We start from the raw sequence: 117,792 nt of genomic DNA, 5'->3' as shown, positions 1-117,792 counted from the left end.
GGACAGGCCCGGCCCCAGCGGGGCTGCGGCGCGTCCCGCTCCTCGGCGATTTGAGAAAAAAATGTCATTTTTTTCCAGTAGATGGCAGTAAAATAAAGCTGCGGGCTCCTCCCGGCGGCTGGAAACTGCGGGGCGTGGGACAGAGCGAGAGGCTGCGGTGAGGGACCCGGAGCTGCTGTTGCAGGGATCCAGCGTGAGGAGGATCAGAATATTGACAAGTAATTAATAAATGACCACTGTAAATGATTTAGAAACGCTGCTTGTGGCATTTTTACTGTGAATAAATTTTACCTTCAGAGCAGTTTTAAATAACTCTAGAATCTTTGAGTAGCTGCAGTGCAGAGGTTGAGGTTACTAAAACATTTGTAATATTCTGTGTGTGGCTTCAAACAAAGTTTATTTCGAGAGTTCTGTGTGTGAGCAATAAAACCCGTCCCAGCTGGCAGGAGGTTTGCTCACAGGAGGCCCAGCAGAGGCAGAGCTGCCTCCCTGAGTTGGTTTATTTGCTGCTCTCTCATCCCCAGAGCTCACCTGGGCTTGATTCTTGTAAGACACCACTGGAACTGAGGCTGGAAATGATAAAGGAATAAAGCAGGGATTTATTAAAAAGCCTTTACAGTGCACACCTTGGGCAGTGCAAGAGCCTGACCAAGGCTACACCCAAGATGGAGCCCAGGTCAGGAGTTCTCACACTTTTACAAGTTTTGGTCCATTTCCACATTGGGGTTCACTGTCCAGTTCCAGCTCCAGGTTGTGCAGTCCCACCCTCCCAGGTTCTCCCCTCCATCCCCTGCTGTTTGCACTTTTGGGGCTGAAGCTGCAGCGGTGTCCTTGGTTCTGGGGCTGGCCAAGGATTGTTCTGTGTGCCTGAGCTGTGAGGAGAGCTGCTGGCACTGTGTGTGAGTTCAGAGTTACCCACTGTGAGAATGCAGCGCAGAATCTGGAAATATGAAGCTGAAGGCATCAGGATGACCCTTTCTTTCCCTGGCAGCATTCCCTGCCACCAGGCACTCCCCAGAAACATTCCAGCCTGGAGTGAATCCCAGACCCTGGGATCTGAGGGAATTCCAGCAGGATCACCTGGTTGCTGTGATCTGCAGCCTCGTTCATTCCCCTCTGATGTCTCTGCTCCCCTTTGGGCCAGATCCCCGCATGGATGGATCCTGATGGAACGAGGATCTGCTCTCCTGACTGCCATGGAAACATCCAGGCTCTTCTAATCCCACCTGGCCATCCCAGGCATGTTTCCTGTAGGGAATCTGAGGAGGGGCAGGGCACAGGGAATGAATTCCCACTGCCAGGGGCAGGGACGGGCGGGATTTTGGGCAGGAATTGTTCCCTGGTGGGTGGGGAGAGCTGGGATGGGATTCCCAGAGCAGCTGGGGCTGCCCTGCATCCCTGGCAGTGCCCAAGGCCAGGCTGGACACTGGGGCTGGAGCACCTGGGGCAGTGGGAGGTGTCCCTGCCCAACCCAACCCAACCCATTCCACGATTCCCTGAACTCAGCCCTGTAAAAAGAAATTATTTCTACCCCTGGGACAGGGATGTGGAACTTTCCCACAGCTGTTCCCAGCCCTCCACATCTGCCCTGGTCCATCTTGTGCCCACTCTGACTCCCAGGGATGGAATCTCCCAGCCAGAGCAGCTCCAGTGCTGGATCCTGTGCAGGAATCCAGGGATGAGGCTGCAGAGGTTGCTAATTCCCCATTTTCCCTGGAACCTGTGCAGGATTTGGGGGCTGGCTGCAGAGGTTGTTAATTCCCATTTTCCCTGGATCCTGTGCAGGATTTGGGGGCTGAGGCTGCAGAGGTTGTTAATTCCCATTTTCCAGGATCCTGTGCAGGATTTGGGGGCTGAGGCTGCAGAGGTTGTTAATTCCCATTTTCCAGGATCCTGTGCAGGATTTGGGGGCTGAGGCTGCAGAGGTTGCTGCCCTTTGCAGTGCAGGAAGGAGCTCGTTATGGGGTGCTGGGTGCCAGGGATGCAGGGCTGTGTTTGCACAGGGATCTCTTTAATTGCTCAGCCCTTCTCCAGGTCTGGGGCTGCTGCAGCTGCAGCTCCTTTGTGCAGATGAAAAGAGTTCTGTGAGGAGCTCCTCGTGCTGCAGCTCTGCCAGGCTGGAGGGCATCTCCAATGAGATTAATGATGTCTGCCTTAATAGAAGAAAACTTTGCATAAATGAGATTATGGTTTCTGCTGAAACCTGCCAACTCTTATTCATTTGCAGTAAATATTATCTTTAATTAAAAGTTTTAAGGTATCTTGTTCCTGAGCTAATGAGATCTACAGTGATTTCCCTTAGGAATTAATTTACCTTCTTAATTCTTATTCATTTTGGTGATAGGACTATTTAAATCTGCTCCAGACTTCAGAGCTTTCCTGAGCACTTTCAGCCAGAACAAAAGGTCATTTTGCCATATTGATGTGTGTTGGTATTTGTAATTCCCTTGTTCTCTCTCCATTCCAAAGATCCCTGTTTAGGTTCCTGCCCCAAACATTTCCTTCCAACCCCTGAGTTCCTCTTCACCCCTCATGCTGAGAGGTTTTCCTCCCACCAGTTTGGGTTTGTGTTTTCTGTTCCCTCCAGAGTAAAAATCAATTCTGGCGATGCCCAAAAAGACTCTGATGGTGATCAACCTTTTATATAAAATGCACTAAAATCTGTGGGAAACACTTGGTGAACTGCTGAAAAACACAGGAATATTTCTGCCTTTCTGGGAAATCATCCACTCTAACTCCTCTAATAATCCAAAGGATTATTCTGAAGCAGCTTTAACACTTGGAGGTGAAAATTGCATTCCTGCAGATGTGTTTGAATGGGAAAAGTGCCAAACTGGGCTGGGAGAACTGGAGCCAGAGCCCTCCCTGAGGCTGGACACACCACTGCTGGCCAGACTGAAATTCATTCACTATTAGAACTAAATGACAAGGTTCCCTTCTTTAAAACAGAAACACAGATGGAAACAAAACAGCAGATTTCAAAGGAAATACCTGGTTTGTACACACAAAGACGAAACCAAGAGGAAAGAAAGAATTAATGCTCCTCAGCTCATTATCAGCAGATTTTTCTGTTGAAATCCAATCTGAATCCTGTGATGGATGTCCTCCGAAGATGCTGGGTCTGACAAGGTTTAAAAGTTGGGTAATTAATTACCCTAACGAGGGAAATGGAGCAATGAGAGCCAAGTGTTGACCAGAGGTGGTTTTGTTGTGATGAAATGTAAAATACCTGTTCAGGACTATGCTGTCAGCCTTACCTGGATAAGTTGAACCCTATTTTATAGAAGATGCAAGCCAGGGAAAGACAATTCCTCCTTTCTATAGAAAAATAATTCAATTTCTATCACTATTATTCCAATTTTTTCCATTTCCCACCCAACAACTTGTGACAGAAAACCTCCCCGTGTCCCCTCTTTGTGTATAAGTAGGAAATATCCCTAAAAAACTGCCCTTGTGTGTCTGCAGCTGATAAAAGGAGTTACTCCTGCATGCAGGAACTCCTAACCCTGAACTTGCAGCACCAAAAAAGGGGAAGAAACACATTTTGGGGCCCGGGCTGGGTTATAAATAGAGCTGTCAGCAGCTCGTGCAGGCTGCTGATGCCCTCCCTTTTATAGCCCAGCTCCCTCCACCCACAGAGATGAGAGACTGGCAATTAGGGGCGAGCTAATGAACACTGCTGGAGGGCAGCAGATCCCTCCGGGAGCAGGAGGGACCTCGGGGTGTGCCAGGGGCATTCCGAGACTGCCGTGCATAAAGTGGGAAATGGGATGTGGGGTGTGTTCCTTGGAGGCAGCTGAGAATTGGTACAAAAACCAATGTAAGACACCAATCTGGGTACAGAATACCTGCAGGGATTGCCAGGCTGGAGCAGCTGGGATGGCTCCTTGGTGTCCCCTTTAGGATTCCCCAGGCTGGGTGCTGGGTAAGGAACACCCAGAGTGTCCCAGGAGCTGGATGTGACACAGCACAGCACCTCACTGCCATCCCAGCTCATTCCCAAGAGAGCCAGGAAAAGCTTTTGGGGTTTTTCAGAAGTTCTGGGATGTTGCTTTTCAAATCATCTCTACAGTGGAGAGTCCCTGAGGTTTGGGTTTAATGAATCCCTGACCTTCATTTCCCATTCTGTGAGCCAGCATTTCTCTGATCAGCCCTAATTTTGTGACTTTATCTTCTCCTCTTAGTTTTGCCTAGCAGACTAAAAACTGAGGCACAGAAATATTCTCTCCAAACACCAGGAGCAGTGGGAGCTCTTTGATCCCAACGAGGATTTGTTCAGATGGGCTCTGTTACCATCCATCAGTCACTGGGGATGGATAAAGCCTTTGCAAGCACAGGGAATTCTCTTTCATTTTGCATTCCCAAGTCACCAAAAATACCCACTGAAGGTGCTTGAACACCTTCTGTGGGATGTCAGAGCGATTCCTTAAATCCTGGCAACTTCCCTGTGCCACTGCAAGGGAGGGACAAATTCCTGCTCCAGCCTCAGCCCCAGCAGTGGGGGAGGAGAGGGAAAAGCACCTGGATTTTGGGAATTCCTTCAGCAGCACATCAGGGACAGCAGCACCTGTGGGGAGCCCTGATTCCTGAGCAAAGCTGGAGAGGCAGCAGGAGCAGAGCTCTGGGATTTGGGCTGGCATTCTGGAGGTTTTCCACAAGAAAATCTGTCTCAGGTTAATGGTGAACGTCATCAAAACAGAGCCCAGGTTTGGCCACGGCCTCAAGCTGGAAAATCAGAGAAAAATACAGAACAGATAAAAAAATCTCACCTGGGCAGCAGGAGCTGCTTGATTTATTTGGGGCTTGCAGGAGCCCTTTCCCAGAGGGATCCCAATCCAAGTTTTCCTGGGACTGGCACCAGGTGAAGGCGCCTTCAGACCCTGTTTAAAGCCCGTGCCCAGTTCAGGCCATGCTGTGTTTGCTCCAAAGGGCTCTCCTGCCTCAGGCTGCTTGTGGCTGCAGCTATAAATGCCTCCTGCTGCTTCAGCAGATCCCATTAATCCCATGTTCCAATTAGTCCTGGACAAGCTGAGGGTACAAGTTATCACAACATCGAGTTCCCAGCTCAGGTTCTGGCTGATTGCACAGGCAGGGCAGGGATAAATTGTCAGCTCTCATCTGCCAGGAGAGGTTTCACTGCTCACTTGACAAACACCCAGCTTTTATTACACAATTATTTCTTAATTGCATTTCTTACAGCCCCAAACTTCCAAACATTTAGCTCTGCTTACCCAGCTAGTGAGAAACAGCAGAATTAGTAAAAATAGGGGTTTTTCCAACTATTTAGGGAGAAATGGGAGCACCTGGGGGCCCTGCTCCATTCTCTGCCCAGCAATGTCAGGAGCAAGGTTGAAGGAAACCTGAGAGGGCTCAGACCAGCAGGGCTCCATCCCCAGCAGCTCTGGGGGATCAGCAGCTCCTGATTCCATTTCCCACGGATTGGCAGAAATGAGGGGTCCCACCCCTGCAGCTGCTCCCTTCCAGGTGGGCTCAGAGCTGCTCTGCACTTTCCAGAGGTTTCAATGGATTTTTAGTGGGAGAGGCCTTTGGACTGTGCTGTTCCAGAGCTGATTTCAGTCCACAGGTGACATCAGCTTCTGCCAAGGCAGCTGGTGATAAACTGTTGGTAAATGTCAGATAAAAGCAAGGACTGGAGGGAGATGTGTAACATGGAAATTAATATTTGATTTAAATATCTCTTCAGCTCCCAGTTGCCTAGTTCAGGAATTTGTACAAGGCCTGAAATAAGACAACAAGAATTTATAACAAAATAGTGTTAAATTCACTGGTACAGAATCAGAGAACCATGGAATGCTTTGGGTGGGAAAGATCTTAAAGATCATTTAATTCTCATCCCATCCATGGCAGGGACACCTCCCGCTGTCCCAGGGTGTTCCACGCTCATCCAGCCTGGCCTTGGGCACTGCCAGGGATCCAGGGGCAGCCCCAGCTGCTCTGGGAATCCCATCCCAGGCAGGAATTCCCAATTCCCAATCTCCCACCCATCCCTGCCCTCTGGCAGTGGGAGCCATTCCCTGGCTCCTGTCCCTCCATTCCTTGTCCCCAGTCCCTCTGCAGCTCTCCTGGAGCCCCTTCAGGCCCTGCAAGGGTCTGAGCTCTCCCTGGAGCTTCTCCTCTCCAGGTGAGCCCCCCAGCTCTGCCAGCCTGGCTCCAGAGGGGCTCCAGCCCTGCAGCAGCTCCGTGCTCCCCTCTGGCCTCTCTCCAGCAGCTCCAGATCTTCTGTGGGAGCAGAGCCCCTGGAATGTGGGAGCTGGGCTGGGAGCTGAGCTCACCCTGCTGGGAGCACCTTCCTCCTGCTCTGCTTCCTTCCAGGAAGAGGAGCCACCTGAGGCCCCTGTGTGGCAATTCCAGAGGGACTCAGGGCCACTGAGCCACTCCCAGCCCAGCCACTGCTGCTCTGTGTCCAACCTGGGAAAAACAAACCAGGCAACGCTGCCCTGAGTCCAAACTACAAGAGGGGAGTATTTTCAACCCTGGTTCATTGTGGTTTTAGGGTTTGTATCACTTTCAAGCTGAGGAGTGCCCCCAGCCCTGGGTTCAGCCCTGGGTTCCAGCTGATCCCTCCTCACAGAGGTTTCTGCAGTTCAAGGATCCCCACTAAAAATAACTCCCTCCTTGTAACCTGACAAATGGAAAACTGTCATCATGCAGAGGGCTGGTTTAGGGTTACAGCTGGGACAGAGGCCCTGGCATCACCCAGTGCTGCCCTGCTGGAGTGACTGCAGCAGGAGGAGCAACATTTGATCTCCTGGCCAGGAGGGTTTTCTTTGACAGCATCATCTGAGCAGCAAAATCCTCCTAAAATAATGTACCAATAACAAAGACAGCCAGTTAAAAACCACCCCCAGCTCCTTTGCAGGCAGTGATCCCACACGTACAGAGAGGAGCTGCTGAGGGATGAGGAGCAGGGACCGTTCCTGATGGGAATGGCAGTGGAGCTCTGCAGGGAAGCCCAGCACACAGCACCCACCTGCAGGGCTGGGGGCTCTGCCCAGGGCACGGGGGCTCTCCTGAGTGTCCCTGCAGGGCTGGCACGGGCTGGCACTGCTGGCATCCAGCCTGAGCGCTCCCTGCTCTGCCAGCACCAGCAGCGCCCAGCAGGGACGTGCCAGGGAGGGGGGCAGGGTAAGAAACCACAAAAATCCCCCTTCAATGACCCCCTGAGACAATACCCGAGTTATTATTCCATGAAAAGTGCACAGTCCTGAGGAATTCGTGGATAGTCTGATCACTGAGCTGCTTCTGGAACGATAAAAATCAACTTTACCCTGATTTGCTCCAGGTTTCCAGTGGTGTCTGGAATATTTCCATACATTTTCCATTCAGCTAAAATTTGTAAATGTTATTTAAATTACCTAAATGTTATCTAAACATTTAAAATTTATTAATTTAATTAATTTAAATTATTTTAATTTATTGATTTTAACTTATTTAAATTATCTAAATGTTATTTCCATTTTCTTTCCAGCTCTTGCTCCCAACTCTCCTCCAGCAAATTTAGATCTCGATAAATAAACAATAAATAAATAAACAAACTCTACTTTAAATCTATTTACAGCCTATTGTAACGTTTTCTAATATTCTACAGGGCTGCAAATAAAAGGAATCATTTTGCATCCAATAAAAGCACCAAAATTATGCAACACAATGCGTGAAAAGAGAAATTTACACCTAGACCTTCCATGGACATCAAACAGTTTTTATTTTCTATGAAAGAAACACAAAAGGTGATGAGAAAACACAGCAATGACAAATCTTACCATTTAAAAATGCTGAAATGAAACAAGGGAAACAAATTTTTCCCACTTTTCCCTGCAGACAAGGTCTTGGAATATTTTGACGCAGGATAAAGTCAAACTAACACTTCATAAAGGAAGTAAAAATGTCAGAATGCAAATTCAATACATTTTCCTTTTACATCCAGGATCTAAAATAAAAACTAAAACAACCAAAGTCCATTTGCAGAGTCAGCCTCCATTTTTCTCACTACAGATCTGAGAACCAGGAGGAATAACCCCAAAAGCAGCTTCCCAGGGGAATGCTGGTGCAGGGCAGTTCCAGGGAGCACATCCAGAGGTGGGGCTCAGTTTTCTCCTCTCCTGATGTGACCATTTCCTCCCAGCTTTGCTGAAGAAACACTTTTGCATTTTATTGATTTGATTTGGTTGATTTCCTGCACTTAGATGGATGATGGGCAGATTTTTGTGGAAGTTTATCCAGGCTAAATTCAGATGTTCAGACAAAGCTTTGATTATTTGAAAGTCCCACCTGGCCCAAGGGAACTCCATGGGCTGGGAACAGCCCCTGCCCAGAAGCAGTTGTGTGATAATTCCATCATTTGGTAATTACAGAAATGATGAGGTTGATAAAATTCCCCATCTGGAGTTGCAGGAGTGGCAGATGCTCAAGGAAACGTGGAGCATTTCCCCCAGAGTGAGGAAGTGGGATGGGAGCAGAGGGATGAACACACCCAGGGAGAGGATTCCTCAGGAGGAGCCTGCCCAGGACTGCACAGGAGGAAGGGATGACAGGGATGGAGCCTGGATCCTCTCCAGCTGCAGGACCTGGAGTGCCCTGGGATGGCTCCACCCATCCCTCACTGTCCCTGCCCTCAGTGCCCACTTGGCTCCCAACTCCCACCTGGCTCTGTGAAACCCTCTGGGTTGGGAGGGATAAAATGATATTTCATTGGGAAGGATAAAATGATATTTCATTGGGAGGGATAAAATGATATTTCATGGGCTGCCAGGTGCTCTTCACACCTGAGGAATTCCCTCCAAAAAAAAAAAGGAAATTCCCCTGGGCTGTGCTGCCCTGCCCATCTCCAGCACTGAGCTTGCAGAGAACCAGGGCAGGACATCCCTGGTTAGCCAGGGGAACCAGGAGAGAACATTCCTGGTTATTCAGGGGAACCAAGACAGAAGATTCCTGGTTAGTCAGGGGAACCAGGAGAGAACATATCCAGTTATCCAGGGGAACCAGGAGAGAACATTCCCAGTTACCCAGGTGGAGCAGGCAAGGATATTCTTGATTCTCCAAGTGGAGCAGGACAAAACATTCCTGGTCATTCAGGGGAACCAGGAGAGAACATTCCCAGTTACCCAGGTGGAGCAGGGCAGGACATTCTTGATTCTCCAGGTGGAGCAGGGCAGAAGATTCCTGGTTTTCCAGGTGAAACTCTCCCTGCCTGCCCAGCTCACTGAAATCTCCTCTACAAGACAAGAAGAAGAGCTGAGTGTGGAGTTCCCAAAGTGTGGGAAGGGGCCTGGGATGCTCCTGGGGGCTCTCAGGCCACGGGGCTCCCCATCAGCCTCTCCTGGCGCAGAGCCACCAGCCTCTGGAACCACTTCTCCTCAGCCTCTGCCTTCTCCATGAACAGCTGCCACGGGGAGAAAAGGCGGCACAGTCAGAAGCTCTGGGTTTGTGATCACCTCCTGCAGCACCCACCAGTGCCTCGGTGCCCACAGGAAAAGCTCAGGGGGGTCAGAGACAAAGGTGAGCCCAAAACACCAATAACAGCAGAGACTGCTCAGGGAATCCTAAAATGGTTGGGCTTGGGAGGGGTCTTAAAGATCATAATCACTGGAAAGGCAAAGCTCCAGTGCAATTCATCACTGACGTGTCCTGATCTGTTCTCTGTGTCCATTCCACAGAACCCACACTCATTTCTTCACTGCAAGTCATTTTTGACTTGCTAATTCTTAAAAAACCTTTTATTTCCCTCTAAAGCTCTTCCAAAGAGATTTTCTCAAGTTCAGCCACAATGATTTAAAATTAGCTGAAGTCTGTCCCAACTTTGCAAGTTGGCAAAATGGGCAAGTTCTGAATTTTCCACCAGGTTTCCAACTACAGAAACCAATTTGTCTTGAATTTTTATTTATCTTAAATTCCCCAACGTTACATTAATTATTATAAAATTCATTTATAGCTCCAAACCTCCTGCTGAAGCTCCTGTGGGATTGCTCTGCTGGGTGGTGGGAGGACTGGGATCTCTTCATCCCAGAGCAGGGATTTTGTGAGGAGCTGTGGAGTCACACAAGCCTGCTCTCATCCCAGGGGCTGCTCTAAAGCTAAAGGTGGGATAAATCCTGGCTAAAAAGAAGGGATAAACACTCACATTTGGATGTGCTAAGGAATTGTCATCCTGGTACTTGATGGCAGTGGGCATGTTGGCAGCTGGAGGCTCTTTCTCAGCAGCAGCTGCCTCAGTGGCTCCTGCTCCCACATTCACAGGCTCCTGGTGCAGTTCAGGAGGTTCTGCTGACTGGAAAAGAAACAAACACACAAAATTGGAGTGTTTTATCCCAAAATTCCCAGCTGTGGCAGTATTTTAACCCAGCACTTGGCTGTGTTCCCTGAAAGGATCCTCAGCATCCTCAGTGGGACTCACTGGGCAAGGACAAAGGACATGAAGTGACCAAAACAAGGCGTAGGGAGAGAGTTGGAAAAACTGCACCACTGGCATTTTGGATCACTTCCTGAAGAAGCTGCACCAGATTCTTGGAGATTTCTAGAAAACCAAATTGCACATTCCTGGGGAAGCAACCAGGGATAATTCCAAACACTCACTGCCAGTGGGAAAATGAACACATCCCACACCAGTTCCCTGCAACACCTGCTGGCCAAAATTCAGGTAAATTCTGGGATCTGGATGTCTCCTGCTGGGTTTCTGGACAGCTGATTGAAAACCAAGCTGCTTCTTTTCAGGGAATAAATACAGACCTAAAGTCTGGCTTTAGTTAAGCAGCATTAAATCATCTCCACTTCAATTACAAAGTAAATGTGATTACTTTGGGAGTTTAATTATTCTGTTTCTTGTAACAAAAGTCTTCAAACCAGGTGATTTCCTTAAATTCTACCACATTCAAATTCCCTGAACCCACCCTGAGACCATCAGGGAGTCCCTGGTGGGATTTCAGGTGGATTTAAGGTTCTCAACCTTGATGCTCTTTCATCGATGGGAAATCTTAATAGTGCAGCTCTGATCCTGGCTCTGAGAGGACAACGCAGCAAGTAAGGGACAGAAAATGCCCCTTTTGGAAGGAAAATGCCCCTTTTGGAAGGAAAACGTCCCTTTTGGAAGGAAAATGTACCTTTTTGACTTCTTTGCTGGACCTGAAGGTCTGTGGGACGAAGGCGTCGCTCTCGATGGCTTCGATCTCCTTCACTCGCTTCACCTGGTCCAGGAGGGTGGCTTGGTCTGCACAAGAAGGTGAGATTTGTGGGATTTATGGCATTTATGGGATTGGTGAAATCCTGGGAGCCAGGCCCTGTCCCAGCCATGTCTGGAGGAGATTTTGGGACACACCAGGAAAAACTGCTGCTGCAATGCAGCCCAAAATCTTCTGTCACAAGGGAAAGGTCTGAGTAAAAATAACAGCAGTGAGGTTGGGAACATCCCAAATGCTGACCTGAGGGTTTGTGGGATAACTGAGGAGGAGAAGGATCCAGGGAGAGCTCAGAGCCCCTGGCAGGGCCAAAGGGGCTCCAGGAGAGCTGCAGAGGGACTGGGGACAAGGGATGGAGGGACAGGACACAGGGAATGGCTCCCAGTGCCAGAGGGCAGGGCTGGATGGGAGATTGGGAATTGGGAATTCCTGCCTGGGATGGGATTCCCAGAGCAGCTGGGGCTGCCCCTGCATCCCTGGCAGTGCCCAAGGCCAGGCTGGACATTGGGGTTCGACCAGCCTGGGGCAATGGGAGGTGTCCCTGCCCGGTCCCTGAATGGGATTTAAGGTCCTTCCAACCCAAACCATCCCATAATTCTATGTTGACAGGAGCTGCACTACAGCAAAGACCATAAACACAACTTTAAACTTAATTTTTTGAGGGATTTGGAAGGAAAAAAAGAATTTGCTACATTTAAACTTGTGTTTGCAAGTCCTGCTGCCTTGGTGCTGAAACCTTCTCCTTTAGAACAGATTCCCAAGGATTTTTGGGATAAATCAAAGGAGAGGGAATCAGAATTCACCGAGGTTTTGGATACACCTGGTCTGAGGGTAAATAAAGGATCCTGATTAAAGGCAGGAAAAGGAGATTTCAAATCCACAGCTCATCTCCAGCTTCACCAAATCCCAGGCAGCTCCAGGATCCCACCCAGATCCTGCACAAAGTGATGGGAATGACAAATTAGGGAAGGGGCAAAAATCACTAAAAGCTGGCAATGACATCAGTGACATTAACAGGGGAAAATGGACTGGAGGAAGCAGAGCCCATTAGTGCAGGGGAGTTTTGACAAACACATTATGGGGAGATAAAACGACTTCCAGCTGTTGTTTGTCAGCTGTCAGGGGCAAGGATATGTATTTCATAGGAAAATCAAAAATAATGGAGTCAGAAAGCTCCCAGGCTTCAGACAAAAAAAAAATCAATACTAACTCAGTGCACCGTGAGTGTTTTCACCCTGTTAGGGTGGAAATAAAAGAACTAAATCTTGGATTAGGGCTGGTTTTTAATAAAAAAGGTGATTCCAGCAGCAGGCACAATTTCCAGCCCTGTCACCTTGGCAGGGGGAGCCTTCCCATTTTACCTGGGAACACCATCATCCTTCAGGGATAATTCAGTATTTTACAATTCTCTGTTTCCACCTATTGCTCTCCTCCCATGTATAAATACGCACACCCAGCTTTACAGCTGTAAATTCCTATGGAATTGGGCTGGAATGTCACTTGAGAACTAAAATGGGCTGGAATTCTCTCAATGCCACCCCAAAACATTACACTCACAATAATCAGAAACAGCAGAGAATCAGATAAAATTAAAAGAAACAGGGAATTCTATGATTCTACAAATCAGGTGAAAGGAAAACTTCCCTGCAAACTCTGCCTAAAATATTCCCATTTTTTCCTTAAAGACAGAATTTACCCCACTAAGAGTTTTAAAATCACTGAAATAGAAGCATTAAATGACCAATAATATCTTGTGAAAGATCCATTAAACAAAAACATGTTTTAAGTATTTTTTGGATAATCTCTGAGTGTAAATTTTTATGGATTCATTGCTTATCCATAATCCTGACCATGAACATGAACTTAAAGAGATTTTTTTCAAGCAGGTCTAACTCCAGAATCAAAGCAATGACAAAAAACCTCAAATATTCCTCAGAATCTGTTTTTTTCCTATTTTACTAATTAGATTTAAGGGGTTAATTTAATTTTAAAATATAACACATTTTACATAAAAAGCTTTGAAATACAGAAAAAAGCTGGTATTTTTTCTTGCTCTTTTGAGTTGAGGATTAAAAGAAGGAAACACCCCCAGATCCCAGACTAAACAAACAACTACAGCAGAAAATATTTCCCCTTTGATCCCATTTTATTTGGGGTTATTGGAAGTGATATTTTTATCCAGCTGCCTTACAGAGCTCTGTGTCTTCCACCAGAACTTGGTTTTCACACATCCCATGGTTTTTAATTGATCCCAGTTTTACTCAAGCTGCACAAGCTGACAAATTAAAGAAAAATGAAGTTTTGCCTGGGTAATTTGCAGTGGATGACACAAAAACCTCCCTGGCTGTGGGAGAGCCTGGATTCTGCTCTAAGCAGAAGGGAAACACTGGGAAAAGGAGGAAAATCCAGCAGCACAGGTGGGACTCGCTGTGGCTGTGTCACCTCTGGACTTCACCAGCCCTGGGGCTCTGTTCTCAGGGAATTCTCCTGCCTCAAATCCTTTCTGTTTGGATCAGGAGAGGAGCAGCTGTCCTGACCCTGATCCCGTGCTATTCCAGAGCCCTGACAGCCTTCCCTGCCCGAGTGCTGAACTCCAGCCAGGGGGAGCTGCCCGGAGACCCTCCCTGGAGAGATTCCCTGGAGAGATTCCCTGGAGACCCTCCCTGGAGCCCCTCTCCGAGGTGAGCCCTCCCAGAGCCGGACACAATCCCGAGCGGACGAGCCCAGCCCTGTCCCACGGCCGCAAGCCCTGCCCGCAGCATTCCCGGCACGCCAAGCCCCTCCCGCTCCTGCCCAGGCCCGAGCGGGGCTATCCCGGGATATTTCCTGGGATATTTCCCGGGATATTCCCCGGCATCTCCTGCCGCCGATCCCGTTTCCCGGCCGGGCTCCGCTGCCGTTAGAGGGAGGCACCGCCTCACTCAACAGCGCCGGAGCCGCGGACGGCGAGCCCGAGGATGCTCCGAGCGGAGCAACCCTGCGGGATCCGATCCATCCCTGACCCATCCAACCCTGCGGGATCCGATCCATCCCTGACCCATCCAACCCTGCGGGATCTGATCCATCCCTGACCCATCCAACCCTGCGGATCCGAACCATCCCTGACCCATCCATCCCTGCGGGATCCGATCCATCCATCCCTGCGGGATCTGATCCATCCCTCGGGATCTACCATGACCCATCCCTGCGGGATCCGATCCATCCATCCCTGCGGTATCTGATCCATCCCTGACCCATCCATCCCCGCGGGATCTGATCCATCCACCCATCCATCCTGCGGGATCTGATCCATCCCTGACCCATCCAACCCTGCGGGATCCGATCCATCCATCCCTGCGGGATCTGATCCATCCATCCCTGCGGTATCTGATCCATCCCTGACCCATCCATCCCCGCGGGATCTGATCCATCCATCCCTGACCCATCCAACCCATCCCTGACCCATCCATCCCTGCGGGATCTGATCCATCCCTGACCCAACCATCCCTGCGGGATCTGATCCATCCATCCCTGCGGGATCTGATCCATCCATCCCTGCGGGATCTGATCCATCCATCCCTACGAGATCCATCCATCCATCCCTGCGGGATCTGATCCATCCCTGTGGGATCTGATCTATCCATCCCTGCGGGATCTGATCTATCCATCCCTGCGGGATCTGATCCATCCATCCCTGCAGGATCCATCCATCCATCCCTGCAGGATCCATCCATCCATCCCGGATCTGATCCATCCATCCCCGCGGGATCTGATCCATCCATCCCTGCAGGATCCACCCATCCCTGCAGGATCTGATCCATCCATCCCTGCGAGATCCATACATCCATCCCTGTGGGATCCATCCATCCATCTCTGCGGGATCCGATCCATCCATCCCTGTGGGATCCGATCCGTCCCCTGCGGGATCCATCCCTGACCCATCCACCCCTGCAAGGATCCATTCCTGCAGGACCCATCCATCCATCCATCCATCCATCCCTAAGGAATCCATCCATCCATCCCTACAGGATCCATCCATCCCTACAGGATCCATCCATCCCTGCCCTATCCCTCCAGGACCCATCCCAGATTTTGGGATCAGCTTCCATCCCCTCCATCCCTCCCACAACTCATCCCAGATAATTCCCATTCCCACTCCCCGATCCCTGAGACCCCCTCCAACACTCTGTCCCAGCTGTTGGGATTTCGAGGGAAGGATTTCCCAGCCACAGTCACAGGAACAATAAATACACCCCAAAAATAGAAACTGGGCAGAGAAACCTTTGCCTGTTCATTTCTCCGCTCCCAACTTCACTGCAAGCACTTGAAAAATATAATTAAATTTCTTAAAGTAGCAAGCTGGGAGTACTCCAGCATCCATTTACTACAGGGAGCACACAGGATTTACAAATTAAGTTGGAAAAAATGCAAATTAATGAGAAAGACTTTGTCTAGGCTTGTTTTAACATCCTGTGAAAATGAGGTTATCATTAAAATATATTAAAAATAGCATTTTGTGAGCACTGTGGTACTTACTACAGATAATACTACAGAGAATACTACAGAGAGTACCAGACCACTCTAAGTTTGCTATTTTGATACATTATAGTGATAAAAACCTCATTTTTACAGGATTTTAAACCAAGTCTGGACACCAGCAGCATTTCTTTTAAAGACCTGGAAGCATTAGATATAAAATGCAGCAGAAAACAAGAGGGGAAAGTTCAGCAGGTGAGCTCTGAATTTAAGAACCTTAAATGTAAGAAAACATCTATGAATTTAAGAACTTTGAATTTAAGAAGGTGAAATTTCTGCTGGAGCCCTGCACGTCCTGTGTGCCTTCCCCACTGCCCTCCTCCCACCCCTGCACCCCCATTTTGGGGCTTTTTGGGGTATTTTTGAGATGATCCTGGGTGAGAGCTCTGCAGAGGCAGCAGAGGGGTGGGCACAGCCTTGGCATAGGGAATTGTGCAGGATCTGTGGCCCAGGGAATTGTGCAGGAGCTGTGGCCCAGGGAATTGTGCAGGAGCTGTGGCCCAGGGAATTCTGCAGGAGCTGTGGCACAGGGAATTGTGCAGGAGCTGTGCCAGGGAATTCTGCAGGAGCTGTGGCACAGGGAATTCTGCAGGAGCTGTGGCACAGGGAATTGTGCAGGAGCTGTGGCACAGGGAATTGTGCAGGAGCTGTGGCCCAGGCAATTCTGCAGGAGCTGTGGCACAGGGAATTGTGCAGGAATTGTGGCAATTGCAGGAGCTGTGGCACAGGGAATTGTGCAGAGCTGTGGCACAGGGAATTGTGCAGTATCTGTGGCACAGGGAATTCTGCAATATCTGTGGCACAGGGAATTCTGCAATATCTGTGGCACAGGGAATTGTGCAGGAGCTGTGGCCCAGGGAATTCTGCAATATCTGTGGCACAGGGAATTGTGCAGGAGCTGTGGCACAGGGAATTCTGCAATATCTGTGGCACAGGGAATTGTGCAGGAGCTGAGGCCCAGGGAATTCTGCAATATCTGTGGCCACCCCGTGTTTGTCACCGTGCCCGCCGTGCTCCTGCCTGGGCACACAAAGCCAGGCCTGTAATTCAATGCTCAATTTACCCTTGTCTCAGTGGAGATTTCTCCCCGCTAATTGATAGAAATTAAGCCATTAATCAAGGCACCAGCCATCATTCAACCCGGGGAAGATGAATCCAAACTTTCATCATAACCACCTTCCCCATTTTAGTGTTCATTAGCATTAATTTTTAATGCAATTATGCTCTTCTTTTACGCTGAGCTCATAAATTACTGCTCTTTTGTTGCTCGCTGGCCTTGTAAAATCCAAGGTAATGCTTTGTGCTCTGATCTTAAAGGCAATTACTGCCTGCTTCTATCTCTTCCATACCTCCATCCCAAATAACCTCTGTGCTGGAGGTACAGACTCACCAGTGGGGATCCCACACGGACGTTTCCTACAGAGGATCTGTCCACGTTCAAACACACACTGACACAGGCAGGGTGAGAATTCCTGCTTCTGCTGCAGGATCCAACAGCAGAGAAACGACAGGAAAATGGGATCCTGCAATGGATTCAGGGACAAATTGCTGCAGAGTGGTGGGAATAAGCCGTGGGAGAGTGTGCAGGACAGCAGGGCTGCAGCTCGGAGGCTCTCCAGCTTTTCAGGGATCACTTTGTGTTGTCACTTCAGAAAGTGCTGCTGGCACGTGCCCAGGGCTCCTTTCTTTCCCCCTGGCCTGTGCCAGTGTGTGGTGACCCCACAGAGCCCTCCCAAGGGATCCTGTGTCCCGTGGGATCCGTGCTGGCACATGGGACCCCAAGTCAGGAGCTCCCAGCCCTTTATTCCCACTCTGATCCTGGGAACCCCACCAGGGGAAAGGCACAGCAGCTCCAGCCACCTCTGCTGCCCCCAGACACCTGGGCTGGCTGCAGGGAAAAGGAAATGCACAATAGGAAATGTACAATAGGAAATGCTGCTTGGTTCGAATTATTTTTCTGTTTCTTTCCCAGCCTTTAGCTGGGACATGGAATGAAGTCACTCACTCCAGCTCAAGGTCTGCCCAGCAGCAATAAAATATCATCCACCTCCAAATTCCCAATTTATCTAGGCCTTAGCCAGCCTGAACAGGACAATTCCCAGTGAAGTCTCATGCTCACCCCAGCAATTTCCAGAAAAACACCCCTCTGCAAGTACCTGTGTGATGGGCCCAGACCCACAAAACCTTAATTTTTATCAAAATAAAATTCCCCACACCAGGGACTGTGGTCTGGAATTTTGTTCCATACATCCCTGTTTATTTCCCCATACATCCCCTGTTTATTTCCCCATATACCCCTATTTATTTCCCCACACACCCCTATTTATTTCCCCACACACTCCTATTTATTTACCCATACACCCCTGTCTATTTTCCCCTACACTCCTGTTTATTTCCCATACACCCCTGTTTATTTGCCCTTTAGAAACAGTTTTTCAATACGTTGCCATAAATTTGTGTTTGCACTGACTGAAGTCCAATAAGCAATTCCATGATGGTTTTTACAACCCCATTCCCTTAAGTGACTTCTCCTTTAGCACAAATAAATGCCATGGAGATGACAGGGGAACACACAACATTAATGAGGTACAGAAATCAGATTTGTTTCTCATCTTGAAATTTGAAGACGATTTCAAGACTTTTAATTTGTAAAAATAAATCATAAATTTCCCTGTTAGGGAGATCATAAATTTCTGTTTCACTTGTAGAACAGTAAAACTTTAATGACACCAGCTGTGATTGCTAAAATAAAATCACTCAAATATCAGCTTCAAATATACTTTGATATTTTTAAAGATTCATGGAATGCTTTGGGTGGGAAGGAACTTAAACATCATTTAATTCTCATCCCATCCATGGCAGGGACACCTCCCGCTGTCCCAGGGTGTTCCAAGCTCATCCAGCCTGGCCTTGGGCACTGCCAGGGATCCAGGGGCAGCCCCAGCTGCTCTGGGAATCCCATCCCAGCCAGGAATTCCCAATTCCCAATCTCCCATCCATCTCTGGCAGTGGGAGCCATTCCCTGGCTCCTGTCCCTCCATCCCTTGTCCCCAGTCCCTCTGCAGCTCTCCTGGAGCCCTTCAGGCCCTGGCAGAGCTCTGAGCTCTCCCTGGAGCTTCTCCTCTCCAGGTGAGCACCCCCAGCTCTGCCAGCCTGGCTCCAGAGGGGCTCCAGCCCTGCAGCAGCTCCAGGACATTGGCATTGCTTTGGGATCCTCTCCAGGGAAAGCAGGGAAGCCAAAGAGGGAACTCTGCAATACAAAGGGCCAGGAGAGGGTGGGCAGGCACAAAGCAGGGCAAAATTTAAGGAACACATTTAGAAGTGATTATTAATTACAGCAGCTTTAATAAAAAGCCAGGAATTGATTCCTCCAGCAGCCATTATCCTTGGGGGGGCATTGATCCCCTTTCCAATTCCCTTTCCTCAGCTCTGCACACAGAGAGTGGCCAAGACCCCGAACTCCCCTTGCCCTTCCCATCTCTCATTTCCTCCTGTGGCTGCTCTTCCTAACAAGCCACTCTGCCACTGCACCAAAACTTGGCATTTTCTGTTTTCCCCTTGATTTGTTCCTGCCCCCTTTCAATTCCAACCCAGCAATCTGAAGATTAAACAGAGATAAAAGAAGATCACAGCGAGTGCCAGATGCTGGAACAGCCTCCTGGGAGCAGCAGCACAACACCAGGTGTTGGTGTCAGCCTAATGAAGTGACACTGGCACACCAGGGACACCCAAACCTGCCATTATCGAGGCAAAAACGAGGAATATTGGAAATTCCAGCTTTGAGGAGGCAGGGAAAAATAATCCATGTCTTCATCTAAATGTATTATCTCTATGAAATAATTTGGGGGTTAAACAGATTGAGTTTGGTCTTTGCCACCACAATGAACTTCAGGAAAATTTACTGAAGATAAATGAGGAGCTCAGGCAGTAACTGATGAACTTCAGGGCATCCCAATCCAGGGCTGAGTAAAGCACTTTAACTTATTACAGACTGACCTCACCCCAGCAAATCTTCTCCTGGCACGTCCAACCTGTGGTTTAATATCCATTACACCCAGGGAAAGGCTTTTAACTCTCCCTGAAGGAAGTGGGGAGGGAAATCAGTGCGTTGGGGTGTCCTGGGCAGGCTGGCGTTGGACACACCATCCCTGGGGGTCTCTTCCAGCTCAGGATATTCTGTGGCGGCCATGGATGAGATTCTTCATGTGAGAACTCCTGGCCAGCAGGTTAAAGATGAATCTTAAAAAAAATTAAAACTCTTAATTCAGGTTTATAGAGTTTATAATTTAGGGATTTTCTAAAAGTCAAGTCCTCCACGCTTTTTGTACATTCTAACTTAGCTTCCATGACGCCTCCATCACTCAAAATCACGGAATCACAGAACCATGGACTGGTTTGGGTCAGAAGGACCTGAACACTTGAAGAATTTCACTTTTGCTGAAGGAAAGTCATGCCAGCAGCACAGAGAGCTCAGTAAAAGCCAGGAATGCCCCCCAGGGATGGGGTTCACTCCCTGTTGAAGGGCCAGCTGTCTCCCAGCCACATCCCCACTCTCGTTTGCATCCCGCCCTCCCTCCCCCTGCCCACGTGGGCCTCATTTCCAAGCCTATTCAAAATGATATTTTCCAAGCATGTGCCACACGACTTGTTCATATAAATGGAACAAATTAAACTGTCTCCACAGATATCCCCTCACATTTGTAGCCCTGATTCCTCTCCCTCACACGTGGCCAAGACACCGAATTATCTCCCTGCAGAGGTTGACCTCAGGATATTGGATTCTGCCACGGAGCTCTCCGGGACTAAACCGACGGGAAACACTTAATCACCCCTGCCTTTGCAGGGAAAAAAATCAACTTCAAATTTGCCCTGATGAAAAATCAATAAAGCAGTAATTGCTTGGCTTATCACGGCGTGGAGGGACAAATTGGGAAGCGGAGCCGGGCGCGGATCCCAGGGAAAGGCGCGGACTTTCGGGATCACTAAGCCAGAAAAGGGAAAGGTCTCGGAGCCATAATTAAATCTACTCCTGCTGATTTGCTGCCAAATTTATTTCCCTGGAGTTTATCAAAATGTTGCAGAGCTTATCGGGGCTGGGAAGGAACCAGTTCAGCACTGGGACGGCACGTGCCAGGCACGGGAATGCAAAGCCTGGGATAAAGGGGCTGGGAAATGGAAATCCTGGGATAAAGGGACCAGGAAATGCAAATTCTGGGATAAAGGGGCTGGGAAGTGGAAATCCTGGGATAAAGGGACCAGGAAATGCAAATTCTGGGATAAAGGCACTGGGAAATTCAAATCTCGGCATAAAGGCTCTGGGAAATGCAAATTCTGGGATAAAGGGACCAGGAAATGCAAATCACAGGATAAAGGCACCAGGAAATGCAAATCCTGGGATAAAGATACTGGGAAATGCAAATTCTGGGATAAAGGCACCAGGAAATGCAAATCCTGGGATAAAGGGACCAGGAAATGCAAATTCTGGGATAAAGGGACCGGGAAATGCAAATCACAGAATAAAGGCACAGGGATAAAGGCACCAGGAAATGCAAATTCTACAATAAAGGCATCAGGATAAAGGCAATGGGAAATGTGAATTCTGGGATAAAGGCACCAAGAAATGCAAATTCTGCGATAACGACACCGGGAAATGCAAATCCAAATTCCTGGATAAAGGCACAAGGATAACGCCCACCCCATCCAGCACCACCCTCCCAGCCATCCACCTATGGAATGACTGACTGTAAAAATTCATGCTTTCTATTCTGCTGTATTCCAGAACAACTTCTTCTCCTGGTTTTCTGATGCATCCCCAGCTCCTCCTCCCCACATGTGGACCTGCTGTGGTGTATTTTAAACTCATATTTAAAAATACTATTATTTGTGGTAGATTAAGAGAAACAAGCCCAAACTTCTCCCTCACATCATCCAACGTGTTCCAATTTTTCCTTTGATTTTTTTTTTCAGTTTTCCTCTTGCCCACTTCACCTATTTGGAATTTGTCTGGAGTAAAACCCAACTGGGTGGCAAAATCCCCTTTGGATTTTGTCACTTTTCAGGCAGCCCCAAAGCAAGTAAACAAAAACCAAAGGAGGAAAACCCAACCACTGAAAATACTCCTGGAAAAGCAGTGGGTTTTGCTAATAGACCTAATTTCATGCAGCAAATTAGCATAGCTCCAATGGAAGTGCAAATGTAATCAAACTGAAAAATTCAAATGAGGCGGGGGGAGCCTTTTGCTTTTTCTCTTTGCTTTTTAGTCACTTAAAAAAAAAAAAATCAGCATTTTGCTGTGTGTCCTTCACCAGGCTGGAGGGACTGTGGTAATTAAAACATTTAAACCAGCACAAGCCCCCAGTCTCTAATCTGGAGCTGGGGTCAGCTGTCTGTAGATTCTAATTTGTCCTCAATTTTTTATTCATGCTGGGGAAATGCTGCATATTGAACAGGAAAGCAGCGGGAAGGGGCAGAGCTGGGCTTGGAGGTCAAATAATTTGATTTCTGAGCAGATTACATGGAACATCCAACGTCTAATCTCACACCTGATTTGGCAATAAGATGACAATAAAAGGAATGTTAAGACACCCTCGCTATGGGGTGGGCAATAACCAGGTTTTATGAGTTGGGAGAGGACTGGTTTGTTTGTAGAATTATTTTTATTGCAGCTCCTGAGTAAAGGAGTCACAGGCTGGAATTTCCTTTTGGAGGGTTCTAGTTAGAGAAATAAAATACGGAATACTAGAAAAATAAAAATTCTTAAAAAAAAGATTTAATTTAATATAATTTTGCTTTATCTTATTTAATTTCAATGACTACATGCAGCACTCAGTGCTCTGGTAGGGATCACAGTTTGGAATTAATGGTCTGGAAAGTTTTTCCCACCTCAGGGATCCCATGAGGGATCAAAGAGGGTTAAAAACCACCCAGAGATGTTGTGAAGAAGGAAGAACTAAAAAAAAGCAAAATGCTCTTTTTCCAAGCAAAAGATGCCAGTGGAGCCTGGGACAGGGAAGGGAACACACTCAGAGCACTGGATAAATGTCCTGTTTGAAAATCCATATGGGACATAAACCTACCTAAAACTGGAATTTTGAATCCATATGGGACATAAACCTACCTAAAACTGGAATTTTGAGTCCATATGGGACATAAACTTAACAAAAACTGAGTTTCCCAGTATGCAATTCCCCTGGATGTCTTGGAATGCTTCAGTACTTCACACACAGTTTTAATAAAACTTTGTATTTCCCAGGGAGAATGAATCTTCCATTCCTAACTGGGAGCCAATTCCCCAGCAAATGGATGAATTTGAGTTATTCAGAGAAAATCTTCTCTTCATTTTCCAGCACTGTGACATCCTCACAACCCTTCAAAGCCACCCCAGGACAGTTTTCATGGTTTATGAATAAATTGTAGAGAAGTTTTCCTCCCCATTTCCCTGGAAATTCCATTGTTCCCAAGTCATGAATTCCCCTTTTTTGTTCCCTCTGCCTTTCCACACTCACCCTTCCCAATCCCTGCTGGCACAGCCACTGCCAGCACATCTGCCACTCACAGTGGGATGGAAGCACAAACAAAATCCTGCATTTTTCCAAACCTTCCCTGCAAATTGGTGCTGGTGGGACCCAACCAGCTCATCCCAAAATCCCTGTGCCTGTGGGACTCCTCCAGGTGGAAAGGCTCCCCATGGGCCATTGGTTCCAAAACCCAGGAATCACAACGGGGAGGGGGAACAGCTCCTTGGTTTGGTCCCTTTTCCAGCCAGATTTGGGTTTTCCCCCTCCTGCCATGTCTGGGCCATCCCACTTTTCCACTTGAATTTCCTCTTTTGGTACCACAGGAACCTTCTCCAAGCAGGATTAACTGGAGCACCAATGAATTCCTCTCAGCACCCCACAGTCCCCAGGTAAAACAAACTAAAGATCAGAACATTCTGATTTTGAAAAAATTCTCAGCAGCTGCCATTTCAAAAATGGGGAATTTTCCTGAGTTCCCTCTTGGAAGTAAATCATGGAATCCCAGAATGTTTGGGTGGGAAGGGACCTTAAAGCCCACCCAGTTCCACAGAGCTCCAGTGAGGATTTGAGGCTCCTGGATTGTTTGGACTGGCTCCCTCACGATGTTGGAAATGTCTCTTCCCATCACTCCCTGACATTTCAGTCCCTGTGGTTTCATTGTTCCACCTGCAAAGAAGCAGCTCAGGGCACCAAATTCCATCATCAGCCCAGGGAGGAAAATCCCACAGCCCCACTGGAACCTGGACGCTTAAAAATAATAATTTCTGACTTCCTGGGCTTTAGTTTGTTATGAAATAAAAGAACAATCCTCACCTTCTTCCTTTCTTCTCTTGGCTTCTTCTTCACTTCTCTCCTTGGCCTTCAACGCTTCGTCTGCTTTGGCTAAAAAGAAGAAAATGAGCTGGAATTAGTTAAATTTATCCTATCAAATCATGGAATCCCAGACTGGTTTGGGTTGGAAGGACCTTAAATCCCACCCAGTGCCACCCCTGCCATGGCAGGGACACCTCCCACTGTCCCAGGTGCTCCAACCCCAGTGTCCAACCTGGCCTGGGCACTGCCAGGGATGGGCTGTCAACAACCTCTTGCCAAACAAGATTTCCTGGGCTTTAAACCCAATTTCATGTTCCCTCCTGCAGGCCCCACAATGAAATCCACGTGCCTGACAGACCAGATTTCTTCATTAATTTTATTTAAAGTCAATCCCACAGTTAAGGAATGGCATAAATGGGATTATGGAGGGTAATATCAGGTCAATATTAGAAGCAATATTAATTCAATACAAATCCCCACGTTCATTTTGGGGTAAGTAAAGCCCTTAAGAGACTTTTAAGAGGTTTTCTTTCTTTAAACCCCAATCCGCCCAGCCCAAACTGCACCAAACGTGGTGCACCCATGAAGGGGCAGATTTGCTGCCATAGTGAGTAATCCAGCAGGCCTATTTTGAGGATAAAACAGAAACAAAACAGTATTTCCAGGGCTGCAGGCTCTGTTCAGAGTGGGAGTCAGCTCTTCCTCAGGACTTTATTAGGTAGTACACAATTTCCTCTTCACTCCAAATCACAGCAGCACTACTTAATCCATGTTACAACAATCTTCTTTAAAAAGAATCTTTTTCCCTCTAGAAACCTCTTCCCTTATTACTTAATTATCTACCAGTTGCTCAACTGCAGGGGTTTTCAAACACCTTCCTACAGATGTTAAAGAAGATTAAAAATATACAGCACAGTAACAAGGGACTATCAATATACTCTGTAAATTAATTAAATTTCTGTTCTAGCACATCATTTATTCCAAAGCATTAATGTCTCAAAGGAGCCATTCTCTTTTATTGCCATCTCACTGCCTGATGAGTGAACTAAGTGAGAATAAGTCTCTAATAACATTATACTTGATGAAATATTAAGTTTTCAAAAGTATCACCAGGCCGGAAAGAGAAGAACCAACAAGGACCAGGAATCCAGCATTTACACCAGGCCCTCTCAGGGAGGGAAATCTCTATAAACTGTGCTCTGGATGGTGAGAGCTGAGTCAGATTTGCAAATATTTAATTCCAGCACCTCCTGAATTAAGCAAGAATTCATGAAAACCAAATTCAGCTCAGGAGGGGGGGTGAAGGGCTTGTTCCTTTTTGGAGTCCCCAGCTCCACCTTAAAATGCACAACCTGACCAGGGTGTCACAAAGTGATCCCATCACTGCACTGACAGCTGCTTCCATCTCCACGATTTTATACATATTTAGACAACATTTAAAGCCATGAAATATTAAAACTTTTTCTGCCACCGAAGATCATTACAAGAATCTATTAAATCCCATAATAAAACCAAACCACGAGTAACTCTAAAGACTTTTACTTCATTTACACTTTATTCTCCTTGGTAAAAGGACAGGGATAATAGAAATTCCATTTAAATTCAATTTTGGTGATATGTGTAATTGTAGATATACCCCTTGAGTCATGTAAAATGCTCAGCTTATGTTTCTTTCAAATTATCCCGCTCCCATTCCCATTCTGCTCCTTACAACTGTCTTCAATATGTATTAGCAGAGCTCATTAGGCTGGAATTTAATAATGCAAACATCAGGTGGATTTCAAGACCCTCCATTATCAGCACAAGATGGATTGCTCATATAGCTCATGGGCCAACTGGGCACAATTTAGATTCAATAAACTACCAGGCCTAAATTTGATTTATCTATTCCACTGAGCTACTTTGTTCTTCCTGCCCGATTTGTTGCTGCACAGGAACAATTCATTGGGTATCTCAGTGGCAAAAAGATATTAAAACACACAGGAAAGATGCTGCTGGTCAATGAATAAATTTTTAGCTTGTCTTTGTTAAGTTTAAATCGCTGATTTCCAGCCCTTGTAAGTCGAGTTAAAACTGCTGCCCAGGCAGAGCTTGGCCTTTCAAGTCCTGGTTAATCAGAGGGACAATGGGGCAATTTAGGAAGTATCACGAGGACAATTCTCCACACAAAATCGCTCATTAACAACAATTTAACTTAGCCCACAGATCTCCAGAGCAGTCCTGGAGCTCACAGGGCTCTGTCCACCACGACCAACACAGGCACTGAAACTCTGAGTTACTTTCAGGATTTAACACCAAAGGTTCTCTTCAAACATTTCCCATTTTCTGTCATTTTTGCACAGAATCCCAGAATGGGCCAGGCTAGGAGGAACCACAGTGGGTCATCCTGGAGAACATGGCACAGGATTGTGTCCACTCTTCTTCTTCCTCTCCTTCTCCTTTTCTTCTCCTCCTTCCTCTTCTTTTCCCCTCCTCCTTCCTCTTCTCCTCCTTCTTCTTTCTCTTCTTCTCTTCTTCTCCTCCTCCTCAATGCTGTTATTATTATTATTATAATTTAGTGAATATATTGTTTTTCACTGCCCAAGTGCCATCAAAAGCAACGAAAGAAATTCACTTTTCTCAAACCAAGCTGCAATGAAACAACATTAAAAGATCTTTACAACTTGAGGGTCGCATTTGATGGTCTGGGAGGGCTTTTCCAGCCTAAACAATTCCATGGAAATTCCATGGAACCCCTGGAAGTGCCCAAGGTTGGGAAGCAGAGTCACTCCCTGATGGATGGGTGGTGCTTTAATCCTGACCAGCCCCACACTGTGCCAAGGTGAAATGATTCCAAGCAAAGCTGCTAATCAAGGGAAACCAGGAAAACTGTGGATTATTCCAAGGTAGAAACAGGGCAGGGGATGTTTTGGGGCTGGAAAGGGCATTTTGGAGAGTGTGGCCACGAGGAGCCCCGGCAGCAGAGCCCTCTCCCAGGGCATGGGAGCAGCAGGGAAGGTGCATGGAAAAGACTCAGCCCCTCACTAAGGAGATTTCATTTTCCTGTCAAAATTAAAAAGAGAGGAGTGTCAGAACACCCACAACTGCAAACCACCAGAGGTCTGGAAAAATAACTTAATTCAAACTAATTGTGGACTTTCCAACTGCTCAGAGTTGAAAATACAAGATGTGTCTGAGGAAAAGAAAGCCAAGAAGCTGTAAAAACACATGGACATCTCATTTAAAATGCAGCCAACCATCCACGGCACTCATCAGAAAGACTTCACCTTTTTTTTTCTTAAACACAAACATTTTTGCACTTATAAAATATTCAGTCAGCTCACATATAAAAATACAAGTGGAATCCATTATTAATTTACAAGGCCCTGTTTAATTTACATGCTATTTTTCTCTGGTATATTAAATTTATCAAGGCTTGTGGAAATCCTCTCCACTGAATATTCATGGGCTGACGTGTAAAATTATCTGTTATCCATCTGACAAATTCCAGCACAAACTCCAAACCACTTGCTCAGAGCATTCCTCTGACTGCAACACCAGGAGCAGCACCCAGGAATTCCGAGTTCCAGAGGAAAAGTGACACCACTACACACATTCTTATCACCCCTGATTTAAGCTGGTTTTCTGGATTTTTGCCTTTAGTAACATATCACCCAACATTTAAACACCACCGACATTCTTGGAGGTCTTAGAGGCCTAAATGAGAGTATGATTCTATTAATCCATGACCCCATAACTCCACGGGGCTCTGTGATTCCACAAATCCATGTTTTGGGTGCTCACTTGCCCAGTCCACCGTGTCCATGGCCACAGAGCTCTCCCTGTCCTCCCTAATTACACCTGGAACACCCAATTCCCAAACATGGGAGCTCTGCCCTTGCTGCCCTGTAATTTAATTACACCAGACCCTAATTATGGATACTGGAGAGCCCTGAGGGTGAGGGAGGAGCTCACTGCCCCTCCCCAGCTCTACCAGCCACACTTAAAAACTCCCCAGAAGCCCAAATCTGGTTATTTTAAACTTCTCTGAGCTCCCAGGGGAACAGCCCCAGTGTTTGGAAGGGAGATGTCATCCCACTGATTCCTCCTGCTGTAGGAATGCTATTCCTCACCTCTTCAGCATCAGTTCCCTGCCCTTTGTCATTTCAGAAAATATTCCTTATTTTGGGATAAATGCTCCGTTATGGCACAGTTGAACATCTGTCTCACAGCCATGAGGGTTTTCCCAAATATTAAATGGATTTTTGGTAGAAGATAAACCCAGTCATGTGCAACCCAACTGAAAAAACACAGGCAAAACCCAAACGTTGTCTTATTCCAAAGGATAACTGAGATATTTGTAGTTATTTGGTATTTGTTTATATTGGGTACAACCGAGATAACAATCAAGATAAACCCTTTCCCACCAAGCAGGCAATTTTGCCCAGGTTTCATTCATTGTTACCATTTTCAGGAAGCAGTTTGTGGCTCACCTGCTGGCTAGGAACAGCACAGGGCTGGGAGAGAGCCCAGCAGGAAAGAGAGAATATCCAAAACCCCGCTGAACTGCGCAGAGGGGTGAAATATGAAACCAACCTCTGTGCAGAGAGGGAGGCAAGCTCATCCCTGGCTGGAATATCAGCGTGCAGGGCAGGGATCTGGGAGGGCCACGGGGTGCTGGGCAGGGAAGGAAGAACTGAGAGCTGAAATCCTGCTCTGCTGAGCTCCCCAAAGGCTTCCTGGATCCCGGTGACTGCCTCCTGTATTAAGACTGCCTTTCTCATCACTTAATGCTTATTTTCATCACTTTGCTTAAAATATTGATAATCAATTAGGGCTACGTCTGTTTTGCCACAGAATCTGTGTCACAGTCTATCAGCCTGTCAGGGCCAATTCAATCCTCATTCAAAGTTAATTTTTTCTCCATAAATCCGCCTTTGGAGGAGTCATTAGGCGCAGAACATAGCCCGAGGTGCAATCACCTATTCTCTTTCATTAGAGGCAGGCAGGGAAGGTGAGGGAGATTATTAGAACTTTGGAATGATCACAAAGCAGCGTGCTGCCTGTCAGATCCCCCCAACATTTCATTCATCTCGCCCGCTCGCTGCCAACGCTTCTAAATGGACATTATTCATGAACATCTGTGACACGCTGAATATTCCAGGCTGGCAGGGATGAAAAAGCCATGCCCCCCCTTTGGCTGGGAAATTAATTCTGTGGTCAGAACAATTAGGAATATAACAAACTTGCTCCGTGATGTTATTTTTAGGCTTTCCGAGATAGCCCCCTTAGAAAGGTGGGGTTTTGGGTTTTAAGCATAAATGTGGCCACTCCAAATGGTCAAACGCTGGATTGTATGGTATTGGAATGATGAAAAAGCTGTGCCCCCCTCTGACTGAGAAATTAATTCTGTAGTCAGAACAATTAGGAATACAAAAAACTTGTTTTGTGTTGTTATTTTTAGTCCTCCCAAGATGTTCCACTTTTATAAGTGTTATTTCAGAACTGGATTTTTTTTGAGTCCACTCTAGAGGGTCAAACACTGTATTTGCAGGTATTGTTGAACAATGTGCATTTCCTTTGCTATGGAAATAGATTGTTGGTTGCGTTTTTTTACAAGCAATTACCAAAACAGCAGCTTTACAATCTGGTTTGTTGATACCTTTCTAAAATACAGCCAAATGAGACCCCACGTTGGATTTGAAATCGCTGCCATCTGAAATTCCAGCCCGCCTCACTCCTGGTGGGAAAGCAGAGTGGGAAACAGATTTCCACAATCAACTCTATTTATTCCTATTTCCTTCCAAGGAACATGTGATGGTCATCCAGGCATTTTTGAGGTAGGAATGGCAGAAATGCTGGTGCAAGAGACAACCAGCCACAAAATTAAATAAACCACCACATTTTCCATGCATATTCCCCTTCCAACAGGCAGGGGGTTAAGATGTAGCTACTTGGGGAAAAAGTCATTTCCATCTAATGAAATCACATCAAGTAGTTCCTTGAATCTCATTACAAAATTCAAAAGAATAGTCATTTACATTTTTTTCCCTGATATTACCAGGAAAACAGTGTTCTCATCACCAAACTTCCCACAGCCCCCATCATCCTCCTCCCCAGATATCCTCCTTTTCCAGAATTAAGGGCCAGATCCTCAGTGAGTTCAAGCTGGCACAATTCCACTGACTTGAGCTGAGCCAAGCCCATTTACTCCAGCTGAGGATCTGGCACTCCCTATTTATAATAATAATCCTAAAGAAGACTTAATCAGCAGCTCTTGGCTAGGTACATTCATCCATTATTTAGTGCATCCCTAATTTCTTTCTTTCTTTCTTTCTCCCACAGTTTCCCCCCCAAACGCACACCGGAGGAAAAATCCAACCTAAAACAGGGTTTAACACTCAGGATTAATTGGTTTCTGACTGATTGCAGGGGCTGCTGTTAAATATTCCAAGGGTTTGTGTCCATCCCAGAAAAGGCTGTACATTATCCACCTGGACATCTCCTAACCCTGCCCTGTTTCAGCTGGGATCTGCTGCCCCAGGGACACAGCAGAACTGGATGTGGCTCCTGTCACCTCCTGCTCAGCCCTGGGGAGGACACCAGTCCTCAGCACAGCTCAGTGATCCCAAGGGAAGTGCTCAAACGGCACCTTCCAGGGGAGCTTCTCTAAGGAGAGAGGGGTGGGAATCATGGAATCAGGAGATCACTAAGGTTGGAAAAGCCCTCTAAGATCATCAAGTCCAGCTGTTGATCCAGCACTAACCCTGTCCCAGGTGCCACATCCACACATTTCCTGAACATTTCCAGGGATGGAGGCTCCACCACTTCCCTGGGCAGCTCATTCCAAAGCCAGACATCTTCTCCAGGAAGAAACTGTTCCTCAAATCTAATCCAGACTTCCCCCAGTGCAACTTGAGGCCATTTCCTCCAACTGATGAGAAAGGAAGAGCTTCCTCTTCCTCAAGGAACAAAGAGCTGAGGAAAGTAAAAGGATGGCCTGGAGTTAAACCTGCCCCTAAACTACTGAGACAAAAGAAGCAGCAACATTTAGGAGCGAAAAAATAAATGCCATATATAAAAGTTGATGGAGTAAAGAATGCTCTTATTGCTATATCCTTCAGGAATAATTCCCAGCTCAACCAGAAAACCAAGAAGCCATCCCTAAGAAAAACTCTGATTTAATTAAATTTATTAAAATTGTCCTTCAGGCAGTATTTGCTCCAGAGCTGTTTCTTACCCCCTGGCACACCATGGGTGGAGAAAGGAGAGGACAATGGACAGGGCTGCCATGGATCTGGTGAGCAGGTGAGAGGAGGAAGCCAGGCTGGATGGCCTTGGAGCCACCCGGGCTGGTGGGAGGTGTCCCTGCCCAGGCCCTGCAGTCCCGATGGAAATGCTGTCAGAGCCACCACACAAACTCTGAAGGACAAATTCAGGCTGCTTTTTTCCTCCTCAGTGACTTCAGTGCTCCCTTTCCTGTGAGGATCTCAGCCCAAACCCCCTCCCTGTTGTAAGCAGAGCTTAGCCAAGCCCTGCAGCTCCACAGACTGCGTCCCACCCCACATCCCACAAAACACTCCATCCTCATGGGATCTGCCAGCCACCCAGCTCCACCACCCATGAGAAATCACCCTGATCTTGTACTACCCACCTACCTTCACATGAAAACGTACCAGCTCCTCCATTTAATTCCACAAATAAATCATTTTAATTCAAAAAACACTTCCTTGCTTAAAATATAACCACAAAGACAAATTACTTAAATGATTTCTGGGGGAAAAAAAAGGCACTGTGCCTCAAATACAATTGTCATTACAGGCTGTAGATTGGCAATGACAGTCAGCTTTTCTTTCTGGGGTAAGGGCAGAATTCAGCCTGACAGCTTGTCAGCAAACTTGAAAAATTCACTCCCAAAACTTTGATTCCAAACGAGCCCTTCTTTCATCTGCCAATTTCCCAACGTCAGGAATGGCCACGTTAAGTGAAAATCAAGTAGATGACAACTCCTGTGGCTGTGGGGAGGAAGCAATAAAGCACAGAGCACACACAGCTGAGTGCAGAACAGCTCTGAGAGGAGCCAAAGCTGCCCCAGCACCTCAGAGGGCTCCAGGAATTTCCAGCTCCTGTTTTCCAACCCAATAAAAACATCAGGAGTGGAAACATAAGGAATAAAGCTGTGTAAGTGGAGCATACTTAATCAAGAATGGAGCATAATTAATATTCAAATAGTGGTGCAAGGAAGCATTTTTGAGGATTTTTTGAAGAAAGAAGGAAATTTGTTCACCCTATGTATGATCCTTTCCCACTTTGACCACGATGTTAATAAAAAACCTTTGTGAAGCAACAGAACACAAAAAATATCAAAAAGCACATTTTAAAGTTCTTTTTAAAACCCTGTAAGTGCATAAACATCAAGACACGGTTAAAGAAAAAGAATATTAGCAGCAAGGAGTGTTAACTCACAAAGATACTGAACTGGAAAATCAGGAGAGGACGAGGTGGAAAACTCAGAGCTGGAAAACTTCGGGGTGGAGGCGCAGCAAAGTCCCAGGATTTACCGAGCTGGAGCTGCAGAATCATGAGCCAGGCAGCCACAAGAACCTGACATCTGGCACCAAAAGGGGGAGCGTGTGTCAAGGGAAGGTTTGTGGGGAGGACTGCCAGGCGATGCCAGCACACACTCGATTGCAGCCCGGCAGCCTTGGGAACATCCCGGCGGAGAAAGGGATGGGAAACTCCACGTTCCCAGCCTGTACCCTGAACTCCTATAACCATTTGCTGTACTCAGCCTCATTAAATACTCCCCCAGGATAAAAGAGGTAATATATTGCTTAAATATTCAGTGGCTGGCTGTAAAATTTCATTGCAGATTAAGTGATGAAGATGAAGAAATGCTGCTGAAAACAAACAATTTATCTTCACTCGGCGCAGCAGAGCGCTCCTGGAACCCCGCCAGAGGCTCTGTGGGCTGGAATTCAATAACTGCATTAAAAGAAAACTACACCCCTACTACACACCAGGCTGAACATCCCTGAGTAAACAGTTTGCTGCAGTGGCGCTTAAATAATTCAGGAAGGAATTTGGGGTAGCAAACATTTTTTCTGAAGTACTGTGTGGCTTCGTGTATTTCAAATAAACGCTTGTTTTTAAAAGTTTGAGTAGAGCCCATTAGAGCAAGTGGGAAAACAGACAAATCCAAGAGAGAAAACCACCAAAGCACTGATTTCTAGGAGAGGAGTGAAGAAAGATTTGTCATCAGGGAGGAAGTCACCGCCAAGGGCACGGAGCTGATAATATACACATGCATTCCCACTGCTCATCTGCAGCCTTGAGAGATTCCAACTGGCTCTCATAAGTCTGGACAGCATAATTTTCCCTCAGACACATGTGCATCCATATATTTGTATAAAGCTGTAGCAAAGTAATAAATAAGCAGCCTTATTCAACACCACAACTTCCATAAACTTTCTCCAATTAGGTTTCATTTCCAGCCAGCTTTAACTGTGGATGGGAGAGCTCTGCCAGGTACTTCAGGAGGGCATTTCTCTCATTCTTAGAGAACAGAAATAACTTGAAATATTAAAATGTCATTGGGTGTTTAAGGGTTTTAACCATGAGGAAAGGGAATGCACATCCCTGTGTGGGACTGGCAGCAGAGCACCACTGAGGTGCCCATCCTTCATCTATCAGGAGGAACCTGAACTTGCATGTGCACCCACGGGATGCCTGGGTACACTTTATATGGAATTTGTGCTTTTTAATGAAGATGATTGTGTTAATCACACTTTCAATTTCACTGCTCAGTTGCCCAAGCATAGAGCATGGAATGGTTTGGGTTGGGAGGGACCTTAAATCCCATCCAGCACCACCCCTGCCATGGGCAGGGACACCTGCCACTGTCCCAGGCTGCTCCAAGCCCTGTCCAACCTGGCCTGGGACACTTCCAGAGATGGGGTGTCCATCAGAAGGTGGCAGAGGGTTGAACTGGATGGTCTGGAAGGTCCCATCCAACCCAAACCATTCAGGGATTCTATAATATTATTTTTTTTTAAATCACCCCTTTTTTCAGATAACTTCCATCATAACATTTTTGGAAAATGTTATAATATTATGTATAATATATTATGTATAATGTTATAATATTATAATAAAATGTCATAATATTAAAAGATTATTTTTACAATTTGTACAAATGTTGCAAGCAGGGTAATCACTACCTCCAAAACCCACTGAACTGCTTTAATCCCTATTTTCTGCCAATACTGGATTTCCATTCCTCTGAAGAGCCCCCAGCCAATGGTACCCAGGCCAGGCTGGTTAGAGCCCTGTGGTGAGAGCAGGTATGGAGCAGTGCTGGCTGAGGGGCTGTGCTGGCCACAGGGCAGGGTTAGGATTAGGGTTAGGGTTAGGATTAGGGTTAGGCCAGCTCCAGCTCCAGCCCTGCCATGTCCGGAGCTGCGTTCCGAGCGCTCCGAGCATCCCGTCCTGCATCCCCCCATGGACCCCTCCCATCTCTGGGCTGATCCATGCCCAGGCAGCCCCAGCAGGGCTGGAGCCTCCCATCCCAGCTCTGCAGGCAGGGAATGGCTGCCCAGCCAGGCTGGGAGACTCCGCTGCCCCCAGCCCAAGGCCCATGGGAGGAGAGCGGTGGCTCCGGCTGGGAATTGTCCAGCTCAGAGCCATGGACAGCACAGGGAGCTCTGCTCTGCTCCCTCTCCCCGGCAGCTGGCATGCTCCAAGCGTGGGTTTGATTACTCTAATTAATATCACATTATTAACAGATCTTCATATTGATCCCTCAGCCTCCTTTCTAATGGAGAATTCGGAGCTCGGAGAGAGGGAGTCGAGGCGAGCGAGGTTAATGGTTTTAATCCTACCCCAGCTTTAGGATGGGTTTCCTCCAAGTGCCACTGATTCCTTACACCACCAACTGGATTTTTTTTAGTATTTAATAGTTATTATTTCATATTTTGGTATTTTCCTTTGTTACAGTAACATTCACTACTTTGTTACCAGCCAAATCAATTAAAAAATATCATCAACACACACATCCATTATTTTCACTGAGACTAACAAAAACATCAAGTTGAAATGAATAATGAAGCTGAGCTTTGATTTTAAACTTAATTTACTAAAAATAAACCAATAGAATCATTAAGGTTGGAAAAGACCTTCAAGGCCACCCAGTCCAACTTCCAAGAATTATTTATGTTGTTGTTCAAAGTTTCTTTGCATAGCAGGTGACTAAACCATTTAAATATGAATAATTGCAAATAGAGTATGCTGTCAAACAACATTTCATGTCCACAAGAAAGAAAAATGAGATGCTACTCCTGAAATTACAATACAAATGACAAGTATTTCAAATTCTGGAATTTTTTCCCTTCGTTTACAGTGCAACAGGGCTGTTCCTTATTACCAGGCCCAATTGCACATGGATCAAACCATAAAGGGCTTTCTAATCCCCCAGCTTTGTCCTTTAAAACTCATTTAGCCCTATCCCAGCCTGTGGCAGGAGTGGGCAGCACTAATGGGCCCCAGCTCCCCCCATTCATCCCCAATTCCCCCAGGTGCTCTCCCTGCTCGTGCCCAAATGGCACCAACCTGTTGTGCAGCACATCCCTGAAAAGCCCAGCCTGGATCATCCCCAGGGACCAAAACCCTGCAACCACTCCAAGCTGTTCCTCTGGCTGTGTGGAAAAGCCCTGCCCTGCCAGCCAGGCCAAAGAGGAAACCAATACAGCTGATTTTAAGGCAGAAAAAGTCAAAGTGGGGCCCTTTAAAGCAAGCCCTCACATGCCAAATACATCAGGTGCTGCTGCACACATTTGCTGCCTAAAATTTGGGAAAAAAATTGGGAAATGCCGAGCGCTATGATGTTCTAAGGGAATTTGTGTTGAAACACACTGACATTGGTAACAAAACCTGACACTTCCAATAAAAACCACCTTACACTGAAAGTTCTGCACAGCTCTGGTCCTAGCCCCTTGATATTTGTTCAATATTTGGTGTTTCTGAGTGAACCCCTTGGTTTTATCCCCATGCCCACACGGGGAAGGAGCAGCAGTGCTCTGCTATTCCTGCAGCCACAGCCTGATCCCGAGGGATGGGATGATACAAACCCCACCCAGGACACCAGGGATGCTTAAAGCAATCAAATTAACAGCATTTGTCACCCTGGGCAGCAGCAGAGCCCAGGGAGGGAAGGGCACATCCAAAATCTGCTCCTGAGGAAACACCCGAGCTCAGGATCCAGCCCACACAACTCCAAAGCTTTTCCATTTTCCTCCTCCACGCTCCCAAGTTTAATAAACAACAAACCCATCATTTTTTAACACTTTAACCAGCAAGAGCAGTGATTCATAACTCTGTCATAATTAAAATTTTATGGCAAATACACACAGCCATCAGTCATCCAGGCAGGAACGTCCGAAAAAAGTGGGATTTCAATTTATAAGCCCGTGCAGGATTGTGTGAGTTACACTGTATAAAAGCACATTTCTAGGGAGTTATTGAACTGGGGAAAGCAAAAGTTGGCTGGGTTTATTTTTTTAAAATCAAATACAGAGGAGGTTATGAATTTGTTGGCGCAGTGGCTCCGTACAGTGACTGATGGTTAAAAAAGGGAAGGAAATATTATCCTGTGTCTTCTTCCAGAGCTGCACTAACCAAGTTTGGTGCTGTCCCTGGTGCTCCCTAATGCCACAAACACAGATTTCATGAAATTATTAAAAACTCCCAAAAAAAGAGAGAAAAATCCACATTGATGTCAGGGGATAAAAGGGGTAAATCAGTACAATCAGTAAATTGTGAGATATGCTCATACAGAAATATTTTAAGATAATTAATATGGATTAATTCAATTTCAATTAATTTTATCCCAGCAACAACATGGAATTCTCCAAATAAATGAAAATAATGAATTGGTGGTCTGGTACAGACACACATTCAAGGATTTCCAAAATTTTGAATTTGGCTCTCCAAGATCCATCCTGGATCCAGACATAAAATGAAATACTCTTTAAAACATAGATCGGGGTGATTTTACTTATTTAATATACAGCTGGGTTTAGGATATAGTAGAGAATAAAGAAAAGTTTGCAGATCAGTTTCACAAGTTGCTTTTTTGCTTAGAAATACCAGAAACCCAAAAACTTTCAGTAACGGTTTCTCATACCTGTCCTTAAAAGGACTTTTTCCTAAATCCCATAAATAATCCACATCACCTGGGAAATCCCTTCTGCTGGCACACACCCAGCTGTGTCCCACAATGCCTTGGTAGGGAGTGGATTCTCCATGGCTTTACAAGAAATATCAATTTTTAAGACACAACTGACATCCCCATTCCACCCTAAGGCCAGATGATAGGAATTCTCTGTAAGAATATTTAGGGATTCCCAACACTCTTTGCTGCTACAACACTGTCAGTATTTGAGATTTTTATCCACTTTTAAGATGAGAAAAATATCGTGGGACGCGCAGGGAAAAGTTGGATTAAGTTTTCCAGTGAAAATGGTAAATGTGGAAATGCTGGGTATTTTCCAACCTTAATGATTCCATGATGTAATTTCTGCTTGGAAAAAGAATCAGTTTTATTTTCACATACACAAAAAAATTAAATAAATAAATAAAAAGGAAAGAAAAAAGCTAAACATGAGACTTGGAGTTTCCACAAACTGTTATCTCAGGTCTCCCCAGTCCATTAAAGCAAGTAATTGAATCAGTTTGCGTTTTCTCCGTAAAATCTCATTCAGAGAAATTTTATTGCCAGCCATCTAAATAGTAAATACTTATTATCCTCTCCAAATGAGGTTTTGCTTGCCAAGGGCAAAGCCACGGCTGTGACTGTGGCTCTGTCAGAGGCAGCAGAAGTGAAAAAGGTTATAAAGACACCATTAATGTCACGGGAGGGCCTCGCCAGCGCTCCGTAATTGGGGCCTTTATTCCCAGGCTCAGGCCCTGCTAATAGGATGCTTTAGGGTTTCTCTGGTGGCAGCCCCACATAATCACCTCCACCAGCTGAATGTGGACGTTTATCTGCTGAGCCTGGGAATAAAATGTCAATAATGGCCAGCTGAAAGGGCCAGAGAGGCACGGCCAGGCAGGGCCAGCGCCAACGGGGGACGGCCAGGCTGAGAAGGGCACCAAAATATTGGCAATAAGGCTGGAAAATGAACTTTTAGAACTCAGTCCCTACTGTAGGGAAACCTGGGAAAACAGGCCAAACGGTAATAGTGAGTCTGATTTAAAATAATGTATTTCTAACTCAACTGGCACAGAGTGCCCCAGCCAAGGAGGAGGCCAAGGAGCAGCTTGGCCCAGGGAAGGGCTGGAATGAGATGGGCTTTAAGGTCCCTTCCAACCCAAACCAGTCTGGAATTCCATGTACTCTCCACAACTTACTTCCTTTCCCCCTTAGCTTTGCCCACACTTCAGACCAGCAAACGCAGACACAAACCCAGAGCTGCTGCAAGTTAGGAATGTACAGGAGGCAAAGGCAGAGCTGCAGAGAGTGAGAAGCCCAGGATGGTTTGGGTTGGAAGGGACCTCAAAGCCCACCCAGTGCCATCCCCTCCCAGGGGCAGGGACACTCCAACTCCCCCAGGCTGCTCCAAGCCCTGCCCAAGGCAACCACAACTTCCTCTTGCTCAAAGAGACCCATCACTATAAAATCATTCACATTTCTCAGAGAAAACTCTCCAAGGGCTTCAGATGAGCAGCACAAAATGCTCAAAACCTTTAAGAAACTACTGATTAAATAGTTTTAGTGGGCATTTTAAGAACATAAGGGGATAAATGGTGGCTCAAACAAAGCAGCTCAGAAATCTTCAATAATAAATCACAGTGCAGCCACAGAGAAGAGAAACAGAACTGGAATTAAAGGGAAGATCTGCAATAAAGGCACCTAATTTGATTTTTCACATAAGCTGTGTTTTGAAACACTTCTTTTTTCCTTGCTGGGGTGATCAATATGAGAGATTGGCAAAGGACACGAGTTTCCATTACTGTTGCCTTTCACTGATGACACTGTTCTGCCCTTTCCAATGGATTCTTTCATGGGCTTGTGGCAACAGGGCTCAAATCACCCAATGCAGATTTAACTCAGTGTGAACTCGCCTTGCTTCACATTTGGAGGAGTGGTAAAACCTACTATTACAGCAGTTTGACATCTGATTTTCAAGAGCATTATTTCAGCAGAAAATGTTGTATAAAATCCTGCCCAAGTCACTAAAGTTACCAAACACCCCCCAAGAAAATACTCTAGAAAATACAGATATTAAATATTCATAGAATAAAGGTGCGTACACAACAAAAAGAAATGAAAATATTCTTATCGGCCTCTTAGGTACGAGAAGAAATGTTTCACATATAAAAATATGTTGGGGATCTTGTTTCTATCAACCTGCATGACCCCCCACGTTTGCAAAAGCCTAAGTATGAGAACTGCCCTTAAACCACCCCAAAATCCCTGCTAATGACAGGCAGCAGCCCTGCAAAAAGCCCACCAGGGCTGAAGAGTCCTCGCCAAGCACCCTCTGCTCCGCGCTAAGATTTATTCGGCCGACACCTCATAATCATCTCTAAATCTAATGGGACACAAATGCATTTCATCACAGATGAAAATCTTCAGCGCTGCTCAAATGGAAATCAAGGAATTATTACAATCCCGTGGTCTGGCTTGCAGCAGGCATTAATCAGAAATCATAATAAATCCACACAGCACACTCAGGCAGCACATTAGTCAGGCGCTCTTGCATGATAACGACGTTGACTAATGGGCTCCGAGTTGGAAGGGTCAATCATAAACTCATCAAATGCTTCATTTAATTTCTTAATTTGGACAAACACGATTTGTTTATGGGAAAGATATCAGGTGTTCTTGAATGAATAATGGCTGTGAAACCAAAGTCCATTAATCAGTGCTTGATTACAAATGACTCGGAGATTGTTTGTTCTAATTTCATTCATTTGGGGCAACAAAGAGAACACGAGCGAGCGAAAGCACTTGGCCAAAATGGCACACTTAGTTCTCCATGTTTAATAAAGTTGTGATAAATGGGCTTTCAATAACTAAAACAAGGGGCTTATTACCCATATTAAATACTGTCCCTGAGAAAATTAATATCTAGGAGTTACAAGGAGATGGTGCAGGCACACAGCAAGGTGCTGGATGAGGGCTGAACTCCTGTGCTGACATTCCAGCTTTTCCTGAAAGGACGCATGGGAAAAGCACAAAGCCAGCAGGGATTTATTTCTAGTTCCTGTGAAATACTTTAAGAAAAATGATGAAGTTATTTGGGTTGGAAGGGACTCTAAAGCTCAGCCAGTGCCACCCCATCCATGGCAGGGACACCTCCCACTGTCCTAGGTGCTCCCAGCCCCAGTGTCCAACCTGGCTCTGGACACTTCCAGGGATCCAGAGGCAGCCACAGCTTCTCTGGGCAGCCAGGGCCTGCCCACCCTCACTAGGATTTGTAATTAATTTAATTTAATCTAATCCATAGGTTCTTTCAGCAAAATGATTCCAGCACACTTCCCATGTGGAAATTAGGGAAGCCCCCAACACCAGAGCAGCACCAGCCAGAGCAGATGGGGCAATTTAAAACCTTTTCCTGGGCATTCAAGCTGTAAAATCCAGCACTGGAATTTACATCTGTGGATAAAAACACTCTCCACTTTCACTTGTGGAAAATCTAAACATCCAAAGATGTTACAAGGGAAGCTGTCAGCACAAAGCTCCTGGACGCCCATTCCTGGGAATGCCTGGATGGCCAGAGCTCACAGAGGGCAGCTGCACAGAGAGGAGCCTGTGACAGACCATGTAAAACACCAGAACTAAATATTTGCCCATCAATATTACGAAATAACATTTCCCAGAAGACTTGCTATAAACAAACGAGCCCCACGACCACATATGGTTTGCACAGCCAAACCAGTGGATAATTAAATTACAGCGAAGTTGCTAAATACGAATTGATATAAAACTTCAGCTAACTGAAAAATTGTCTTTGACTGCAGATCAATAGCAGGCCTGCAAGATTCATCTGCACATAATTAGCACAGAGATTTGCATCAAAATCCTGGATCCCATATGCTGCAATATTACAGAAACCCATTAGGCACCATGTAAGCCTGAGATACTTCTGGTGCCACAAAAAAAAAACCTTGGATAAAAATCTAACAAAAAACCTAAAAATTCTAAATGCTTTAGAACAATTTCTGAAGGCAATAAATGTTCATTAAATAATAAAGTTCCTCTAAATTCTACTTATAGGCTCTGGTTTATATTATGGCATCTCTACAATTCCTCACTGGGTTCTTACTCTAAAAACAAATTGATATTCTACAAAAACGGTTCAAAGAAATTTTTAGTCTCTTGTAAGAACCTAAAAGAGGTCCCTGAAGTGAACAGCTTTTATACACCAACAGAATGATATTATACATTGCAAAAGTGAATTATTTCATTTCAAACACATTATTCTCTATGTACACTCAATTAAAATCCTGGGTTTTTTAGCAATCCTGCAAATTAATTTTAATTATTTAATTAATTACTACTATCCAAGAGTTTACTTTGCTCACCACAAACCAGCTGCACTTCAGAAATCACAAATTTTGTAAAGACAACACCGTTAATATGTTAAAAAAGCAATTAATTGGAGAAAGACTCTTTTTCCTACAGTTGTCACTTTGTGTGCAGAAATTCTCACTTTTTTTTAGAACTCTAATGAGATTATGAAGCTCTGCCAAGAGCTCAGGGGCAACGAATGGCTGAAGAAATGTGTCTCTGTCCAGCTTGGCTGTGAAGCTCATTGGCATAGAACACCCAGGTGATCTCAAAACCTTCCTGAGTTTTCTGAAATTCAGTCTTAAAACACCTAAAATTCCCATCAAACACCTAATATAAAAAGTAGCCACTTCTTCTAATGCGCACCTTCTTGATTTTTAAATAATTGTTTAATTATTCTATCGCCCAGAGTTCTTCCAAGTGTTCTTTCTCCTGATGCTGTCACTGAAATGGGTTTTGACACCAAAATCTGCTGAGTAGGAATCAGCAGCTGACCTAAAAACTGGGTTCATTAACTCCATAATTAGATGGATTTCCTAAATTAGCTGGGGTCCAAGAGCAGGACAAACCTCCCCTATGGAGGCAGGAGAGGAGAAGGATCCAGGGAGAGCTCAGAGCCTGAAGGGGCTCCAGGAGAGCTGGAGACAAGGGATGGAGGGGACAAGGGATGGAGGGACAGGAGCCAGGGAATGGCTCCCAGTGCCAGAGGGCAGGGATGGATGGGAGATTGGGAATTGGGAATTCCTGGCTGGGATGGGATTCCCAGAGCAGCTGGGGCTGCCCCTGGAGCAGTGGGAGGTGTCCCTGCCATGGCAGGGGTGGGATGGATGGGATTTAAGGTCCTTCCAACCCAAAGCATTCCCTAATTCTGGAATCTCCGGTGGCCCTAGAGCAGAACATGAAGAGAAGTTGTTTGAGCCATCACTGCTGAGGCTCTTCCCAAGGTAATTCCAGTTTATTTCCCTTTGACACAAGGAACAGAACAACCTTCCCAGACTGGTGAAGACTCACGAGGGATGAAAATTCCTCTCTCCTTGCTGGGGGTTCAGAAAATGCCCCACAGAACACCCACAAAACCCTTTGCAGCACCTCCATCCGCATTTGTCACAAAGAAAAAACATGATTCAAGGAAGAATTTGATGATTCAAACATGATTCAAAAAAGAAAACATGATTCAAGAAAGATTCCTTTGCTCTCCAAATAGAGATTTTTATATAAATAGAAGTAAAATTCAATAATCCAAAGTGTCAACTGCCACTATTCAAAAAAAATATTTGAAATTGATAAAAATTAGAATTTTATATTAAATCAAACTACACAGCAACGGAATTAATCTTTTTTTCAATATTCAGAACTTTTAAGCTTGTTAGTAGTTCAAATTCTTGCAATTTCTGGGGCAAGAATTATTTTTAAAGCCTGCTTTAAATTTCCACAGAACAAGTTAAATATTTTAAAGTATTATTTCATCTTTTGTGTGTATATAACAGCACATGTTATCCACCCTCCTAAAATTCATTGCATAATTAGAAATTTAAATTAAAGCCAGCGAGTTCTCAGTGGAAAGAACACAAATAAGAAAACTGAAAGAAAACCATCATCAAAACGAGAAATCCATAAACATTTGATAAATTTGGCAGTTGAAAAGAAGCCCCAATAAAAGGCAATTTTTCATACTTGTTGCCACCTGCCCGCCCGACTGCTTTGCATAGCTAGAAAAGAGCAAAATAGAGGCCAACCTATTTAACTAAACAGTTTTTATTAAAGTAAAAGAAAAGCAAGAATCTATAAAGTAGCAAGTGATCCTATTAGTTCCACCAGACTAAAATCATACAGTCTACGTATGTGGTCCTTTCAGCCACATCTGTTATGAGCCATTTTGATACCCAAGAGCAGAGAATATTTGCCTATATTTATCAGGCACTGAGTGCAAATCAGGCTTTTTCTCCTCAATAACTCCTGGTAGAATGGGTAGATTAATAAAAAAAAAGGCAGTAAGAATTATAAAACATTTATATTTACCACAGTTAAGGCTGAAGCACTCATCGTATTCCATGATTTTCCCTTTGAGGAATATGTAAAGCACAATAAAGATGCAGGGTACAAAATTAAAGGCAACGATCTGATAGCATAATTCAAAGATGATGAGTTAAATATCCAATATCCAGAATTGGATCTGATAAATGGTAAATGTTTGGGATTTGTACTCCCCCATTTTCTCACATTTAGTGCCTCGGTCCCGAAGTTTCCTTTAAATAAACTCCGGCGAATTCTTTGCACAAAACGCCCTATTCTTGACTGCTCTTTCAGCCACAGATTGAAATGCAGATCCCAAAAATACATCAGTCACTTATTTCAACTCTAGACCTTTGAAAATCCAGATCAATTGCCTTTTGTCATCGCCTTTATATGGAGAGTAAGAAATTTCTGCTTAGCACCATGGAAAAGCTCCCGGAGCCCTTTGGAAGAGGCGGCAGCATCGATAGTTCGAGACACCCGTGCGCTATTTCACGGGAATTTATTGACATTTTGGGAATATCCATCCATATTTTAATCTTTATGAGAAAGCACAGGTGCCCATATAATTTGCAGCACGCACTAAGCAGCTTTCAGGTTCTGAGGTTTGCCCTAAGCTCGGGATTTCAGATTTGCAACTTCTCCCTAAAAACCAGCGCCGGGAGCCACGCTCGGCACAAACCCCCAGCTCGGATCCTCTGCGTCCCTCGGTAATGAAGTCTGGGAAAGAAATCACAGACACCCAAGTGGTTTGGCAACTGTAAGTGACAGAAGCTGAGCTAAATCCTCTGTTTACACTGGGGATTATCCGGGTGGATTGTGCGGCGCTCCCGGAGCCGGCGCTGGTCAGGGGACGCTGCTCCCCGTCCGCCCGTGGGGCAGGGCACAAAGCCCCGGCCTGGTAGGAAGTGACCCAGAAGGAGATGGCGAGCAAGGATTTACACAAAGCCAGTCTGCCTCAGAAAAACTCCATATGACCATTAACTGGCCGGCAGGGCCTGCCAGGAGGCCTAATTACAGCCCTACAGAGCCCGCTAACAAAAGCTGGAGAGCTTTAGCCCAGGGATGATCTGCTTTATACTGACTTGAGAGAGTCCATATAGAGCAAGGAAAAGAAAGAGGTTTAGCTTGGAAATTCTCCCAAGAGACAAAGCATTGTGGCTCAGTCTGGAAGGCCCACATGGAACATACTTCAGATGGGCTTAAACATCCCACCCTCTCCAAATTAACATTCAACTACTGCCTGCTTAACATCTGCTCGGGCACGGCGACTTGTGGGAGGCTGTCAGAGGAGCCTCAAAAGGCTCCCTGGCACCTCAATATTAAGAAATCTAATTCAATAAATCGTGGAAATATGAATTTATAGCTGGGACCGACAACTTCCGAGGAATGAAGGGTTTTATAAATCAAAACTCAGTTGTCTTGAGAATTAAAGTGTTTGGGTACCTCCCAATATTGCCCTGCTTAATGAGAGCAAAACACTAACATTAATCTACACTTAAAAAGAAAAAAGAAAAATTTAATGAAGTCAGCATGAATGCAGGACTTGGAGAAAAACCTCCTCAGCACTATATAACCTAAATATAAAAATGGCCATCTTACCCTCCTTTCCCACAGACACAGGTGAATATTTTTTATTTTACCTGCTCTCCTAATAAGAGAGCAGGGTCACAATTCCCATCTCCAAATACACCAGGGGGAAAAAAATCTTAATAATAAGAGCCTGATTTACTACTTGCTCATTTCTGCCTTTCAGACACAGCAGCTGCTATTTCCTAAAATAATATCTAGGTTAAATTCTAAAAGCAGGTTTTCTCAAGATCCTAAATATCTCCACAAGGGAATTTTAGATAGGGAAATACTAACAGGGAATTGGAGAGCAGCTGTGGCTGCCCCTGGATCCCTGGCAGTGCCCAAGGCCAGGCTGGACACTGGGCTGGGACAGTGGGACGTGTCCCTGCCATGGCAGGGGTGGGATGGATGGGATCTAAGGTCCCTTCCAGCCCAAACCATTCCATGATTCCACAATGTCAGCAGGGATGAACCACGAAGGGACTGTCCCCAGTGTCCCTACAACCCCTACGAGGTGATTTGGAGCCTCTGCTTTGTCTGTCCCAACCAAAGCGGAGCAGCACCAACACCAGATCCATGGACAATCCACTGGGAACACATCACAGCTTCCTATTCCCACTCAGTGGGCTTGGAGCAATCCCCACAACCTGTGCAGCAATCCCCACAACCTGTACAGATATTCCATGAGCTCATTCCCAAGCTTGGGATGGAGCCCTGTGCACACCAACAGCAGCTCCACTCACCATCACTGAAGTACAGAATTAATTTCAGTAATATTCAAATAGAACATCACCATAACAGCAACAGCAATGAATCTGCTGAGCCTCAGCTCCTCAAAAAGCTGCTGGGTAATGGCTCAGCAGAAAGTCATTTTTAAGTTTGAAGACTAAAAGGTGCTGAATTTGCAAGGAGTAAACACACAAGAATATGTTGAAACGATATTATCAACATTTCCAACTTCTTCTCACAGCAATTAAATAAAAAATTTAATTAACTGAATGTAGGACTTGGGGAAGAAGGTGGTGGATGATTCCATAAATGCCTGGGATGACCAAGACTTAAATAAAGCCAGGAAGGAACTTGATTCTGTATTTTGGATTGTAAGACACACAAAGATATTAAATCTCTTCTGTTCCTTATGAACAATCTGCAGCTTTAATCTAAGATCCAGCCCTCAATGGTGGATATTTAAATTTAATAATGTCACAGACCTCTGATAAGCTTTGGAAAATTTTGGAGCCCAGGTCACGATGATATACAACCCCCAGTTATCTTTTGTACATCTCCCAGGTGTGAAATTAAAAAATGAGATGTGATCGATGGCAGCAGAATACACAAATTGTGCTTTTGAGGTCAGGGCTGTCACATCCATTTCATAATTACATGCTTCAAAGATTTATTAAAAGTTCTGGAGAACAAGGAATGTATTGGAAGAGAGACAAAGCAAAAGGCTAGATGGATTTTGGAAAAAAAAGTACATCAGCAATGTGAGGAGATTCCTCTAAACAGAGAGTTTCCAAAAGGGGAAAAATAAAAAATATATATATGTACTTGTACTGATTTAGAACAATGCTAAAAAATAAAGAAAATTGCAAAAAAGTAAACAAAACTGAATTTTTGAGAGCACGGAATAATGTCTCAGTAGCAGCAAGAGCCAGAGGATAAACATGAGATTTTAGTGTAGAAAAAGGCTTATTTTTATTTCCTTAAAGGTCTTTATCAAGTACCAAGGATGATGCAAATCAATTTAATCTTAACCTGAAATTTAAGTGAGCTACAGAGAACAGGATGAACACAAAGGGATAAAATCCCACCTGACAGCACAAAAACGGAGCAAAGTTTTGAAGATTGTCATTTACTCACCAGCTGCCTCCAGAACCAGCTGCAGCCTGGCTTTGGCCTGTTCAGCAGGAGTCTGCAAGAGAGGATGGATCAGCTCACACCTGCTTGGACGCTGGGCACTCCAGGGGACATTCCCACCCATGGGACACTGGACACTCCAAGGGACATTCCCACCCATGATGGACACTGGGCACCCATGACAACCCATGGGACACTATCCCAGGGACATTCCCACCCATGGGACACTGGGCACTCCAGGGGACATTCCTTCCCACCCATGGGACACTGGGCACTCCAGGGGACATTCCTTCCCATGGGACACTGGACACTCCACGGGACATTCCTTCCCACCCATGGGACACTGGGCACTCCAGGGGACATTCCTTCCCACCCATGGGACACTGGGCACTCCAGGGGACATTCTCCCACCCACGGGACACTGGGCACTCCAGGGGACATTCCTTCCCACCCATGGGACACTGGGCACTCCAGGGGACATTCCTTCCCACCCATGGGACACTGGGCGCTCCACGGGACATTCCTTCCCACCCATGGGACACTGGGCACTCCAGGGGACATTCCTTCCCACCCATGGGACACTGGGCACTCCCAGAGAGCTCCTGCCTCCTCCAGCCACTCCCTACCCACAGCAGCCAGAGGAACTCCCAGACTGGACTCACGGAGGGAGGAATTATCAAGGAGATAATTCCAGAACTGGCCCAAAGCACCATCCCCACGAGTGGCTGTGGCACCGTGACCAGCCCACGCCCTGCTCCTCTCCCAGCCCTCCCCACCCCAAACCCTGCCTGGCTCCTGGGTGACCCCGCTCCACACAAACACACAGCTCCACAAAACGCTCCAGAACTGGGTTTAACATGATTAATGTGCTGAGTTTTTCACACTTTTCTCTTATCTGGGGTGATTTTTCCCTCTCCTGAAGGTATTGCTGCACATCTGTTGGCTTGAGGAGCACACTGTTGGCCGTGGCCCCACTATGCTAATCATCCCAGTGATGTTGCACTGTGTCCAATGTGTTTGCCATCCCTCCAAATGTGAAGCCACTCAAACGTTGCCACAGTTAAATTGATACACAAACCCTATTTGTCACGGAGTTCAGAAGTTGATTATTTCTGGAAGCGTCGGAGAAGTTTGGGAGGTTTCTGCTCTGCACTAAAAACAAAACCTGACAGGAATTTTTGGTGGCATTTTGCAGCTTAGGAAACTCTTCTCAAGAGTTTCTTGAAATGGCCGCAAAAGGGGAAAATTAAATAGGAAAATACAGACAAGAGAAGCTGTGGCTGCCCCTGGATCCCTGGCAGTGTCCAAGGCCAGGTTGGACACTGGAGCTTGGAGCAGCCTGGGACAGTGGGAGGTGTCCCTGCCATGGCAGTTGTGGGAATGGTATTTAAGATCCCTTCCAACCCAAACCATGCCATGATTCCATTCTTTTACTTAGGCAGAGCTCTTTGCCATGAATGTCCCAACTGGTGTGCTCTGCATGGCCTCACCACCCCCATCTACACCCACAAGGAGAGGCTGACAATGACAGAACAATCCCATTTCTACTCCAAGAATTTACAGACTGCTCCTTCCAATAGGAGAGATGCTACATTCAAATGAAATTTAAATGAAGATCCAGGTTTTGGTTGTATAGAGATTGATTCTTTTTAGTTCGGATTTTTGCTGTTTGCAAAAACCCAGAATTACTGGGCAGAATTTATTACTATAGCTGCAATATGGATCCTACCATCAGACCTGACCACTAATCCTGGTGGCAGCAAGAAACATCTTGAAATTTATCATAAATTATCTTCCCATTTCTTCTTCTTGCCATGAACTAATCATTGCAATCTGTTCTGGCCTCTTCAGTACATCATGGGAGGATAGGCAGGAGAGGAAGAGAAAGATCTGCATTTTATCCAGAACCAACTTGCCCAGCTTCAGTTTCAGAGAAGCCTTACTTGGGTTTGCGGTTTCTCCATTCTATGACAACTGTAAATCTAAAAATCCCACCAGGATTAGTCAAGTTTGGCAAAATTTTGCTGGAACAACAGAGCAAGAAAATTATCTGGTGTCCAATACCACCGTGTTCGTGTCTGCACGTGAACAGCCCAAGTCTTTGTGCACCTCATGCATCAGGTGGGCTCTGGCACCCCAAAACACAATTTCCTATTCCTACAGCACATCCAGTTCAAATATTTACCAAAAAAATCCCTGGATCCCTTCTTGGCCACACAACCAGCACTGTTCAGCACCACTGACTGGAGAAAGATGTTCCACTGGCAGCTTTAGGGTATTTGTGCCCAGCACCACCATGGCCACAAGAACTCCATGAAAGAGCAAACACCAAGCAGGCTCCAGAGGAGGAGAAGGGAAGCAGCAGCAGCTGCACAGATGTCACTCCCAGCACTGAACACGGAGCTCCACAACTGACCCCACTGCTCTGAGGAGCTCCAAACACCTTTTCCCACTCCTCCCATGGAGTTATGGATGTGCCTTGTTGGTGTAAAGGAGGGAAGTCTCAAATTCTTCCTTTACTCAGCAGTTTCCCACTGGGAGCGGCCCAGGCAGCTGCTCTGGAGGCATCTTCCCCTTTGCCCTGGCCCCAGGTGTTAATTATTCCAGGGGAGAACTCAGCACAGCCACCTTTTCATCAATCAATAAGCCCTAACCAAGGAGTGAAAGGAGGATTCTGAATAAAGGTGACTGGCTTGGCCCCAGAAAACATCTCTCCAACTGGTGGATGGGGCCAGCACTTGGAGAAAAAAGGACAGAGGGGATTTCAGCTGAAAACCAAATTAGAGCCTCAAACAAGCCGGGAGCAATGTGTGAGAACAAGCAGCTACCCCAGGTCAGTATTGATTTGGGGGACCATTAAGTGAAAAAATTCAGCAAGAGCCTCAGGAAACTTCAAAATGGTGAAATGATTGGTGGAGGAAGCATTACCAAGAGTGATGTCGAGCAAAAGAAACCCTTGTACTTTCCTTATGGTCCTAAGCGTGACACAGAAGGAAAAGAATTCAAAGAGAGTTAAAGGAAAAATAAAAGTATTTCTAGTGGCAGCTGGTGAGGGAACCCACAAACTGTAAAAGCAGGAGAGGAATTCCCCAAAATTCCTTAACAAGCACACTGTAAAATGACCTGAGGTAATCCCCAGCAATGAATTTTACACTTGTCCAAAAGTGTCTGGTGAGACACTGGAATTCCAGCTCAGAAAAGGACGGGATGCCATAGGACACCATCAACACCCCTGTGATTAATAACACCTTTTAATATTTCAAGCAAAAATTGGATTAGACCATTCAATTTTTAATGGTAGCTGATTTATGAAGAAGCAGCACAACCCTTTGCAGTTCATCCACTGCATTCCATCACTACTCCTTTCATAAACAGTTATTTTAATAAAACTCTAAACCAGTCTCACAACTTTAAAATTAAAGTGTAATTTTAAATTTTTGTGTAAAAATGCCCACACAAGTTGGTTGTCACTCACAGCTCCAGGAAACAAGTGCTGAGTGTGATGGGCAGGAGAGCCATGGTTGGCTTCCCAAATATTCCATTTCAAGGGAGAAGCAGCTTCTCAATTAATTAATAGATTACAACAAACACTTTAATTCAGCTTTAGAATGTATTTTTTAAATTATTCCTACTATTTGGGATGAATGGTAAATGTTCTTGACAGAGGAAACAATATTAAAGTGAAAACTTGAGAACACTGAAGAAAAAAAATCTGAGAAACCTGAAGTTTATAAAGAGAGTCCAAGTTTCTGCTGGAGCCGCTGGGAATTCTGTGGAGCAGAGCATGTGGCTCTTGGCCTGGAAAACTTTTATCCCAGGATTGCAGCAGGTCATGAGGCTGCAGCATTTTGAGTCGCAATGTCGCCTTTCTGAATTTTTACCATTATGGAATTTCATATGGAAAATGGCTGAGATGTGCTAAAACTGGGCAGGTTCCGCTCCTCCTGCTCACCCCTGACACTGCTGGGGTAAAATTCACTTGCAGGACTTTTCTGTCTCAAACCATCTGGATAAAAGCCCAACAAACTCCTGGTGATGGTGATCAGTTTTGGTGGGGGGTTTTACACAAATCTTCTCTCTTTGTATTTGATAAAGACAAATCCAGCCCTCACCATTGCCAGGAAAACCTGCTACCTGAAACCATAACTCCATGTCTGACTGCAGAGAAATCCCCAGTTTGGGGCTGTGGGTGGCAGAAAGAGACCTCAAGTGCCAGCGAGGGGGGAGCCAAGGAAGAAATCAAACAGAGGGGATGCACCTAAAATGATATTTGAATTTATTCTGTAATCAGGGACCTGCCTCCACCTGCAATATTATCCATCCCACTTCCAGCAAATCCCAACAGGAGAGAGCAACAAAGGAGTCTAAGCCCAGGCAGCTTTTAAACAGATTTTGATCAAATTATGGAAAAGATTGTAGGACAGGTTTATCATAGGAATGCTGCATTCCTTTCCTGCCATTTACTCCTCTTTGGGCGATTAAAAAAAATAATTACCAAAGAAACTGAAAACACTTATTTGTATAAGAACACATAAGAGAATAAAATAATCTCTCTTCATAAGAGAATAAAATACTAAAATAAAACTAAAACCAAAGGAGATTGGGAATTTGCAGTTGTCATCTTTTCCTTATATAAGTCTTTGAGGGTGGCAAATTCCAGATTGACAAAGGAATGGTTTTCACATTAAAAACATAAAAATAAAATCCCACAGAAGAATCCCTAATCTGAATTAATAACACAGAAATATAATAAGCACATCTGGCACTATTTGAATTAAACCCCTGCATTTTCAGACATAAATCTGTTGAAAAGATTGGATGGTAAAATTATATTTATGCCTGAGTTTTCCTCTGATACAATTAATCAACAACACTACTCAGGAATAGGCTATGGTAGGAGTGTCCTGGCTGGATACAGATCCACCTGCTCCCCAAAAAATAATCTTAAATTTCTCAAAATTAACAGTAAGTGGAGAAAAATCATGTAAAACATGGAATAATGGCAATTTTAGTCCATGGAATTCACAGATACTCTTGGTATTTCAATAGAAATAAAGAATCCAGCATCAGGGATGGACTAATTGGGAAAGGGAAATCATTAACCAAAACAATGGGCAGAAAACCTGAAATTTTATTTTATGTAAAGGCCACCAAAAATATGACCAGTGATGAAAGGAAGAGTCCATCATAACTGGACACCAACACCACAGTGAAGGGAAAGCCTGGCTATGGAATGTGGCTCCTCCAGCCAGAGCCAGGAAAAAACACTGGAACATTGACAGAAAGGACAGAAAACTTCCCCAGAGTTCTCCTCCAAGATTGCCAATTTACAAAAACTGGGAAGGAGAGAGCCAACAATGACAAGGCCCAATCCTGAAAGTCACAGCCCAGTGAGGAAGCAAACGAGGCAGAACTATGAAATCCCAGCTCTGAATGGAATGCCCAAATTTCCTGCTAAAACACCACAGGATACTCGGACTCTGAGCTTTCCATCCGAGGGAATTTTCACTCAGATTTGGGATCAGAGGGAGAACACATGAAACTGACCCCGAACACCAGCAGCACTTTGACCTGAGAGCTGAGGATTCCCCAAATCCTCTCTCCCTCCTCTCACCCAGGACACACACGGCCACCAAAACATTTGGATTTAACTTTAATTGTGGATTTTCCGTTTCACTCCACTTCAGCAGGAGCCACCTCCCAGAGCAAGGTGGGTTTAACCCGGGATCTCCAGAGAGCCCTGCAACACCAGGTGGGTGGAAAATCCCATCTTGTTTCCACTAAAACCAACCCAAAATGTCAGGAATAAGCAACAATGGATTGCTGGAAGCAAATCAAAGGCAGGAGGGAATGGCTGTGGCAAATAGCCCGATGGCTCGGGCACACGGACGGGATTTTTGGGATTTAAAGCAGTTTTTGCAGCAAGGGCTCCTTTAAAAGGACCAGAAAACAACAATGCATTCATTTCAGCGAATATTCCTGAGAAAAAGCAAGGAAAAGGGCCTTCCTACTGGGAGTGGATACAGCAAAATGGATTAAACACTCAGCAGAAAGAGGGAGAGCTGTAAATAAGATTTTAAAAAATTAATTGGTAAATCCAGGTCTTTCTAAAAGGAAAAATTCCTGGAAGTTTTAAACTTACACAGCCATAAAACTCTGTCTGGGTTCTTCAATAAGAGAGGAAATATGGAGAATATTGCACTAAAGGCTAAAAAATTACCTCCCCCTATTTATCTCCTTGCAGCCTGGAATATCATCCCTTAGATTTACATTTGCATGGAAATGCAGCCACAATCACCAAAAAATTCAACATTCTGATAAAGGGCTGACAGAACAGAGATTTCTGCATCAACACCATCCAGTCATTATTCTATAAATTAATCTATTTCCTAATTAAACCTTGAAAAATTAAATGTAGAATGGTCCCCACAGCTTACAAAAAATATAAAATTATTAATATTTAACTCTTAAATACGGATTTTAATCTTTTATCACTGTTTCAATTTTTGCTGCATTATGTTGCAACAATGACGTAGGAGAACATAAAAATAGCAGCAGACAAATGCAGGTTCTGAAATGAAAATTTTTAATTAACACATCATAAACTGCTTAGGAAACAGCTCCAGCCAAGGCTGGACTGGCTGGCAAAGCAGGAGCACAACCAACAGGTAACAGGGATTAATTAACAAAAGGAGCAGTTAATATTTGAATTACTGCTTTACTTTTTCCACTAAGAGAGGAATTTTCTCTAAATAAATTAGAATTTCTCAGAAAAAGGGAATCCCACCCCTTTTGGAACCTTTGCATTAAAATGTAGCAATTGAAAAATAATAGAAAAAACCATTTTGAAAATGAAAAGCATTTCAAATACCACAAGGATCCAGTGGGTTCTAAATCAGCACTCAGTTTCAAAATAATCTGATCATCTACCCCAAATCATGCCTAATTACAGAGGAATTAACCTGAACCTAATCAAGATTATATACTTTGAATAAAAGTGCATTTTCTCTTTGCTCTCGGATTCAATGATCAACTCACCCCCACTGCACTGTTTTTTGGGCTGGCACAGATCTGCAGGTTAAACTTTTCCAAAAATGACTTGTGTTTCACGCTTTTGGCTGCTTCTTCTGACAAATAAGTACAATATAAAATGTGCAGGGCAAAACATAATTATTCTGAGGCGCACCTGCATAAAACCAGGGTGCAGAGATTTGTATTTTAGGTGCAGATCACAGATAGTTGGGCAAATTTATGCTTCATCTCAGTATTGTGCCAAGATCCCTCTTCAGTATCTGCAATAAAATACATTCAGAGCAAAGACCTCCACGCAAAATCCCCAAAAGAAGAGGAGCAAGAACCCCCTAAAAAGATGAATTTGCGGGTGGCCTCAATAATTAGATTAAAAATCAATTACACTTGTGCCAAAGGGTTTGTTTCCTGGAGAAAACCCTCCCAGGAAAGGCACTTAAACTTGGGGATAGAGAAGCAGCCACTGCCCTCCATAAAGTTCCTTTATATATTTTTCCACAATATGCACAAAACCAGAATATGAAATCAGAAACATTTTACACATTCTCATACTTCAGAGAGCACTAACAGCATTTTACTCGTCGAAAGCACTTTATCTTCATGTCTCTATAAGGCAGAGTTGGTGCATAATAATGTAATTTATATTGCCTAAATGTTATTTTGGGAGCATTGCATCATTTCTCAAACTTCATGACCTTTACAATTTTCTAAACTTTTATTTCCCTCATTATTCTGAACAGATTTCATTACATATTTTGAATGTAAACAACCCTGAATAATGATGGGCCCCATTACGTATGTACAGCTCTGACAATCGCGCGCGGGGCCGAGATGGAAACCCAGTGCATTAATTTACCTCTCATCCGCCGTAACTGCACTCCCATAAAAAGTTTTATACTCAACTCACATAAATCACAGGGAAGAAAAATGAGAAAATCTGGTGGCTAACTCATCTTCCACCATTCTGCGAAAATGAAATTCACTGAAATACCTATCAAAACTGCAATCATCAAGAGATAATGTCTTCTTAGGTCTATCTGCACTTTCCGATTTAATTTCCTCCATGCCCTTGACATCCACAGATACCATTAAGATTAAGAGCAGCGAGTAACTGAGCAGTTCTCAGATTTTGATATATGGGGCCCAGGCACTAAATGTAATATCATCATTTGAAAATTAATGCAATATTTCTTTTGTTAGTTTTTCCACTCGGAAAGCGGGATGAATACTCGGGGTTCTCGCCAGTAATTTCCCCATCAGAATGCCGTGCAATTATGAGGAGATGTGCACCTGGGCAGAGGTCACCCAAATTACTCCATCATTTAATGAGCACCGAGATCAAACCCCAGCACACTGTTGCTGCCGAGAGACGCCTCGCAGCCTGCTACATCAAATCTGATGGAATCATTAGAGTAATAAGCAGGAAAATCTGTTTGCAGATTAACCTCTGGTTTCATGCTGCTTTCATCTAATGGGGCGCTGTGGAAATCTTGTCAGCTTTTCATCAGCCGCGATCAAATTACGGGAATTGCGAACAAACCGCCGGCGCGATTGGAAACAACACCCGCACGTGCCGGGGGTTTTATGCAGATGCCAGGGAAAATCACACTCTTTATATTTTACAGCCTTATTTACTTCAGCTGATCACTGCTCTCCTCTGCCTGCAGAGCGGGAATAGGGGACGATCCCGTCGGCCTTTCCGAATTTAGGACGCAGAACGGCGGCCAAACGAATTTATGGGGGAAATATGAGCGGGGTGACAAAGGGAAAGCAAAATAAAGGCACAAGGGTCACAGGGATGGAGGGTCACGGGGTCCCCACCACAGCCAAGGGTGGGGGAGGCACCTCAGCCTCGGTGGTAAGTGAGAGTGATCAAAGTTTACTTTTTAATAAAGACACAGACATTAAAGCGTTGTTTTATGTGAAGTGGCTCTGGTTTCAGAGCCCGCTGGTAATGGGAAGTGACAGGGTAAAACTCGCCTCTCTTACAAAGTCTCCACAAAATTTGTCGCTGTTGGAACAACAAACTGCTGCAAGCCTTTGAATATTCTGCCATGAAATGCTCTGCCTCTGATGGTTTCATCACACTGCTGTTTGATTCACATCTGCAGCTACCAGCAGCAAAACCCCAGAACAAATAAAGTGGTGTGTGCACACAATTTAACACACACTCACTGCAGAGAGTTCTCCTCAAATCCTGGGATCCACGGAGCCCCTCTGCAGGAGCAGCCCGGGTTTCATCCCTGTAGGCAGGCAGAGCCAACCAAGCTGCTTTCCCCATGGATATTCATGATGATCACTGCAGCCATTGATCATCTGCAGTGTGATCACCTCGTATGAACCTGGTCCACAGCTCCTGAAGGAGCTGGAATGATTTCCAAGGGCCAGGCTGCTGCTGAGCCAGGGGAATGTTTGGGATGCTGACCCTGGCACAGCCAAAGGGTCCATCAGCCACTGACACCTGATGGGCTGGGGACACCAGGGGTCCCCTCTCAGTGGGGGACACAGCCAGAGCCAGCACTGCTCCTCAAAGAGCACCTTCCAAACTGGTGCATCCAGCTGGACACTCAGTGGCTCTCCAGCCCATCCAAAGGGAAATTTGGAATGTCCCTGGACACAAATGTCACTTTGGCCATAGGAGGAAAACCTCTCCACCCCCAACTTCACTCTCTCCCTCTCAGAATGGAACAGACAGACACAATTCAAGAGAGACAGAAGAGACAATTCAAGCCTGCAGAGCATAATTGACCAGCATGGAATTTTGCCAGGACAGCAAGATAAACATAATTACTCATATTAAGAGCGTTAATTAATTGTTTGTGAACACAAATAATTGGCTGCTTGGTTTACAGCTCGTTAGGAAGCCAAGGACTCTGCCAGACGTGGCTGTCTGGTGGCCACCCGAGGGCCACGGAGCTGTGACACCACAGGTGACAAACTCAGAGAGCCACGAGCAGTGAGGGGCCAGCACTGCAACCAGACCCCGCGGAAACCCAGGGACAGCCAGGAAATAAATACTGACATTTAATTAAAATAAATGTTTGATCAAGTATTAACACCGAATAAAGGAGAAGGGTTCTTGGTTGGGGTTTGGGGCTTTTTTGGTTGATCAGATCAAAGAAGGATGTGGACCTTAAATCCCATCCAGTGCCACCCCAGCCATGGCAGGGACACCTTCCACTGTCCCAGGGACTCTAAGCTCCAGTGTCCAGCCTGGCCTTGGGCACTGCCAGGGATCCAGGGGCAGCCACAGCTGCTCTGGGCACCTGTGCCAGGGCCTGCCCACCCTCCAGCCAGGAATTCCTTCCCAGTATTCCATCTAATCCTACTCCTTCCAGTTTGAAGCCATTCCCTGTGTTCTGTCAGTCCAGACTCTTGTAAATCCCAAATTGTAAAACACACTTTTTTTACAGAAGGGATCCAATAACAGATTATCAAATCAAGATAAAGACCTTCAAGGGATTCAACCTGCAGGTGAGACACCCCTGGAAGCAGCAAACAAGGTGGATTTTCCAACTGCTCCGAGAACTCTGCTCTTTATTGCATTTGGTGATTCCCAACACATTTCACAGGGCATCTTTAGAAAGGAAGAGCTCCAGGATCTCAATCCCACCAGGATCTCCATCATTTCCATCCCATTGTGATCTCCATCCTACCATGATTCCCCATCCTACCACGATCTCCATCCTTTCCATCCCACCATGACCTCCATCCTCTCCACTCCACCATGACCTCCATCCCATCACAATCTCCATCCTTTACATCCCATAAAGATCTCAACCCCAGCAGGATCTCCATCCTTTCCACCCCTCTGGCCCTCCAAGGAGATCCTGGTGCCCAAGCTCCTCCAAATCCTTCCCAAGTGATTTTCAGAATGGGAAGCAACCAGAGGAAAGCAGTTCTGTCCAATGAGACACACCATGTTTTTCACAGCACTATGGAACAGCAGGGATTATTTAGATATTCCATGAAAAAATTAAGCCCTTCTCAGGATGGATGTGCCATTAATAGTGAATATTTTCATTTAATGGGATTTAATAATCACTTTACATCAACTATTTAATGTTCCACTGACTGCTGCTACCAACATGTGAGGCTCAACCAGCTTCTGACTTGTGACAAGATTTTATTTTTCCCAGTTTTGATCAACTGATGAGATTTTAATGCTAAGCCTGGCTTGCCATCACTTGTGGGTTTAATATGTTTACTTAAACCAGAAATATTTTGCACCTCAATTATTATTTCCTACTGCAGCCCTGAATGGAATTTAAGTTGATCCATTATTCATAAAGCAAAGACAAGAGAAAACACAAAGCTGTGCACTTCTTTCAAAGCCTCCAAATGACTCAAACACACCATATTTATGCATGCAATATTTGATTGTGTCCCTGGCTCTTTTTTTTTTTTTTACTTTTTTTTAATCACAAGTTTGTTGTTTTCAGATCAGGATATGCCAAAAATCCAACACCAAACAATTTTTGTTTATAATTAAGGCAATCATCAATCCAAGGATTGTAGTCCAGTTTATTTCATCTCGACATCAAAAAAAAGTAATTTAAAAAAATTAAAATTCCCTTGAAATGGGGAGATAAATGAAAATGTGAGTGCCTTCACATAATAACAGTAGCCTGACCCTCTGGGAAATGGTTGACTTTCTCAATTCAAGGTATTCAAAGCTCATTCAAAAGTGTTCATTTGGAATGCAGATATCAAAGATGATGCAAATGTTCAAGAGAAAATTAAAACTTACCAGATGTTCTAATCCAGCTTTGATGTTTGCAGAGTCCCTGTAAGAGAAGAACAAAAGTTCTAAATAGTTGCTAAACCCTTGTCTGCAACAATTTCTGTTTAACTCTGAAATGGCAAAGCTGGGTAATTTCTCCAGTGTGTCAAATTTTTAATTTTAATACATCTATTTAACTGTAGCACCTAAAAAATACTGATTATCCTAATGCTCAAGGACTGAATTCAACCCTCAAATAGTACCCGCCCTGAAATTGCTACAAACTGTAGCAATGCCACAGGATACACATTTAAATTAACATTTTAATCTAATTATCCCACTATTTACACTGGAAAGAATCAGGGCATGGGGCTGTTTATCAAATCCACGTTTGGGGCCTCCTGGTTCTGCCCTGCCACCACTCCCACAATGAAATTCCCTGCCCCTTTCCAAGGGGATGGAGAGAAGGAATTGTCATTAATTCCATGGCTCGTGGCAGCCATGCTGGAGCTGGGCATCCAATCCCTGAAAGCTGCAAAAAGTACAAATGTACAGAGAGAAAATGGGAAGAATTGTACATAAAGGCAGCTGCAAAAAAAAAAAAAAAAAAGGACAAAAGTATCCAAGTAAAAACTCTGAAAAGCAAAAATTCAGACAGAAAATTTATCTTTAACATATCCTGCTATGGAAAAAAAAGATGAAATCCAAGGGAAAACATATTAAAAATTCTCCAAATCCCAACCCACCAGACAAGGAGATGGTTCCTGCTTCCATCAGCCCCAGGTTCTACCTAATTCCAACATCCCCTCTTGGAAGGTGGGTCATTCCCACAGCAAACAAGGAGAAACCAGCCCATGAGGACTGCAGGGAACCAGTTAACTACACTATTATTAATTACTAGTACTAAAATTGCTAATTATTTATCATTTCCTAAAGCTTTTCCAAAAAACTGGTGCGCAGGTTTTTTCCTATTTATATGTCATTAATGAAATGAAAAAAAAAAAGTACTTTTGTTTGACTTTGAAAGAAGAATTTATTTTTGTCAGCCCTACAGGATTTATCCCGATTTTGGAGACAGGAGGAAGATCCAGGGAGAACTCAGAATCTTTACAGAGGCTAAAGGGGCTCCAGGAGAGCTGCAGAGGGACTGGGGACAAGGGATGGAGGGACAGGAGCCAGGGAATGGCTCCCACTGCCAGAGGGCAGGGATGGATGGGAGATTGGGAATTGGGAATTCCTGGCTGGGATGGGATTCCCAGAGCAGCTGGGGCTGCCCCTGGATGCCCTGGCAGTGCCCAAGGCCAGGCTGGACACTGGGGCTGGAGCACCTGGGGCAGTGGGAGGTGTCCCTGCCATGGCTGGGGTGGCACTGGATGGGATTGATCTCCCATGGGATGGCCATGGCAGGGGTGGGATGGATGGGATTGATCTCCCTTCCCACCCCAAGCATTCCATGATTCCATGATCCCTTCTGGAGGCTCCACCTGGCCCCTGGAGGTGGAGCTGCTTTGGGAGAGGGACGCAGGGCAGGGCTGGAGGAGCTCCCAGGCCAGCCCCATCCCTGCCATCAATATCTGTGCACCTCCCTCAGCCTGTGCTGAAAGCAGCCCTAATTCAATTCCAGGCCTCAAAACTGATAAAAAAGGTCCTGAAGTGGAAAATGTGAGGAGATTATTGGCAAATGAATAAAGATTTGTATCGAACCAACACACGGGAGCAGAGCAGGGCTTGGTGGGGCTGTTTTTTAATCATGCCCTGTCTCAAACCTTCTGGGAACAGCGAATTTCCCTTCCCCTCCTGCAGCACATCGATTCCTGAATTAGGCTGCAATATTAAATAATTAATATACTTGCCATGATTGATGTTTTGCATTAGTTGAATATTAGGTTATCAATCAAAATCCACTTGGTTTAATGTAATAATATTGAAAAAGTGTCACGGGCTGTTCAGCCAATTTGTAGTTGAGGCAGCCCAGACAGGAATATTGGTGTAGCACAAGGCCCTAACGCAGGAAATGCACTGCTGGAACATCCATAAGGAAAACATTATCAAACTAACCAGGACAAGGCTGAGCTTGTCCTAAATAAACCTTAGGGCACCTGTCACTTCCAATGAAAACCTCTTCCCAGCCTGAGGCTGCAGGGCATCAATCAGCCAGGCTGTGGCAGGGTTTTATCTTTCAGTTAGCCAATAGATTATATTAGAGATCTTATGCAATTATATTCTGCATCCCAGTCTATATTACATTAGATATACTATAAATTATATTACATAATTACCCTTATATTTATATAATTCTATCTAATAATTATATATTTAAAATACATAGTATAAATGATAATATAACTTTTGTTGTATTTGTGTAATTATGTGAAATAATCACATATTTAAATTATACTATTTGTATAATAATTTATACAAATAAGATTCATATTAATACTGTATTTCAGATGTTGTTTTAGGCAAAATCAGACCTATGGCCACAGCTCAGTCTCCCACACAGCCTTGAGTGCCTGCAGAATTTTAAACCATTAAACACCACAAATACAAGCCAGGAGCAGCTTTAAGCACATTAAACATTCCAGTGCTCGCAACATAAAAGAAACCATCAAGTTGCATTAATTTGGTATCATTGCCAAATAATTATGTTTTACTCCATTTTATACCCCAGACTTCCCAATATATTTGCTTTTCATACCATCTCCAGTGCAGCACCTTAATTTCTTTGGTTCACTAGGCAAGTTTGATTTTATTCCTGAGTTTACCTTTTTTCTACCAGAGAAGGTTTGGAATTTTTCCCCACTATAGCCAAGGATTTGCAGTAAAACACCCCCTGACATGCATATATATTTAAAGTCATCCATTAAACCCAGGAAATATCAGACTCAGGCTCATCCAAATGTTTCAGCAATGCCAGGGGAAAAAATTCCAGCTCCATCTGAATCCTGGTCATCGGGGACCTGTAGCAAGAAGCTGGGAATTCAATTAAGGAAGTTCCATCCCTGCCCATGGCAGGGAGTGGAACTGGAGGAATTTTAAGGTCCCTTCCAACACAAACCATTCTGGGATTCTCCAGGTTTTGCCAGGTTTGGGATTACTTAAACCCACAGTAACTAACTGAGGTGGTGTGAACTTCCTTTGCCAGTAAATTAAATTAAAAGTATGCCCTAGCACTTGCTGAAATCATGATTTTAACCTGGAACATATTCATGTTCCTAAAAATACTCCCTGTATCACACTAATCATTAATCAAGAGAGCTGAAAAACATGCACTATCCTCAAAATACCCCATTTAGGTATTATAAAACAGCTTAACATTTCACACATAATGTACTTGCCAGTGAATTTACAGCACTTCCACCCAAGAACTGAAGAATTAATACACAATTAATAGCTAATAATTGTCTTTGCCATAGATTTTGGGTGAGAAGCCATAGGCTGCAGGATAATCCTATGGGTTATTTATACCCACATGGACATTACAGGAAAATTCAAGCCAAAGGGGCTTTTGGAGGGTGCAGAGTTCCTGAGAAAAGAATTAGATTTCCATGTGATCACACAACTATTTCTACCTCAGGAGATCCCAAGATGAGACATTGCTGAACTTGTCATTTTTTGCTGCTCCTTCTGATCTTTCTTGCACAAAAAATTCATCAAGAAGAGCAAATGGTTTGGGAATCTCACACCCTGGTAGGAAAAGCACCCATTATATATTTTTAAGTGTGCAATGTTGTTTTGTTCTTACCAAGCACCAACTTCAAATGATCTGAAGCTGATCCTGGAGTGTGAAGACTCCAAACCTTGGTGGTCTTGGCCCCAGTGGATCCCTCCCATCATCCAAATAATTTATCTCAGGAAAAACCAGTAGGAAGTTTGGCCAATTACTAAGAAATTTAAATGCATCAAAGACCCCAAGATGATCCTGGTGAAGGTCACTTAGTTAAAGCAGGAGGAAAAGCCAAAGTCAGCCCCCACACAAACACTCTGGAATAACTTGGAACTGCCAAGGAACTCCATGGAATATAATGCAAACCAAATTGAATCATGCTAAAACCAGGAATTTAAACAGGACACAAGGTGAAACAATTTCCATAATATGTTATCCTAGAAAGAAGGAAAATCAGGACCCAAGAGACCTTATCAAATATTCAACAGGGGAAATATAGAATAACCCTGCCTCAGAGAGTAAAATCCAAGATTTTATGCAATATCAATACTGAAACTAAACAGAGAGGGAGAACTCCAAAACACAGTGTTGATAAAAGCAGCATTTTCAAACAGACCCTACAAAAATATTGCACTTCTTTGTGTGTATTTCTTGGGTAAACAAGAGAACAAAACAACCACCCAAAATCTCCTGGTTTTGCTTTACAGAGGCTTCAGATCAGGTATGAAAACGCCACAAATCACAAGAGACAAAACAACCACCCAAAATCTCCTGGTTTTGTTTCAGGGAGGCTTCAGGATGGGTATGGAGATCCCATACATGACCAAAGTTGATTTCTCTGTCCTGGCTGCCTTAAAGCCACTCCTCAGCTCAACCTGGTGATTCCAAGGTGCAAATCCTTGGGGTTTTCTTACTTGGAGCGGGGTTTGGCTGGTTTTTCCCTGGTTTTGGATGGTTTTGGTTTGGCTGGCTCTCCCCTGGTTTTGGCTGGATTTTTCCCTTGGTTTGGCTGGTTCTCCCCTGGTTTTGGCTGGATTTTCCCCTGGTTCTGGTTGGCTGGGTGGCATTTCTCCTCCTGCTCCCTTCACCAGGAATGAGATCCTGTTCCTCCCAGTCTGCATTCCCAGCAAACACAGGCAATTAAACATCAGGCTCTGGAATGTCACCGTCTCTGTTAACCAGCCTTAAATAAATTAGACAACTTTGGCCTGGTTTACCTTCTCTGTAATATTATTTAGTAGATATTCAATTAAAACACATCCTGTAGGTGAAAGTGTAGGGAAACATTTCCATAATGGACATCAGTGGCAGTCGGAAGTGCTGCTAATTAGCCCCAAAGAACAAACCAGATTACAGAAGGAGCAGCGAGCCCGGCACTGGAAATGCCCACAAGGCTGGGCTGAATATTAAACAAAGCCCAGCAAGTTCCAGTCTTGGGAAGCACAACTCTGGGAAAAACTCTCTGGACTGGTAGAGAGTGTTACAGGTTAATGAGGAACATAGAGGCAGAGCACAATAATTATCATACCCACCACCTCCCCATCTGGGTTGGGATGGCTGCAGAATATAAACACAGCACTGAGGCTGCCACTAATTACACGTGTGCTGCCATTAGCAGGAATATTGGGAACTCTCTGAGCTTCTCCTCTGCTCCTGGACTGAGGAGTATTAAATGCAAGTGTAAGTCAGGGAGAAAATTTAAATGTTCTAAGCACTAAAACAATTTGAGTACAATCAATTTTCCATTTGCTGAAAGCTTCTAAATCCCCCTCATTCACCCAATTACTACTGTACTTAACCTAATGAAATTTTATTCTGCGGGAACAATACTATTCTTAAACAAATTCTTGAAAAAAATGTAAGATTAAAAACTTCGAGACAAAGAATAAACTCCTAGAGAAAAGATGCAAATAAAATTACTATCATAATCTTTTGTTTTTTATTTGCAAGTAGAAGAGTGAAGAGAAACAAAAGCATGGAACATAGCATCTGTCATATCAGAATATAAAAAGATGATCCTGGCACCAAATGAAAAAGCTCTAATTCATTTGCAAATCAAGCCTGCCAGTTCTATTTCAAGCTGGCGGTAACTGTCAAGAGTTAACAAGATAATCACTTTCAATCCTGCCTTCAATGGTACATTACACTGTTATTCCATTCAATAAGGCCCTTCTTTGGGGCACTGGATGAATGGTTTTCATTTCCAACTCACACAGAAAGTTGAAGAGAAAAAAAATCCATGGGGCTTAAGAAAGAAATCCCTTTATGGGCATTTATCTGCCGGCACTTGCTTTTAGGCAAAATGAGATATTTGGATACATTGGTGTCCATTCACTTCCTCTATTCCTTCAGGCCCTCAGTCTGGTGATAAAAAAATCCCACAAGGAAACCTCAAGCCTGTTTAGTTTGGGGTTGGTTTTTAAAAACTCTCTATGCACATTAAACAAGTTCTGCAATAATCTTTGGTAAATGTTTCACACCACACTGAAATGACATCAGGTTTGAACGGCTCCATCTTTGTCTAAATTCATTATAAACTGCTCAAAAAATACTAAATGCTCATGAAAATTGTGCTTAGGGAAACATTTGCCAGTTGCTCATTAAATATTCAGTAAAAATAAAGTTACCAATTAAAGGCTCTCTGCCTAAGAAACAAGGCAACCTCCAATTTATCTGAATTAATTATTTGTAATTCTTTTCTAAGACTCTGTGCCATGAATTCTTCCCAAGAGGAGAAAATCTTGTAGAAGTTTATTAAGTATTTTAAACTTGTTTGCTGGCACCCAACTTTCCACTAAGACCTGTGAATAAAAGTCTTCAAGCTTTTGCTCACTGCTCAAAATTCACATTACAAGACACAGCCTCGGTTCCCTTGCACAGATCTCATTCTATTACTGCATATTCATAATTTAAAGGTTTATGATCTTAGAGATCTTTTCCAACCTCAAGGATTCTACAAAGCAATTTAAAGCTTCTGTACTGACTTTAGAAATAAATGACTCTCTCTTTTACCCCCAATTTTTTCCTTCTTTCTTTAATCCCCACAGATCTCAGTTCAGAGAACAAAGCTAAATTTATATTTAATATCTGAACTGAGCTCAGCTTATCCAACCTATAACCAATACAGAGCTGTACATACTTTTAATTTATTTTATTAATTTTATTAATCAGCAAAAATCCCTTTCCTCAAACCCAGGGACCCACCTCACCCATCACTTCTTATTCTATCTGCAGAACTCAGATTTTTGATTGCTTTTCTAACCCATCACTGGAAGTCAGACAACCTCTTCCCCACCCTTCTCATGCAAATGTTCCTTTCTATTCAGGCTTTCTTTTATAGAAAATCCAAACACCACAAGTTACAGCTTCATTTTTGTTCTTTGCACTTCACAAGTTCTTCAAAGCTTCTAAACACAAAGATGTTCTTATAATTAAAAAAATACTTCAACAAACCCAAAGCCTAAATGCCTCTATCTATGAAGGAATAGGATACAGCTGGTTTTGATGCCCTGCTGCCCCATAGTTCAAAATAAAAATTAATTGAAATAAAAATTAATTTAAAATTCACACAATTTTGAAGGACTTTGAAAGAGCACAAGATGTTTCACTAAAAATAGGAATTAAGAGGAAGTGACAGATTTCAAACAGCAGGTCAGAAAGAAGGAAGATTAATAAATAAAAAAAAAAAGGAAGGAAGATTAATAAGGTAAAAAAAAACCCAGGAGAAGTTTGGGATGTGCTCTCTAGCCAGCAGCAGGATGCACCAACACTGCTGAAAAACAAACAACTGATGAAAAAACAGCAAGGAACCAACAACCAACTGATCTCCACAGCTCAGGGAAGCACCAGGGCCACCCAGCAACCCTTGGAGGCACAGCTTTTACAACCAGAGACTCAAAAACCATTTCCAACACTCCTGAAGAGGAGTGCAGCCCTTTGGGAGTCATGGTCAAGTTCAGCCCCACAAATTCCCACCTGGCTGGAATTCAGCCCTTGGGACTGGTCCCACTTCAGCAGCCTGAGACCTCGTGGGGGTTTAGGCATCCCTGTGGGGAGGGATAAAAACCCAGTCTGGAAATGCTGCTGAGCTGAGTTGGTGACTTTGGTTTAATTCCTCTCCCTCCTCCACCCAGCCCAGGCTGATCTCGGAATATTCTCAGAATATTTTCAGAATATTCTCAGATATGTCTCACAGACCCAGCTTTTCATTCCTACACAAGACAAGAATGTCCCTATTGCTGAACAGAGCAAATCCACTTGAACTGAGAACATTTGAACATTTCATTTCATCTCCTCACCTACCTCAGCTTTTTTGGTCAGAAGAGGTTTGAGTTTCAGGCTTTCCTCCACAATTAATTTTTTTTTTTTCATCTCAACTCAATGTAGCTTTAAGGAAAACCTTTGGAAGCCTCTTGGTCTCTCCAAGATGCTCACTCCATGCAGCCCAATCTAACTTCCAGTAAGGAAGGAAGTTGTATCTTCCAACAACTCCCATGCTGGGCTGTGTTGCAAGACAAATTTATAAAATTTTAAAAGGGAGAGCTGAAGTTGTTCAAGCTTGAGGGGGAATTCCTCAAGTTCCTTGGCCACAAATGAAGAGGAAGAAATAATATTTAATCAAAATGAAATTAAAACAGAAACTGGTTGCAAGTCTCAAACACATCTGACCAAACCCAAGCCTAACAGACAGTGATAAAAATAAACCTGGAAATGCTTGGAAATTAATAAAAGCATGAGGGGAAAAAATCAAATCAAATTAGAACCAGCTACTAGGAGCTCATGAAGGAGAGGAGATGGACAGGGATCACCAAAGTTGTCACCTTGGTTTTCACAGGATTCAGCCCAAAACAAGGCTGGGCACCTCTGGGACTGAAAACACAGACTGGAGTCTGATGTGCACCACAGCGGGGTGAGAACAAGGAAAGATCTTCAAGTTCCCCTAAATCACAATTTGTGTTTTTAGTAGAAAATTTGACAGCCAAAAAAAACCCCAAAAGCACCAAGCAAGGCTGCCTGAGCTCTTCATGCTCCTTGAGTTGCAGCAGAACCTCCTTCAGGCTTCCCACTTCACCAGTTATTAAACCTGAACTTCTTACACGCCACATTGGCCTCACTCATTCCACTCTCTTGCTCTCAGTAATTTGCTTTTAACCTTTTGCTGCCATGAAAAACCAACACCATCTGCTTGCTTTGGCATTTCTCATTCCCAGCACTTCCCAGAGAAAGTGTCCAGTGGAAACAGAGCAGGAATGGCTTTGCAGGGTGCAACAAACTCCCAGGAAAGTGCCAGCCTACCTCTAGACCAGGAATCCCAAAATCCCAGAAAGGTTTGGGTTGGAAGGGACCTCAAACCCATCCCATTCCAGCTCCCCAGCACAGGCAGGGACACTTTCCCCCAGAATCTCCCAAAAGCATTTTGTGTTCCGGCATTTCTTCAATGAAATTAAAATAATTAGTGCTGCACATTATTGACTTACCACCAAATGAGACCAAAAAAGAACAAAAATATAAGACATGTCTCATTCTAGAGCCAAGACTTTCTTCAAAGGTTGTTTTTTTAGTATAGAGAGAAGAGATTCCTGAAGGAATTGAGCACCATAAACATGTCAAGCTCCAAGGAAACTTGGATCCTCAGGAATTTGGAGGCTGGTGGTTAAAACCAGCACCTCCTGTTGTACCTGCCAATCTTGGAGGTGAAGTGAAATATTCTATTTAAAATAAAAGGCCAACAAAGTGGCCAGATCCTTGCAGGGCAGCATTTCCCAGAGGATTCCCAGCCCATACAAAACACCTGGGAATGTGGATGATCCAGCTGACACTGGTGGGAAGAATCCCAAATGTGCAAAGGACCAGGGGAATACCCCCAAACACCTCGAGTTCCAAACCCAGCCAGTGAACTGTACCCAGGCTTTTGTGTCATGTGTCCCCTCCAGCACTCCAGCTCTGCTCAGGAGGGACCTGCTGCAATCACTGAGGCTGGAAAAGACCTCCAAGACCATCAAGTCCAGCCTTTGGCCAAATCCTGCAACTTAATCAGGTTGTGAAATGTAAGATCCATTTTTCTGACCATTCCAGGGCTGCCCTGCCAGTGCTGAACCAATCCTTCAGGGAGGAAATTCCAACCAATGTCCAACCTGAACCTTCCCTGGCTCTCACTAAGGCTGGAAAATATCTCCAGAAATCACTGAGCCAACCATTCCTGAGCCACTGCAGACTGACACTGCAAGACAAGCCCAAAGTGGTGCTGCTTTACTTTAAAATGTTTATTTTTACCTCAAATTTCAACGTGGTGACCTCAGCCAGCCCAGAGTCAGCTGAGCTCGTGGGTGAACTGAGCTTTATAATTTCTGAAAGGAGGAGCAGCCAAAAATCCCTTTGTCAACTGCAAGTTCTGCCTCTCTGTGATGCTCCCAGGATTAAGGATTTTCCCTACAACACTCCTCAGATTTGTCTTATTTCCCTCTCTTTAAGAAATGCATCCAGACAGTCTCACCTATATCAGAACAAACTGCATTTTTGCTGGTGGAAGAATGTGGTAGAGAACGTTGCAATACTTGTGACTGAAAGGGATTAAGAGAAAATAAAATTATAATAAATAAATTGATAATTTAGAATGAATGTGCAAAATGAGGGACTGATCCCCACAAACAACACCTTGATACTGCTGAAAAAAAAAAACCCCTCATATATTGGCTTTTCCCCCATTTTCAGTTTGGGCTGAAAGTTTCAATTTCAAGAGACAAAATTATTGTGTCTTGCAAAGAAGTGCCACAAAGGGGTGATCCCAAGAGGTGGAACTGGAACTGCTCCAAGCAGTCAAACACATCCATGGGATCAGCACAAAGCTCAGGACTTTCACACAAAGGCAGCACAGGATAAGCCACTGCTTAACTTCCTGTCCAAGCAAGATGTTGCAAAGTTACATCAACATTTTTTGACAATTTTCAGGCCTTTCAAACAGGTCAGGATGTTCCAGCAACACAAATAAATAACACATAAAAATATAGATATTTAAAAAATCCCCTTCCTCTGGTCATCATAGCTTCAGTCAACCAGGTCAGAATTTGGGTGAATAACTTTTACGGTTAATTTTTTTACTGTAAAAGTAAATTTCACAATTGACTTTTTACAAAAAATTTACGAAAGTAAATTTTTTGGTGAGTAAAATTTTACAAATTTTACTCATCCAGTACCAAAAGCAGAGAATGGAAGAAACTGGAAGAATCAAGTGAAGAAATTTTAAAACTTTAGGTTAAAATAATAATTATTGATTATTAATCAATAATAACAAAACACTATTCTTAAATAGTAAAAATAAATAATAATTTTTAAAACTTTGTACCTATATAGAAGAAGATAAAACAATTTAGTTATCTCTAGATGTATTTTTTTGCCCAGCAGCAATCCAGCACAGCCAACAGCTGGAATGAACAATGTTCAAACTGCAGGTGAAATGGGGGAAATAATTTCTACTATGGGGTAAAATTTGCAAACTCTGCTTCATGTCTGGGATTCAAGGTGGGCTCTTCCTTGTAAATCTGTAATGACAGAAGCTGCACAAACAAATGGTAGGAACAGCAGAAAAATGTCCACTCTTTGTACATACTACACAGCCTAGCACGTGGTACTTGGTACAAAAGGACCAAAAAAAATTTTTTTAACTAATGAATTGGTCTTTTAAAATGCTTTTTTTCCATTCTGCATCTGGTATTTACATCACCAGGTAACAGGGAAGGCTGAAATCAGCACATCCTGAAGCATCTCCTGCACTTGCAGGATGTCCCAGACCTGACTGGGGAGTGACCAAAAGCCAAGTGCTGAGAAATATTTGAGAAGCTGTAATAGCCCAGCATTGGATAAACATTTTTTTAAAATTAAAAGGCAGTCCCCAAAGTCAGAGCCAGGGGAATTTGCTATCTCTTGGACGTAGAATTGATCTGAATGCAATTACTTTATTCTTTTCAGCTCTGTTTGACTTTGAACTAAACATCAATTAATGCACAAACAAGATCTGTTAACTCCAATACTGATTTTTCCATAAAAGATGTGAAGCAAATTCATTGGCCCCCATTGAATGGCTTTGAGCAATCGCAGCCATCACCCAGGCAAGCTCAACTTCATTTTCCAGTGGTCACTTAAACCCTTAATTCTCACGACAAAACTCCCTCAGCCTCAGGTTTAAAGCCCTGAAATGAGCAAACAAGACATCACATAATGTATGCTCCAAAGCTGGGACCTTCCAGAGCTTCAGCTGCAGAGCAGCCATTGAGCCATGGCCAATGGAAGCTCATTTGAATAATCAATATGACAACCTTATTTTTCTAATGCAAACAGGATTGCTACAGTAAGGTGTCTCACTGCCACATCACAGTCATGGCCTCTTTTAACCCCTAATTAGATTTAGGCGATTATCCCTGCTCTTCCTTACAAGTGTACAGCCCGGATAAGGGATGACAAAAGCTATCTGCCACTTCCTCAGCCTCTGCAGGCTGCAGGTTATGCAGGGAGATACAGGGGAAGATCAGCAAACAATTGTTATTCATATCATCTCCAGTTTGGAGATAGTCACAGTTTGCCATCCGTGCTGAGGGAAAATAGCCCAGAGCATTAGGTAAATGCAAAACCCCTAAGAACATCGGGGTTACACAGATGGAAATTCAAGGTGATGTTGGGGAATTATGTTTAATTCAAATTGGTTATCACAAAGAGAACTATGGAGCCCTGGTTTTGTGCCTCACGCAGGAAACCCTGCCTTTTCAAGAGATTTCTGTGCATTGTCTGGTGGTGTGTAATATTTTACATGGCTGGTTCTATCAAAATTAAAGGAAAAAAAAAAAAAGAAATCAAACTTAGAAACAGCAATCCCAAAAGAATTACATTGCTCAACAAAGTCCGAGCAGACAGAGAAGATCTATTACAGAAATGTAATCACATTTCATTTACAAGAACTCTTATCTCAAGCACTTAAACATAACATTTAAACAGTTTTCCATTTTATTGTGCTCAGTATTGAAGCTAATAAGATAGAAAAGTATAATCACGTTAGCAACATTTCTATTGCATTACATAAACACAGCCCAGATTAAAGGCAGAGCAGGGGAAGGCAGTGCCTGCAAAGCTGAGCCCTGGCTTCCTGCTGGCACACAGGGACAGCACTGGGACCGTGTGTGACAAGTGCCACGCTGAAATTGGATCCTGGGCTCCCAAAATGGCCCTGCCCAGGCTGCCTGGAAAAGGGATTTCACTTCTCCACATGGGAAGGTGTTCTGGAGCAGAAGACAAGTCCTGGCTCTTACTGAAAGGATCATTCATCCAAGACGAGTAAAATTTTCAGAATTGCTACAAAACCCATTTGGACAGAGCTTTGAAAGCACTGAAGGGGAACATATTTTAAAGATATTGCATAAGTTGTGATGAACCTTTTACCAGCGATGCTCAAAGCAGCTCCAATGCAACCCCTGCACTGGGGCTCCATTTCCATGTGGGAATCTCTGCAGCTCTTCCCAGATTCCTGCTCCATGCCCAGCCCAGGGAGGCTCAGGCTGGGAGGGCTCACCTGGTGCCACCCCAGCTCCAGCAGGGCCACGCCAGGGCACAGCACTGGAATTGTCCCTGGGAGGCTCCAGAGCCCCTCTGGTCTGGGGGAATTCCCTGGGGTCAGTCCCTGCCCCTTCCTCTGGTGCCATCCCCAGGCCCTGCTCCAAAACTTGCAGGACAGAGCAGGAGGAGAAATAACCAACCATGAGAGGAGAAGCTCCAGGGAGAGCTCAGAGCCCTGGCAGGGCCTGAAGGGGCTCCAGGAGAGCTGCAGAGGGACTGGGGACAAGGGATGGAGGGACAGGACACTGGGAATGGCTCCCACTGCCAGAGGGCAGGATGGATGGGAGATTGGGAATTGGGAATTCCTGGCTGGGATGGGATTCCCAGAGCAGCTGGGGCTGCCCCTGGATCCCTGGCAGTGCCCAAGGCCAGGCTGGACACTGGAGGAAATAAATTTTTCAAACCTCAGGAAACTTTGTCAGGAAAAAATTCCTGTCCCATATCAATGGGAGAAGCACAACCTAAAAATAAGGCAAGAGTCAGAATATATTACAATGCAGAGTAGAATTTTCAAAAATTATATCTAAAACCTACAACATATAAAATTTTGAGCCTGTAACATCAAGACCTAATTATCTACTATCAATTTACTGAGTTATTGTAGCCTGAATGCTTAAAAAAGGAAAAAAGCAGCAGAACTATTAAAATTATCTTTGAAGCTCATGGAAAGAGTTTCCAACAAGCTCTGGAGCCTAAAGCTTGCTTTGTTTTTTAAAATAAATTAATTGATGGACTTTAATCTTTTGTCCTCCTCAATAAAAAGCACATTGTGACCCTTTAAATCAGATTTAGTGGCTCTCACTCCATATAAACCCCTTCCTTCTTCATGCTCCTGACTCACAGGGGACCTGTAAATTAACCCCCAGCAGAAACTCCCACTGCAACATCATCCAAAAAATTCACCCAGGTTTTTTTAACACTGTTTAATGTGGCCAGGAAATAAAGGCAGAGCAAAGGAGGAAATAGAAAGAAAAAAGGAGATGGCAGAGGCAGGCACATGAAGCCTTCTCACCCCTGGCCCTGCATTCCCCATTCCTGTGCTGAACACTCTCCCAGAAATCCATTGTCTGGACTTCCCTAATATTTTTCAATGCCCACCTGACAATAATCAATGGAAAAGCTCCTTTTCCCTCTTGGACACAGCATGATCCCATTAAGCAGCCTCAAAAGATTCTGCTCTGAGCAGCCAAGGCAGACCTTCCTGATCAATTCCTTAATCCATTTGGAGAGAATGGACTGGTCCTGCTGCTTCAGTTCCAGCCCAGGAAAAATCATTCCCAACATAATTCACCATTACATGGGCCTTGTATTACAAGAACTTCAGCTGCTGGAGCAGCTGAGGAGCGAGGCAGGATCCAGGAGAATCCAAGATGCTCCCTCTGGGTCTCCCCATTCCTCCCCTGGAAGGCACCCAAAGCATTTCCCAGCCCTGCCTTTCATGGATACTTGAAGTGTTGTTTTTTACACTAAATAATGTAAAAATCAATGGCTGGAGTGGAAGCCATTCCCAGAGTTTTCCCCCAGAAAAAGTGCAATGCATGAGGCTGCCATAACCTAAAGAAAATCTACAAAAAGGGAATAAAGCCAACACAATGCTGAATTATTGTCACAAGGACCACTCTGCTCCAGGGGCTGATGGGGAACATCATCCCATCCTGCTGGGGAACTGGAGGAGCTCATTCCAAGAAGGGATCAGGGGATTCTCAATGAACAGAGAAGGACATGAAGGGCAAGAGCAGCCTCTGCCTCTGGAAATCTCCTATGGGAACCAGACCCACAAGTTCCAGAATGGAAAAGTTGGGTTGGCCAGTCTCTTCTCCAAGGGAAGATCCAAGAGCTTTCCCTTTTCAATGGAAAATCACAGCAATGAAAGGGTGTGGAAGCAGAAAAATGGAAGCACTGGTATAAACTCTGTAGGGTTTCACTCCTACTGAGTAGGAACAACCTGCCCTGCACAGAACCAGGAGGTGCCAAGGATGAAGCCAAAGCCTGGAAGTGAATCATGGAATCACAGAGAGATTTGGGCTGGAAGGGACCCTAAACCATGGCAGGGACACCTCCCACTGTCCCAGCCCCAGTGTCCAGCCTGGCCTTGGGCACTGCCAGGGATGCAGGGGCAGCCCCAGCTGCTCTGGGCACCTGTGCCAGGGCCTGCCTGCCCTGCCAGCCAGGAATTCCCTTCCCAATATCCAATCTACATCCCTCTTCTCTTAATTTAAACTATTCCCTCGTGTCCTATCACTGACCAACAATTTAAATTATTTCACTTAAGTTTGTCACGTTATTTTATAATTCCAAACAAGAGAAAGGTCCAAAATTAGACCACGATTAGAAATGCTTCCTCCAAACAAAGATTCTCCTTCCCTTCCTAATCAAAGCCATGGATTGTTTATAATCTCCATAGCAGGTAAGCTCATTCCAAAAAAGCATTCCCAATCCAAAATACGAGGTGCAACAGCGAGTTTAATATTTTAACATGAATTTCAATTTCCCTTTACCCCCGCATTATCTTTCAGACGGGCTGTTTGTGACCTGCCCCTCCTGAGGCTGCTCTGAGGAGCAGTTTGCTGGTTTGGGGCTGGGTTTTCCCTAAATCCTTGCTGGGGACTGGTGGGTTTAGCAGCAGGATGCAGGAGCAGGGTGCAGGGTGAGGTGATTACTGTATCTCTGCTGTTCAGTATCTGCAGGGTGTCTCAGTGCCACTCCAACTCCTTAAACCCAGTAAAGAGATTACAGCTCACACTAACTGGATTTGCACAGCTCTGGATCATTCAGTTTGGATTCCTCCTGCCCAGATTAAGGGAGGCCATTAAAACAATAGTCAGCTGCTCTCCCAGCACAAGGTGTCCCAGGGAAAAAAAAAAAAAACCAAAACTCCATGTTTACATTCAGAGCGTGTGTGTGTTTGGACATGTGGGCAAACAAAACCTTCCTTCAGCAGGAACACCCCACGTTCAAGGGATGATTCCACCCAAAGCCGGGATAATGCAAATTATATAGTTATAAAAGGACAATCAGGGTGGCTGGCAGTTTTAAGGAGCGGATAGTTTGGAAAATTTTAAACAGCTTAAAAGAATGTGTGTCTTTGAAGATACTGCCTTCAAATGCATTCCAAAACCTATTTCTGGAAATAGGGAGAAATATAATTCCCTCAGCATAGTCCATGAATTTAGCAGGGAAGCTCATTTGACAGCCATCACTAACAGACAGTCTGAACTACAGAATTTGAACACAAAACTTAGATTTTTGTACTTAGCAGAAAAAGTACTTAATGAATGAAAATGAAATGTTTACTCTGAACTAAATTCTATTTATTTTCCAGAGCCAATGGCTCCCCAGCACCTCCTGCACAGTTTTGCTCCACAGCTTACACACGTGTCCCATCCACGCTGGCTTTTCCAGCTGTCTGGGAGTGAAAGGAAAAGAAATCATCCCATATGCTGCTGCCCATTAAATAAATGGCCAGTCTTTTGAGTCCTAAAAGGGGATTTTTAGCAAACAAAAAGAAAAACAAGGCCAACACAGCGTAGACAACAATAGCAACAAATCTCGGTCAAAGGCAAGTGACCCTCGAGCTGCTCTGGGCATATGGAGGTCTCAGTCCTTTTCAGAAAAAACCCTTCCTCTGCTTCCCATTAGCCTTTGGCTGACTTACTGGGAGGAAACTGTCCTGGTTTGGCCTCTCAGCTGCTTCCTCCTGCCTCCCAGCAGCTCTGCCAGCAGAGCTCAGATGCTCACCCATCACCCCAGACACGCCCGGGTGTTCCCTGGGCGCTCCCAGGATCTTCCCTGAGCACTGCAGGAACCAGCCCAAGGTGCTCAGCTCCTTTTCCATCAGCAAGCACAGACCCTGACAGGGCAAGGGATTCATTCTCTCTGCACTGAGGTCACCCAGAGACCCACTGCTAATGACTTCTCCATTACCTGCTCCAGTCACCTCATGTCTGGGTTCTGCCTGCAGGCTGGAGGTAGAGAGGAAGGCAAAAGGAGTTAAGAATAAATTAATTAGTTAATCAATAGAAGAGGCATTTTGGTTTTACTGTAGATAAGTGACTCCCTTGCCATGGCAATACATCCTTGAGATCCTGGAAACCCACTTTGAGTCCAAGCAAGAGCCTGGCAGTCACTGGAATATCCCAGGTTGGACAAAGGGGCTCAAGTTGTCATTCAGTTTTAGAAGCTGTTCTTCAAGAAGCTACCAAAAGAAATCACTGGAGCCAAGGAGTCCTACCAAGCATCTTAAAAAGCATTTACTGCAAGCACTTCTCAAAGTCCTCGTAATTCAGCTGACACTGAAAATAAACCTGCCTGGATTAAGGATTTTCCTCTCTGCCAAAAGATATTTCTCCTATAAGCATTCAAACTACTTTCCACCACAGGATGGAGTAGTTTGGTTTCAGCATTCAAAATGCAGTTGCTAACTTTAAACAGATTTTAAAGAAGTTCTCCAGTTTTTCTAGGAATGTCCATGTTTAAGATGGATTTTTGGCCAGACTCTACCATTCCCAGCAGCCCATTTCTGCTGCCCATTTCCATTTTCCTGGAAGTACCTCCTCTAGGATGTTTACAACTCAACAGCAAGAATTTGATCAAGGTTGAACCATGGCATGCAAGGTCCCAGCCCAGCAGCAATCCTTATTTATTCTATTTGGGATCAAAACTTCCAAAATGAATGTATTTTCCTTCTGGACTCCTGAGCTACAAACTAAACACAATGTACTTTATATTTTCTTCATAAACCTCTTTGAAATAAACTCCAAAGAGAACTGAAACAACCAACAAGAACTCCTGAATGTGAGACCAGAGCAGTGCAAATTAAACAAGCGTTGTAGCACCCTGAACATCAATTTGTGTTTGCACGTTTCTGCTCCTTGAGAAACGGATTTTGGCAGGTCAGATTTTGAGGAAAATGTCTTGGAGAGACAGAATCAGCCTTCCCAACCCCTCAGCTCCTCAGTCAGGTGTAACACAGGTCCCAAACGTGCCAGAGGAATCCTCCCTCCCAATCAAACATTCCCCCTCTGCTGCTGGTGAAAGGCAACGAGATCTCCCTTTACAACCCTCGTCTTGCCCAATAAATTTTGCATGAAAACATGTCAGCCCAGCCCAGAATTCCTGCTGGCAGGCTGGGAGGGTGATGAATGTTTAATGCAAACAACACCCCCAGCCTGGTGTCAGACAACAGCTCCTGCACAGCCCCTTTGATCCCAGCACAGCTTCCCAGCACTTCTGGGGTGCTCTGCCCCACACAACTCCATCACCTATATGCAAATCAGGGCCAATTACCATAAATGACTTCCCACTGCACTGGCTGGGAAGAAGGAAGGGAAAAATAATCGTGCGCCAAGCTCCAGGAGAGTCTGACTTGGGAAAGTCCAATATTCCCACTTCACTCCTGACGTTTTCTCCAAACAGCAAAAATCTCATCAACAGCCATCAGTCACCCACGTGCCATCCATGGGGCACTGGGCATGGATCCACTCCAGGGGATTTCAGGAAATGCCACTGGAAACAGGTCCCCAGACAGGGGGACCTCAGTGAAACCTCAGAGCCCTGAAGTGTGGAACTGAAAGGAAAAATGGAGATTGTGTTTGAACAAGGAGCTCCTCAGCTCTGTAATATTGACAGGACACAGGGAATGGCCCCCACTGCCAGGGGAAGGGATGGGTGGGATTTTGGGAAGGAATTGTTCCCTGGGAGAGAGGGAAGGGGCTGGCACAGGGTGCCCAGAGGAGCTGTGGCTGCCCCTGGATCCCTGGCAGTGCCCAAGGCCAGATTGGAGCAGCCTGGTCCATGGAAGGTGTCCCTGCCCATGGCAGGAGCTGGGATGAGATGAGATTTAAGGACTGTCCAGCCCAAACCACTCCAGGATTCTGGGATCTGCCAAAGTATTTAGGAAGCTGTGAAACCATTAATGCCCACATGTATCAATAACCTTATTAAGGATCAGCAATTAAACCAGTGGTCAGGTTTGATTAATAGTTCACCACTTCTTTTCTCTTAACAACTGAGGAGCTGCTCTTCATTTATTCCATTAAAAATTGTCAAAATCACTTGGAGAAGTAATCCCAAATTCCACTAGTACACAAGCAACAATGAGACCCATAAATCTAGGAAAAGTTATTTAAAACTAACAAGCTTTTAGTAGCTTTGCCCCCCAATTTAACAATGAGCAAGGAGCCTTATGAAAAACACATCTCAGAACAACAGAATTTGCATGTTTTGAAGCTGATCAAGACTCAAAACATCAAAATTCAACAGCACACCCAACCAGGTCAATGAAGACATGCATGCAGGTTGTTTTAAAACAAGAGAATTTCAAAAAGCATAAATAAAAGATGAATGTAATGCTTTGATTAGTACAAAAAATAGTGGCAAAACATTGTAGTGCTGTAAAACCCCTCACTTCTGCAGACTTGGACAGCTGAAGGCTTCCTGCATGTAGATGTTGCTGGTCTAATCGTGGGATTTGGGGCTGGAGGGAACTCCCTGGGGCTGCCAGCCCACGTTCCCAGCAGCTGCTGCAGGATTTCCCTCCATAACAGCTGCACAAGTGGAACATCCCTTAAAACATTTCAGGGTGCAAGAGAAGAGCTGAGCTGTTTCACAGCCTATCTCATGAACATCTGGTACCTCTCCAGCACTCCAGAAATTCAGTGCTCAGCATTAGGGAATCATCACTGAAATGGGGAATGCCAAAGGACAACGCCCAGAATACTCTTTTTAAAAATAACTTTGGTTTCCTACTTTTGAAGTTTCTCTTGAGATGTTTGCTGTGACAAGATTTCCCTTGAAAGAATCTAAAGCTGCCCCAAAAAAACCCCAAGCACAGACCTTTCCCCCTCACATCTACAAACACAGCCAAGCCAAGGACAGAAAATCATCATTAGGGTTCACAGGAGTCACAAACAAATTTGCTGCTTAATTAGTGAAAAAAATGCATTTTGATTCTGTGCTTTAGAGGAGCAGCAAAGCCCCAAATATACATCTCTCAGATAAGCTGCAGTGCTGCCAAGCTGAAATACCTCCTTTTATGCAAAGTTAAACTATAAAGTCAAGCAGCACCTGAGAATTTATGTCCCTTCTCCCCACAATCTGGCTTCAGGCTGATCTTCATTACAGCTCCAAAGCAGCTATTTTGAATAAATACATTGCAAACAGCCATGAATTTAAACTGGGAACCAGACCTGGTCCTTGAGGTGCCTTTGAGGAAGGATCTGCTCAAATACTGAGGCCACAGCATTGTTTCCACCAGAGATTCCCTGATGCTGGAGGTTCTGGAAGGGCTCTGTAGAATAATGAGACTTTCCAGACTCTGGGTCTAGAAATTAAATCTGCTTGGAGAGTCCAAACCGGATCCAACTTAACCAGGAATTTTCCTGCTGCCGCAAGGAACAAAGGGAGAATTCCAGAAGCCAACAGAAGCCCAAATGTGGGTGGAAGATGCAGCTCCAGAAATTCCCCAGGAGCATTTTCAGTGGGAATCCACCCAAGGGAAGGTCATGAAGTGACACCTCAGCAGTTTGTTTTTTTTTTTGAAAGGATCAGACAAAGAGGGAAAAGACAAACAGCCCAGGAAAGGCTGCACAAGAGCATGATGTATAAAGCAGAGGGAATTACATAAATTACATAAAATGCAAAAAATTACATTGCCTTTCCTGCAATCTGTCATCCACAACCCAAGTTATTCCAAGCAGAAATTGGACTGACAGCAGGTTCTCAAGGGTTCCCATCGTTCACCCAGAGCAAGGCTTGTGCTGGAACTGCATTTTTGAGCCTCAACCAAAGCCCAGGAGGAACTCCTGCCACTGGGAGGAGGTGTAGGTGTGTGTGAACAGTGAAACCCATCTTCTCCTAGGAAGCAGTCCTCATGCTATCCAATATTCCTCATTTTTCCCCTAAATCATAGCTACTACATATGGGAAGAATGTTTATATTAACAAATTGCAGAAAGCTCTTTAACCCACCTGAAACCAAGCTGGGGGGAAAGGGTGGAAAATTAAACCACACTTAGTGTGAAACGTTAACTCATTGCAGAACTGTAAAACCCTACAAACCCCACCCTCCAAACAGTCTGAATAATTCCCCACCTTTCAAATATTCTGAATTTACATAAACTTAGTTGATATAAAATACAATATAAAGGAAAACTATCACAAAAGTAAAAGGACACTGCGTTGCTGCCCAGTTTTGCCCCAGCTCCATCATTTGCCGTCTCACTCACCCAGCCTTGGTGCCGTGGATCTCCTTCTCCTTCCCTTTGCCCTTGTCCTTGGCTTTGTCCTTGTCCTTGTCCCTGGGGCGACCTCTGCTGCTTGCTGTAGGGCCTGCCGACGCGCCCTGCACACACAACACATGAGAATCTTAACAGGGATCTTATAGCAAATGACACCTCGCAGATGACAATTATTTGAAGGAACACAGGGACACACTGGGGGTTCTCCTGTGGCCGGACCTCTCGCTGCTGCGGCTGTAGGAGCGCTGCCGAGCCCACGACTGCGACCTGCAGCAACACACAGACACCAGGTGGAGAAGGATCTTGGCAGAACCAGGGCATGCTGTACTCCAGCAAGAATTGGACAACCCTGGCCTGCAGGTGACCCAGTTACTTTGAAGGAACACAGGGACCCGCTGGCATTCTCCTGTGGCAGAACCTCTCCCTGCTGCGGCTGTAGGAGCGCTGCCATGCTCACGTCCATGACCTGCACAACCACAGAGACACCAGGTGCAGAAGGATCTTGATAGAACAAGGACATGCCCTACTCCTACAAGAATTGGACAGCCCTGGCCTGCAGGTGACACAGTTACTTTGAAGGAACACAGGGACACGCTGGGGGCTCTCCTACTAACATGCTACAAAATGGCTAACTATCTTACTATACAAGGTATTTCAAGGCTAAACTATCCAATTAAGAAATGACACCTAAATTATTTACTTTTAACCCAATAACTGATCACTCAAAGTCTGCAAGGCTGACTTTTCTGTCCAATTACAAAATACCACCCAAACCCCTAAAGAAGAAGGAGGACCAGTCTCCACCCTAAAACCTCCATCTTGCTTCATATCTATTACTATATCCTAAAACCCCAAACTCTGAGTTTCCTGCCCTGTGACATCACACATTTCTATTCAAACTCCACACCCACAATCCCAGTTCCATCATTCCATTTTGGAAGCTTCTCCATGGCCTCAGGTCAATGCAGTGTTCTCTTGGGGGTCAGTGTCTGGCAGAACAGAAAGTCCAAAATTCTCAGTGTCCAGAACTCCAACACTCCAAGATCAAGTCCAACCCAGCCCTAACACCCCAACTAAACCTGGCAGTGAGGGCCACATCCAGTCTGCTGTTAAACACATGCGGGGATGGTGACTGATACCTAAAGAGGCTCCCTGGAACAGAGGCTGGGCACTGTTAAAGCAATAAAGCAGGGATTTATTAAAATGCCTTCAAAGGATACATCTTGGACAGCACAAGAGCCTGACCAAGGCTACACCCAAAACAGACCCAAGATGGACCCCAAGCCACAAGTTCTCACACTTTTATCAACTTTTGGTCCCTTTCTATGTTGGGTTCACTGTCCAATTCCAGCTCCAGGTTGTGCAGTCCCACCCTCCCAGGTTCTCCCCTCCATCCCCTGCTGTTTGCGCTTTTGGGGCTGAAGCTGCAGCGGTGTCCTTGGTTCTGGGGCTGGACAAGGATTGTTCTGTGTGCCTGAGCTGTGAGGAGAGCTGCTGGCACTGTGTGTGAGTTCAGAGTTATCCACTGTGAGAATGCAGCGCAGAATCTGGAAATATAAAGCTAAACTTAAGGCATCAGGTAGGCTGACAAGAAAAAATGACACCAAAGCAACTGGGGAAGAGATTCTGATTAAAACAGGTTCAGTCCTTAACAGGATCTACTGGGCTATCTAAACAAGCAGAAAACCCTTGTGAATAGCAGCCAGAGAGCGAAGGAAGGCTCTCCTTCACCAGAGAAAGAAGAGGCTGCTTCTAGGCAGACAAAAAGGATCCCCAAACTATAAATACCAAATTAGTCTAACAAAACACCACCAATTCTTCTGCTTTCCTCCACAGAGACATCTAGGTAACATTTTTCTCCAAAAAACACAGTGAGTGAAGTCAGACATCTGACATCAGCAGGCTTGGTTTGCTACCAAGGGTTTCATCTCCAGGTTTTGGAAGCTTTTGGCTACTCAGCCCTGAATACAAACACTTTTATAAATGCCTTAAAGGTCTAGAGTGAAAATCTCAGATCTTACTGCCCTACTTCATAGTTACAAAATTTTGTCATCAGAACAACCCATCAGCCATTTCTCACCAGCACTGCACCTCAGCCTTGTTGTATTTTATTATTTAATTTCAATACATTTAATAAATACATCTAATAACATAGCACATGTCACAATTTAATCACCTGTCACCTTTAAACTGACAATTTAGCAAAAGAAGTGAAAAAGAAAACATTGCTCCTGCTCTGAAAAGAGATGCAAAATAACTTAAAACAAACAATGGATTCATCCATTAACAAAATGGAAAAAAAGATCCAGAAGTATTAGGGCTGGTTCTTTGTGTGTCCCAAATTATTTCATTATTTCTGAATTTCTTGTAGAGGATTTTCTAAGTTTTATTTAATAATTTATCATGGATCAATGCTACCTGAGTGGGCAAGGGATCTTTGGGAAAAATCAAGTCACGTTTTCCTTGGTTCCTCTTACCTGAGCACCCTGGCCTTTGGAATGTGTCCCTCCAGGGCAGGAATGGAATGAGATGGGCTTTAAGGTCCTTCCCACCCCAAACCATGACTCTACAATTCCATGATTCCCATGAAAGCTCTGATGGCATCTTGTGGAGAAGTTCCATCAAGTACTGAGGGAAACGGGAGAATTTTCAAAACAGTGTAAAAAGTTTCTTTAGCACCTCTTGGAGTGCAAAACTCCCAAAGCCTTTAAAAGCCAAATCACACAGACAAAATCCCTCCTTTTATGAAACAACAACTGCTTAATAAAACTCAACAATAGACTAAGCAAAAGAAAATCCTCCATCCAGATGAGGCTATAAATTACATTTCTGGAATTTGTCCAGCACATGGGAGTTTAGGTCCCTGTTCCTGCCAGGAGCAGCTCCAGAGGTCAGGGCTGGGTTCCTGTTTCAGCAGCTGGTACCTTCCAACAGCAGCTCTCCCATCCTGGTCACTCTATTAACACTAATAAATAGATCAAATTACCACTGCAGTGCTGGATTCTTAACTGGAGAGCATTTGCTGGCTCAAAATGGATTTTTAGTGTGTCATCACAAATGTAAAAGCGTCCATCCATCCATCCTTACTCCTCAGGCAGAGGAAGTTTTGACTTGAAAGAGCATTCTGGATATTAACTCTAATTTTTGTTTGGCACAGAGACACTGTTTTTACAAACATCATGATGAGGCAGCACAGATTTACAGAGCACTGCCCTAAATCCAGTATTCCCAGGTAACCTTGGCTTCTCAGAACTCCGCAGGTAAGTCCAAAACAGAAAATAAACCCCAAACAAACAATGCCCTGCAAGCAACACAAATCACCTTTAATCAAGGCAGGGCCTCTCCTCATTTAATGGCACAGTCCTCCACCAGGAATAACAGGAATCTAAAATATTTACTGCTAAAGAATTCCAGTTTCTCAGCTCAAATCTGAACTGGAGTTCAGCTCTACCTATTGCAGGCGCAAATAAATTCAGCTCAGGCAGGCTGATGCTCAGTTCCTGCATCTCTGCTCATTCCCACGTCTGTGCAGAACTGGTGGCAGGTGACATTTATATACAGGAAACAGCTTTTAAAAATTAGAAGAGTCATTGCATCAAATTTCCCCATCCCTGGCAGTGTCCAAGGCAGGGATTGGAGCTCCCTGGGACAGTGGAAGGTGCCCCTGACACGGCACAGCCTCCCTGTGTCCCACCACCCTCACAGGGATGAATTCCTCCCCAATATCCCATCTAAACCTCCCCTCCCATCAGCTTCAGGCCATTCCCACTTGTCCCATTACTCCATGGCCTTGGGAAGAGTCTCACTCTACTGTTCCTTAATTCCTATTAAAGTATCTTGCAAGATCTACAGGACAGGAAATCAAGATAAAACTTCCTGAAATGGAGCTCCCAAAAGTCATCTGTGTCCCCAGCTCACCACCAAACCACAACAAAAGGCCACAGATCTGGCAGAGAAGACAGATTTTCTATTTTATCTGCTGTTGAAAAATAACAAGAATCACAATTAGTCCTATTAAAGCAAGACCCCAAATGTTCAAATTATGGAACTACCAGAGGGGGGGAGGGGGAAAACCAAACCAAAAAACGAAGCTGTAGAGGAGATTTCCAGCATGGATCCCCTTCCCCCCCAACAACACCCAAAACACCCACCCACCATGCCAAAGGTTAAGTCATTTAGTCAAGTTCAAAGATCTTCAAAGGGTTCTTAGATCCAGATAAGCCCATATGTTCCCAAAATTCTGTGAAAAGCCATTACTTTCCAATCTGCTTTTCATGTCTAAGTTGCAGAACACACAGATGCTTGGCATCACTCGGGATCCCTAAGTTCTCACACCAGATAATCAAGGCTCACCAATAAGTTCCCTATCTCCAGCCCTAAGAAATGGCTTTATTCCATCAGCACTCGGGCCGCTTGTAAAAATTGAAAGTCTCCATAAAAGCCCATTCAGTTACTGCACAATAAGTGTTAATTTGCTAATTTCTTCACAGGTAATCAATTAAAATGTAAAATATTGGATAAAATTAGTTGCACTAAATTTAACAGCTGCTCCATAAGCATAATTAGTTTCACAAGGGCCATATGTATTCTGAGCAGAGACCGAGTTGAAACAAATAAGCGGATTTTAAAACAAGTTTGAGGAAATCTGCATTTAATTAGCAGGTGGGCACTACAACTGCATAATGTTTTTATACATTTATATTTATGAAGTGACAGAAGATCTAAAGGCTTTTTAAAATGGCGTTTATTGTTTGAATGGGAACTGTTTTGCTGCATGCTAAAGTGATTTAAATCCTTATAGCCCCGCTTTGAAAAAATCATAAATGGTGAAAGAAAACATGTGGAAAACTGTAAAACTAGAAAGAATTTGCGACAAAAAGCAGAGCCACATACCATAACCAAAAGGAAACTACACTTAATTAAATGTACACTACATCTGGAATATCAGCCTAATAAAACGTGCAACTATTAATTCTCATTGTTCTAAAGGAAATGAGGTCAGTGGCGTTTAGTATTTCCCCAATTATATTGCACTAAAGCACTGAACTCTATCTTAGAGGTCCAATCTAATCTCTTCAAAAGGTTACAACTGCAAAAGAGAGACTTTCTGAAATGGAAAGAGGAATTAGAGCCCAAAACCAAGACAAGGTTTGTTTTCTTCTCTTTGAGCCCTTCCACTTCCAGGAAAGATCAATTTTTGCACAAATAATCTGTTTTCTTGGCAAACAGCACCCCCCACTCCAAAGAAGGGTGCTGAGATGTCAACTACTCCCCTGGAATTCTTCTCAGCACCTCTCACCTGACACAAGCCTTATTAGATTATTTTTAGCTCAATGGCCACAAACAAAAGCCAACAAATTGAGGGCTCTTTAATACTTCAGCCATAAATCCAAGGGCTGGAACAATGGAACAACTGCGCTGCATCAAGCCTGGGCGCTCAGACTGCTAATAAAGCCAGAGTGCAAACACACAAGTAATTGCAGCAAAATGCCATGTTCTCCTTCAAAGCATATTAAGAGAAAGTTCCTTGTTTAACTCAACTTCACCACCAGGAAAAAAAAATCATGGTACGAGTTGCTGGAAAGGTAAAATAATTTTGGGTATCAATTGCAGTCATTCAGATGCAGAAATTATTAAAGATGTATATACAATACAAATGTAGCTGCCTCCACAAAACATTGCAGGTTGTTATTAGTTTGCAATTTTAAAGTGCATGTCTTTGAGGAAGTCAAATACAGATAATATTTATGATAATAGTAACTTTTTTTAATTTACTGTTCAATATAAGGCGAGTGATAACAAAAGTAGGCAGCAGCAGAGTCAGAGTTTCAACCTGAAAGGAGACTGATGTTAAGAGGGAAAAGTTGTTTGAAACCAGGAGTTTGGACAGTTGTAAAGTGACAAAACATATTTCAGAATAAGGGAACATTTAAGATCTAAAAAATTATCATCCACAGTGCCAGAGAAAAGCAGGATGAAATAAAAACAAGAACTGGGACAACCATGAACTTTTTTGGAGATGATGTAAAATGTCTTTCCTCTAGGACTGCAACATTTAAACTTTCATGCAGCCCATTTCTTCCTGGTTGCCTTTTCCTCAGTCTAAGCAGGGACAGCTCTGGCATTTGGCTGGGAGAGGAAGAATTTCCTTGCTGGTGTCTTTGTGTGGCCAATTATGCCACATGCAGAGCTGAGGAAATGCATTCACCAAACACCAGCACCAACTCAGCCCAGCAACTCTGCACTTGTAAATCATGGTAACTACATCATCAAACATTTGGGGAGGTAAAGTTCCCTCAAATGTCATTTTGAAAAAGATGGAAAGGCAGCATGGAGAGGACAGGAATGCAGCCAGAGAGAAGAACCCAGGGATGGGACACTGCTGGAATTCTAAAGCAGCTGCTTTGGCACAACTTGAGCTCTCCAGACTCCTGGAAGAACCTCCTGCTCTGGATTCCAAGGGGGATGAAGGTGCCTCCTCTGCCACAACGCCTTGGTTATCCTGAGGAGTCCTTGGGAAGGACATCCAGCACGTCCTGGTCACCAGTGAGGAGCTGGAAAACCCACCGGAGATCAGCTGGGAGGAGGAGAACAACCCCAAACACATCGAGTTCCCTAAATCAGCCTAAATCAGTGCTGTGCCCAGAACCTGCATCCCCTGGGATCCAGGCACAGCTCCCTGCCTGCAGCCCATGGATGGAAGGGAGATACACCATTTATTTCTCTTGCCAATCTGCTTAAAGACTCCTTCCTAAAATTCAACTTCAAATTAAGATTATCAGATAAGAACCCATCTGGTTTTACCTGACATGAATTTCCCTCACCTGTTCTCAGAGTGTGTCCCAAAGCAGGACTTTTTTCTAACCCTATATTCCTGTAGCCATGTCATGACTGAGCAGAAAAATCTGGAATCTAATTCTAATAATCTTTAGGGAATAAAATAAAAAGAAACCAAAGTTAATACAGAAACTGGTACATTTTCTGAACATGTACATTATGTACAAATGTACATTACATTTACATTAACCAAAGTTAATACCAGAAACTGGTCCTATTAAATAAACAGCCAAAAATCCCTGACATTCCTTGTCCTTTCTCATTCATAGCAGTCTTGGAGTTCAATGGCAAAAACCCCATATACACCTAAAAAAAAAAGGGTGCAGTACTCAGCTGCAGGTACATTAGATAAAAACTTCCATATAAAATCAGAGTTAATGTTGATAAGGGAAGTAAATATCATTCCAATAATCTGGGAACAAAACAAAAAAAGGCTCAGTTGAGTTGAGAATACCCAGCTTATCTTCTGGACATACAAAAAGTTTAAAGCACAAGGTGAGGGAAAATCACAACAGTTGCTCATTTGCCACATAAAGACACCAACAAGGAAATTCCTTCCTCTCCCAAGCAAACCTCAGAACTCTCCCTGCTTAGGCTGAGGAAAAGCAACCAGAAAAAAATGGGCTGAAGGAAAACTTAAATGCTGCCATCCTGGAGGAAAGACATTTTTTATTTTCTCCAAAAAAAGGGGAAAACTTGAATTCTACAGGAACAAACGAGCCCCACGTTCTATTAGCAAGCAGATCCATCAACCCCTGTAATTAATTCTTACAAGCACGTGGAGTTACTCCCTTCTCCAAGCAGCTGGAATCTATTTGAAAAAACAAAGGTGCAGCTTTCCTGCAGGACCCTGGACAAACAGGCCAGATTATCCCTCTCTGCCTGTGCAGGCATTAGTGCCTCTGCATCTGCCCTGGATGGATCCCAGAGCATGGAAAAGGCTCCAATTCATTCTCCAGATGGAATCACGAGCCAGGCAATTATTTGTTGTAAATTTGACAACACCTCTGATATTATGGTAAAATGTTAAGGGACAGACAGGAGAGATTTTCAGGTTGAGATTTTCCACTTCCCCTGTGCCTCAGCTCAGATTAATTACAGGTAAACACTGCTCCTCTGTCTGGCTGGGACAAACCCAATAGTGCAGGTTTTGGGATCATAAAACCTCCAAGATTGAGGCCCCAGTGATGGGCTGAGCTTAAGGACTCTGTAATATTTGTGTGTCCTTACATCCCCAAATTGATATCAGACAGCTGAAGGGAATTACCTAAACAGATATTTGAAATCAGCTTACACGCCAGGACACCACCTGCTCTCAGAAACTGCAAAAAAACCCCAAAAATCCCAATTTTTGGTCAGCACCAGCGCTGGCAACTGAAATCTCAAAGTGCCACCAGCACAGAGCCAAAATTCAAACAACAGGAGAAAAAACCTGAATATTCCTCATTCTTCAACACTGCAACACCTTTTAAAAGGCAAAGAAAAAATCTGCTTAAAGACAGGATTAAGGCATTTCCTAGAAATAAATATCTAATTTGGAAGACTGGGAATATTGAGCCTGACTGGATTCATAATGACCACAAGCAACACAAATAATAACACCTGGATGAAAAGCTGTGTCTCTGCCTTTTCCTGAGTAAAACAAATGAACCCATTCTCTGTGCTCACAGCTTTTAAAAAAGGCAATTTTTCCTCTTTAATTCAGTGATAACCAGACAGGTTGAGGTTTAAATTCTATGAGATGTAACAAAATTTAAGGTTTTCCACCTGTACTTTTTACCACCACATGTTTATGAAGAATATAGATTTTTAAAATATCTTGTTTTCCCAAAATAAAAACAAAATAAACTTAACATTTTAAATGAAAATTGCTATAACTGGACTCCAGAAATAAGTCATGAAAAGGCTTTAGAAACACACAAGAAAAACAAAAATATTTCACACCATCACACCAAAATCTTGGGGAAGGACAACATAACATAAAGAGTTTGGATATTTTGTGTTTATTTTCCAGTGCACACTCGATAAACACAGGGATAATTTCTGATTTCCATGCACGTTGGATGCATCTCCCTTTAAATATTTTGCATGTAACAAACGCAGAGCAGACAGAGGAAGGCAGGGGCTGTTTTCAATATTCCCCTGGATGAAAACTGAACAGCTCCATCCCTGCAGGCTGCTGAAGAGCACGGAGCTGCCACCTTTACCAGCCTCAAAATCTCCTTTTCTGGGCGTTATCACCTCTAACCCTGCCCTGTCCCTCCCAAAGCCCAATTCTTATGGCTAATTAAAAACTCCAGGGAAGAAAACTCTCAATATTTCATTTATTATTATAAAAATTAGTGTTTTCCTCGTGGAATGTTACATAAAATAGTCAATAGTTACATAAAATATTGTCAAATAAATCACACCAGAAAGAGAGAAACAATAAAATCTGGATTGTTTTTAAAAAATACATAAAGCAACAGAAGTACTTAATAATTATATTTCAAAATGTGTTCTGACTGTTCTGATCAGCTGATGGTGCTGAGCACAAACTGGTTGGTGTCAGTGCTAATTTCAATGGGGAATAAAGGTGAATTATGATGTGATTTCTACATAGCTAGGTTTTGTTAAAAAAAGGGTCTCATGGAATTTTCTCCTAAGCTCTGCTCTTTGTTTAAAACACAAAAGAATCCCAAAAAGCCACAGCTAACCCAGGAAAGAGTGACAGGTTCCTGACTCTGCAGCAGCTCTTATGGACCACACTCACCCGCATTTCCAGACCTCAAGGCAAGAATTAAAATGAAAACTGAATTATTTCCATCACTGAGAATATTACCCAAACCAGGCAGCTGAGGAATTCCAAAAATAAATTCCAAAAACAAACCAGTACCTGTTGTGTCACTCAAAACCTTCCACAATTCTGTCCCCACAACTCTGGGAAGATTCACACCACCAAGGTGTTCATTAACACCATCCTGGGGATGTTGGAGGGGATGGAATAGGAATATAATGGGATTTTAGAACTGAAATGTGTAACTTTTACTGAGTTACCAATGTACTAACCAAGGGAAATGTGTCTGACACCCCTCTGGGAGTCACTGGTGTCCCCAGCTGTTACTGCTGTGTATTTTGGGGTTTTTTACTCATGTATTTTTCATTTTTCTCCCTCACTTACTGGTTCCTGCTGCTGACCAAGCTCCAAGTCTCTGGCATTTCTGTTCTGGACACCCCTGGATGCTGCAGAGGGCAAAGAGCTGCATCCCACCCAGCCCCTCCCTGTCCCCATCACCTCAGGGTCACTGAGGGACCCCAGGCCAGGGGGTGCCACCATTCCTGGGTGAGCTGAAAGCACCCCAACAATCCTTCAGCCCCAGAGCTGGGACCCACCACAGCCACGTGGCTTTGCTCCCCAACCTCCAGCTCTACCCACCAGGAGTGAGCAAGGCCAAGGCTTCAGTGGATTATTCCAAGAATTCCATCTTTTCATGTGGCTGAAGTGAGGGAACACCCCAGAATTCAGGTATTTCAGAGCCACCAGAATGCTCCAGCTCTGGCTTTGTCCTGCTGCCTCACCCACAACATTCACATTTCCAACATTCCTTCCAGGGGAACGAGGAACAACCCACTCTCCCACCATCACCCTCTGAGGAAGTGGGTACCCTTTTCACTGAAAGTCTAATTTAACTTAATTTCCCATTTTCCATATTATATGGATGTAATTAAAACTGTAGTTTCACTTTAAAATGCATTTCCTAGTTCTGATAATGTACTAAGCAAATTCCATCACCACATATTTGATGGGACTCCATAAAATAAAATTCCTAATTAATAAGAAAGGCTTTTTCTATTTTCCATCATTTTTCTGTATTGAATATTAGCTTACAGAGTAATCAAAACATTAACCTTAGAGAAGTCTCACAATTCAACCAATTTTTAAAAAATTGAAATACTTCTGCAGTTTTCCTTAAAGATTTGGTTTTATTTTTGTTTACACTACCATAATTCACTTGCTTTAATCCTTTATGTTATTTGAACCAATATCTGTTATTTGAACCAATATCTCATGAATAAATGACATTTTGGTTGTTTTTTAATTCATAACTCTTTTTAATCAACCTTACACTTTGCCCATAATAACTGTTTGGGTTCTGCATTAATATAAAATTCCCCAAAGCCCATTTTTGTGGCCCAATGGCACTGCTGACCTTTCCTTTCTCAGGGTGCAGTTTGCTGCCAGTGCTCCCCTGAGCTGCACAAGTGGCTCCTGTAGCTCACAGTGCCCTGCAGATGGTTGTGATTACACCCAGGACCTTCCCAGGCACTCTCCTAACAGGATCTCACGTTCAGCCCCACAGAGCTGGGCAGATAAAACCCCTCCAGACTGATTCCACCTCTCCAAACAGGAGAGCGTTTCAAGCCACGACATTTCCCATGGAATTACTGCTGGCTACACTGACCCAACACAGATCTGGGATTATTCCTGCTGCTGGGAGATGCCCTTGGGTATCAGAGCTGTCAGCAGCTGGGGAATGGATGCCCAAACTGCCAAAGCCTGGGGAACAGCAGGGTTTGCCTGCTCCTGGCTCCCTCTCCCAACACTCAGTCCCGGTTCCTCAGAGATTCCCTGCGTTGTCCCAGGGTACAAACTTCCACTAAATCAGGAGCTGCTGCTGCTGAAACGCTGGGAGCTGGATCAGGGACCAAACGACTGAAGAAAGGTGCTGCACTGACCATAGGGCACAGCACTGAGGCTGCTGAAGGGGCTCTGGGAAGAAGGTTTGGATTCCTGGGAAGCTGATGTGCCGTGAGAAGGGCCGGCGATGAAAGCACACCCGGCCCCACAGAAATCCAAACACAGCCACAGACACAATTATTTTACTAATTGCTAATGAATACAGTCAAGTGGCTTCAAAAAGCCAAACTTTGCTTGGACTACTTCAGGTTTTGACCTCTGCAGGAGCAAATGCATTTCAAACTGGAGCCCACCAAAACTGATTAACGGCGCCAGCCAAGGCCAGCGCGGAGCAGGAGCTTTTTTCCATCTATCACATGGCCCCAAGGATAGTTAAATGAACCTTAAAATGGCTACAAACAGCTCAATGACTACACAGAGTCCTGCCAATTAGAAATAATTAGGCAGTCATTTTGGTGGTAAGTCTTTTTAAGTGCATACATAATGATGCAATGATGCTTATTAGCGAGCTCATAGGAGCTCTGCTCAAACAGCCTGGAATAATTATGCAACTATCACAAAGCCTTGCACATCTCTGTACTTCACCTTAATGCATTTAAAAATCCACTTCATTACCTCCAGTAATTAATCCTCCATTAATTGCAGGAAAAGCCCAGTTTACCGTGCTTCGTTTCTAATTATCTTATAAATAGTTATGGTTCTAATTAATGTGTTCATTAAGCTGAATATCTTTCTCAAAGCCATGCTCAGAGCAAAGGTTCTGCTTTTGAGAGAAAAAGCCTAACTAGCCATAAGGTGAGGCCATTTTGGTTGTATTTGCTTTTATTTTAGTATATTCAACCTCCTAATTGGCATTTAAAATCTAATTTGGAAGAACTTCAAGAAGACTATATAGGAGAAAAATAGGAAAAGGCTTTGCTTTTTTTTTCACCCATTCTCCAATCAAGAAGCTCAGAGCTTTAACAGGAAAACTTTCAGCATCTCTTTTTGATATAGACTGGGAACAGATTTTCAGTGCTGTGCCACAGATTAATTTAAATTCTATCACAATTCAGTTTATCCCTGCATGTTTCCATAGAGGAGAACCAAAAACCATGGAAGAAAAATAGATGCCTAAGAGTTCATACAGAATTACAAATAATAAACCCATACTGCTGGCCTTGCCTTCATTTCTAGGACACAAACCCATAGCACAGAATTACAACCAGAATTTACATCAGTTATTTGAGCTGAGCATGACCTGACCCTTTAAATTCATTGAGAGGCTGCCTTCCTAAGAGATAGGGATATGATCCAATCAAAAACACAACTGGAGAATCTCTTACAATAATACCTATGGATAAGGAAATTCCCCATTGAAACATTTCCCAGGATTTTGGGGCTTTGCATGTAAGAATTTTGCAGAAAACTTTGGCTCAAAATAAAATTCTACAAGAGTACAATCAAAATATTTTAGTTACAGTTACAATTATGGTATAGATACTAAATTCCCATATCTTTCTAGATGTCAGTTTTTTAAATATACATTATATATCTAATACACCTGTCTTCAGTTACACTATGCAAAAACAAATCCAAGTTCTCCCATCTTTTCATTACCCTCACCACATATTTAACATTAAATATTTTGTTCAGAGAATTGTTCATACTCTAGTTTAACAGCAAAAGGACAAAAGCTCTGCACATGCCTGCAATGATCCCATTTCTTTTGGGAACCTTTTCTTCCTAGAACACCCCAGCTCAGGAAAATCTGGAATCACTGAAGTCAGGTGTATTAGGTACATGGCGCCTTGCCATGGCTCTGCCAGGGCTGGGGTTTGATGCCAATAAAGCTGCACCAAGAGAAGATGAATTATCAGCTCTACAGCTTGCTCTGGAATTTTTGGGAGCCTCAGTGTTGGAAACTGGGAAAATGTAAAAGCTCAGGAGTTCAGATGTGGGAGGAGAGGCAGCACAAAGGATCAAAGGACAGCCAGGGAGTGGCAGGATAGCAGAGTTTCAATCAGGTTAATCATGGACTCACTGCCAGAGCACACTTTGGGAATGGCACAACCTGGATCCCACAGGAAAATGGATTTTTATGGGATAAGGTTTGTCACAAAGGGCCCCAAACCCTGCCTGCAGCAGCGACTGCCCTGCCCACAGCCATGTCCTGCTAAGGAGCAAGGCCTGGAATCCCAGAAAAAACTGACAGCAAAGGATTCCAGGGCATGGATGCTGGCTTATGGGATGGTTTGGGTTGGGAGGGACCCTAAAGCTCATCCACACCCATGGCAGGGACACCTCCCACTGCCCCAGGTGCTCCAGCCCCAGTGTCCAGCCTGGCCTTGGGCACTGCCAGGGATCCAGGGCAGCCCCAGCTGCTCTGGGAATCCCATCCCAGCCCTCCCCACCCTGCCAGGGAACAATTCCTTCCCAAAATCCCACCCAGCCCTGCCCTCTGGCAGTGGGAATTCATTTCCCCCTGCTCTATCACTCCACACACAACATAACCTCTCCATAGCACTTTTCTGGCAGAAATCCACATTTTTTGCCTTCACCATTTTAACCAGATTCTGTCCCTGCAATATATTATGAGAAATAGAAAGAGTGAAAGATGGGGAATAAAGAGTAAATTTTTACTACTAAATTCTACTATTTTGTGTTTCACAGTGGGGGAAATCACTCCTAGAAATGAACCCTGGAAGGAGCAACAACGTACAGAGCCAAGAGGGTCTTGGATTACCAGGGCATCCTCAAGACATCTGTTTTTGCAGGGCTGCCTCGAGAAACACGAGCTCTGCAGCAAAGAAAAAACAGATTCTATTTCATGGCCAGAGCTTTGGTAGCAGAGAAAAAAGAGAATGAAAAGAGTAAGTTAAAATACATAGTGGTTTAGAATGTAGACACACTGAAATCAAAAAGGCAGTTCCTCACTAAGGGGAGTTCCTTTTCCAAACAGAAAACTGAAGCACTAAAAACCCCAACAACCTGCAAAGACACCTTTGTCCAAAGGGAGGAATGAGAGATTCTGGAGTAGTAAGCAGCTCTGCTTTAAACACATTTTGTGTACCTGGGCTGCACAAAAACCAACTTTCCCTGCAATCAGACTCGAGCCTGAGCTCCAAATGAACAGCACTTGTGCATTCAGAGCTTTTTTAAGGTTCCTTTTTTTGGTTTTATACCAATGAAAAGCATCAAAGCAGCTGTCACTCGCAGCTCTGTGCCTTTATTGATAACTGGAGGGCCCTTGGCGTTGCCCTGTGAAGTTTAATTTCCCAAAGTGGTCAATTAAGGGTGGGCAATGAGCTCAGCAGTGCCTGCTGCTCCAGGATATCCTCACTGCTGCTGCTCCACCTCTGGGCCTTTCCTGGACAGCCACGGACACAAACTGATCAATCCTCTTGAAAAAGTCACTTATTGCAACAAAAAAAAAGGATATTTTTAGAGGCTGGTGCTGATACAACCTGGAATGCAACACGATCCTAAATAAAAACTGCAGGGTTGGATTTATTGGGGGAAAAAAAAACAGGAGCTGACATTACAATCAGCAGGATCACACTCAGTAATGTCAATCCCACCCTCCTGCCCCAAGCTTTTATTTGAAGTTTCATGAAAGAAATGCTGCAATATCTTAATTAAATCTATTTGCTAATGGACCAAAGGCTTAAAACTTTCACAGCAGTAAAACGAGACAGGAACATGTAATATTTACACTGATTCCTCACATAATTGCACCTGAGTGGGTTAATGTGAGGAGCAAGGACAGGGGAAAAAATATCCTAAGCTGCAGATCAGTACTTGAAAGGACTAGTAACTCCAGTGGCCACAACCAGGCAAAAAATGCAGCAATCCTAAGAATTAATCACAAGAATAAAATTACAGAAACATGGAATGGCTTGGAATTTCAAAAGCAATGTTCTAATTAAACAGCACTGCTTGACTTCTGCCAGGGCTCCTGTCTGCTTCTCTTTGGGAAACTCCTCCTTTGGCATTTCCAAAGGGATTTCCCAGCTGCAGAGGGCCCAGCTGTGTCCCTGTGTGCCCAGCCCTGCTCACTCCTGGTGTCCTGCAGCAGGAGAAAGGCCCTGGATGTCCCTGTCCCATCCCAGCCCCATCCCTCTGAGCCAGTCCTGCTGCTCCCAGTCCCAGTGCCACCCTCCCAGCACACCCAGCTGCTCCACAGCCAGCCCAAAACCTCCCCTGTGTCCCCAGCTTGTCCTTTTCCTGAACAGCCACCATCAGCTGTGCCAGCGCTCAGTGCCACGGCCAGACCTCTGCTCTCACCTGGAACATCACCAGCTTTAATCCCACAGCTGCACCGCCCTGAAATTCACACCTCAACACCCCTAACAATCAGTCTTCTAACTCCACACCACTACAGTGGATCTTTGCCCACCACTGGACACATTCTGTTCTTTTTTTTTAACCAATCTCTCCTCTACAGCCTTCTGTTCCTCCATAAACTTTCCATCACAATTTTACTCTTTAGTTATCTGCTGTCCACTCAAAACTTCCATCCCTTTTAATTTCCTCTCTCCTGAAAAGCTTTATTTTCCTCTTAGGCCAATGCTGTTTGAGGAAATCCCTCCTGAAGTTTTCATAATGAAGCCCCTGCTCTGTAATCCATGAAAAGCTGTTCACCAGCATGTGCTGAGCAGGACAGACAGACAGACACAAAATTACTACAAATTGTGTCTTGATCCACTAGTTCTTATCAGCTCTGAGGTCTGATAGGCCAGGTTTTAATGTAGAAAGACTCCAGCGCTTCAATCCCACACTAAGATAATTGCATGGAAAAAAGGAGATTAACTGAGACAGGTACCAGTAACACAAATACAAAAGCATTCAGTGATGCCATCTTTAAAAAGTCTTACAAACTGTGCAGTACCAACCCTTCAATAAAATATCTAACAGCAATTTTTTAAAGAAGGGATTAAAAAGGGAAACTCTCAAAGACCCCGAAAAACCACAATCAGTGGGGTTTTATTATCAGTTATTTAATGACTCTTCTCACACTGCACTTGAGGACTCTGGTTTTAAACAGCACAATTGAACTGCTAACCACAAAACTGTGCCAGGCTGAGCCCAGGTTAATTCCAGTTCACACTGCTGGGATGATGGCAGCTGCTTCTGCATCCCCAAACCCAAAGCTGTGCCAAAGCCAGCCCCAAGCAGCAGCTCCCCTGCCCTGGATGCAATAACCTGCACATGAAATCATTAGACTGGAGGAATGGCAAAGAAACAAGATGTAAAACCAGATCCACCACCTCCTTCAGCCACACTGCCAAGGATCAGCTCTCCAGGCAGGATTACTTCCCATATAATCTTTTTTTCTTCTTCAACATGTACAGATGCACTTGCTGGTTTTGTGTCGATTTTGAAGTGGAAGTGCATTAAAGATATTTTAAGGCAGCAGTTTGCATTTTAACATAATGGGAGAAGCCAAAGCCATTTGGCAGACAATAAAGCAAACTTGCATATTCACAGGCAGTTCCAGGATTGGCTGAAATCAGGGAATAAAGGTCAACATTTTTTGGTTAATTCTATTTAAAGCTCCATGAATTAGAAGATTTGTGCAGCAAGTTCTGCTGCAGAGTATTTTCTATGTGATTAACTGGCAGAACAATCACAGTGGAAACTCTCCCAGTATTCCCAGGGCTCCATCCAGCCCAGAATCCTGCAGGAGCCACAGCAGCAGAATATTCTAATAAGAACTCCCCTAATCTTCACCCAGCAATAATTTCAAGATGATATTATTATTCTCATTTCCTTGAATAATATCCATACTCCAGGGCCATTTTCCTTCTCATATTCAATATGGGGCATGCTCCTATCAAGATTCCTTTCCTCATATCCTGTCACGGTATCAATCACTGCCTGCTGTCCACTCAATCCACTTTTGATTTATCAGCCCCGTCTTCCTGGACTCCATAACTCGACCCAAACCATTTTAGCAAGACAGTGACAAATAACACCCAGGATCACATCAACCTGTTCCACTTAGTAAACTAAGGAACAGGAACTGTGACATCCCTCCATAAGTATTCCCTGCTATTCCCCAGCCTGATGTATATTAATGAGGAGCTGCTATTTGAAATGCTCCTTCCACATCAGCATCTAATATGATCAAATTAGGAAATGGGATGATTTATTAAATTCTGTGGAGCTGAAATATTCCTTCCCAGCTCTGGATGCCTGGCTGCAGAGAGGGAGCTGTTGCTTCCAATTTTTCCACAGGAGGATGTGCCTGCGCCTCGCAGACGAATTATTGGCTTTAAAAAGATTGTGAGGAGGCGAAATGTTATTAAGCAAATGCTCAGTAAAACAAACTAAATCGGTTTTAAAATTCCTAATTTAATGTAAATCTTGGTTGTTTCTGCTGAAATTCAGTTTGTGATCTTATTAAGTCGTATTTGCATTGTACTCTCTCACTGTAGGACAGCTTGGAATTTATAGCATTACTGGGAAGCTCCACTTTTTTGACTTTAAAAATGCATCTAAAACAGGATAATTATAATATGCACAAGTTTTCTTATCTTCTCAAATAAAACACAACCACTACTGGGAAGCTCCAGTTTTTTCACCCTAAAAACTGCATCCAAAATAAAACAGCCAACACACACAAAATTTCTTATCTTCTCAAATAAAACACAACTATCATTAGGAAGCTCCACTTTTTTAACTCCAAAATTGTATCTAAAACAGGATAATTATAATATGCACAAGTTTTCTTATCTTCTCAAAAAAAGAACAAGCAATACTGGGAAGTCCCACTTTTTTCACCATAAAAATGCATCTAAAATAAAATAACCACAATATGCACAAGTTTCCTTCTCCAAGAAAGTACAAGAAATCAGTTTAGGTTGCAAACAACACCTATTTAAAATATCTTACACATATCATTATAAAAATTCAACTTTCCAGAGTAAAACTTGATCTATCTCAGTGTTTTGCACTGCTGGAGATCTGTAAATCACCTGCTCAAATAAAACACCTGTGTTGGAGAAGTTATTAAACAATGCATTACTTTTAACACCACCTTCACTACCTTGAAAAACAAATTAAAAGATTGTGGGGAGAAAAGAGGTCACAGGATACAGAATCCGTGTCACCTGCATGATTTATGCCACAAACAATTCCAGGCATTTAAAGAGACCACGTACCAGACCTTAACTTCCAACAGGAAGGTAATTTTCTAGAGGCAGACTCCTAATAAATAAAACAAAATTTACAAATTTACATTTTCTGGGCTCCAAAAGAGGATAATCCCCTGAGGGTGCAGCAGAGGCTACAAACCCAGGCTGATCTCCCCTTTCCAGGTGGGAGCAGCTTTTCCTCCCTCCCTGGCAATGCAGAAGCTGGAGATCCTCAGGAATATTCCCCTGGATAACCCATTCCTCACCACAGGAACACAAGGGGCTGCCTGAGCTCCTCTGGAGCCTTTTATTAATTATTTTTTATTATTTACAAGTGGTTTCTTCAGGGTTTCCCTTGAAAAGCCGTAGGAAAATAAGTTGTGCCACTCTGAGCAAATAAAAATTAGGGAGTACAGCTGGAACTCATGAGAATTCCATGCCAGCACTATAAACACACACATTTTCCAGGACAAACATTGTCACACCTGGCCCAGGTAAGGCAGAGATGGGGAACCCTCAATCCTGAACCACCTTTCCCCACCATTTGTATTTTCAGGTTTCTTTTTTCTACTCTTCCATCACATTCCCTCTCTCCCCCACAATCTCTTTTCCAGCCTGAGGAATCCTAAACTCCTTGGAAAGCAGGTGAGCCCCTGGGTTGAGTGATTTTCAGGCAGAAAAGGGATTATTTGGCATCACTGAAAGAGCTCAGCACTGACAAGCAGGGCAAGCACAAGCCTGGAGTAGCAGCTTTGTGCTAAACCAAGATTTAACTCCCCAAAATCAGATTAATGCAGAGCTGCTCAGTGCCACACTACAGCAGACTCAGAAAAAATTACAATAAAGGGTGGAATGGGTCCTGTTGGGTTTAACTTTAAGCTTTTGGGCTCCTGGGGGATCATTTGGGATGTTATTTAGCAATATTTTCCCTCTGTGGGTGTGAATAGGACCAGCATTTAAAGGAATGTGCAGCCCTACCTCCCTAGTGCTGCACACTCTATATGTGAAATGTTCAATAAACCAAATATTTGATACATAAAATACCTCATACATCAAATATTTAATACATAAAATACCTGATACATCAAATATTCGATACATAAAATACCTGATACATCAAATATTTGATACACAGTATTTCCTAGCAGTAGCCGGGTTTTTCATGTTTTTAGGTGCCTAATTTCCATATATTGTAACCATTATTAAAATCAAATCCCTTGGAAAAGATGACCACTAAACCACAGCTACTGAGAGCTGCAATTCATATTTATTATATATTATTGTATTATAACCATATGACCATTAAACCATAGCTCATGAGGTCTGTAATTTATTATATATTGTTTTATTATAATAAAAAAAATTTAAATCAGTTTATCACACTTCCTAACACTAAGCATGTGAAAACTCTTCCCTTTCATCTCTTTCTTCTGACATTTCTGTGGGTTCAAACTGATTTTCTTAGCAAAAAAAAAAGTGGATATTCACAGGAATAGCTGCACAGCTCTGATGGGGAGGAGACTCCAAGAGAGGTCAGGCAGTTTAATTTCTAAATTTATTTCTAACTCTAAATAATTAAATTTCTACTACAAAGGCACTGCAGCAATAAAGGGTCCAAGCAACTCTTCCAGTGAACAGCTGGGAATAAGTCATGGCACAGCACAAAGAAGAGAAAGGGGAATAGTCACATCTTTCAACAACAATTTTTCAACATTTAGAGGCAACAGCTCTCCTGGTTTGGACATGGAAACCAAAGGTTTAACAAATTCTTAGTGCAAGCACACAAAATCACCTGGCTGAAGATTTTAAATATGGACCCAAACAGCTTTGATCTGCCTGATCCACTCAATAATTGATTTAAAATCAATAGAAAATGCTAATGGGAAACCTGGTAGCCAGGATAAACTTCAGCTAAACCTCTTAATTGGAAAATACACACAAACACAACCAAGCATCTCTTAATTAAAGAAGAAAAGCAGATTTTTTTTAATGTCTTTTAAACCTTCTGGTTAAGATTTAAATATTTAAATTGCGAAATATTTGTTTATCACAAACCAATGCATGCAAACTTTCACTGCAGACATCCTTAAATATTAATAAAACATTGCATAACTAAAGACTCATCCTTTTCTGAGAGGTACACAGGAGAGAAAATCAGTTTATTCTGAACTTCAGGGAGCCAGTGTTATGTGTGGAAATTATGGAAAGCAGGAACCAAAGGAAAAAAAACTATGAGACGCTTAGAAATAATTGTATGACACCAAAAAACCCTATTTATGGGGTTTTTGCTTGAATCAAATGCAAGATAAATATCTTATGTTCAAAAGTGTTCCACCAGGGTAACTGAAAGATTTACTGTGTGGGAAGCACTCCAGAGACCCCAAATGAGGAATTTCCAGGGATGTGTGGTGTGAACCATCACCTGCAGCCATTATTCCCATTGATCCCAAGCCCAGGAATTCTGGCAGGATTTTCCAGGAATGTTTTTCCAGTAAAATACCACTGATTTTTTTTTTCTTTCCTAGGGAGATTCTTACCTCCTGGTCCTGCTCTTTGACCTGGACCTTTGGGATCTGTAGGATTTGCCTCTGCCCCGGGAGCGGCTGCGCTTCCTCCTGGAGCCGTAGGAAGAGCTGCTGCTGGATCTGTGTCTGCGCCTGCAACAGAGCAGGGGTGAGCCTGGCCCTGCCAAAATACCCTAAAACAGCAAAAAAACCCCAAGGAGTCCTGAGAAAACACAGCAGGGGTGAGCCTGGCCCTGCCAAAAACCCCAAAACCAGCAAAAAAAAACCCCCAAGGATTCCTCAGAAAACACAACACTGCTCCCCAAGCAATTCCTGAAAAACAGAGCCAGAGGTGAGGCTGACCCTGCCAAACATCCCAAAACCAGCAAAAAAAACCCCAAAGATTCCTCAAAAACACAGCCAGGGCTAAGTATAGCACTGCCCCAAAAAAACCCAAAAAGCAGGGACAAACCCCCAAGGATTCCTGAGAAAACAGAGCCAGGGGTGAAGCTGGTGCTGCCCAAAAACCCCAAAATACAGGGACAAACCCCCACCAATCAATGAAAAAGCAGAACCAGGGCTGAGTATGGCACTGCCCCAAAATCCCAAAGAACAGAGACAAACCCCCAGCAATCACTGAGAAACAGAGCCAGGGGTGAGGCTGGCACTGCCCAAAACCAGGGACAAACCCCCAACCATTCCTGAGAACACAGAGACAGGGGGAGCATGGCACTATTCCCCAAACAATTCCTGAGAAAACACAGCCAGGGGTGATGCTGGCGCTGCCCAAAAACCCCAAAATACAGGGACAAACCCCCAAGGATTCCTGAGGAAACATGTACAGACTCAGGGGGTTCACAGGGTGCTCCAGAAGCCTCAAATCCCACTATTCCCCCATAGCAAATAATTCACATACACAGGGACACTGCTGCCCTAAAGAGCTCATCCCCCAAAATCCACACCCCAGGCAAAAAAATGAAGTTGGGGTGGGGTCCTTAACTACTATTAGTACTAATCAGTTAGTCAGTGTTAATTATTTCATTGAGTTCATTTAAGGGCAGTTCCCTCCTGAGTCCAATCAGGAATCAAAAGGGTCATTTCCTTTTCCCCTCCCTCCCAGTTTTGTCTATTCAAAGAATAAATTCTTCTACACCAAGGAGAAAGGTGAAAGAAAAGATATTAACCCCAAAACCCAAATCTTAACACTTCCTCCCCATCTCCCCAGTAGTTAACTGATTAATAATTACAATCCTCCCTGTTTTTGGCCTTTACGTGTAATCAATATTAAAATACAAAATGGATATATTATATTATATTATATTATATTATATTATATTATATTATATTATATTATATTATATTATATTATATTATATTATATTATATTATATTATATTATATTATATTATATTATATTATATTATATTATATTATATTATATTATATTATACTATCTGCATATATAAAATATAAATAAGAATATAATTCAGGATGTGCTCAGTGCTGGTCCAGCATGAGGGAGAGGGGCAGCAGGAGCTGGAATGCTGGACAGGATACAGAGGTTAATGCTGAAGAACAGGGCTGCTCCTGGAAAGGGAAGGTGATGTTCCTGCTGGATGAGGGACAGGAATTCCAGGAACTGCTGCCTTTGATTCTTGGGGGTCAGGGACAAACCCAGCATGGAGCAGGGCCTGACCTGCCAGGAGCATTTGCCCTGCCCCAGGGGCAAAGGCAGGAGCCCAAAAGCAGAGCCCTGGATCATTCCTGGATGCCCTGGGGTCCCTGCAGCCCCAGCCCCTCTGGGATCCCTGAGGTTCATTGCCAGCCTGCAGCCACTCCAGAAAGGTCTGGCAGGAGCATTTCCTCCTGGACACCAGGAGAGTTCTCCAGCTCCTCCTTCCAGTGAATTCACCAGCACAAGCCAGACTGAGACAGGGAGGATGGAGCACGGAGCTGCTGCAGGGCTGGAGCCCCTCTGGAGCCAGGCTGGCAGAGCTGGGGGTGCTCACCTGGAGAGGAGAAGGCTTCAGGGAGAGCTCAGAGCCCTGGCAGGGCCTGAAGGGGCTCCAGGAGAGCTGCAGAGGGACTGGGGACAAGGGATGGAGGGACAGGACCCAGGGAATGGCTCCCACTGCCAGAGGGCAGGGATGGATGGGAGATTGGGAATTGGGAATTCCTGGCTGGGATGGGATTCCCAGAGCAGCTGGGGCTGCCCCTGGATCCCTGGCAGTGCCCAAGGATGAGCTTGGAACACCCTGGGGCAGAGGGAGGTGTCCCTGCTGGGAGAAGAAAGGAAGAGTTATTTTACCTCCTGGGGTTTCCCTGGGTTAAAGCAGAATTTCCCTTTGGATCTGCACATTCCCTGCTCTGTTCTCCTGGGGAGAAGGAGGTGTGGGTATTCCTGGTCATGGTGATGGGTTTGGGGTTTTATTTTGACAAAGTGAAAACAGTTTCACATCTCTTAAGGTTCAGAACAATGGGTGCCATAAAATCCCAACCCGTGGGATCCAAGCCCTTCCAGCTTCCTGCTGTAACACCAAAGAGTTTCTAAAATCTCCTACAAATGCACCTTTTCTCATAGGAATGGGACCAGGACGGAAGATCCCGGGACCGCGACCTGGACCTGGATTTCCGGCCCGACTTCTTGCGGCTGTAGGCGCGGCTGTCCGAGGAGCTGCTGGAGGAGGAGCGCCGCCGGTGCTTCTTCTTCCTCCTGCTCCTGCCCTCCTCCTCCGTGTCCGAGGAGCGCCGGCCCATTCCGACCTGCACAGAACGCACACAAACCCAGCTGGGACAGGGCTGCTGGCTGCCCTGAGCTGGTTTGTATTTATAATATTAAAAAAAAAACAAAACAAAACAAAAAAAAAAAAACCCCAAAAAACAAAACACGCAGCTCCCTCTCCTCCTGTCCCTGTTCCCTGGAGCAGAGCCCGACCCCCCGGCTGTCCCCTCCTGGCAGGAGCTGTGCAGAGCCACAAGGGCCCCCCTGATCTCCCTTTTCTCCAGGCTGAGCCCCTTGCCAGCTCCCTCAGCCCTTCCTGGGGCTCCTAAACCCTTCCCAGCTCCGCTCCCTTCTCTGCTCCGCCTCTTCCCAGCACAAACGGCTCCAACTCGCTCAATTCCTCCGTCCAAACTCTGGCCCATCCTCACACCTCCGGTCACCGGGGCAGCACCTCCTGATCCACCGGGGAGCGCCTGCAGCGGGGAAAGGCAAATTCACGTTAAGGACACGGAGACCCCTCCGAGCACCGCCGGGAGCCGCGGGGCTCCAGGGAACAACACCCTCCGGGAGAGCGGCCCGTTCCGGAAGCGGCCCGTTCCGGAGAGCGGCCCGTTCTGGGCACGGCTCCCGCACCGGGGCAGCTCCTGAGCGGTCCCGGCCAGGCCCGGGAGCCCCGGGATCCCCCCGGAGCCGCTCCCCGCCAGCACCAGCAGCTCCAGGGACTCCTTCCCAGGGGCCAAGCCCTGCGCACCCCGGCCATCCCCAGCACAGCCGGGCTCCCCGTGAGGGCTCCGCCGGGGCCGTGCCCCGCACCGCCCGCACCGGAGGCCGCTGCGCACACCCGGCCCTGCAGCGGCCGCCGGCCGCCCTGCCGTGCCCTCGGGGGCCGGTGCGGCCGTATCCCGTGTCCCTGTGTCCCCCTGTGTCCCCGTGTCCCCCCAGTGCCCCCCGTGTCCCCCGTACCTGGCGGAGCCGCCGCGGCCCCGGTTCGAGCCCAGCGCCTTCCGGGGCGGCGGGCAGGCAGCGCCAATCCACCGCCGAGCGCGGCCAGGCGGCCGCAGCGAGCGCCGAGCCATCGATGCGGCGCGCCGGCGAGCGCCCACGCGGGACGGGCGGGGGTCGGGCGGGGGTCGGGACCGTGTCCCGCTGCCCACGGGGGTGCAGAGCCCGCGGAGCGCTGTCCTCACCGTGCCCGACACGGCGGCCAACGCGGTCACCCACGGGCGCACCGCGTGACACGCCGCGGGTGACGCGCAGGAAGGGAGCGTGGGTGGTCCCGGGGTCGGGGTCCCGCTGCCCACGGGGGTGCAGAGCCCACGGAGCTCTGTCCGCACCGTGCCCAACACGGCGACCAACGCGGCGACCCACGGCGTGTCCCGCCCGCCCCGTGTCACAGCGGCACGGAGCGGTTTTCGTTCCGTCCCGGAGAGTTCCAGGAGGCTCGGGGGTTTTTGGCACCGAGAGCCGCCCCGCGGGCGGAGGGCAGCGCTCCACGCGCGGCGTGGGCAGCGCGGCCGTGCCCGCGGGACGGAGCGCGCCGGGCGCGGGTGGGCACGGACCGAGCCTGACCCACCGGGCCGGGCGGAGCCTCCGCCGGGTACCGACCAGAAATGGAACAGAACGATCGGATCGCTTCGCTTAATTCGATTTTCCTACCGAATGTGGTTCGTTTAACGCGAGCTCCCGGGTGCGCGCTCCCCCGCCACGGGAACGGCGGAACGCTCGTGGGGATAAACGAAATGTCAGCGCGGAGGGGCCGGCCAGGGTCACCGGGCCGGTCAGCAGCCGCGGCGGGTCCGTCACACCGAATGCGCCGGTGCCCCGCGCCCCGGGGATCGAAAACGCCCCGCGGGAGCGGCTCCCGGGCGGGCACCGGGACTCGCTGCCTGTCGCGACACGGTCGCGTGTGACCGGCTCGGAATAAACCCCGCTGCCACCCCCGGTCCCGGACCTGCCCCGGTAAATGAACGCTCCGTAACGTGCAGTCATCGCCCCTAAGGTCAATGAAAAATCGATACGCAGGCAAGAGTTAAACAATTCTGAATAATTTATTAGAATTTAGCGAAGGTGGGAAAGAGGCGATCTCCGTCGACAAAAGTGCTCCGCGGTGGGATTTAAAAAAACAAAGGGAAACCAATATCAGGGAAATCGGCGCGTTTGGCTCTATCTGGTGCTCGCTGCGCGCCCGCTCCTCCCGCGGCCGCGTCCCTCGCTGTCATTTCTCCCCTCGGGTTCTCGGGGCCCTCGGGCGCCCACGGAGGAACTTTCGCGGCTCCCGCGGGGCCGGGGCCGCTCCGGTTGGCCGTGCCCGGGGCTGACCCGAGCCGGGCGGGGCGGTGCGCGGAGCCTGCGCGTCCCCGCCGCCCCCCGCGCGTCCCGGTGGCCACTCCCCGCCGCCCCGGCCCCGCTCCGCGCCGCGCTCGCCCGGGACCTCGCGCACGGTCCCGCGCCTAATTAAATTAATTAGGGCGCAGCGCGCGGCGGGCGGGCGGTGCCGTGGCCGCAGTGCCCCGCGGCGGGCGGGCGACCGGCGAGGACGGGAGGAAGGAAGGGAGGAAGGAAGGGGTCCATTCAGAGCTCCGAGGGGAGGTAATTCGCCGGGAACAAGGGGCCGGCTTTGCAAAGTATAAATAGTGCCACTTCAATCGCGGCGTCGCTATCAGACCCCGGGAGCCCTGCACGTCGGGCGGCACGGCCCGGCCCGGCTCGGCACGGCCCGGGGCGCCGCCGCCGCCTCCCCGCCCCGTGGATGCCCGCCCGGGGAGCCGGGGCAGGGCGCCCCTGAGCCATGGAGGAGCTGACGGCGTTCGTCTCCAAGTCGTTTGATCCCAAAGCCAAGGAGAAGAAGGAGCTCATCACCTACCGCGAGGTGCTGGAGAGCGGGCCCCTGCGCGGCGGCGGCGGCGGCCCGCGGGAGCCCGGCGGGGCGGCGGCGGAGCCGGGCCGGGGAGGACACGGGCAGCCCGCGGCGCGGCCGGCCGGGCGCTCCCCGCCGCGGGAGCCCGACGCCGCCGCCGAGAGAGCGGCCGAGGCGGCCACCCCCAAGCTCAGCGACGGTAACGGCGGCACCGCGGGCTCCCCCTTCTCCCGTTCCCGTTCCCCGTCCTCCCCTTCCCCCGTCGGGGTCGGTACGCGCGGGCGGCCGCGGTCGCGGGTGGTCGGCGGGGCGGCTGCGCCCGGCGGTGATGGGCGGCTGCCCGGGCGATCCCAGCCGCGGGAGATCGGCGGCCGGCCTCGAAGTTTTTAGATTAAAATATTTAAACCCGGATTTAACTTGCTCCGAACGCGATCTCGTTCCCGTTCGGCATCCCACGGGAAGCCGCGCCGCTAACGAAAGCCCGGCCCCGCGGGCCCGTTCGTTCCCCGCGGCTCCGCGGACTCGCGTGGGACCGGGCCGCGCTGCCCACGCTCAGCCCCGCGCCTCCCGGCCGATCCGCCCGCGGGTGTTCCGCGCGGCACCGCGGGGCCGGCACCGGGGCCGCCCGCCGCTCCCAGGCGCTGCGGGAAGCGGCCGGGCCCGTGCCCGTGGCCGCGGGGACCCGCGGGTCGCTGCCGCCCTTTGTTCGGGCCGGCGGAGCGCCCGGAGCATCCCCGGTCGGATGCCCGCAATGAGGCGATCGGTGCGGCGGGGAGCCGCGGCGGGACCGGGCCGTGCCGGCCGGGCGGCCCCGGGGGTCGGGGCGCGGGCCCCGCTCTCCGGCCCGGGGCGCGTCTCCGGCCGAGAATTGACCAAGAGAAGCGGATCCCGGGAGCGCGGGGCGCGGAGGGGCCGCGGCGGCCGGCGGAGGCTCCGGGGACCTGTTGCTGCGCATCCCCCCGGGGGCGCGGCGGGGCCGGAGGGGAGGGCTCGGTGCGGACCCCGTTCCCCCGGCAGCGGTTACCGGAGCCAGCGGCGGAGCCCGGCACGGCAGCGGCCTAGCGCGGCCCGGGCGCGCAGGCCCCGCTCCCGGCTGCCCCGGCCCCGGGGCGCTCCCGCCCGCATCCCCCGGCCGCCGGCAGCGGCGGGAGCGGGGCCAGCCCCGGTGCCCCCGGGCCCGCCGCGCCGGCCCCGCCGCTCTGACTGCTGTGTCGTGCCCAGTGTCCCCAGAGCTGAAGGAGCGCAAGGAGGATGCGAAAGCGATGGAAGACGAAGGGCAGACGAAAATCAAGCAGAGGAGGAGCCGGACGAATTTCACCCTGGAGCAGCTGAACGAGCTGGAAAGGCTTTTCGACGAGACCCACTACCCGGACGCGTTCATGCGGGAGGAGCTGAGCCAGCGGCTGGGGCTCTCCGAGGCCAGGGTGCAGGTAGCCGGGGCCGCGTGGGTGCGTGTGCTCGGGGAAGGGGCAGCTCGGGGAGAGCCGGGGAGGTGATGGGGACGAGCCCCATCCTTCTGTCAGGGCGAGGAGGCAGCTCCGCAGCTCCCCGGCTCCCAACTTCCTCCGGCAAATCTGCCAGCGGCCTCGCCGGGTTTTGCCTGCCCGGGATTTGTGTCCCCGTCCCTTGGTTCTGCCGCGGTTTATCCCAGCTCCGCCGCTGTTCCATCCCTGCCTCGGCAGCCGCTCCCGGGCCCGCTGCCCGGCTCATCCATGGACAGCAATTCCCGTCATGGATGTCGCGACCATAAACTGAATTAGACACCGCCGAGTGAAACAATGATAGAAGCATTTTCAGCCCGTTTCACCTCGTAGCTCCTAAATGTTGAAACGGCACGAAAATTGAGCGAGGCGCTTTGTTCGGGTTTATGAAATACAGAAAGTCTGGGATTAACCCGAGATATTTTGAGCTTTCGGTCCTCCCGGGAAGCCGCGGCTTCTCTGGCTTTAACCTGCGCTTTGCACCCTCCCAAAGTTTTTGCCAAACGGGTCCCTGGGCTGCTTCCTGCGAGTTCTGTCGGGATGAGCTGAGGAGCGGGGAGGAAGGGGATCCCTCAAATGAGAACAAATGTAGCTGCTCCGGTGTATTTCCGTTCTGAAAATAAAAGAAGAGAAAATGATGGTCATTATTTGCTGGAACACATGGAGAAGTTTTAGGCCCCGAACATCTGCAGCTGGTGGAAAGTATCGCTGTAACAGATACTCCCCCTCAATCTTTGTGCTCGCAGGCACCATCTGCACCCAAGTATGCGCTCAGTCCTTGGGGGGTTTCCCTGCATCGTGTAAGGTTGTGAGGACAGAGGCAGAGCCAGCCCGGGGAACCGAAAAACTCAAACCGAGCAGCTTTTGTCAGAGCCTGAACCACAAAAAAAAAAAAAAAAAAAATAAAAAATTAAAAGTCTTCATTTTCCCTCTCTTCTCCCCCTCCTTTTTTTTATTTTTTTTTTTTTTTTTCCTGGCTGCTCGGTTGGTTTTTGGTTGGTTGGTTTTTAATTGTGTTTGTTCGTGGTTTTTAAATTTATTTTTTATTTCTGTTCACCAAACCCTAACAAAACCAAGGCAAAAAGTTGTTGGCTGTGGAAAATGGAGCAGGGAGGCGCTCGACAAAGGAGGCGGCGGCGGCGCATAATCCGCGCTCCCATGATGCCAAATCGCAGGGTGCATAATAACTTTTGGAGATTTACATAGATTAAACCCATTCCCTAGAAATCCGCCCGGAAAAAAAAAACCGCTTTTCAGTAATATTTTGCCTCGTATCTGCTCTAATTTGTAAATGACGGAAGGCGCGTTCGTTTCCACGGGAGGCTGAGGGCGAGCGTGGCTCTTGGGCAGATTTCCCGTGGCTGGAGAAAATGACAGGGCGGGAGGAATTCTTGTTTATATTTGTCTCTTAATGTAAGACCTCAAAAAATGCAATTTTTATATTGTTTTTCTTTTTTTCTGGCCGCGGGGAAAGGATTCGTTGGCCGATGTGGCTGCTGGGATGCGCTGCAGAGCCCTGGATTAAAACGGGGCTGTTTTAGGACCGGCTCTCCCCCTTTCCCTCCCTCCTTTCCCAAAGCCAGCAGAACTTCAGGCTGGGAATTTATTTTAACGATTCCATTTCCAATATTAAAAGTACGTTCTTGTCTAACGGGGCAGCCTCTTCGGTGCAAGCAAATTAGATTATTATGATAATGAGATAATTATTCCGCTTCTGCGCTACACTCCAGTGAACAGAGCAATTCGAAACTTCTTTGTAGCGAAGCTTTTAGGACCGTGATTCTCCTCCACCCCCCACAAAAAAGAGGATAAAAAGTCATAAACCCCTGTTGTCGTTGAGTTTTTCTGTAAGATAGAGCTAATTAATTTATTTATTAATGAGCACGAGCTTCTCAGGCCATTACCGCCCGTCAGTAGCGGGTATCAAGGGCGATTCCAGCCTTTTGGGAGTCTGGTGCGGAAAGAGGAGCCCGGGGCTCGGGAAATCATTTCCCTGGGGGTGCACGCTGCGCTTGGCCATTTTCGGGGGCTTCGGGCTCTTTCCCTTCTGCCTCTCGGAGCTGGGGAGCGGGGGCTGCCCGGGCGAGGGGAGCGGAGCGCACGCGCGCTCTTTGTCTGTGGGGTTTGGGGCATTTTAAATCATTTTTCATCGTGATTATGGTTATTATCGTTGTCGCTGTTGTTGTTCCGGGCGGTTTTCCGGGGCTGCCGGCGGCGGGCGCGGCCGTGACGCCGTGTCCCGCTCCGCTCCCGCAGGTTTGGTTCCAGAACCGCCGGGCCAAGTGCCGCAAGCAGGAGAACCAGCTGCACAAAGGTAGCGGGCCGGGGGCGCGCCGCGGGCACGCGCGGGGGGCTCGGGCCGCGCTGCCCGGCCCTGACCGCCCCGTCCGCCCTGCCAGGGGTGCTGATCGGCGCCGCCACGCAGTTCGAGGCCTGCCGGGTGGCTCCCTACGTGAACGTGGGCGCGCTGAGGATGCCCTTCCAGCAGGCAAGTGCGCTCGGGAGGGTGGCGCGGTGACCGCGCGGCCCCGGGGGTGACACGGGCCGCCCTCTCCGCTTGTCCCCGCAGGTGCAGGCGCAGCTGCAGCTGGACAGCGCCGTGGCCCACGCTCACCATCACCTGCACCCGCACCTGGCCCACGCCCCCTACATGATGTTCCCCGCGCCCCCCTTCGGGCTCCCGCTGGCCACCCTGGCCGAGTCCGCCTCCGCCGCCTCCGTGGTGGCCGCCGCCGCCGCCGCCAAGACCACCAGCAAGAACTCCAGCATCGCCGACCTCCGCCTCAAGGCCAAGAAACACGCCGCCGCCCTCGGGCTGTGACCGCGCCGCTGCTGCCGCTGCTTTATCGTTATTTTTTTTTTCCAAAAAAAAAAGGGGAAAAAAGAAGGGAAAAAAAGAGTTAAAAAAAAAAGGAAAAAGGAAAGAAACGAGGGAGAGGAGAAACGGACGGGAGATATATACTTATTTAAGGAATTAGAGGACGCGCAGCTGGGAAGTTCACAGGTTTTGAAACTGACCTTTTTCTGCGAAGTTCACTTTAATACAAGAAATTTGATAAGAGAGGCGGGCCTCCTTTCACGTTGCATCAGGTACTTGAGTTTAACAACCACGTCTGGAATAGCGAAAAAAAAAAAAAAGAAAAAAAAAGGAAAATAAAAAAAAAAGAAAGAAAGACTACGACGAACAGAAAAAAAAAAAGGGAAAAAAAAAGACAATTATTTCTCTGCGAATTTCTAATGGGAAACTGTCCGGGATACTTCCTCCAGCAGCATTCCGGGTTGCATGTATTTGTATTTCATTGATGGAGTCCTTTGATTCACTTGCACTTCACCCTCATCTTTAGTAGAAAAAAAAAAAACGAGACAACCACAAAAGCAAACAAACAAACGTGGCTGGGTTCTTTCTCCTTTAATCTTGGAGGGAAGCAGGCAGAGAGAGGCAGATCAAGCGCTACCTTTTCCACTCTCAAATCTTTGTTGGTCGTTTGCTGTCCCACCTCTGAAATAAAAGGGAGCGGAACGCGCCAGGAGAGCGGAGTTTGCCTCCCTTTGCCGGGTCTCTCCTGTCCTGAGGGCAAAAGTAAATGGAAAAAAAAAAGGAAAAGGAAAAAAAAAAAAAAGAGAGTATTTAATTCCCAACCACCACTTGACACCACGGCAATTTCCAATAAGAGGTACTGGGTACATGTAAAATATGTTGATACACACGAACAAAGTTTATTTTGGCTATAACTTGTGAATTGATAGTTGACTGTCAAACATTTACATTTTATCTCATAAAGGTGTATCTATTCACGTAACCTTGTGATTTTTTTGGTTATTATTATTATTATTTGAGAGACGTATAGCTATTTAACCTGGGGTACCCTGCAGTCAGTGATTGTTATCCCAGATTTTGCCATCTGACCCTCATGCTTATTGCCAAGACAGAGGGAAAGCTCTTCTACGCGAACTTTGGTACGGACGGGCTTTGTATCTATTTGTTCTCCATGAAAACAAAATTATTTATATTGACCATATTTTTTCTAGTGTATTTTAAGTTATTTAAAAAAGAAAAAAGAGAAAAAAAAAAAGAAAGCAAGATGCTGTTATCTCATTGCATTTGTTGTCAGTACAATATATTTTGTTTCACTCAGGTTTGCTTCACCTTTTTTAATCCATTCTCGACGTCACGAATTTCAATAAGTGCCAAGGAATGAATTTAAGACACTTTGCCTATTGACTGACGGGGGGCCGGTTCGGGGGCCGGTGCCAGCTCCCTGCCGGGACTGTCGGTGTCCAGCCAGCGGTGATGTTCTTTCTTTTCCGTGTTCTCACCTCCTGTAGATCTCGCACGTTTCTTTCCGCTCCGTAGATGTCGCGACACGCCGATAGCGCTCAGCACGACGAGGAAGCGCCGCTCGCCTCCGCGCAGCTTTTTTAAAACATTTTTTCCCCCCCTCCACTTTGTGTGAGTTTTCCCCGAGTTTCGGCTGCACAAACCGGGACGTTCGCGTTGGGCTTTTCTGCGGCAGCCGAGCCGGGCGGACGCTCTATAGCGATTGTGTCTTTGCGAGTTCTGTCAGGTTCCCTCAGGTAATAAAAGCGAGCAAAGCGGAACGGCTCGGAATCTTTTCCAGGGCGGGATCCGGGGGCACCGGGACCCCCCGCACCCGAGCAGAGGCCGCACCGTGCCCGGGCATTGCCCGCACCCGCCCGCTCCCACCGGGCGCTCCCCCCACGCCGGGATTCTCCTCCCGGGGCGCCGGGAAGCTCCGGGAAATGCCGGCGGGAGGAGCCGCTCCGGGGCCAGCGATGGACCGGGCTGGCGGGGGATGCGCAGCCCCAGACCCAGAAGGGTCGGGAAAGGTTGGGAAGGGTCCCCAGGGCCGGCTGCGGCACCGCGGGCAGCGGCGGGAGAGCCCGAGGTGTCCCCGCGGGATGAGCAGGGACAAGGACCGGGATAAGGACAGGGACAGTCAGGACACTCCCGGCGAGGCCCCAGTCAGCGAGAGCCAAAGCAGCTCGGCTGTTCCTGTGCTAATAACGGGCTGGAAATGATAGATTTTACATTAGGTAAAACAGCTTTATTGCAGCAAAAGTAAGATACTGCTAATTATAAAGTCAATAAAAGTACCGGTGCTGTCGATTGATCCCGAATAGAGCAGTTCATTAATATGTGCATGAGAGCATGGCAGGCTCAGCCCCGGCCTCAGCCACCCTCTCCCTCCTCCAAATAAACCTGCCAGGTCCTACCTGCTCTGCTTAAAGCACAGCTGGTTGAGGTGGAGCTGCCCAAAGCCTCGTGCAGGTTTTTGGGGGGTGTAACACAAACGTGGTGGGAACCTCAAACCTTCCCCCGGCTCTTGGCACGTCTGTCTTCAAGATGGTTGTAATAAAAAGTCAGGGAAAATGGGCTTTCATCCTATCAGGGAAGGTGATTGGATGGTGTGAGAGAACAGTGTGGTTTTTAGCACAGCTGTGATTAAAATAAAATAGCCTTAACGGGATGTTTTTGGACAGGAATACTCACATTCCTGGTTCCCTTGGACTGGAATCCCTAATAAGTCTACAGGCCAACAGAAGTTGGCCAGGACTCTTCTGTTTCTATTTTATTTCTTAGAGTGTCTGAACCTCTATAAAACCCCGTAGATTTCCCCAGATTTAATTATGGATATTTCAGGAACCAGCCAGCTCTCACAGCCCGTGCTTCCTGCAGATAAAACTTTGGTGTGGGATTGACGCGCTGGCCTGAGCAGGGGGGTGGAGAAGGGATCCAGAAATGCTGCAGGAAGGACAAACACCTGTTCCTGTCCTGGCAGAGCCCGTGTTGGGCTCCCGCAGGCCCTGGCGTGGGTTCTGTGGGGCTGAAGGGGCAGTTCCCACATTTTGTTGTCTCCCTGCAGCAGCAGAGTGAGGAGAGCGGGGCAGGGAGCAGCCAGAGCTCTGACAGGGAGCTCCAGCCCCGCGGATCCTGCCCGGGTCTCAGCTCTGCACACACCCAGGCTGGCAAGGGAACAGCGTGCCTGAGGAGGTGCAGAGCCCTGGGCACAAACCCGCTGTGTCCCCTGGGGCTCTCTCACAGCTCAGCTCCCCCAGGCCGAGCTCTCAGAGCTGCCTTTTGGAGGAGCAGCCTGGGAACAGCAGCCGAGCCTCTGTGGGATCCTTGGAGGGAGCTGTGGCTGGGCAGGCAGGGAATAAATGCTGTGTTGTGCCAGCAGTACAGCCTGTGCTCCTTCCTGCCCAGCAAATATTGATACTTGCTCCATTTTGTGGCTGTTCCCGTTTTGTTTGCCCTTGAGTCCTCAGTCCCTATTTCTGAGCCTGACTTCCCTCACTGTGAGGTGCCAGCAGGTGAAAGGGCACCTCGAAGGTCCCGTCCTGTGTAGGTTTGAGGAGTAAAACCAGGAGATCTGAATCCCTTTGGTGGTTCTGAGGTGGGCAGCAAAGCTCTGCAGGGACCTGCAAAAGTTGTGTTCGTTTTTAAATTTCACTTCCCTGCATTCAAAGAGTGACTGCCCCTGGTTTTCCTGGAGGATCCAGTGAGTGTTCCCAGCCACGGGAGCTGTCACTACTCACACTTTACACCAGCACTCAGCCTTCCCTCCAGGTGTTCTTTAGGCAATTAACTTGGTGTGAGTGAAGGAAATCCTCAGAATTTTCGACACCCCGAGTCCCCCTGCTCTGCTGGCAGGCTCTGGGCTTTGGGATGTGTTTGTGCTGCTCTGCCAGCTCCTCCTGGCCCCAGTTCCCAAGGGCAGAACCAGCAGAGCCACCAACGCCCATCAGCTCCCTCAGCCCTGTGCTAACGGCGGGGCTGCTTTGACAGGGGGAAGAGCCACACAAACCCCTCCCTTCCCCGGGTGGGGGTGATTGGTGGGGCTGGGAGTGCCAGTGCTGTGAGTGCCAGTTTTGGTGCTGTTTTGGTGCAGTGAGTGCCGGCACTGCTGCCCAGCCTCCCAGGGAACAATTCCTTCCCAAATCCCACCCATCACTTCGAAGCCATCCGCCCCCCTTGCCCTGTCTCTACACGCTCTTAGAAAAAATACCTGAATTTTGGAAGCAGCCAGAAGAAGACACAAGGATTCTCCTGAAGGTGATTTTAGTTCAGTGACTGAATTCTGCTGAGGGCTGGCCCAGGTGGCCTCCCCTCCTGGTGTGCCAGAGCATCCAGCAGGGGCTTTGGCACCCCAGCACAGACAGCAGTGTGCAAACTGTTATTATTAACAACAACACACTTCCCACCCTCTCATTGTCCTTTGAGTAAATATTTAAGCAGTGGAAACTTGGCTTGCACTTCCCCAGACTGGCAATCTGCTGGAAACTGAGATCCTGCCTGGATCCCCTTACAAAATCCCTGTGAACACTCAGAACATCTTTTTCACCACTCCTCTGCTTTATGGACACACTTTAATTATTATGCAGATTCTCCTTTAGGAAATATTTGGATTTGGAAGTGTTTGGCCATGTGGTAATCTTTAGGAAGAAGGTAAACATATTCTTTGTTAAAGAAAATGTAAATAAAGAATTGCCCCAAAATATCTCAGAGAGGTTAAATGCAGGACAATGGGAACCACATGGAAATATTCCTGCTGGCCCTGGCAGGGAACCCAGGGATGTTCCCTGTGACTTTGGTGACTGCAGCAGGAATTCTGCTGGGGTCCTGACCCTGTAAGAAAAGGAAAACAATAGGGTAAGGAATTAACTGGGTTTGGTGGATTTGAAACCACAGAATCCCAGACTGGTTTGGAAAGGATTTTGGTGTTCATCCCACCCCACCCCTGTCCTGGGCAGGGACACCTTCCACTGTCCCAGGTGCTCCAAACCCTGTCCAGCCTGGCCTTGGGCACTGCCAGGGATCCAGGGCCAGCCACAGCTGCTCTGGGCACCCTGGGCCAGGGATTTCCTGATCTCCCAGCCAGGAATTCCCTCCCAATATCCCATCTTTCCCTTTGTCATCCCATACCTGCTTTAGATTATCCCAGTTACTGAAGAGCCATTCACTTACAGAGATACCACGGCTCCAACATCCATCCTCCCTCTGCACAGGGGTGGGAGCTCATCCCAGGGCTCCTGCTCGTGTTTTAGCTGCTTTTCCCCCTTGTGCAATCCCTGCAGTGGGATTTGGTTATTCCCACACGGCTGGAACTGCAGGACAGCATTTCCTGATGGATCTGATGGCAGATCAGATCACCAAGGCCCTGGTGGGTTTTGTCCCTGTTCCATGCAGCTGACAAAGAGCTCTGCAACCTTAAGCAGATGACAATTTTTACATGTGTAATCAGTTTAATTACACAAGCTGTTTACAATACTTTCCTACCCAGGTAAAGGATTCTGTATGAATTTCAAAACTAATTTGGCCACATCAACACTGCTAAAGGAAACAGGAACATTTGCAATTCATGCATTATTTTACGTTCAGATGTAATTAATCTGGATTATTTTCTAATGAACTCGTTTTGCTGGAAATCAAGAACTTCTTTTCCTGGGCTGGGGAAGTGCCTGTGGATTTTCCCTCTGAGCTCTCTGGCAGAAATCTGCCCTGAGCTGTGTCTGTGCAACAATGGAGAGGCAGATTTACAGGGTGCCAGCTCTGCTCTGGGCCTGCAGGAAGATGAATGCAGATGAATTAAGCCTTCCCTCAGAAATGGAACATATACACTTCAATTGTTATTAGCCAAGAGATGGCCTGGGCCAGGCTGAGCTCTGGGTCAAGTACTCCTGTGGGTAATTTATCTCCAGGGCTCTCAAATGTAGGAATTTATTTAAATTTTGTTTCAAGTTGTGCAGGAGTTCTTTAAGTGTCCTTCTCAGTTTTCAGGAAAATAAAAACAAACACTGAGCAGGATTTGGGTTTGTTTTTAACTATTTCCTGTGTGCTTGCACAGTCATGGGTCATTCATGTGGGGGATCTCTGGGGGTTCAGTGGATTCAGATGTTGTCAAGGAGGAAAAGGGGAGTTTGGTCTTGTCTAAGTGCAGAGAACTTGGAGCAGAGGTGTGGATTCATGCTGGAGGCTCAAGCAGCCAAGAGAATAACTGGAGCAGAAAGAGGAACTTTTGTTCTGCCATTTGCAATTAAAATTCAGAGAATCACAGAATGCTTTGGGTTGGAAGGGACCTTAAAGCCCATCCCACTCCACTCCACTCCCTGCTGGGGACAGGGACACCTTCCACCATCCCAGGGTGCTCCAAGCCCAGCCCAACCTGGCCCTGAAAAATGCTCAGACTTTTGTATTTTAACACCTATACAATGGGGGTGGTCACGATTTCAGCATGGAATTGAAATTGCAAAAATTTAAATAAAACCTCCATAATCCTGCAAGTTGTTC

General features: G+C 45.8%; 2 protein-coding genes and 1 long non-coding RNA gene across 3 annotated transcripts; 1 reads left to right on the top strand and 2 right to left on the bottom strand.

Moving 5' to 3' along the window:
- Positions 1-7,626: 7,626 nt before the first annotated feature.
- On the bottom strand, positions 7,627-80,805 carry RSRC1 (arginine and serine rich coiled-coil 1). Its single transcript, XM_030954632.1, has 9 exons — positions 80,743-80,805; positions 80,442-80,552; positions 80,274-80,389; positions 58,810-58,846; positions 47,034-47,085; positions 24,035-24,103; positions 11,115-11,221; positions 10,139-10,285; positions 7,627-9,400 (listed from the first exon to the last, which is right to left on the bottom strand). The coding sequence occupies exons 1-9, from the start codon at positions 80,803-80,805 to the stop codon at positions 9,308-9,310; spliced, it is 795 nt and encodes a 264-aa protein (XP_030810492.1). The 3' UTR covers positions 7,627-9,307.
- A 20,629-nt stretch (positions 80,806-101,434) lies between these two features.
- LOC115906714 lies at positions 101,435-105,174 on the bottom strand. Its single transcript, XR_004060952.1, has 4 exons — positions 105,108-105,174; positions 104,575-104,617; positions 103,992-104,185; positions 101,435-101,575 (listed from the first exon to the last, which is right to left on the bottom strand). It is a non-coding gene; the product is annotated as an uncharacterized LOC115906714 (long non-coding RNA).
- Positions 105,175-106,561: 1,387 nt separating this feature from the next.
- SHOX2 (short stature homeobox 2) lies at positions 106,562-111,508 on the top strand. Its single transcript, XM_030954829.1, has 5 exons — positions 106,562-107,200; positions 108,223-108,431; positions 110,739-110,796; positions 110,882-110,970; positions 111,052-111,508. The coding sequence occupies exons 1-5, from the start codon at positions 106,933-106,935 to the stop codon at positions 111,301-111,303; spliced, it is 876 nt and encodes a 291-aa protein (XP_030810689.1). The 5' UTR covers positions 106,562-106,932; the 3' UTR covers positions 111,304-111,508.
- The last annotated feature ends 6,284 nt before the right edge of the window (positions 111,509-117,792 follow it).

This window comes from Camarhynchus parvulus, chromosome 9, assembly GCF_901933205.1.
Source record: "Camarhynchus parvulus chromosome 9, STF_HiC, whole genome shotgun sequence".
Classification (NCBI taxonomy): domain Eukaryota; kingdom Metazoa; phylum Chordata; class Aves; order Passeriformes; family Thraupidae; genus Camarhynchus; species Camarhynchus parvulus.
Note: the sequence above shows the minus strand (reverse complement) of the source record. Positions and strands in the feature narration are given on the sequence as shown.

Excerpts from the sequence above, each read along its gene's own strand:
- RSRC1 (XM_030954632.1), bottom strand. The coding sequence starts at position 80,805 with ATGTCCTTGTTCTATCAAGATCCTTCTGCACCTGGTGTCTCTGTGGTT. Across the intron at positions 24,104-47,033 it reads GCTGGTTCTGGAGGCAGCTG|CCAAAGCAGACGAAGCGTTG; the intron begins GTGAGTAAATGA and ends TCTTCTTTTTAG. Across the intron at positions 9,401-10,138 it reads ATTCCTTAGCACATCCAAAT|CTGTTCATGGAGAAGGCAGA; the intron begins GTGAGTGTTTAT and ends TCCCCGTGGCAG.
- SHOX2 (XM_030954829.1), top strand. The coding sequence starts at position 106,933 with ATGGAGGAGCTGACGGCGTTCGTCTCCAAGTCGTTTGATCCCAAAGCC. Across the intron at positions 110,797-110,881 it reads GGAGAACCAGCTGCACAAAG|GGGTGCTGATCGGCGCCGCC; the intron begins GTAGCGGGCCGG and ends CCGCCCTGCCAG. Across the intron at positions 110,971-111,051 it reads TGAGGATGCCCTTCCAGCAG|GTGCAGGCGCAGCTGCAGCT; the intron begins GCAAGTGCGCTC and ends TTGTCCCCGCAG.